General features: G+C 46.9%; 6 protein-coding genes and 1 long non-coding RNA gene across 16 annotated transcripts in view; 4 read left to right on the forward strand and 3 right to left on the reverse strand.

Annotated features, from left to right (window-relative positions):
• PHTF1 (putative homeodomain transcription factor 1) overlaps positions 1–9764 on the forward strand; it is an 11901-nt gene extending 2137 nt beyond the window's left edge. The window contains exons 7-18 of the mRNA XM_040085778.1: positions 766–922; positions 1940–2113; positions 2194–2271; positions 3355–3564; positions 4213–4341; positions 4750–5022; positions 5543–5674; positions 5801–5887; positions 6799–6954; positions 7331–7426; positions 8004–8129; positions 8461–9764. Of these exons, the coding sequence (XP_039941712.1) occupies positions 766–922; positions 1940–2113; positions 2194–2271; positions 3355–3564; positions 4213–4341; positions 4750–5022; positions 5543–5674; positions 5801–5887; positions 6799–6954; positions 7331–7426; positions 8004–8129; positions 8461–8481 (1639 nt within the window). The 3' untranslated portion in view covers positions 8482–9764. The remainder of the gene's footprint in view (positions 1–765; positions 923–1939; positions 2114–2193; positions 2272–3354; positions 3565–4212; positions 4342–4749; positions 5023–5542; positions 5675–5800; positions 5888–6798; positions 6955–7330; positions 7427–8003; positions 8130–8460) is intronic.
• Positions 9765–21570: 11806 nt separating this feature from the next.
• Positions 21571–39516, forward strand: TBC1D22B (TBC1 domain family member 22B). Its single transcript, XM_040085738.2, has 13 exons — positions 21571–21688; positions 25503–25559; positions 26463–26779; positions 27605–27784; positions 28263–28333; positions 28741–28869; positions 29277–29342; positions 30229–30343; positions 36815–36921; positions 37253–37328; positions 37600–37727; positions 37934–38029; positions 38465–39516. The coding sequence occupies exons 1-13, from the start codon at positions 21633–21635 to the stop codon at positions 38591–38593; spliced, it is 1527 nt and encodes a 508-aa protein (XP_039941672.1). The 5' UTR covers positions 21571–21632; the 3' UTR covers positions 38594–39516.
• Positions 39517–40768: 1252 nt separating this feature from the next.
• BRPF3 (bromodomain and PHD finger containing 3) lies at positions 40769–65883 on the reverse strand. Of its 7 annotated transcripts, XM_040085377.2 has the most exons (14): positions 62639–62783; positions 61760–61875; positions 58523–59925; positions 57442–57598; positions 55892–56023; positions 53873–54001; positions 53207–53519; positions 51532–51795; positions 50879–51376; positions 49205–49298; positions 48051–48148; positions 46685–46776; positions 45090–45244; positions 40769–42753 (listed from the first exon to the last, which is right to left on the reverse strand). In XM_040085377.2, exons 3-14 carry the CDS (start codon positions 59905–59907, stop codon positions 42570–42572), a joined length of 3501 nt encoding a protein of 1166 aa, XP_039941311.1. In that variant the 5' UTR covers positions 59908–59925; positions 61760–61875; positions 62639–62783; the 3' UTR covers positions 40769–42569. The 7 variants fall into 7 exon arrangements, with proteins under 7 accessions (XP_039941311.1, XP_039941305.1, XP_039941307.1 ...); XM_040085371.1 differs by lacking the exons at positions 61760–61875; positions 62639–62783 and adding an exon at positions 65813–65883; XM_040085373.1 differs by lacking the exons at positions 61760–61875; positions 62639–62783 and adding an exon at positions 65159–65277.
• Positions 64688–81561, forward strand: LOC120762704 (uncharacterized). 2 transcript variants are annotated; one of them, XR_005703961.2, is made up of 3 exons: positions 64688–64829; positions 65920–66042; positions 68592–69341. It is a non-coding gene; the product is annotated as an uncharacterized LOC120762704 (long non-coding RNA). The 2 variants fall into 2 exon arrangements; XR_005703962.2 differs by lacking the exon at positions 64688–64829 and adding an exon at positions 80857–81561 and having other exon boundaries at positions 65682–66042; positions 68592–68725.
• On the reverse strand, positions 72361–83230 carry MAPK13 (mitogen-activated protein kinase 13). Of its 2 annotated transcripts, none has more exons than XM_040085378.2 (12): positions 82634–83230; positions 79660–79789; positions 79257–79315; positions 78106–78214; positions 77052–77081; positions 76574–76621; positions 75545–75659; positions 75118–75189; positions 74549–74628; positions 74035–74113; positions 72963–73139; positions 72361–72658 (listed from the first exon to the last, which is right to left on the reverse strand). In XM_040085378.2, the coding sequence occupies exons 1-12, from the start codon at positions 82750–82752 to the stop codon at positions 72579–72581; spliced, it is 1098 nt and encodes a 365-aa protein (XP_039941312.1). In that variant the 5' UTR covers positions 82753–83230; the 3' UTR covers positions 72361–72578. The 2 variants fall into 2 exon arrangements, with proteins under 2 accessions (XP_039941312.1, XP_058279423.1); XM_058423440.1 differs by having other exon boundaries at positions 72361–72756.
• A 2094-nt stretch (positions 83231–85324) lies between these two features.
• MAPK14 (mitogen-activated protein kinase 14) lies at positions 85325–109393 on the reverse strand. Of its 2 annotated transcripts, none has more exons than XM_040085381.2 (12): positions 108957–109393; positions 102144–102273; positions 99958–100016; positions 99477–99588; positions 98928–98957; positions 98474–98521; positions 97915–98029; positions 97018–97089; positions 89514–89593; positions 88927–89005; positions 88473–88646; positions 85325–87712 (listed from the first exon to the last, which is right to left on the reverse strand). In XM_040085381.2, the coding sequence occupies exons 1-12, from the start codon at positions 109070–109072 to the stop codon at positions 87645–87647; spliced, it is 1083 nt and encodes a 360-aa protein (XP_039941315.1). In that variant the 5' UTR covers positions 109073–109393; the 3' UTR covers positions 85325–87644. The 2 variants fall into 2 exon arrangements, with proteins under 2 accessions (XP_039941315.1, XP_039941313.1); XM_040085379.2 differs by lacking the exon at positions 89514–89593 and adding an exon at positions 91558–91637.
• A 16158-nt stretch (positions 109394–125551) lies between these two features.
• Positions 125552–139421, forward strand: part of SRPK1 (SRSF protein kinase 1) — a 19232-nt gene continuing 5362 nt past the window's right edge. The window contains exons 1-11 of the mRNA XM_040085787.2: positions 125552–126594; positions 130409–130527; positions 131406–131514; positions 131925–132012; positions 132184–132271; positions 133624–133730; positions 134391–134556; positions 135568–135593; positions 136087–136300; positions 136592–137020; positions 138441–138541. Coding sequence (XP_039941721.1) covers positions 126524–126594; positions 130409–130527; positions 131406–131514; positions 131925–132012; positions 132184–132271; positions 133624–133730; positions 134391–134556; positions 135568–135593; positions 136087–136300; positions 136592–137020; positions 138441–138541 — 1518 coding nt within the window. The 5' untranslated portion in view covers positions 125552–126523. The remainder of the gene's footprint in view (positions 126595–130408; positions 130528–131405; positions 131515–131924; positions 132013–132183; positions 132272–133623; positions 133731–134390; positions 134557–135567; positions 135594–136086; positions 136301–136591; positions 137021–138440; positions 138542–139421) is intronic.

Below are 139421 nucleotides of genomic sequence, written 5' to 3' on the forward strand. Positions count from 1 at the left end.
CAGTTTGGTACCTGGAGAAGGAAGGCACAGCGTGTGCTGTCGCTCACATCCCCCTGCCTGCCAGTCTCTTTTTGAATTGAGACTTTTGTGGTAATGTGGGAAGCTGATTCCTCAGGAATATTTAGTATCTCCTTATTAGATCATATAAAATTAGACTGTATAAAATTAGATCATGTGAAACCAAGTGTTAGATGAGCTGTAGAATGTGGTGGAGTTTATTTTTATTTATCAGATGAGTGACCTTGTTTGAGTGAGTGCTCAGATTATATTGCTGTTTTAGCTGATTTCTAAAAGCGATTGTGTCTTTTGATTTAGACAGTTCTCTCACTTTGGCACCTTCCTTCTCTAAAACTAACTCAAGGAAAAGGAGGAGAGATTGTATGGGATAATTTTTCATTGTTTTCTCCTGTTTTCCCAGGTGAATTTCCTGGTGAGTTTCCAGCTCACAGGTGCTTTCTCTTCATGAGGACTTTTTGTCTTCTGAATTGCTCTTATTTTTAAAAAAATAAAAATAATGAAAAATTTCCCCTTGATTTAGAAGTTTTAAGATACTGTTAGAGTTACAAAAGATGTGTCAAGTGAGGGTGAAGCAGATATAAATCTTTTTACCAGACTCAACACACAAAGCCTGTCAGCCAAAGAAAACTATTTTCCCTTAGCTATCTTGTTTGATGCTGCACCTGTGTGACAATGAAAGACCAGAATGTTTTACATCAAAGAGTTTTTCCCTGACATAAAAGCATTTAATTGTATTTTCTCTCCTAGGAACAGAATAAAGCTGGTAGCTGAGAAAGGGACCGAGACAGAAAGTGGTGTGAATGCTGTGGGTGATGGCATCAAACCCAGACAGGCCAGATCTGAGCACAGGCTGCTGCACTCCAAAGAGAAAAGTAAACTTTCTGATGGGGAGAAGAGCCATCAGGTACTGCCAGGGGAGATGCTTTGAAATCACAGTTTCGGTGTGCTCTTTGTGTGTCCGGAAGTGTGTTGGTATTTAACTGTATGGTTTGATCTAATATAAGATATTCCCTCCTTCTGCTAATCTTTGCCTGCATTAGGGAACCTAGAAATCCCTTTCTGCCTCTCACTGAGCAGCTGAAAAGCTGCTGATACTTTCTTTTCATAGTCATAGAACAGAATTCCAGAATAGTTTGGGTTGGAAGGAATCCTAAAGCCCATCTCATTCCACCCCCTGCCATGGGGAGGGACACTTACACTATCACAGGCTGCTCCCAGCCCTGTCCAACCCGACCAAGTGTGCTGGAATGTGTGTTTTACCAAAGTGCTCTGTTAATTGTTGACACTTCTGTTCACAAGGTGTTCAGTTAAGGGAGACTGCTGATCATGACTAAATAAATTGGCCATTTTCAAAAGCAGTTCTGTAAAATATTTTGTCTTGCAAGACTGAGGTGTCTCATGAGGAGAGAGAAAGAGCTAAAGCATCGTGACCTCTGTTGAAAGCTTTGACACATAAAGATTTTGGGAATTACTCTTGAGTTTCCTCTGGGCCAGTGGTATGTTAACCCCAGGTGAAGAACTTGGAATAGATCCTGTGTGGAATTCTGTTGTATTGTGCCATCCCACCTCCTCTCTGTGAAGGAGTTTGGAGAGGGGCAGAGCCCAGGATTTTGGGTTTGTTACCCCCAGCTCGTAGATACATCTGGGCTTAAGGCTGCTGGTGAGGCACAGCCAAGAGCTGCTGCTGCCTCCTCCTCTTCCTGCCCTCGCCCCAACTCCAACTCCACCCACCCAAAATTCTCTCTCATTACCTCTGGGGCAAGACAAGAGCAGGGGAAAGGAGTTAAAATCTGTGAAATCTCTGTGATGCCCAGAGAATTGTGTTTCTGTGTGTTCTGTGGGGATCATGTGCTGGCTCTGCAGGCACTGAGGCCTCTGAGCCTTTGATGGGACTCAGGCTGGTCCTTGTGTGCATTTGTAGGACGATGGCACCAACAGGGACGGTGTTTCTGACGAGCTGTCGAGCGAGGAGGATGCCGGGGCCATGGCACAAAGGATCCTGTTACACCACAGCATGGAAGGGGCTTCCAGTGACAACAGCTACGAGGAGAAGAAGAAAAGGACTCTGGTTTCTCTCAACCAGGCTGTCTCACAGGTACCCAGGTGGGATTAGTGCTGTTTTCCACACCTTGTTTTGCTGTGGATAATGAGGTGGTTTTCCTTTGGTCTTGGCAGGTCAAGCAAGCTCTGAAAGGTGCCCGAGACTCTGACAGTGTTGTGGAGTCTGAGCTGGAATCCACATTATACAGGCAGGTATGGTCCTAAAGTCAGGAGAGGGAGCTTTCCCAGCCTGGCAGGATTCACAGAATCAGAGAATGGGTTGGGCTGGAACGGAGCCTAAAGCTTATCTCGTTCCACCCCCCCTCCATCAGAACAGACAGGGAATGATGGTGCTTCAGAATCCTCAGGTGCAAAGTGTGACCTCCTCCCTCCCTGCTGCTTGGCAGCTTTGTAAGCCTTCACAACATTCACAGTCCTGATTGCGCTGCTTTGTTAAACAAACCACAAACAAACAAACAACTAACTCTGTTGGCAGCAAAGGAGAGTCCAAGCTGCCTCTAATTGCTCCTGTGGAATTGCTGCAATTGCTCTTGTGGTTGGGAGGCAGTGCTGTACTTGCAGCTTTTAAGCTAATAAATTCTGATTTTAAAATCGCAGACTATCCTGAGTTGGAAGGAACCCACAAGGACCAAGTCCAACTCCTGTAAGGAAGGAATAAATCTATTCTGTGAGACATATTCAGTCACTTCATTACTTTGGTTTTTTGCCCCTGCCACTCACCCTACCTGAAAATAAAATAGAAATCTGTGAATATCAAGTTATAAATATGGAGATATATAAATTAACACAAAATATAAATGAAACATTAAAACAGATTATGCAAAAGGCATAAAAAAGGACATTTTTGTATTAAAGTGAATACATCAGTTTTTATTTTGTAGGTTGGGAATGGGGGTAGGGAATTAATGGGCTCTGTGTGAGTTCTGGTATGGAAATGTATTTTCCCCAAACACTGTCTTAAACCATTTCCACCACGTGGGTGCAACTGGGAGCACTCAAAGCTCTGGGGAGCTGGGGGAAAAGAGGAGGAGGAGGAGAAGGAGAAGGAGAAGGAGAAGGAGAAGGAGAAGGAGAAGGAGAAGGAGAAGGAGAAGGAGAAGGAGAAGGAGGAGGAGGAGGAGGAGGAGGAGGAGGAGGAGGAGAAGGAGGAGTAGGAGGAGGAGGAGGAGAAGGAGTAGGAGGAGATAAGGAGGAGTAGGAGAAGGATGAGGAGGCAGTGCTGGTTTTACAAACCACACGTGGGGCTGTGCCCTGTGACCTTGGCTGCTGTTGCAGGACCCCAGGTCGTGCGTGAGCGTGGGGCCCCGGAGCTGCAGCGGGAGCCGGCGGGACTCGGAGAGCACGCGGCAGGACTCGGAGACCGAGGACATGCTGTGGGACGATCTCCTGCACGGCCCCGAGTGCCGCTCCTCCGGCACCAGCGACAGCGAGGAGCGCTCCGCCAGGGACTCCCGCAGGGACCCCAAGGAAGACGTCTTCCAGCAGGTCGGTGATTTCCATCCAGCAGCTGGGAGTGCTTCTCCCTCTTCCCTCTGTCTTCCCAAATATGAGTGGCGCACGAGGATGCTGTTGGTATGAGGTGAACCTCGAGTGCTGTGTCCAGTTCTGTCCCCTCAGTTTAGGGAGGACTTTGAGACGCTTGAGCGCGTCCAGAGGAGGGAAGGAGGCTGGTGAGGGGCTGGGAACACAAACCCTGTGAGGAACAGCTGAAGGAGCTGGGGGTGTTTAGCCTGGAGAAAAGGAGACTCAAATGTGACCTTACCACTCTCTAAACCCGCTGAAAGGAGGCTGTGTCAGGTGGGGTTGGTCTCTTTCAGCAGGCAGCACTGACAGAACGAGAGGACACAGTCTTCAGTTGCACCAAGGGAAATATAGGCTGGATATTAGGAAAAAGTTTTTCGCAGAAATGGTGATAAAATGGTGGCAAGAACCACATGGAAGACTGGAGTGCTCTAAACAAAGTCAGGGATTCAATGATCGAATCCATCCCTCCCCTCTGCACCACTGCTTATCCCAAAACAAAGTATTTCATCCAAAATGGAATTCCCCCCTCAATCCAATTGCATTCTAGGCATTCCTTACAGGAGGACAGAAAGACCTGACCAGCCTTTTGCTCTCCTCTCTTTTTTCTAGAACCATCTGTTTTGGCTGCAGAACACCAGCCCAGCATCTGCCAAAGTGAGTGCTCTGATCTGGGAGGGGAATGACTGCAAGAAGGTGGACATGTCTGTGCTGGAGATCAGTGGGATTATCATGAGCAGGGTAAGGGGGCTGTGTGGCATTGCAACCTCTCCCTCACACTTTAGAAAACAACCACCAAAACCCCTGGCAAGAGTTACACTTGCAGATATTAGGGGCAGTATGGAACTGGCCCCTCCCCAGCTGCAAAGATGTTCTTACTGAAAAATTGCTTAACCCCCAATTTAGGAGATCTCTTGAAGACTAAGTGCTGATTATCTCTGACTGCCCCTGCAGGGTGCTGAAGGTGGGGGGTTGATTATTTGGCTGATTGGTTTTGGGTTTGGACTGAAATGGGTGGAATTATTTTGGGCTCTGTCCTGTGAAGGGAAGGGGAACTGACTGCTTGCCTGAGTTGATATTTCCACAACAACAGGCCTTTCCTTGATGCAAACCCCAGGTAATCATCCCATTTTTATTCCTGCTTGCCAGGTTAATGCCCACCAGCAAGGAGTGGGGTATCAAATGCTGGGAAACATCATCACCATCGGATTGGCCTTCCTGCCATTCCTCTACAGACTGTTCCGCACAGATAACCTGGAGCAGCTCTGCTCCATTTCTCTCATGGAGCTTCTGCACATCTTCTGTGGAGCCCCTGCCAGCACCCCTGTGCTCATCCTGGCTGCCATCAACTTTCTGGAAAGGCTGTGCTTAACCTGGATGTTTTTCTTCATGATGTGCGTTGCTGAGAGAACCTACAAACAGGTGGGTTTAAAGGTCCTGGTGCCTTTCAGGAACCTGGAAAGCAGGAATACAAATGGGATGATGACCTTAAAGCTCAGCTCATCCCAGGGTCAGGGAGGGGAGTCTGGGAAGGCTCTTATTGATCAGTCACAAATTATACCTGACAATACCATTCCTGACACCCCTGTTCACCCCCTTACCTGTCCCTGAGGTCTTACTCTGTCCCCTCTCTGTTGCCCAGAGCAGCTGTGGCTGCCCCATCCCTGGAAGTGTCCAAGGCCAGGTAGGTCAGGGCTTGGAGCAGCCTTGGGGGGGTGGAAAGTGTCCCTGTCCATGGCAAGGGCTGGAAAAAGATGAGCTTTAAGGTCCCTCCCAGTACAAACCAGTCTGGAATTCCATGAAAACAACTGCTGCTAGAGAGGCTGAGCACTCAGGGCTCGTGCTGGGCTTCCCCAGTCACCCTTTTTGCCAGGTACCACAAAGAATCCCAGGCAATCTCTTCTGTTTTACATTAATTTATGGTTCTGTTTTTAACTTGCAGAGGTTTTTGTTTGCCAAGCTCTTTAGTCACATCACATCTGCTCGGAAAGCCAGGAAATATGAAATCCCTCACTTCAGGCTCAAGAAGGTGGAGAACATCAAGATCTGGTTATCCCTTCGCTCCTACCTGAAGGTGAGTTCTGACCTGGGCTTTTCTTATTGCAGAGGGTGTGACAGTGGCAGTGGCAGTGGCACTGTTTGTGGTGAGTTTTGGCTGCACACTGCCCTCAGCCCTGACCCTGTGTCCTTGTTTCTGCAGAGGCGAGGCCCTCAGAGGTCTGTGGACGTTGTGGTGTCCTCAGTCTTTTTACTGGCTCTTTCAATTGCTTTTATCTGCTGTGCCCAGGTGAGATTTTAACCTATGTGGTTTATAAAGTAGGGAAAACCCTCCCAAGAGCTGGAGGCTTTTCCTTTACCAGCACACAAAGGGCTGGAAGTGGAGCTGTTTGACTCCAGAATAACACAGAGAGTGTAGCATTTTTCAAAGCAATTCTTTGTCATTTTTTGTTGGACAAAGAGGTTCATTCTGTGCTTGTAGAGCAAGGTCAGAGGTTTTGTAATCATTAGGAAAATTTCAGGACATGGCCATTTGGACACAAAGGAGAGGAGACTCTGCCCAAGGACCTCAGGTGTTCATAGGACATTAATTCCAGAGGGCTGATTGGAGCATGCTCTGTAACCATGTGGAAAAGCAGGTCAAGAACTATTCCTGGCACCTTTTAACCCTTGACTAAACCTGTCACAGGCAGCAGTGCCAATGCTGGAGCTGTTTTCTTGGTCAGTGCTGTGTTCAGGCAGGTCCTTGATCCCCTGAAGGGGCAGCTGTGGTAGCAGAGGCTGGTGGTTTGTAGATACTGTCACTGCTGTGGCTGCTCTTGTAAGGTTTCCAGAGGAAGGAATGACAATCCCAGGCCTGCTGTGTGAGTCCACACTTTGAAAGGCAGGAGCAGCTTGGCCTGGCTGAGGCTGCCAGTGGGACAGGGCAAGGAAAGGCACTTCATTGCCTGTTTGTGGGACAGAGGGAGGAGAGAGGAGGAACAGAAGGAAAATTTATCCAATTCCAAGCTAAAGGCAGGTTAGAAATGAGACCTTTCCCTGTATCCCCATCACAGGAGTGATTTACACTTCTTGGGAAGAGCTGTCAGCATAGAGCACACGGGGCTGGGCAGAGGAGGAGCAGGGGCAGTGCTTGTCCACTTGTCCCAAGAACAGGCACTTTGTCAGAGACATTTGGTGCTTTGTTTTCTCCCCATACAGGTTCTTAAAGGTCACAAAACCTTTCTGAGTGCTGCTTACAACTGGGAGTTCCTGATGTGGGAGGCAGCACTGCTCCTCTTTCTGCTCCGTCTGGCGTCTCTGGGCTCTGAGACCAACAAGAAATACAGCAACATTTCCATCCTGCTCACTGAGCAGGTAGCTCCCTTTAGCTTGTTCTCCCCTGGCCTTTGTGGTTTGTTTGGATATAATTATTGTATTTCAAACCAGTTTAAATACTGGAATCAAACTTGAAAATGTAGGAATCAACCCTTGTGTTGTCCAAAAAGCAACAAAGCGCTGCTCAGCCTGGGAGGGATGGGACAGACTCAAACTCCAAAGTTCTAGATTATTTTGGTCTCAGGGTTAATGTGTGTTAGCCAAAACAACTGGAAAAGAATGATGTTATCAGTGCTAGATTCATTACTTCAGGAGTGACAGCAGACTGCAAAAATGGCTCCAATTTCCCTTAGTTAGGAATCAGGTGGGGGCTGGTGCTGGAATTTCAACCCCTGGCCTGTGGTGTCTGTCACAGATAAACTTGTACCTGAAGATGGAGAAGAAACCAAACAAGAAGGAGCAGCTGTCTCTGGTAAACAATGTGCTGAAACTGTCCACAAAGCTGCTGAAGGTGAGATGCTCTGCCTGAATGCTGGATTTTTTGGAAGCAGGGAGTTATGGCAATGCCATGTGGGCCTGCCCTTCCCTTGGCTCTTGGAGTTAGGGCTCACAGAGGGGTTTTTCAGTGCTGCTGCAGCTGTGACAGGAGAGGGAACAGCACAAGGCCAGAGTGGGTAATTAGTGCTGGGAACTCTTGATGAGCAGTGGTTTAACTGAGAGGAGAGGCTGGGGTGAGCTCAGCATCTCCTGACTGCTCCAGTCTCGTTTTCCTTCAGCAGCTGTGATGCTGGAGCTCACTGCCAGCAGCAGGGAGAGCTTTGGGAAGGAGTGAGCAGGGTCTGGGAGTCCATAGGTTGGGCTGGGTGGTTCTGCAGCCTGGAGTGTCAGACTCTGGGGCAGCTGGGGTTGTTGCAGAGCCTTTGGATTCGGCAGGAGATGTCTCTGGAACATTGGCAGCTCCTGTACATGTATTTAAGAAAGGACCCAGAGGCAGCTCAGTCTGTTGGAGTGCCAGCTAAAAGTCAGAGGCTGAATTCTTTGGTATTGGTGGGTGCTGATGGATCCCTGTCCTTGTCCTGTCCCTGCAGGAATTGGATAGTCCATTCAGGCTGTATGGGCTGACCATGAACCCACTGATCTACAACATCACACGGGTTGTCATCCTGTCTGCTGTGTCAGGAGTGATCAGTGACCTGCTAGGATTCAACATCAGAGTAAGTGTCCCTGTCCCCCCCAGAACAGCTCTGGGGCCACAGCTGGGGTCACAGCTGGGTTGCAGTGGGAGCCCAGACCCCAGAACGTGCTGGGGGTGTCCCCACCTCCCTGAGCCAGGTTTGGGGGAAGGACAGGGCTCACTTCAGTTTCAGCTCCCTTCAGGTGAAGCTGTGAGAATCCAGGGTTCCTCCCTTTGTCTCCATCCTCCTGTGGCTCTTCCTGAAACTGGAGCTCACTGAGCAGAGCAGGAGGGGCAGGAGACACAGAATGTGACCTGGAGGTGGAGACCATTCCTGCTAGACACAAACTCCCTTTATTGTCTCTTTGCAGTTATGGAAAATCAAGCCATGAACTGGCAGAGCATCAGCCCTGGGCATCTCCACCAGACACCAGAGAAGAGAACCAGCAGTGTGGGCAGAAAGAAGAAAACTGACAGAAATCTGTAATTCCAATTTTTAAGCAGATTCCCAGTGTATGTATCAGAAGTTTTCTTTCTGCTTTACTGCTCTACTACATCCAGAATGAACTGGTCTCATCAGTGATGTCATCCCATGGCATGCACAGAAAAACTGGATTAATGGGCCCAAGTGCTGGCAGCTGGCACTGAACCAGCAGGAGCTGGTGTGGGACCTCAAACCCTAAAGCCATACAAGAGCTGCAGCTGGGGGGACACCACTGGCTGTGACTGGGGCCATGTTTCTGTCAAACCTGGACCCTGGGCATGTGACAAGGAGGGACTCAGCCCTCCTGGCCCAGTCAGCCTTCCTGGGGCTGCCCTGGAATATTCCAGGTTGAGAATCCTTTGCTGCACTGACCTGGCTGTGCTGAAGAGCTTTTCTTTCCTCAAAGCTCTGTGTGCTCAAGGCTTTGCCTCCATCCTGAAGCGCCCCAGGAGGCACCAGGTGAATTCCCCCTCCCTGCTGCCAATCCAGCAACACCCAGACCCTGCTGCTGCCTTGTGCTGGGGCTGCTGCAGTGAGCAGTGTTTTCTGAGGACGGTGGTTACAGGAGAAAAACCTTTCAACACGCACTACAGGCAAAGTGTTCGTGAGCTGGAGAACGTTTTGCCACGTCTGTTCCCTGGAATACTCAGCTCCATCCTGTCCTGGCTGTGACAGCAGCTCTGCTCCATGGTGTGAGCAGCTGTTGCAGCCCAACACTGCAATAGAGCCTCACCCTGAACACCTGGGGAGGAAATCTGTGAGGGGAAAAACAGCTTGGACCAAGATTTCTTCAGGTTCGTGTTTAAAAAGGTCATGGAGAGCAAGGAAATATTTGAAGGCTTCTGTAACATTTCCCTTCGCTGGCTCCAATGGTTTCTATTTATTAGTAATGAAAAGAGCAAAAACTGAGGAACTTCTCATTCCTTCACAGGAGGGTAAAATAGCAGAGGAATTTTTGGTAGTAAATTGTTTACAGCTATTTTCTGTATAAGGAAAAGTTGTGAGATGTAAAAGGAGGTGACAGTTTTATATAGCAAAATGTGCAAATAAACCTGCAGGACAAGCACTTCATCATTCCCAACGGTTTCTACAGCACTTGATGATTTTTATACCATCTTTTTGAACATCTGTTACTGGAATGGAGGGGTCAAGGAAACATCCAATAATAAATTGCATTTGTTTTCCAGAAAAGCAGCATGTTTGTGGGTAAAACCTGAGTCACAGCCCTGAGAGCCAACCAAGAGCCTGGTTTAGACAGTGCAGAACCAACAGGCCACGAACTGGAGTTAGGTTTTAAGATCTGTGTAAAAATAATCAGGGATTTACAGGTCTCTCTCCAGTCAGAACCTCAGGAGTCTGTGTGAAGGTGCTGTGCAATAGATAAATATTTACAGCACATCCATCCATTGTGGACATTCCAAGGCCATGTGGATGCAGGAAGCACCGAGAAAGGGAAAGGGAAATCCCACACAGGCAGGACATTGTCAGGTCACATTCACACAGGAAAACAGGAGGTGATGGCAGGGAAATCATTTCAGTGCTGCCAATTCCTCTGGAATTAAAGGTCTGGATTTGTCACTGTCCTCAGTGGGCAGGGTGAGGGCACCAACATTCCCCAGCCTGTGGGGAGGAACACAGGAATATCTGCACAGGCTCCTCAGAATATTAAATATTTCACAGCCCTTCTCCAGCCAGGGAGGATTTGTACATGTTCTGCTCCACAGCAAACCTCAATGGATCACCCAGCAGCTGAGCACAGTTCAGAGCTGCTTTGAAGCCCTTTGAATTCCCCAAATCTTTGTTTCAAAAGCTGTTTGAGCCGTCAGCTGTGCTTGTGAAGAATTCCACTCACAACTGCCTCGCTGTGCTTCGTTAGCCTCTAAAGCATCTAAAGTTTCAAAATGAGATACTCTCTTACTCTCAAAGAACAAATCCTATCAGTCTGAATTTTGAGTAAGTGAAGCTCAATCTTTTACTCCTTCCTGCTTCTGCAAACTGGACCAACGGGCTCCTTTTTCTGCAATCATTGGGCACCTCAGATGTCAGGAAATCATCACTAAATTATGAATAAAATCAAACCTTGCAGTGTGTTGTTCTGACAGCCATGGGGCTGATGTGTCAGTGAGTTCTGGGGGTGGCATCTGTAAAATATTCCTGCCAGCCCAAACCAGGTGTGAGCCCCCTGTACCCTGTGTGCCATCAGCACTCCTTGATCACTCAGAGAAAACTGGGGCGAGTTTTTACACACACAGGCAAAAGCTGCACTGAGGAAGCTGCTGTGGCAGCTGAGTCTGTCCCAAGGTCAGTTTTTACCTCTACAGATAAAAAAATCCAGTTCCTAATTAGCAGTAAATAGTTAAAGATGGGACTTCAGTCTCAGCTCTACTCCCGGGCTGAGGATGTCATGGTGCCACAAGTGAACCCAAAGGAATTGTGATATTGAACAGAACTCAAGAGTTTTCTGTCCTCACACAGAGGTTTGCAAACCAAATCCCCCTGAATCAAGGAACTGAAGTGATTGTGCTGCGTTCAGAAAAAGCAAAGTCACAGAATTATGTCAAATATCATATTCACCTCCAGGGTTTTGTGTTGGATATAAAAATCCCAGGAATCAAATCAGTGGCTTCTTTGCTGCCCTGGGACTGACAGAACCAACTCTCCCCTGTTCTCCCTGGCCCAGCAGGGACAGGAGGGATTCCTGATGTGAACACTCACCAAGCTCTGGAGAAAAGCCCCACTTCAGCCCAAACCTGCCTTGCCTGTGGCTGGCACCCACGTGGGAAGGATTAGATGGACTGGATGCAGGAGATAGCTTGGCACAAGAGCAGGAAGTGAGTCAGGATCACACTGGCAGCAAAGGCATTAAATAACTTTGTTCAGAGCTCCCAGCACTCGGAGAAGCTGCAGCAGGGACACGTTGGAGCAGCAGAGGTGGCCTGCAAAGGGACACAGGGACAGCAGCTCATGGCAGAGTGTCCCTGAAGCCACCCACCAGGTCCCTCATGCAGCTTAAATCAGGACAAATCAAATTTTCCTCCTCTAACCAGTTTTTGAGGGGGAAAAAAAAAAAAAAAGACAACTGTGTGGAAAAAAAAACAAACCCAATGCTTTAAGTGAGTCTCATGGGGAAATTGATTAGAACATGTTCTTGAAGCCACTGTAAGTCAGTCACAGCCATTTTCCAGCCACTCTTCTGCTGGGGTGCCCTTACAGCCCCTGGGGACTCTCCGTGGCTCAGGAATTACTGCTTTTTCCTCACTGGAGAATTCCCCTCAGGCTGGGAAGTTCCATCTCTGGTTTCATTGGGCACTGTCAGCCTCCTGTGCCTGCACCCTCCTGAATCTCCTCGGATGGCAGTGGGATACTGCAAAGGCTGGAGATTTTGAATTTCTGCCTTTTAAGAGCTGGACCCGGCAAATGAATCATCCTCAGAGGTTTTTCTCCAGAAGCTCCTGAAGGGAAAGTTATTCCCATCAAACACTGGGGAGTGTCACTCTGCAGAGCTTCTGCCTTTGCTGGGGTTTTCTGCTTCTGGTCTTGCCTGCTGACTCCTGGTTTGCCATTCCCCCCTTTCAGCTGCTCCACACTCACCTCATCACCACCAGGTGTTCTGCCTTGGATCCTCCCCGATGGTTCTGCACCTCCTGCCTTGCTGAGATGCCTTTGGGTGCTGGCTGACCTTCCTCCATTCCCATGGAAAACCCTTTCTTGTCGTGATTTCTGTGTTTTCACTCTCACTCCCGGGACTGTCAGATTTATGTGGGGTTTTTTTTTAGGATCCCCTTTCCTGGGGCTGTGGAATCCCGTGTGGGGGTGACCTTCAGCAGCCCCTGGCTTTGCTGGCCTGGCAGATCTGTCCCTTCTGATCCCTTTAGTGATTCCAAAGCCAGGGCTGGAGGAACATTCCCATCTGTTCTGTGTTCTCTGAGGTTTATCTTGTCAGGCACAGCGTTCTCTGCTTGTTCCACCTCCTCAGACCAGAACTCTGGTAAAGCTTCCCCTGGTGCTGCTAAATAACTCACTGCAGATGGGGAAGCAGAATGGGAAGATGAAGATAATGCTGACTGTTCCTCATATATTACATTTCCTGAAGCTGGATTGTTGCTATCCCAATCACCTGGAAGTGAACAGCGAGAGATTGGACCAAATAACTACACAAAAGGTAATAATCATTAAATATGTCAGAATTTCAGGACCTCAGCAGCAAATACTGAGTTCAGATTAAAAAACATGATGGAGTGGCATATTCTCAAAGCCTTCTTTAGCCAGGTTTCTGTATTGTGTGTTTCTAAAACTTCCAAAAACCCTGAGGATGTTATTTTGGAAAAAAAATAAAACAAAACATGCTCAGAATGCTGGATCCCTGCAGGACTGACACGGTCTGGGATCAAAACAATTTTAGAGCCCACACAGCAAAATTGCAAAATAGAAAGTCCCTGACCTACATGGTTTAATAAAGCTAAATGAACTGGAACTGTTATGCTAAAAATATTTTGAAACAGTGAAAGGTTGGGGTTATTCATAGCTTTCCAACCTTTCCTGATATCCAACTTTTCCTGATCCAACTTAACTCTGATATCCAGTCTATCCCTGATCCAAACTTTCCTGATATCCATAACCTTTTCTGATATCCAGTCTGTCCCTGACCCAGCTTATCCCTGATATCCAACATTTCCTGCTACCCAACCTTTCCTGATCCAACATTTCCTGCTACCCAACCTTTCCTGATCCAACATTTCTTGATATCCAACCTTTCCTGATCCAAACTTTCCTGATATCCAACCTATCCCTGATCCAACTTCACCTGATATCGTCTATCCCTGATCCAAACTTTCCTGATATCCAACCTTTCCCTGATCCAACTTATCCCTGATATTCAGTCTTTCCTGCTGTCCAAACTTTCCTGATATCCAGTCTATCCCTGATCCAACATTTCCTGATCCACCCTCTCCTGATAGTCAACCCATCCCTGATCCAATCTTTCCTAATATCCTCCAACCTTTCCTGCTATCCAGCCTTTCCCTGATCCAACTTTTCCTGCTATCCAGCCTTTCCTGCTATCCAGCCTATCCCTGATCCAGCCCTTCCCTGATCCATCCTTTCCCTGATCCATCCTTTCCCTGACCCAGCCTTTCCCTGATCCATCCTTTCCCTGATCCAGCCTTTCCCTGATCCAGCCTTTCCCTGATCCATCCTTTCCCTGATCCATCCTTTCCCTGATCCATCCTTTCCCTGATCCAGCCTTTCCCTGATCCATCCTTTCCCTGATCCATCCTTTCCCTGACCCATCCTTTCCCTGATCCATCCTTTCCCTGATCCAGCCTTTCCCTGATCCAGCCTTTCCCTGATCCAGCCTTTCCCTGACCCAGCCCTTCCCTGACCCAGCCTTTCCCTGGTCCAGCCTTTCCCCGATGTCCATCCCACCTCCCCTGGCAGCTCCAGCCGTTCCCTGGGCGCTGTCCCTCGGGAGGAGCTGCGGACCCTGCCGAGGTCTCCTCTCCTCCTCCCACCCTCGGTGTGATCCCGCCCGGAGCAGGAGCAGCGGAGAAAACCTCAGCAGCGAAAATCCCCGCTGGAGTCTCCCAAGCACGAGGGGGGAAAGCGAATTCCTGTGAGGAGTGGGATAAGGGGAGTTAACAATAGCAGGAATTCACATCCAATGGAGGCTCCCGGGCAGGATCTGTGCCAGCCCCAGCACAGAGAGGGCAGGGAAGCACCAGGACTGCGGGGAGGGTGGCATCTCATGGGCACCTGGATCAGCTCCCCGCTCCAAACTCTGAAAATACAGCTGCAGAGCCTCGGACACCATCGTATCCCTGCTGGACCCGCGTATTTCCCTTTTACTGCAACATCCAAGAGAGAATTCCTGACTCCTCCCAGCTCTGCTCCACTGTGCAATCTCCTGTTGAGGCTCCTAAAGTGCCCCAAAGCAGCTGCTGCTCACAAAAAAAGAGAGGTGAGGACCTAAAGGCAAATTTAAAATCCATATTTTTTTCCAGAAAAAAACCATTCCAGTCTTTCTCTATGTTGAGAATTTAAACTGAATTCATCCCATCTCAGGGTAATTGTTTTGTTCTGAGCCTAAACGTTCAGAACGTTCAGTCTTTTCTTCTGATTCCGAGATAGGCACAAAATCCTTTGGGAAACTTTGCCAAAGGCTCTGTAACAGCTCCATTACAACGTTTTCTGTTTATTTCATAACTGCAACGAGCGTTCAGCAGTCCTGAGGAGATAATCAGATATAAAACACCGTGGGAGAGACAATTCAGTGCATTTTTACACCCAGCTTTTCTACCTGCGTTCAGCAGGGAAAGGTTTTGATGTTCTGCTTTTGAGAGCTCCCTGAGGGATGAGAGTTCCCCACTCCCTCTGGATGGCTTCCTGCACCTGGGAATGACTTTTTCTGCTTTTATTCCGCTTTTCCTCAGAAAAAGCAACACAATTTTACAGGTCCCGATATGAGCAGAAGGGTTTCAGCTTGTTTGGAAGTTGAGAAAGGTCAGAAGGGATCAGGGCTGGTCACATCCATGAAATTGGTTCAGATATTCAATTTATTAAGATTTTGTAAGACAGAAAGAGCATTTGAGAAATATCCCTCTGGAAAGGGAAGGGAACGAGGACCTGCAGGGGCAATGGAGATTTGGAGGCCCCAAAAATGGAGGGGAATTGCCAAATGAATTTAGGCACCACAGAGTTTTACTGCCCAGCTCCTGGAAAGGTGAGGAACTGGTCCCAGAGCCACACTGGGGGAATGAGTTCACTGAGAGGAATTTTAAATTGTTTTGTCTTCTCCCAAAGGCCGAAAAAATTAAAAATTAAATTGCAAAGAAATTAAAATACAAAAAAATTAAATTGCAAAAAAAAAAATTAAAGTACAATATCATTTTAAATCACTTTATATTATTTCCCTGTCCATGGAAAATAATTCTTTTGTGCACTTTATGATAAATCCAGTGTGTTTGTGGAAGAAAACCACATTTCAGGATGCAAAATGACTCTGACAGTTAAGAATAAGGAGCCACAGTCAATGCAAAAAGCTGCTTCTTAGGTAGCAAGTACTGCCTCAAGATGGACTTCTGTGCCGAATTATAAATTGAAAATCTCCTTTTTTCCCGAAAAGGTTAAAAAAAATAATCCCAAGCCCCAAAACTAGAGATGTTCCAGCCTTGTTGGGTGCAGCACATTACTGCATTTCTTAATTAAGAACAAACAAATTCTATTAAGATATTAAAAAGTGCTCAAGCATCTCATAAGGGGAGGGAAATTTAAATCCTATTGAACTGAATTTCTCAGGTGTGTGGGGCCTCCCAAGCCCTCCCCAGCACTGCTCAGTGCCCCTCCTGTGACATCCTTAGAGAGGTTTTCCTTTGGAGATTAAAAAAAATTCCACTTTTCCTCCTGGTTCACGCTCAGATTTCTAATTCAGAAGCACAGGACAAGAGCTGACAGGCTCCTGCTTTGGTGAAAAATGTTTAAAAAATCTCTTCTGGTGCATGAGGGGATTCGTTTATTCCCAGGGAAAGCAAAGATCCCAGGGCTGGCAGGGAGGGAAGGGACCCAGCGCAGGATTTGGTGCCAGGCTCAGAGGGCAAAGCACCAACTCTGCCAGGGTTTGTGCCCGGTGAGGCTCCGCAGCTCGCAGCAGAAAGGGATTTGGGATTTTCTGAAGCTGCAGCCTGGGTTTTCCCGGCTGTGGAGCAGCCCTGGGAGCTGTCCCTGGCTCACCCACCTCACTCTGGATTTCCTCTCTGCACACCGGGCTCTGCTCACAGCCAGGGGAGTTTAAAAATGGAGATTTATTCCCACTCCAGTGGGACAGGTTCTGCTCCTTTCTCCTTCACTGTCACAAGATCCTTTACATCTGAAACGCTCAACTCCAGCTCCCCTGAGCTACAGATTTCTTTCTGACTGATCTTCACTCTGGTTTTACCACCTGCTGTTGAGGGGGTTTTGTTCCCTCTCTTTGTTGAGTGTCCCCAGGTTCAGGTTTTATCTCTACATTTCACCTCCAAATCTGCATTTGAGGCAGTGGGAAAGGTTTTTCCACAGAGTCCAGGTAAGGTTGTGCATAAATAATGTCTGGAATTGTGATATTCAGAAAACTTAGTTTGGAAGCAAGTGGAAGGTGTCCCTGCCCGTGGCAGGGGTGGAATGAAATGAGCTTTAAGGTCCTTCCAACCCGAACCAGTCTGGGATTCAAAGATTAAAAGCTGCAGAGAAACAGATCTAATTTAACCAACTCAAACTTCAGCAGCTTTATAATCACCCTGGGCAACTGCTTTGAAGTGTGTCCCTTCGAACGGGAATGAAGCAGATTTGATAAAAATAAAATTCTTAATAGAAAAAATAACAATTTATAGAGTTCTCTTTGCTTCAAGCACTAACAAAAAAAGGAATGTTAAGTCTTTGAAATTCTGTGTAGCAGACTGAGATGGCATGTTAAATATTTGAAATGAATGTGAAATTAGAGAATCATCTGCTGGCTTTAGTCACGGTCTGGCTTTGGGTATTTATTATTTAAAAGGGGCAAAAAAGCCAAAAATAATGATGGGGAGTTTAATTAAACCAATAAACAGCAATCCAGAAAAGCGCAGGGTTGGAAAAGAGCTTTTCTCTCCAAATGATTGGATTTTACCTATTTATATTTTTGTTTAGAAGCAATACCACGCTGTTACGTGGGAGCAGCCATCAAATCCCAGGCTGGAGCTGTGCAGTCCCCAGGACTCCCTTTGCTGCTCAGCAGGGTTTTACAGGTTTTACAGGTAAAGGATTTTACAGGAAAAATCTGTCAAGGGTTTTTTCCCCCACAAAAGAAAAACTTGTGACCCTTTTTCCAAGGGGAAGAGAAGCAGGAGGTGTTTCTGTTGCATCCCAGGGACGCAGCTTTGGGGAATTTGTGTGTTTTAGCAGGGAGGAAAGGGAAAATTCAAGGTTTACTGGAGATGTTTGGAGAGCAGGAGCACTCCGGGAGCACCGACCCCGCTGGCAGCAAAGCCCTGGCAGCTCCTGCAGCACCAGAGCCCTGAGAGGGGGAGATTTTCTCACTGAGCATCAGCCCGTGGTGCTGCAGCCCCCTCAGGAGGGGTCATTTCCCCCGGGCTGGAGGACACAAGGTCTGGGCAGGACCTGTTTCTATGCCAGCAGCACTGTGCCTCTCTCACACGTGGGAATTTCTCTCATTTCACAGCGTGTTGTTAATTTTTTTTAACTTCTTTTCGGCACAACCACCTTGGCAGGTGCCTCTCTCTGCCCCACCTGCCTCCAGCTCTTCCAGAGCAATGAGCTCCCACCTCATTCACCTTCCAGGAGCTGATGACCCCTGTGGCTCCCACCCAACTCAGGCTGCTCTGGGATTCACTCTCTTTAATTCTGAACATCTTCAAACACTCCACCGAAGCGAATAAGCGCCAGCAGTGACAAACAGGAGACTCTGGCACTGGTGGCACCTCCCTGGCCCTCCTCAGCCACCTCTGTGAGGGTCACCAGGGTGCCACGTCCCTGATGAGCTGCAGGAAGCTGCCATGGGAGAGCTCCACCACGGAGTGGCTGAGATCCGGTGCCCACCTTCAGCTTCCCACTGTGGCCAGCCTTGATCACGCTGCCAGCCCTGTGAGGAGCCACCAGGAGCCAGGAACAGGCACAGCAACACCATCAGGGCTCGTGGAGTCATGGAGTATCCTGAGTGGGGAGAGATCCACGGGGATCAAAGTCCTGCTCCTGGCTCCTCATGGGGCAGCCTCAAGGATGGCACCCTGTGCACGTGAGAGAAGCATCAAACAGACCCAGAGCTGCCACAGTCAGGGAATGATGGAATATCCTGAGCTGGGACCTACAAGGATCATCCAGTCTAGCTCCTGGCCCTGCACAGGCACCCCAAAATCCCACCCTGTGCATCCCTGGAGCACTGTCCAAACTCTTCTGGAGCTCTGGCAACCCCAATTCCTTGGGGGTTCCTTGGCAGTGCCCAGCACCCTCAGGGGGAAGAACCTTTCCCTGACCTCCAACCTAAACCCCCGTGGCACAGCTCCAGCCCTTCCCTGGGTCCTGTCCCCGCTCCCCTGCTCCAAAGGGTGGCACTGCTGGCACAGGGAAAACCTGCAGATACTGAGGGATGTTCCGCTGGGGGTGAAGGGAGACACCAACCCAACAGCATGGCACGGTCACCTCCAGGCCGTCCTGCCTGAGGGGAAACTCGGGAAGGAAATGGTCACACCTGCAAAGGGACGAGCGAGCCCGGGAGGTTTCACAGCCAGAGTGCTCTGGAGAGGTTGGTTTTGCCACAAATAATGCATTTTCCATTTCAGGCACGGAAAGGGTCAGTACTGAAAGGTTCTGCCGGCCCTGAGCTCCCGTGGGCAGCCTGTGACAGGGGCTGGCTGCTGTCCTTCCTGGGAAAAAAACCCTGGCACCCTTTCAGGTGCCCAGAACCGAAATGTGCGGCTCCTGTGTCTGGTGTGGAGCCCCCAGGCCAGGGATTGCCTCAGGAGCTGAGCTACAGAGCTCAGTCCTGAGTTCAGAGCCCATGGTTGTGGGTTGTTCTCTGAGGAATCAGCCTCACTGCAGGTTTGGAGACTCTGCTTCAGCCTTTCTGGTCATGGGCTCATCAGCTGTCTGGTTGGGGTTTGCAATCCATGGCTCTGGTTTATCTTGGAGATATACCATGTGCAAATCCTACCTTTGGACTCCATGGTGCCCATCCAGGAAGAAGGAAATCCCAAATTTGCACTGAACTGGGAAGGAACACGGGTTCCCTGTGTCTGAGGGGCAGATGAGGGGCGGCCCAGGGGAGGCCAAGGCCCGGTTGTTGTGACAGCTTTTGTCTGGGAGCCATCCTTGGCTGCAATGAATTTCAGAGGGAGAATCAGAATTTCATCCCCAGCCCCTCGAGGAGGAGGAGAAGCTCTTTTCCACGGGAAGGGAAGAGAGCAGCCCCAGCGTTTCAGGTGCAGATGAGAGGCGGCCAGGGGAGGCCAAGGCCTGCCAGACCCTGACATCCTGGTGGCCTCAGTCTGGGAGAAATCCTCAGGTTTTTGCAGGTTTAGGAGGTGGAATCTCGCTGTCAGCCACAGCACGTGGCTGTGAGGCGTGGTTCTCCTCAGGAAGGAAAACCCAGCACCTCAGAGTTTGGGGAGAGCAGAGGAGCCACCGTGGAAGGAGCAGGGCCTGCCACACCCAGCAGAGCCAACAGCTTCTGTCTGGGAGCAGCTTTTGGACAAATATTGAATAACAACTGGGAAATTTTAGGACAAATGTTGGTTTCCAACTCCTAAAATTGCCGAACTCCAAGGATTGGTCCCAGAAAAAAGCTGCTGGGAACCACGGCTCTGGCTGGACTCGGTGTTGCAGGGATCATCCCACAGCTGCTCCCGAGACACTGTGGCACTTTTCTGGGTCTTTTCTTCCCATGGAAAACAACTGTCTGTAAACCTAAACCTAATCCTGACACAAACCATTAAACACAAAGCTAACTCAAACCCTAATCCTTTCCTCCTGTCCCAACAATAAACCCCAACACTAACACCTGTACCTAACATTAATCCCTGTACCCTGACCCTAAACTTAACCATACACTCTAACCCTCAACCATTAAAAAAAAATTAAAAACCAATTTAAAACCCATCAAAGCATAATAAACTCACTCCTAACCCTAAAATCTAACCCAAACCACAAACCCAAACACTAAATCCTAACACCTAACCCTTAAACCCAACCCTAACCTTCACCCTAATATTAGTCCTAACTCAAACCTCAACCCTAACAAGTTAGACTAGAAAGATAAATATCAAGGTCAGTAGAAAGTAGATACTCGAAAGATCAATAGCAAGGTGAATTGAAAGATATTAAAAAGTATAAAATGTACATACCAGAAAGGTGAATAAAAGGAAGGATAGGAAGTGGGTACCAGAAAGACGAATAACAAAACTGAATAGAAAGTAGACAATAAAAACCAGATATGAAAACTATAAATAGTGAGAGGAACAAAACCCAGATATTAGCAAGATTGATAGACCACGGATACCCAGACCACAGATACCAAAAACGTGGAAGGAGCCAGTTCCAGGCTGGGACTCTTTGTTTCTGGTTTATTCTCAATGATCCTGGAGCTGTTGCTGGCTTTTTAATTTTTTTAATGTGGTTCCTGTCTCTTTTTTATTGTGGTTCGGGTTTTGACTCTTTTTATGCCGTTCTATTTTGTACGTGTGTGGTTTTGTTTTTCATTTATTTTTGCTTTTTTCGCAGTTCTTTGTGCTGCAGCTGTTTGGTATTGGTTATGGGGTGGCAGTGGGAAAAAAACGTTGTCCGGTAATTTGCATATACAATAGAATATTTGCACAATTACTCATTAATAATTATTCTTCAGGACTCCGTATGGGACTACGTCACATGGAGAATAATAGTAATAACATGAGAGGTGTTACTCCAATCTGGAGCACTATTTATGGGCTTTATGCACTAGAAATAAAAAAGAAGACAAATAATAGCGTCTGGTGCCGAAAACGCCACGCTGTCTGGAGGCAATTTTTAATTTATTTAATATTTTTCATTCTAAAAATCTGAACAGAAACCGTTTTCCTGTGTCAGACCGAAGCAGCCACTTCCCCGGCCCTAATCCGCCACACGACAGGGGAGCGGGGCGCAGGGCGAGGATGAAACCGCGCCGCGAATTCCCTGGAAAAGCCGAAATCCCAAAAACCCAGGAGATGTCACTGTGCCTCCCCGGCACGGCCGGGTGGTGCCGCCCCGCGCCCCCCCCGCGCCCCCCCCATGGTACCGCCCGCCCCGCCAGCGTACAGGCCCCGCCCCTTCGCGCTACGTCACGACCGAGCCCGCCCGCGATTGGTGGATCCGCGACGCCTCGCGCGCAGCGGCCAATGGCGGCGCTGGGCCCGCCCGGAGCCAAGATGGCGGCGCCGCGGGCTGCGGGCGGGCGGCCCTGAGGCGGCTGCGGGGGCCGCGCCTTGCTCCGCGCCCCGCGCCGCGCCGGGGGCCGGCCGGCCGGGGGTCTCCGCTCCCCGCCGGCGGCCTGGCCGGCCCGCCGGGCCCGCCCCGCCCTCCGCCATGGCGGCCGAGAGCGGCAGGCAGTTCTGGAAGCGGAGCGCCAAGCTGCCGGGCAGGTGAGCTCCGGGGAAGGGGTGCGAGGGCCGCGCCCCCTCCCCCGCGCTCCGGCTGGGGGCTGGAGCTGTCGCTGTGCCTGGGGAAGGGGCTGACAGCCAGGCTGGCTCTGGGGCTGAGGGTACCCCTGTAAGGCTCGGGGTATGCCTGGAGGATCTGTCCCGGCTGCGGGGCTGAGCAGCCGGTTGGGGGGGGGGAAGCCACGGTCACCCCAGGCAATGGGACGGGGATTTTGCTGGTGGAAGGTTTAATGTATAGGGGATAAGGGTAGGGTCAGAGCTGCTCCCTCATCTGTAGGACAAGGCAGGCTGTGTGGGGGCTGCGGGGACCCCCTGCGTGCCCCCCATGGGAAGCAGGGTGGAGGGATCAGGGTGCCTTGGAGGCCTCTTTGGGATAGTCTCAGAGCCAGGGCTGTACTGTCTCGCTTTCCACAGATACTGAAGAAAACTCATCCTTCCCGACGTCCTTAGAGGTGTCGCCTTGGGTGGCAGCAGCTCTGTCCCAAAGGGATGTCCCTGATAACGCAGGGAACCCCCCCATTACCCTCTCCTGTGTGTGATGTGGCTCCTGGTCCCCCTCTGCTCAAGAGGAAGGACTCTGAGGGCTCTGTTTGTACCTCCCCTGCCTCAGTTCCTCTGACTGCGATGTCCTGGTTCCTCTCAAGGCACTCTTTACTCACTCAAGGATGGGAGAAACAAATTAAATGTGTGATTGACATGGTATTTAGAAAGACAAGGTTGGTGTTGATGAAGGAGGGGCTCCCTAGAACACCTTGGGAGCAAGGCTGACATGGAAAGAGGGCATCAGCCTCTCTGTGGAGGCTCTCTCAAGTGCTTTTCCTGCCTGGTGCTCCTCACTTTTGCTCCCATTTGCCTTATCTGAACCCTGCCCTTCGCCTCCTGGGGTATGGGTGCAGTCTGAAATGCTTAGTTGGCTTTAAATCCTGCTGGGCCAGTTAAATATCTCTTTCTAATGTGCTTTCACTCATCTGCTTGTCACTGTGCAACTCCTTCAGGTTGGCTGGACAATCCATGTCTGTGGTAAGCAAAGGGAGAGCAGGGAGCTGTTCCTCCTCTGCTGCTCCTGTGGGAGGAGAATCCCGTGCTTTCCCTGGGTAATTTCTCTCTGCTCCTGTCTCTTAACCAAAGGTCTCAGCTGTGCTCTCAGCTGGTGGTCTAGGACAGCACCTCTCTTCTGCATTTGGTGATTTCTGAGCTTTGCCTTGGAAAGCTCAAACCAGGTGAACCGGTCTGGCCGGCAGGCGGTCCTGCCTGTGACACTCTGCATCGGGAAGGGTTTGGCAGTGTTCTCTCCTTCTCCTAACTGCCTGCTTGGCAGATATCCTGGATCCAGGAGCCTTGTTACCTCCTGTGTGCTGGTTGTTTCCAGGGACAGTCACCGACAGGTCTTCAGCAGCCTGGCTCAGGGTGGAGGTGGGATGTGCTGCATCCATGGTCTCTAGACATGAACCTCCCTCTCCTATTTCATCTGAGCTTGGAGACACTCTCCTGTAACAGATTCTTGGCTCTCTTCTTTCTTTCCCCTGACAATCTGGCAGAGGGAGGCTTTGTAGGGACTTGGATACTGTGTTAGCTTCCTTTTCCATGACACTTTGTGCATTTGGTCACTTAGCTGTATTAGCTTTTATTTGCTAATACAGTTTATTAGCTTTTGGTCCCTGTAGATTTAGGGTGGATGTTAGATGTAGGTTTAGAAGTGGTAGATGCTGTTTTTGTTTTTTCAAGTGCTGTCTTGTGGTTTTTGCACTGGGAATTCTCTGCCTGGTAATTTTCTAGGGATGTGTTGGCTGAGTGCTCTGGTGTGTTGTCCTCTGCAATGTGTTGTTTATTCCCTGCTATTTAGAGAGATGGGCAGCCAGGGTCTACTGGGGTTATTTAAATGCTGTTTTAAAAGGGGAGAAACAGCCTGCTGGAAGTAAATGTGTTTTGTGTCTAGAAGAGCAGTGGTGTTTCATGGCTGTGCTCTGCTGCAGTTCAATAACAATAACCCACACCCTGTGATGGTCCTGTGAGGTGTCACACACGGAGCACAGTCACCCCTTGCACCCTACACTGAACATCCAGGTAACAGGAAATGCCTGTCCCAAAGAGTTTAAACTGGGACAGAACAGGGGACTCATCCAGTCAGGCTGGGAGCACAGCTTACATCAGCTCGAGATTCTTTGGGAGTGTCTGCGTTGTAAGACTTTGAAAAGGGCTGTGTGCAGGTGGGACCCTCTGCCATTGTATCAAACATTGATTCAGAACCCTGGGAAAGGGTTTCCTCCCCCAGCACGGGCTGCCACATCCCCTCCTCTCTCTAAGACACATCCTTCATTGGTTTTGTGAAGTCCAGGCCTTCACAGGTGAAGCAGTTCCCCACTGGCAGCCTGTGAGTCCCTGACAGGGAGGAGGAGCCTTGTGCTGGATATCCTGGGACAGTGTGAGTTTGGTGCTGGACGTGGGAGAGGCTCTGCTGGCTGCTGTCCTGCAGGGAGCTGCCACACCTCACTGGGAAGCAATGCTGATCTGGAGGGCTTGTTCTTCTTACTCATCATCATCTCTTTGCTATGTCCACCCACGGAGGTGCCTCTGCTTAACTGCTGTCCTGACTTCCAGGTGCTCTTTAGTCATCACACTCTGTCCTAGGCTTAAACCTCGACATACAAACTCAGTGAGGACTTCCAGCCACTCCAGCTCACTGCAGTGGTGAGCCCAGCCCTAACTGGGCTGCTCCACCAACACCTCTCTGTGCTGTGGTTGTTTCCAGCCCCTGCCCTGGCTCTCTGCATCTCTCCCCTGCCAGCTGGACCTGTTGCTTCTGCATCCTCAGCTTGTTTCCAGCTGCACCAGGCTGCCATCCCTCTCCTCCATGGCTGGGCTCTGCTGGTTTTACTGCCAGGCACCATCTGCAGCTCCTAGAAACCAGGCCAGCTCTATTGACCCAAGAGAAGCTTGTTCCTTGTGTGCCAGCTCTGAAAGGGCCTTTGTCTCTGCCATGGCATTGCAGGACTTGTTTTCCAGAGGTTGTTTTCCAGGGTGGGGTGGCTGTGAGTAGTTCCTCCAATGCAGGTGATAACTCAGGATCCCTGTCTCACCTCCAGAGTCTGTATAAACAGCGGTGAGCATGTTTTTGGTAGCTCCTCTCTGAGGTGATGCTCCCCATTGTAAGGCCTGGAGCCCTCAGGCTCCTTGTCCCATGAGTCCCAAGGAACCAGGGACCGAGATGTGGCAGCTCATTCCAGGCCACAAAGGAAGTGGTTGATTAAACTGGGATTTGGACCCGAGTCAAACCACGAACTGTACCAGGCATTCCTTCTCCGTGGCACTGGCTGTGATCCTGAGAGCCAGCACGGGCTTCAAACCCGAAAGCACATTTATGGAGGAGCCCCAGTGTCAGTGCCTGGAGTCCTTCCCTGTCCCACAGGCCCTGGGAGGGAGACTTCCCCAAACTGGAAGTCCCCTTGGTGGAAAAGAGAAGAACATCAGTGTATGCAGCAGGTAGGCTGAGACACGTGGTCGCGTGGAGTGAGTGAGCTGGTGGTGCAGGAAAGAGCAGATCTCAAATCCCAGCTCAGGCTGGACCAGGCCTAAGAGTTTAAACAAAGCTTCTCTTTGCTGCTGCAAAGAACAAAACTTCATCTGCATGTGGCCTTTTGGATCTAAGGTTTGTAAGTTAGAAGGTTTTTGAAGCTGCTTTTGGTCTTTTATTCAGCTCCCAATAGCAGGCAAGAAGTGTGACCCCAGTTTAGGCTGAGGTTGTTTGTAGGATCTCCTTTTACAGCATTTTGGGATTTTTCTTTTCCCCTCCCTGCAGCATTCAGCCAGTCTATGGAGCACAGCATCCTCCACTGGATTCCCGGCTCACCAAAAAGTAAGTGTTTGTCTCCTGGAGATGCAGGCCACAAACCTGGCAGGTTTGGGGCTCAGTTCTGCAGTAGGTGGAGGTCTCCAGCATCCCTGGCACTGTGATATTGCACCAAAGGACAGCAGTGGGGTGTGGTGCTGCCTTGAGCTCTAGGAAAGCTTGCAGGGAGAGCTTATCTGCTGGTGCCCTTTATGGCCAGAAATCCATACAGTAACACCCACATCAAAGGAAACAGACTTTTTTTCTTTTTAGCAGTGTCTGATCCTTCTGCTCCTCTTTGGAGCTGGAGAATTAAGGGAAAGGGAGGTAAAGCTGCCCAGCAGCTACAAGGCTGGAGAACTGCAGCAGCCTTCCCAGCAGGAAAAGGCAGAATTCCTGGTCTGAACCACTGCTGTGTAGTGGTGAAAGTTCCCTGCTTCTGGTGGTGGACTTTGGCTCCTGTAGCTTAAGGGTAAATTCCTTCTGTGCCTGAGGAAAGACGCAGGCTGGTCTGGCTGCTGGGAACAACTGCAGCTGTTTGGGAGTGTCCATGGAAGAAGACCTGCTCTGTCTGACATGCCTTTCTCCAGGTTGCAAGACCTTTTCTTTGGGTGTTAATCTACTTGTTTTGTGTAGGGTGGGGGAAGGCAGAGCTGGAGGAATCGTACCTGTCTTCCCTTTGCCCTTCCGAGCCAGGAAGGCTGGCACCTCTCCAGCTGTGTGCTGCCACTGTGGCCTCTGAGACTGCTGTCACACAGCCGGTGACAGCCACTGCTGGCAGCCCAGAGAGACAATATATCCCCTAGGTCTGGGAGGAGGAACAGGGAAACTGGAAAAAGGGATTGGCTGATGGGAGTGAGGCTGTGGGGAAAGGAGAGAAAATGAACTCATCCAACAGCACGGCTCTGATCCTGTTCCTCTGGCTCACAGCTTCATCAAGGACCGCTCCAAGGCCAGTGGGCTGCCCATGAAAAGCAAGAAGGCCTCCAGCTTCCACGAGTTTGCCCGCAGTACCAGCGATGCCTGGGACATTGGGGATGATGAAGACGAAGATTTCTCCTCTTCCTCCTCGTCCTCTTTGCAAACTCTGAACTCTAAAGTGGCCAAGGCCACGGCAGCGCAGGTTCTGGAGAACCACAGCAAGCTGCGGGTGAAGCCCGAGCGGTGCCAGCCTGCCCTGGGTGACCTGCCCACCAACTGCAAGGTCATCAAGTCCAGCAGCGAGGCCCAGCTGTCCAGGACCTCTGGTAAGAGCCATCTTCAGGAGCAGCCTCCTGCTGCAGTGCTCTGTTCCTTGGCCACTGAACTCAACTGCTCGTTGCTACTCCCAGTATGGGCAAGAGGCTGTGACACAGCCTGTAAGCACAGCAGAGGCTTCTTCCTCCTTTTAGTATCCTGTACTCCAGAGGCCTGGCTTTAGTGCTTGTGTCCTCAGCTGCTCAATATCCTGCATACAGGCATGTTTGTCCCAGAGCATTCCATGATCTGGGTGCTAAGTCAGTTCTGAGATCAGTTTAGTCCTTGCTGGGACTTGCTCACTGTCTGATGCCACGGTGGTTTGGTGTGCTGCTCTTAGCAAAGGTCTGGGTGAGGTTGTGTTGACACAGCTTGGGCAGGAGTTGGGCACCAGCAGCCCCTGCTCACTCTGCCTTGTCTTCCTGTGCAGTGAGAGCACCTCAGGAGATGGCACTAGCAGCCCATCAGCCCCTCTCTCTGCACTAGTAATTAGCTTGATTGGTGTTTGGATCTGGAGAGCAGAGCAGATCTGAACATCAGTTCTGCCTTTTCTCCTGTGTCCTACCCATGTGTGGAGGGAAGTCTGATCCACTTGCAGCCAGGTGTCTGGATGCAGGAGGAAGAAAAGGAGGCAGAAATGGGGGGAAGTGGTGGAAGAGCCACAAGAGATGCCTGTGAGCTGCTGATCCATTGGAGTGGGCCAGCGATGCTGTTCAGTGGTGCTGAGGGACAGAAGGGTGAAATCTGCAGTGTCTGACGGTGGCTGGGGGAGCGAGGTGGGGTTGCAGAGGTGGAACCTCCTTCCCCAGCTCAGTGCAGCATCTGGTCCTTGCTAGAGGAGGCCTGTGTGCGGAGCCCCCTGCAGAAGCAGCAGTCCCTCCCCCTCCGGCCTGTCATTCCCCTTGTGGCTCGAATCTCTGACCAAAACGCCTCCGGGGCTCCCCCCATGACCGTGCGGGAGAAAACGCGCCTGGAGAAGTTCCGGCAGCTCCTTTCCAGCCACAACACCGACCTGGGTGAGTGGGGCAGAGTGAGGGTGGGCAGGGGAGGGCAGAGGGGCCCTGCTGCCTGCACCAGGTCTGCTTCGGGGTGGAAAATATCACTGCCTGCAGTTGTAGCAGATGGGTGTGTGCAGGAATCGCTCTGTTGGCAGATGGTGATGTCCTCCAACCCCTCCCTGTGTGTCGCTAACCATTCTCCATCTTGCACATGATGGTTGGGATCACTGGGGGCTCTTGGGCTCTGCGTGAGAATTGAGGTCCTGGCACATTGGTGACCTGCAACTCCCAGTTCTGTGCCCGAGCTGGGCTGAAATCATCTCTGCTCTCCTTGCAGCAGACCCACATCCCCAGTCACTGCTAGTGTGGGAGCCTTCCTGGAGGCTCATTGTCTCCAGAGCCTGCAGGAGCAGACTGGGCTTTCCTCTCCTTCTAGGTGTAGTGGTGCCTGGACGTGCCTAGGATCTAATCCATTGCCACCACTGTCCGTTTGCAGATGAGCTGAGAAAATGCAGCTGGCCTGGTGTGCCCAGAGAGGTCCGGCCTGTGACGTGGAGACTGCTGTCAGTAAGTACTGGGAGCTGTGACACCGCAGTCTGGGAGGACTGTGCCACCCCAGGGACATGTGCTCCTACACCTCCCTGTGTCCCACAGCCAGCTTTGCTTGTGTGTTCCCAGTGCCCAGCTTCCAGGTGAGCTGTAGGGATTTTTGATCAGGCAGAGCCATTGCTGCATCCTCTTTGAGCTCAAAGCCCAGGCTGGTGTGGGGACTGGGCGGTTCCCTCTCTTTTGGGGAACTGAATCTGATGAAGTTGGATTGCTCCAAGATCAGGGGCTGGGAAGGCCAAATTCCATGGAAGCTCTTTCCCCAGCTCCTGCGTTGTGTGCCTGATGCTTGTGGGTGCACAGCTGGCAGGATTTCAAGGGCTGCTGAGGAAGGAGGGTCTGCCCTGAGCTGCCTTTTCCCAATGCAGGGCTATCTCCCCGCCAACTCGGAGCGCAGGAAGCTGACGCTGCAGCGGAAAAGGGAGGAGTACTTTGGCTTCATCCAGCAGTACTACGACTCCCGGAACGAGGAGCACCACCAGGACACCTACAGACAGGTAGGAACCCTCCTCCTGCCTTTCTGCTTTGGGTATAGCCCTCTCCTCTCTCTTGCTGCTCCTTGTCCCCATGGGTGGGGTCATGCCAGGACTTGCTCTAGCTGGAGCTAGGAGTTGTCTTCTCTTTGGGAAAAAGGCCCGTGGTTCTGTCCTTGTCAGTTTAATCTTTTCCTAAATTGATCTCATACTAAATTTCAGCTCTGAACTACGTGCCTGCACATGAGCAGAGCAGACTGCAGATAACTGTAGATGACTTTCTCAGTACAGCTGGCATCTGTAGTCCTCACTGTGCTTGTCAGCTCTTGCCTGGGGGATCCCTGGTGGTGGATTTTCCTCTGTTAGCCTGTGACAAGTTATTGTGCCCCTGGAAAGCACAGCTGGTGTGTGTAACCCACCTTCTTTTCCAGATCCACATTGACATTCCAAGGACCAACCCACTCATTCCCCTCTTCCAGCAGCCACTCGTCCAGGAGGTAAGGGGGGGTGAAGCTCCTGCCTGCATTTCCATGGGATGTGTGTGTGGAGTGAGGCCAGCACTGCTCCTAGGCAGTTAACTTTGTAGGGAAACGTCCCTGCCTGACAGCTCCTGATGCAAATAGCTCCTGGAACTGTCTGGTCTTGTCCCATGTGTCTGAGAGACATCAAACTTGGAGCTTGGGGGTTATGAGATGATCTCTTCTTTGGCAAGATGTAGCCAAGAGCTGGTAAAAAACCTGAAGCTTTTGTTTTGAGACAAATTGAAGGTGAACAGGATAGTTAAACCAGAACATAGGATAGTTCTGTTTTGTTTCAAAACCTCTTTTATGGGAGCAGCCTGGGCAGGGATGGGTTCGAGAGGTGGCCAGGAGCTGTGGGCACACGTCCTCTCTGGAAACAAGCTCAGTGTGTGTATGTGGTGGTGTCCAGGGGGTGGGGGCAGTCTGGGAATGTTGGTTGTTGTGGGGAAGGCTGCCCTGTTGGGAAGTATCCTGATCCGTGGTGTTTTTCTGGAAGTACTGTGCTGATACCTCATCTTTGCGCCTGATGTTCAGCCAAGGAGGCTGCTCTGCCACAAGGCAGCCCTGTCCTGTGGATATTGTGCTGTCTGGGTCGTGAAAAGTTGGGTCTGCATTTCTTCAGGCAGAGGTTTTGATGAGGAGCCTGGACTGCCTTTTCTGCAGAGTGTGCCGGTCTGTGTGTGGGATCTGCAGATGACACTGGAGTCTCTCCTAGGACTTCGATGCTTCTAACATTGCCTTACTGCTGCAGAAAAGCCTGTCAGTGCATGGTCTGCACTCCCTGAGCTTAGCAGTCGTGCTTTTCTGCCTTCCCTTTGTGCATGGCTAATGCAGGTACCTGCTTTCCCTGGTTCTTCCCTAGATTTTTGAGAGAATCCTGTTTATCTGGGCCATTCGCCACCCAGCCAGCGGCTATGTGCAGGGCATCAATGACCTGGTCACCCCGTTCTTTGTTGTGTTCCTCTCTGAGCACGTTGGTAAGTGACACTCGCTGCTCTAAGCACTCCTCACCGTGGGGTTTGAAGTGTGAAATGCTGGCATGAGGAAAGGGAGTTTAGAAGGGGATGATGTGCTCTTCCTTCAGAGTGCCTGGGCCAGGCTGGAGTTGTAGTTTGGCCTCTTGCTGTATCTCTACTCCCTGGATGAATTGAGTTCAGTTTCATAATCTTGCTGAGCCCCACAGAAGGTGAAGTGCTAAGGGTGGGTTTGCATTTCAGTGCACTCAACAACCTCACAGCTTGGATGGCAGTGGGATCTTCCAGGCACTGAGGGAGCTCAGGTACAGCCCTGATATATAGAGATGGAGGAGGGTTTGCTCTCAACGCTTGGCCTTGGCAGACAGTTCCTGCTCTGGGAAGAATGAGTGAAGTTTAAAGAGACCCTGCTGAGAATGTGAAATAAACTGTTTAAATACTAATTCCCTCCCTTTCTGCTAGTATAGGTGTGTTTCTCAAACTGAGAGTTTCAGAAAGCAAACTGACTTCTCCCTGCTGCTTCTGGATTTCTTGTCAGCCAGTTGCTTTTAGCTGGAGATCAAGTTCTTTCCACCCATGGTGTTTTTATTCTTTCCCTGGCTCCAGGTGTGTTTTGGAGTTGACATTAATGCTGGGATGTCATAATCCTTATGTTTAAAGGCTCTTAGTCTTCACTGTAAATAGATGGAAAAAGGAATTTATAAGACTGTATTAGTGACAGAAATCCTGATGGATAAATATTTTTAAGGTCTGATCCAGAAGCTGGAGTGAAAGCCTTGCACTATCAAGCTAAGGCTTTGTAAACTGGTACTGATCTGCCTCTGCTGAGGGCCTGGTGAAGGGCTGAGCCACCCTGCTTGTCACCGAGACACCAGTGTGGTCAGGGCTGGTCCCTGGGAAGTGCTGTTGCTCCTCACAGCCCTGAAGCAGAAGGCACCAAGGGTGGCTCAGATGGCAGCTGGAGTGAATTCCCTTCTGTGGGAAGAGCAGATCAGATGTGAGCAGGTTCCCTTTGAGGGGCTTCTCCCATGGCCTGAGCAGCATCCTTGGCATTCAGTGCTGGCAGAGGCCCCTTGCTCAGGATTGATTTATCGGGTTAGGAGCAGAGCTGTGCTCAGTGAGTGACCTAGGCAAGGAGGGAGCTGGTGTGAACCATCTGAGCTGCCTGTGGGTGCCTGCTGTGACTTCCTGCAGTCCTGTACCCTGATGGGTGTCAGGGATTAGCTTTCCCTGCACGTGGCACCAGAGTTCATGCTGCAGTGGCCCCCTTAGGCTCTGTGCTGGGTTTGTGCTTCTCCCCATCTTCCAGGGCTGTTTCCACCCCTGACTGAAGCTTCCTCTCTGGATGTGACCTTCCTGTTTCCAGCTCTCTCTGAAACTTTGGTTGTAGGGAAAAACTCCTCTTCAGGAGAGCAGCTGTGCTGAATTTAGCCAAGCAACAACACCCCTTCTGTCTCCAGAGCCTGGGATTGAAGGCCAGCCATTAGATCACAAGCTGTTGTGGTGGTTACCTGCTCCCTGGTCTGTGTAGCAGTCAGAGTTAAAAGACAAATCAATAATTTCCTTTAATTTCCATGGGGAAGAGCTGGCAGTGGTCAGTCCCTCATTATTCCTCTGCAACTGGATTTAGGTCATTGATTTGGAGCCTCCTCTCTACAGCTGCCTTTGCAGACAGGCGCCTGAGGAGCTGGGCAGGGCTGAGGGCTCTCTCTGCTGGATTCTCAGGATCCCTGGAGCAGCTCAGTCTGTGCTACAAAGTCCTAGCAGCAGGAGAGGCCTTGCACAGTCTGGGGAGCAGCACAGCCCAAGGAACAGCTCACTTTTTTGTGGGGAATCTCTTGTTCAAAGGAAATCCTCCTTGTACTTTTCAAGCTGTATCCTCCTTGGGAAAGGGAACAGGCAGCATGGCTCAGGCAGCCCCTGCCCACGGAGCCACTGAGGGCTCCCACACCTGTGTGTCACCTGTGGGTATTCCCATGCTCACAGGGGAGTGTACAACTGGCCTGGAAAGTTTTCCTTGACATTTTCTGAAAAGCTTGCTCTGGGAAGTTGGTACCAGCACTGGCACCATCCTCAAATCTCTTGGGTTTGCTGCCCCTACTCTCCTTTCAGAGGAAGTGTTTTGTGGACCACAAGATCCCCGAAGCTGGCTCCTCTGCTTGGCTGCCCACCATGTCCCCTGGGATGTTTGCATCAGAGCTTCTGAGGGTCTGTCCCCACAGCAGGGACCACGGGGTGCCTGTGTGGCAGAGCTGGCAGCCAGAGGTGGGAGATCACGAGCTGCTGAGGTTGCTTAGCTGTGAAACACAAGGCCAGGATGACTCCCAGGTCAATCTGCTCAATCCAGGGGCTTCTCATGAAGCAGTCTCAGGCTGGTCCCCACTGCCAAGTTCATTGCAGACTTCTGATCCATCACCCGTGCTTTGGGAAGGCATTGCATTTGCAGACAACAAATCATCTCTTCTACAGATCGGTTAAAATCTCTCTTTGGAGCTCACCAGCTGATTGATGTGTCTGGTTGATAATGTCTCCACGATTTTTGTTACCAGCCCAAGGCCTGAAATATCCTTCAGCGGGCTTGTCTGGCATCCCCTCCAAGGGCTGGAAAAGGGGAAAATGGGAATGGGGAAGAGGAGGGTGGTTTGGGCAGGGAATGGTTTGTAGCTTAACACTCACTTCCAGGGAACAGTTTGGCAGCTTCCTTTGTTTGAAGTTGACACAAACAATGAAACAGTCAGCAGTTACCCAACAAACTCCAGGCCCTTGTGTGCAGAGCCATTAAATGCAGCTGCCTCGGGGCAGGGTGAGAGCAGTTTGGCCACACTGCAGTGCCTTTGACTCGGTGCCTTTCCATCATCACCGTGGAAGGTGCAGGAAGGATGTGGCCCTCTCCAGGTCCTGAAGCAGGAGAACTGAAGGGAAAACATTCTCAGGAAGCAGTTCCTCCAGCTGCCCTGGGTACTTTGGGGACTGGATGAGCCCATTATTAACCTGCATCTCCCAAGCCTGCCTGAAGGCATCCCACTGACGCTGCCTCTTCTTTCTGAGCAGTGCTTTGAATCCAGTGTGTGTGTGTGTGTGTGTGTGTGTGTGTGTGTGTGCCCCTGTGACCAGCTTCAGAAGACACCAGCGAGGCTGAGACACGAAGCTCATCCCCAGAGTTTTCCAGTCCTTGTCTGAACTGCCCAGACCCCTTCTGCCAGCTGGCACCAGTTGCTTTTCCCACCCAGTTTGGATCCAGACCTGCTGCTTCTTCCAGGTGCTGGGCAGTGCAGTGCCCCCTTGGCAGGTGGGGTAGGTTTAGCTGTGGTGTTTTCCCCTTTGCCCCAACGTGGCAAGCTGGCTCATCTCTGTGACGCTCTCCCTGCCTCCTGCATGGACACCACTGCCTCAGCTACTTGGCAGCAAGCATGGAAGCTTTGGGCCCTGCCACTGAGTGATCCATAGCTGGAGTAATTCTTCTCCTGACTGATGGCTGCTGCTGAGGTGCTGCTGAGGAAGAGCCTGAGGAGGTGTTGAGGCTGCAGGAGCAGCTGAGCTTGTTGTAGGTGTCCTCTGGATGGGCACAGGCTCCCAGCACCTCTGGGGAGGATGGGGATGTAGAGAGATGGTCTGGCAGCTGAGGAATTGGGACAGGAATGACAGCTCAGCACCTCCTAGAGGAAACCACATCCCCGTTTTTCCAGGTCATCAGAGAGGGCATAACAAGCACAGGGATACTGAGCTTTCAGTCCCTCCCAGCTCAGTCCTGCAGCCCCTCTGCTGAGTCACTCCCAGCTCTCAGGGCTTGTGTTTGCATTTAGGGTGGCAGTGACAGAGGTGAGTTCAGCATCCCCAGGCGTGTCAGTGCTGGCCCTGCAGACCCCCAGTGCTCTGTGCCTGTGTGACACCACTTCCATCCCTGATTCCAGGCCTTGCATAAGAGCTTGTCCCAGTTTGGGACCTCTTTGGCAGCACTCCAGGGCTGTAGAGGGGAGCAGTGCCATGGAAAGTATTGATCTTGTTTGCTTCTAGCTGGCTTTGTCACTAAATCCTGATCACAGCCCAATGAAGACACTGCTGCCCTGCAAGCAGAAGCAGAAACTTGGGTGAAGAGAATGGGGACACTGATTGAGTGTCACCACTCATCCTGACCTCCAGTTTTGTCCTGAGCCTGGGGCTCACTGCAGGCCGTGCAGACTTGCCCAGAGCTGTGGGAATTTGTGAGCTGAGAGTGGGCTTAACTCTCCTCCAGCTGTGCAGTCCTGCCCTGAGCCACCACTGCCAGAATAGGGGGAGTCATTAACGCCTCCCTATGGAGAGCAGGGATGGAGGTGCCTGGAGCCCTGGCTTCTCTGGTCTTTGCCTTCTCCTGTGTCCTCCTTGAGCCCTTTTGAAACATCACTCACAGGAACTTTGCTTTTGTTGAGCTCTTTCTGCCCCTGGGCTCGGTGTGGCACTGCTGTAGGTGGCCAGTGGTTTACTTTCGGTCCCTGTCAGAGGCAGATGTTTGTGCTGAGCCACACTCCAGACACAGGGGTTTGGTTCAAAGCCTCTTGCAATGTGTGCTGGCTCCTGCTGGGGGTCTCCTGCCACTGTTTTGCTTTGACAAGGGGTGCTGGCAGAGCTGCTCCTCCTGTCCCCATGCTGGTGCAAGCAGCAGGGTGTTCCCCATCAGCTGGGCAGGTCTCCACAGCCTCTTCTCCATCATCGTCCTCCATCCACAGGCAGATCTTTGCACAGGGCTCATTCCCTCAGGGCTGAGCCTTCCCCTGCCCCCAGTCCTGGGTGTCCCACATGTCCCTGTCCCGCTCCTGTGCCTGCCCATCCACATTCCTCTCTGCGAGACCTCGGGAAGGAGATGGACACCAAACAGATTTTGCCTTTCCCTACCTGGACCATGTGAGAGTGGCTGTAGAGAAGCCAGCCAGAAGAGTGACAGTTTTGGATGGTGATGATGATGATGTGCAGCTGGAAAATAGCTTTGCTGCTCTTTCTGCAGTACAAGATTGTGAGATTAGTGGGTTAAGCTCTTGTTTGTCCCTAAAGCTCCTGGTGGCAGTTTGCTCTGGAGCAGAGGTGGGAGCAGTGTTGGAGTCACTGGCTATGTCCTGCCCTTCCTCCTCCAGGCAGGATCTGTTGGTTTTCCCCAGCCTGGGGCAGTGCCTCAGTGTATCTGAGCCAAGGTGGCCTGGCTCCAGCCCCATCTTCTCCTTCTCTTGCTTTTTTCCAAGGAACATCAAAGATACTTGCCAGGATTTCTGAGCCTCTGAAACTGGAAATGGGCCAGCTTAGCTCTGTTATTGATCTGATTTAGTGGATGACAGCAGTGTGGTGGGTGCTCTCTTCTCAAGGAGGAAAGGGAGGGAACTGCTGGGTCAGGCATGCCAGGAGAGCCAGCCCTGTGTCTCCTGACTGTCTCCCACCTTGGTCCCACTGCCTTCCCATGCCTGTTTCCCCCTCCAGCCACCACGTTAAGGTGAGCCTGGCTTTAGGAGCAGGTGATGGCTCCAGGCTCAGCCAGCACCATCATTCCATCCTCGAGGCATCTCTCCCTTGCACACCCTGGGGGTTCACAAGCCCATCTAAAAGCAAGGAGCCTTTTTCACTCTGTGAGAACCCTTTGGGGACAGAGCTGCCACTGAGCCTTGTGCTGTCAGACTCCCGCTGGGTTTGAAAAGCAAACCTGCACAAATCTCTGCTTCCCCCACACCGAGGCTGCACACATTCTGTGCATGGGGCAGCTTCTGTTTGCTGGAGCTCTCCTGCCAGCTGGGCTCCAGGAGAGGCAGAAACCCCACGAAGCTGAGCCCTGTCTGCCACATGGCCCAGCTGTCCCTGTGCCGGATTTAACTCAGTGCCTTTTTTGCTGCCAAAAAAGATCTTTGCCTGCTTTTGGGTCCTTGCAGCCTTGCCTGAGGGTCCTGCTCTCCTAGAGAGGTTCCTGAAGCTTTGACAGTTCCTCCTCATGAGCCTCTGTTGTGCTTTGTTCCTGGGATGATGCTGATGAGTCCGGCTGGGAGCAGGATCTGGCAGCTCCCCTGTGCTGCCCCAAGCCACGGGCAGTGTTTCCTTTCCTGGTTTCTGGCTGCAGTGAAGGTTTCCCCTCTCCCAGCTCTCCCTGTGGTGCTCCCAGCTGGCAGAGACCTGCTGTCCCCCAGGGCAGGTGTGCTTTGGCTGGAGGAGTTCCAGTGTGCCAGATCTTTGTCCCTGCACAACCCTTATCCCAGATGGATGACAAAAGTGCAGTGGGATCCCTCCTGTGCTTCCCTGGGAAGCTGGACTGGCTTCAGGGCAGGACCAACCAGTCTTTTGGAGTTTTTCAGCTCAGCTGAAGAAACAGATGAGTGCACAGGTGCTGTGACTGTGCCAGGCACACCCCTAACACACAGGGAGTGTTGCAGTGCCTCCTGCAAAGCTTTGGCCTGATAAAGCCCCTGGGGTTGTCCCTGGTGTCCCCCACCTCCCTGACGCTCTTCCCTCTCTGTTTTGCAGAGGAGGATGTGGAAAACTTTGACGTGACAAACCTGTCGCAGGATGTTTTACGGAGCATTGAAGCCGACAGCTTTTGGTGCATGAGCAAGCTGCTGGATGGGATACAGGTGAGCCTCTGGGGCCACAGGAATCCCTCTGTCCCTGCTGGGGTGGCAGGGTGGTTGTCTCCTCTCCCTGTCTGGGTGAGTGTTCTCCATGCTCCAGCATTAGGGAGGTTTTGCTGCTTCACTGAGCTAAATGTGCTGGTGAAATCCTGGGGAGATGGGTGCTGTGCCTGTCCAGATGGCCCCGTCCTGAGCAGGGATCTCACAGCAGGCTCAAGATCCCTGTCTCCTTGGCTCATGATAATCTTATCCCAAGCTGTCCAAGTGCTGATCCGCTTTGATCATTTCCAGCTGTTGGTAAAGCTGCTGCCTCTGACTCGGCCTCTCCCCACAGGACAATTACACCTTTGCACAGCCGGGGATCCAGAAGAAAGTGAAAGCCCTGGAGGAGCTGGTCAGCCGGATCGATGGTAGGTGACACAGGAGCCTGGTCAGGTTTGTCACAGCAGAGGGAGGGACAACTCTCAGGGCAGGGGTAGACACTTCTTACAACACTCATGGCACCAGAGCAGGGCAGGCTCAGCCAGAAACCTCCTGGTGACAGCACAGGGTGAGGAGAGGAGGAGTTTGGGAGAAAAAGGTCTCAGCCTGAAGGTGTGTGAAAGCCACTGTGCTGTGAGCAGCGTGCAGGAGCTGGGGCGCTGTGAGCCCCAGGTGTGTAAGTGAAATGTGCTGTTTCAGAGCAGGTACATAATCACTTTAGGAAGTACGAGGTCGAGTACCTGCAGTTTGCCTTTCGCTGGATGAACAATCTGCTCATGAGGGAGCTGCCCCTGCGCTGCACCATCCGCCTCTGGGACACCTACCAGGTATGCACTGCCCTCCCTGCTCGGCTTGTCACTGCCACTCGTGTCCCTGTCCCCACGGGGACAGAGGGTGCTCAGGGAAGCAAAGCAGTGTGGCGCCAGGGTGTTCACAGCCAGCTGGGTGCTGGGTGGCCTCCCAGGACATCTGTGTCTGGGGGTCGTTCTCCAGCTGTGCTGCAGGAGTTCACCCAGAGTTTTGCTGTCCACAGTCAGAGCCGGAAGGATTCTCCCATTTCCACCTGTACGTCTGCGCTGCCTTCTTGATCAAGTGGCGGAAGGAGATCCTGGATGAGGAAGACTTCCAGGTAAGGAAGGTCAGGGGGATTCCCTGGGGAAGGGAAGTAGAGGGGAGGGAATTGCTCTGGTTGGGAGCCCAGTGTGAACACAGAACTGTCAGAGCTGGCTCCAGGATCTCAGGAGCTTTGCCTGGAAGTAACTTGAGCCTTGCTGCTAAGGACAGAGAACTGAGCTGTTGGAGGTTGAAACATCCCATTCCAGCTCTGATCAGTGTTTGCCCTCCTGTGTCCAGCTGTAACCCTGTAACAGCACCCTTTATTCCAAGGGGCTTGGGGTGCTTCACTGGTTCAGATCTAGACCCAAGCACATCTTGATGTTGTCCCTGAGCCTTTCAGACCAGCGAGTGTGGTGAGCAAAAGTTACTGAGCGCTGCTGCCGCTGCTCACACCTGCACTGGATCTGTGCTCTGCCTTCTCCAAACTAAGCACCTTCTGCTCTTCCAGGGCCTTTTGATGTTGCTACAAAACCTGCCCACGATACACTGGGGCAATGAAGAGATTGGGCTGCTGCTGGCTGAAGCCTACAGACTCAAGTACATGTTTGCAGATGCCCCAAACCATTACCGCCGATAGGTGCCCAGGCTGGCTCCTCTCTCTTGTGCCCGCCCCTCGTCCTGGCCCGATCTGATCACTGTGGCATTTTTGTCATCCCGAGTCCTCAGACACTCCAGCCAGGAGCTGCTCCTTGCTGTACAAAGCTCACCTGAACTCTTGTCTTAACTCTGAACGTGTGCCTGTCTGCCACTCCATGCGCCTGGATGTGCCATTTTGACGACTCTCAGTATTTCACTCCGTGCTGGTGGCTCACGCCAGGAAAGGAGGCTTCAAGGGGCTGAGGGAGAACATGGGAGAAGCTCTACAGAGGAACTGAGCCGGAGACGAAGCCCTCGTGTCCTCTCCACTTCCTGTCCTGGGCTTGTCTGGCTGGGACCACTCTGGCTTCGCTGCCTCCCGTTGCCCTGCACCACGTGCGCTGCCCCGTCCGCTCCCTCCTCTCTTCCGACACTCTTGGCGCCAACTCCCAGATGAAAATGCCTTATCAGAGACCTGCCTGGCCGCAGAATCCTTCCCCGCGAGGGTGGCAGGGCAAGAAGTTTCTCTCAGGGCCTACCTTCGCTCCGAGGGGCCAGAGACCCCCCAAGCACTTTGTGGGTTCACAAGAGAGTCCCTGGTGCCTGCCCTCCCTCCTTCTCCATCCTCTTCGCCTACCTCTCTCTCCCCCAGGGCAGCAGGGCAGGCACGGCGGGGGCCACGACCACTCCATCCTCACACTCCTGCCATGACTCGTGCCAGCTTGGTAGAACTTCTTGGTGACTGATGTTCTGTGAGTGCAGCCCCAGCCAGGGTGTTGGGGAAGGCACGGAGGGGGTGCTGGTAGGGGAGCAACATCTCTCAACACCCTCCTGACAATGTCCCCGCTCCTCCGAGGCGTTCTGTGTATATTGTGTTCTTGTGTATATGGGTCAAAGATGTACAATATATGTCTTCTCTTTGTAGCAGATTTTATATTTATAACGTGAACCCCTCGTTGTCCCCATCCTCTCCACGCTGAGAAGGATGCCTGCTGTGCTGTTGGAGGGGTTTGAACCCCTCTGGAGGTGGGGGGCGTTCAGAGCTGCAGCGGGCTCTTGCAGTGCTTCTCTGCCCGAGGTGTGACAGAAACACATCCCAGGGTCGGGTAGGGGCGGAGATGGGAGCTCCCAGCCCTTTGGAGACACAGGGTCTGCACTGCAGGGCAGGGCTGTGCCAGGGCAGCGCTCCAGGGAGAACAATCCTGGCTGCAGCAGTGGCTGTCCCCAGCAGCCCCGCTGTGGGTGCCGGGGATGTTTTCCTGGCAGAACCTCTGTGGTGCCATGGGCTGCATGTGGGAGGGCGTGAGGGGATGGGTCTGGGCCACCCTGGGGTTCTCCCAGCACTCCTGCTGGGCCACCAGGGCTTTCCTGGCAGGGGGGAGGCTCCCAGTCCCTCCACGTTCCCCTTCTGTTCCCAGTGGGGAGACAGCAGCAGGCACTGAGGCTGGGGCCAAGCATGTGACAGGCAGAACCGTGTTGCCAATAAAACTCCAAACAGTATCTCAAGAAAACACTTTCCTGAGGTGGAGCTGTTTTTCTCAAGCATTTGGACTTCATGGGTTTTGTGCCTTTTGTTGTTTTGCTCTGAGAAAACAGAGTGGTCATCAATTTAACATCAATTAAAAAAAAAAGAAAATAATTTAAAAAAACTACAAATAATAAAAAAAAAACACCCTACAAACAAAACCAGCACAAGGTGGGACCTCCATGCAGCACCCATTTGTGTCACCCGCTGCACAGGGGACACAGGACGTGGTGGAGGCAGGACGAGAAGCTCCTCCTGTGTCACCTCCCTGTCACTGCTCTTCCCACCTGCACCTGGGACCACTGGGATGATTAAAAGCCATCACGGTAAGTTCTTGATTACAGGACAACATTAGCAAGGAAGAACTCTTTCTGAGGGTGGTGTTTCGTTGCTCTGTTTTTTCCCATACATTAGAACATTTATTTCTCAGAGAGAAAATATAGTCTCAGACAGTCAGATTATAGTAGGTAAAATTAGCTTCTTTTTTTCTTTACAAGCATAGATTTTCTTATTACTTCTCTTATACCATCTGATATAAACAATTCTAGAAAGCAAATAAACTCACTTTCTACAATAAATAGAGCAATCTGTGCTTTACAGCAGACTGACAGTAACATTTAGGTTCTGTAGCAACAACAGGATATCAGCCAATCCAAATTCTAAAATCATTTTTAAAAACCAAACCAAACAAACAAACAAACAAAAAAAATACCAACTCCCAAGACCTTAAAACATATACACAGGTCACTAGTCCACAGCTGAGCTACCACCTGGAAAAGTGTATATTCCTTTAAATAAATTACACTGTGTGCATATAAAAGACCCAGCAACACAACTGAGGACTTCAAGAATGGTGACAATAGGTCTAAATAATTTAGAACATTTTACAACTATATACACAACATCCTTCCCTAGCCACACTCCATGGGCATTATTATCACTATTAATATTTTTACAAACTCCTATGCCCCATCTCTATAAGTTACAGGAATCTTAAAATTCCTTTGAATGCAGTTCCGTGCCCCAATGTGTAAGAAGTGGTATTTTAAAAAAGTAGAGCAAGTAGAAATGGCAGTGATTACTCCCTACTAATCATTATCATTAATTATTATTATTATTTTGACTCCACATTCTCTTCAGTATGAAAAAGTTAAAAATAATAAAAAAATACTGAGTTAAAAAGCAAAATGATGATATTCAATCTATAATCTCGCTTTGCACCTTTGGCTCTTTTTAAAATGGGAAAGCAAAGAGGGATATGCAACAGAAGAGATCAGAGAAATCATAAAGTCCTTGGCTAATAGAAAAGATTTCGTCACGAAGACCCCAAACATCAGTTTGTCCCTGTTTTTTTTTTTTTTTCTTTTTGCAATGCAAACCCAAACCAACAGGGATTGTCTGGGTTTACCTGGATGACAACACTGGAGACCCACACCCCAGGGAAGGATGTGCACGTGTGGGAGAGGCTGAGACAGCACAAGGGTCGTGTGCTCTGGTCAGTGCTTGGTTTCAGTCCAAAATGTGGCAGAGGAAAACGGGGAGAAAAGAGGGGGGGGGGGGAAAGGAAGAGGAGCCTCACACCAAATGTGCATAAACCAACACAAAAGATGCATCTCCCTCCAACCCTGATCAACCTCAGTGCCTGCAGAGCTGCTCCAGCTCAACGGACACCTCCAAAATTACCTCTTAAAAAAGGAAGTTACCTTCTCTTAGGTGCTGTGCTAAGTCATGATATGAAATGTTACTGCAACAAGCAGAGTCACAGAAATCAGAACTGAAACGTGAAACTACAAAATCAATTTCTAGGACTTACATAAAGACACAGATCAGGTAATTTGATTTTCATCTTTAAAGCTCTGTGCATCTGTGCATGAAACTGTGCAGGGGGGGAAGGTTACCAAAACCTCAAGCTTTTCTAAATGCAGTGAGAGAAATCTAAACATGAAAACACGATGTACGTAGGCAGGAGAATCACAATCAGCTCCCAGCTACGATTCTGTGCAGTTTTTATGTGATAGGACAATGTCATTTAAAGAAAAATGAAAAGGCCAATGATGGTTAGGGTAAATTTGGCACAAGAAAGTCCAGCTGGGATTTCTGTAAAGAATCCTGGTGGTGCCAGGTTCCCAGGAGTTACCTGGGACTGGCTGACGACTCAAACCCCTGGCAGTACAGGGGAAGCAGGGGCAGGGGACGGTGCGTGAGGTCCAAACATCCAAGTGCTGTGTGCTCTGCTCACTGCAGCAACTCACCTTGGCTCCTGTCACCTGTCAGCTTTTCCTACCTACCTTACTCCCTGTAGACTACATTTCATCTCCTGCCAGCTCTTCAGCAAGACACATTCAGGAAGAAGCTGGACAAGGGGGATTTTTTGGCACGTTTCAGGGTACTCCGAGGAGCGCTGACAGCTGCTGGAGGTGAGGAGGAGCAGGAGGGCTGGCCCCAGCAGCTCTCACAGGTAGGTGGCAGGGATGAAGGGGTTGTCCCCCTGCACTCGGCTCAGGTGGATCATGGCTCGGTCGTAGGCCACCTGCACCGACTTGCGGATGCTGGTTTTGCGTCCCTCCATCATCTTCAGCTTGTCCACGGTGTCATCCACGCCCAGGGGAAAGACTTTGTCCCGTGGCAGCCACTGCCTGCAGCAGAGAGGAGTGCAAAGACCTGTCACCTCCTGCCCAGGAGCAGTGACCTTCATGTAATGTATTTATTTATCATTAACGTCCCACAACGATGGGCGCTAGTGATAAATAAATACATTTAAATGTTTAAATCGCTGCATTTGATATAGAAGAAGCCCCTGCAGCCAAAATGTCTTTTGAGCAGAGTCTTCTCTCTCCTTGGAGTCCCTTACTCAAAGCTTTCAAGGCTCCCTGGAGCTCAGGGGAAAGTTGGAAATTCCTGTGTTCCACACAGCAGCAAATACCGGGATGTCCATGGTGCAAAGTGAGTTTTTATCCCCAAGAAAGCTCTGTCTCGTTCCAAGAAGCTGAAAGCATCAGCTTAGGTGAGTACAACTATCTGAGTATCATGCAAACCAGGATGACACATCCCAAGCCCAGCCTGACCCCAAAGGATTAATTGCAAATGCTTTGTCTGTAGCAAGCTTTTGTTGTGTGGTCATTTCTCCAGGTCAACTGCACACTGAGAAATGTGTCACCCAGCTCTCCTAATGACATCCAGCCCCTTGGAGCTCCACCTCAGCCACTGCTGGCACAGCTCAATGCACCTCCCTCCCACTCAGCCAAGGTGGGCAATCCAGGGTAGCTCAGCTTCTCTTCACACAAAGATGACAATTTCAGTCTTTGCCACCCTTCTGCAGCATCGCTGAGGTCAATCAAAATCGGGTCTGACTCCAAGAGGAGCTTTTAGTACTTTCCTGAGGCACCTCAGCTTCCCACAAACTGCAAACGAGGCTCTGAGTGGCCTCTGGAGAGTGTAAACACACAGCAGAGCTTGTATTCAACAAGAGCAGGGCAAATGTTTACATTTATTGGGAAGACAGCTTCAATTACAAGCTTGGATTTAAGATTTTGAAAACTGATGACTACAGTAACAGGAAGCATGGCAGTGCCATTGATTTTCTGCTGCAAACCATTAGTCTCTCTTTGCAGAACATGCTCTTTATCAAGTGGTTCCTGTAATCAGGAACAGGGGAACAATGCAGCGTGCTAATAAAAAGGACTTTGTCTCCTGACACCTCTTTTACCCAGAGGACACAGACACCCTCATCAAATGATGGAAACCTGATCCCCTTCCCAACTCTCCAAGCAGATGGCAAATACTTCTCCCTTTGTTGCGCCTTGCCCCCATCTCATCTCCCCAAATTTCAGAGGAAGCCTCTCCCTTGCTGCTTTACCCTCTGTGTGTTTGGCTCTGCTCTATCCTCCCTCCAGCCCTGGCGATGTTCACCTCCCTCCTCCAGCATTTCCCTGATCTCTTGGAGCTTCCCTGCTCTTCCTGGAATGCCAGCACAAACCTCCTCCAGGAGAAGGGCTCTTCAAACACCACAAGGCTTCTTTTTATACTCCTGATACGTTATTTTACAGAGGCAGCAGAAGGAAAGGCAAGGCCAGCTCTGTTCTGTTCCCACGGCACCCCAACAGCCCAGCATCCACTCTGTCCACAACACAAACGGTGTTTCTGTGATCCCAGCTGCACACAGATCCTGCCTCCCCTGTCACTGTTCGTGTTCCCATGTGGGATTTCCTGGTTCAAAAATCCAGTGGGCTCAGCATGCAGCTGTCACCTCTTCCCCTTCCACCATAAATCGCCAGTTTTACAAATTTCCCACTGTTCCACACACAGATTTCAAAGACTTATTGGTAGTTTTAAGGCTCTTCACTGATTTATGGCTTATTATATCTGGCTGGTGGACTGTTACCATGTGAGCGTGGTCAGCAACTAATCCTAAAATCAGCAGATTCATCCTGTCTGAAGTGCAACAACAAAAGGCCTTCAGATATTTTTCTTACTTTGAGCCTATGTGTTTATACCCATATTTTCCATCTTAAATAAAAATCTTGATTTGAAAGCTGCTAGTACTCAGCACCTCTGAAAAAATCAGCTGAGGCTAAATATGAAACAAACCCTGCATTTTGAAAATGTTAGCCTGGGAATTTTTGGCAAATCTTTTGTGCAGCACTGGAACAGACTGCTGGTGTTCTGAAGTCAAATGCTCTCTGTAATTAGCTGTAAATTCTCTTTATTTCAAATTCTCAGTATTTCTGTGGTGATGTGAGCTCTGGGTGAAGGATGCTGGACTGTTCACTGTGGAAGTGGAGCTGTCAGATTTTATGCTCTTTGGCCAGGAAAAGCAGGCTGTCTTCCTTACTTAGATTCCTCTTGCCTGCTGCAGGTTTAAATCCCCCAATTTACATGTAACATCATCATAATCCCTCTCTGCTCCCACATCCCAAAGATCGTGTTAAATCTTCTCTCTCCACTCCCCGCGGAGCTGCCTGCACACACTCACCAGGTTCTCTTGTTGTCAAAGAAAAGGACAAGGAAGAGTTTTTCTCCTGCCTCTGTCTGCCTCTGCTCCCCCAGCTTCAGGACATCCATGGGGGGCACAGGGATGGGGACTCCGTTGTGCAGCAAACCCTCGCGTGGCATCTTGGGGTCGATAATCTGGGGACACGGGGGAGGATATTTAGCACAAAACCCTTCCCCAGTGAACAGAATGCATTATTTCGCTGTTCTTTCAGTGTATCCAAGCTAGAAAAAATATGTCTGCTTTGGGTGGGTAAGCAAATTTTGCTTGTTTTCAGTCTCTTTCTAAAAAAATGTCAGCCTGAGGCTTCCCCTGTGGGAGGGAAGCCAGTCAGTCCCAAGCCAGGCACCTCTCCTTGAAAAAGGGATGTGTGTGGTTCTGTGTGGCTGTAAATGCATTTACACTCACGTGTAATTCAGTACAAACTCAGGACTATTCTGTTCAGCAAAGGATTTCCCTCCCTCACCCCAAACTCCAAATAAACGTGATGCTCTTGCTGTAGTTGACCGGCAAAACGTGATTTCACAACAGCTCCATTCTGGAACAACTCAGCTGACATCAGTGGCATTGCTCAGATTTACACTGCATTACATCAGAACCAGGACAAATATTTTGGGAGCTGACAAGCAGTGCTGGCTCCATCAAGCCAGGGGAACAGAGACTACAGTAATTTTGAAGATAAATCACAACAAATACATCAATTCTCCCACTATAAAGCAGAAATGTCCATGTTTGTGCTATGTCAGCACAGGAGGAGGAGAAAACAGCAGAGGGTGGCTGCAATACTCTGTTCTCCTGACAGGGCTTGAAAAGGGAAGATTGGCTTTGACATTGGCCATCTGCAGGAATTTATTAAGACATTTTGCCACCACAACAGGCTGCTATAAAAAAAAGCCTTTTCTGGAGGCAGTCTCAGCAGTTAAATCCATTCTAAGCCACAGTTTAACTCTGGCTGTAGCCACAGGGAGAACTAAAACTGCTTAGGATGGCCAGCAAATCCATGGATGTTCCCTCTTCCGGGCTCCCACTTGGAATATGAGCATGGATGAGGGTCCCACTTCCAGCAGAATCTGCCTTTTTTAGGGCATTAATAGATAAATATCCAAAGGCAGATAAACAGTAAGAATTCACATTCAAGGGACATGCATATATGCTCATATTGAAATCTGGCTGTTGCAAGAGGATGTAGACGTGACAGGGCCAGCTGGGCACCTACAGATGGAGCTGTGCTCACCAAAAAGGAAAATGTGCAGGCAGCAGAACCTGGTGCCTGCATTTATAAAATTTAGGTCTTCTCGTCCCCACAGTACTGATGACTTTCCTCAGAGGAGAGGAGAGTGAAAGAGCTCCAACCCCTGACAATGAGAGACCAGAGTTTTATGGAACCTCTGCAAAGCTCTGAAACAAGGAGCACAGGGAAAATTCACTGTGCAAAGGGGAAAGGAGAAAAAGAAAAGCACAGATTACATTATTTGGGGAAGTTTTCCTTTTCTGTCTGGTTACAGGGCACAACAGAACTGTGTTCTGGGCTACCTGAGCTGCAAGGTGAGGTCGTGGGAGAGCCACAGGGCACTTACCAAGGCAGGGTAGGAGGGATAACCACGGCACTTGGCCCACACCAGCTCCAGGGGCTCCAGCTCAGCCTCAAAGGACATCAGGAGAGGCCTGCCTAAGGGACAGCAGGAGACAGAGCTTAGGAGCTGTTACCAGCAAGAGGGCTATGAAAACATGAAAGGAACCACACTGTCATCTCACCCAGGCCTCATTGCCTCAGTAGCAATCAACTAAAACTACTGTGGTGTAAAGCACACTGACAAGACAAAAAGGAAAATCATTTGTTGTTTGTATCTGTATGAACTGGGTGTTTATGATGAAACTCCAGCCTTCTTTATGCTCTGTCAGTACAGTCAGATTCAGCACTAAGGTAAAGCCAGAGTCTCCTAAATCATGGCCCTGTGCATGCATGAGGCCTCACATGAGCTCTTCAACACAGAAATGTTTATCAAATTGAGTCACTGAAATCAAATGGCCCCACAAGAGATGGGTTTGGTCATAGATATGAAATCAGCCGGTCCTGGTCCTTGAAAAGGAGAAATCTTCATTAACGAAAAATTTACAGCAAGTAGTGCTTGCTCTGGGGAAAATGGTTAAATATTGGCATTGAGAACTGAATGTAGAAAATTCTGAGTACAACTCAGCTGAGCACCCTGGCAGGACAGATCTGATGTGCTTCCCCACTGCTGCACTCCAAATGTATTCTTTCAGTAATGAAATTATATTCCAAATCCCAGAACTGATCCCACTGATCCCAGTTCTCATGGCAGCAGCCTCATTCTGTGAGCTCATCTCCAAAGCAGACACACAAGCTCCAGGATAATAACGATTCTCAGAGAGCCACGACAAGAGCCAGCACAGAAAGGCACAGGAGTGCATAAACCTGCAATAACTCCATCCTTCACACAGCCTAAGAAACACAACAGCCTGGCTGTGTGAGCACAGGAGGATGGTGCAGTGCCTTGGGGATACTACAGCAATGTGACCGTTTTACAGATGTACAACACAGCCTGACAAAGACAACTTTGCTACAAAGACCCTACAAGCAACACAAGAGGGAACAGCTATGATGTCATCTCCAGAGAGACCCCTCTTATGATTTCCTGTTTGTGTTACAGCATCACTAAAGAGAACCAGTCCCAAAACAGGAGGAAAGAGTGAGAGGCACATTACACACACCAGCCCTACAGAAAGCAGCCCTCCAAGGAGAGCACAGGGCAACCAGGAAAGGTGGCAGCAGGAAGAATGTTCCATGCAATAACCTAAATCTGTAAGAAAGCAGGTCCAGCCTGGGTGGTTTGTGCAGGACTTGCTCCTGGTGTGCTTTGAGATGTGCTCCCCCTGGTTCAGGTGTGTCCAGAGCAGGGGGTGCTGGGCAGAAATTCTCACCTGAGCCACTGAAATCAGAGTCTCCATTCACACCCTCCAAGAAGGGCACCCGAGAAAGAGCCGGCTTCCCTCGACTCCGCTTGGGAGGCATCAAACCACTGTCAGGGAGATGTGGAGAAGCAGGGCATTAGGAGAAAACAGATTATCCTGGACAACAAAGACAATGGATTCCTCAAATCGGGTCAAAATACCAAAACATTACTGCACTGGTGCATCGCTGACATGAAAAGAACACTGAACACTTGAGCAAAATGTGATCTCTTCTGGTGAAAGCACACTGGCCATCATCCCAGCTTTGCCATGAGCCATGAAAGGGCCTCACAGAAACATGAGGAGGAAACCCAGTGAAGCCTTCACGCCTGAGAGCTGATGTAATGATGCCTGGAGCTTGCACGAGCTATGCCAGTTGTGTATAGGCTTGAGAGATGACACAGCAGCCCTCCAGTACAGCTCCAGTATGAAACTGGACTTTCTCAGCCCAAATCCTGAACATCCTTTCACCCCCTTACTACAAACATTTCAGAAAATGCACTACCTCCACCTCAAGCAATCATACTTTTTTGCATATTGTAATTTTTTTTTTCTTTTACAGTTTTCTAATAAGCAACCTTTTGTGAGTGATTTTGGTGCTGGAAAAGAAAGACTGGAGAAAAAGTAGTAAACAGAGCTGATCCTGAATAGAATAATTGCACAAATTATCCACGAGACATCAGAAGGTGTCAGGTGCTTGCTTTAAGTCTGTTCAGTCATGTTTCAAGTGCCCAGTTATGCTCTGAAACTTCTGAGAGGAAGAAAGCAGCTGTTTAGTAGATGGTAAAAGTTCAGCTTTGCCTGCAGTGCTGAACTGAAAATCTGAATTCAAGTTTTTCCAAGTTTTGGTTCTCAAGAACTGCATCAGCAGAGAGGATGTGCATGCACTGAGAAAGAGCAGTGTAAGACACACCCACTTGCTTGAAAAACCAAGCACTGCTTTTGGGACCGGCAGCTTAAGAGGACAGGATGAAAACTCAGCAGCTTTTTGTCTTTTAGAGTCAAAACTCAAGTAAGTAACAATCTGGGCTGGGTTTGGAACTAAGAAGTCAAAGAGCAGAATCAGAGAGATGAATCCAGACACAGAAGGTGTTCCAGGGAACAGCCCTGCCTGGGGCACTCACCTGCAGGCTTCAAACACCAGCCCACTGCCCAGGGCAGAGCTGCACTCCGAGTCAGAGCCACTCCCTGCGTGTTTTGCAAAGCCATTGGTCACTCCTGCCGAGGAGACAAACGAGAATGACAAGGAATGACCCCTGAGAGTATCCCCGAGCCCAGAGCAGGCACAAGAAGCCAGGTGACCATGGACCCAGCACCCTCACACACCCATGGGCTCACAAGTCCAACAGCCACACAAAGGAAGTCATGGCAAAGCCTCTGTTGTGTTTTTTTCTAGCTGTAAATATGGGATTGTCACAAAAAGCACATTCCTGGGAAACACCTCGTTGTGAAAATCCCCATCACCCTGACCTGCTTCTGCAGTAACACAGATTCATCACACCACACACTCCCTCCAGTTAGGAGAAATCAATTGTGTTTGAGATTGTGGAAGGAGCTGGAGCTGAATCCCAAAGCAGTGGTGTAACTCAGAAAAAAGTCAGCTGTGCTGTTTCAGCAGAGGAGAAATTTCACTGCCTATTATCAGTGATTTTCCAGCACCCTGCCCTTATTATCCCTTTTTTTAAGTTCAGCCTCTCATTGTGATCTCTGTCCAGTGTGGATGACAATTTTCTGCTTTAATTACCAGGAGATGATGATGGTGAACCCCTCCACTCTTTGGAGAAGTCACCTGTGTTTCCTTTAACCTGTCCTGACAAGTCAATCCTCACATTCCATTGCCTTCCTTCCAGTCTCAATATTCTTGCAACCTTATGATAACCAATTAACTATAAGATAATATTTGAGGTGTAGGCTAAGTCAAAACTTTCAGACGGGAACTGTCCCACAATGGCTGTTCACACAGAATTAAAAAGAAATTACAGTGCTGTCACTCAGATGTTCCTTTCCTCTTTTTTCTTTCCAAATTTCATCTCAGCTGCTTATTCTCATTTGCAGATTTAATTTGAAAAGGAACCCGCTCGGTATTTTAACTAATTTTATTTAAACTCCAGAAGGGATTTCAAAATAATGTTTAAGTTCCTCCACAGTGTGAACACTTCCAACCAAATGCATCATTTCTGCAGCAGGAAACTCTCACTCCAAGGATTGACCAAGCCAACACAAACCCTTCCCCAAGGGCAGGAATGCCAACACCTCAGCCCAGCGTCTCCAGCCAGGCACTAAACAGCTCTGCAAGCAGCTGGGCACAATGGCTTGCTCTATAAAACACTGAAAACTCGCTCTTACAGCAGCCTGGCAGGAGAACTACGTGTGACTGCCCTGAGCTTCATCTTGGTACCTTTAAATGTCTAAAATGGAGGTGACTAGAGATGAGCTAAGATAGCAAAACCATGTCCAGTCAATGGAGAAGTGCAGCTCATTATGGATGTCTGCCCTGTTTATAAACATGTGAAGAGATGCAGCTCTCACCAGGCACATCTGCTTATGAGGACTGTGCTCTCCTCTAAGCACAAACTCAGTTCTGGGTGTGTAGTTTGGATGCCAAAGTTTTTACTCAGCCCCAGGATTTCCCCTTCCTCAGCCCCAATCCCACAGCTTCCAAAAGGAAAAAAGGAATCCCAAGGAATTACAGAATCACAGAATCAATTACAAAAGACCTCTGAGATCATCGAGTACAACCTAGGACCCAACACCACCATGTCAGCTGGTGCTGAGTGCCACATCCAGCCTCTCCTCACCTCTCTGGGCTGCCTGCCTGGGTGACTTCTCTCCACTGCTGTCACTGCAGGTCCGGCTCTGGGGCCGTTTCCGCGCCTGTCGCTCCCCGTCGGGGCAGGAGGGTGAGCGCCGCCCGCCCTGCCTGTGCTCCTCCCCGTTCTCCAGGGAGCACTCCAGACCCCTCTGCAGCTTCACGCCGTTCTTGGCTTTTTTGAAAAGGACAGACGTCCGCCGGCCCACGCTGCTGAGGGCAGGGCTGGCAGGGCTGTCTGCAGGGGGCAGGGCCAGGCCCTTGAGGCCGTTGTTGGACAGCAAGCGCTGGAAAGCTTGGCTCTCCTGCTGCAGAGCCTTCGTGTCGAAGAGCTCCCTGTCCATCCTTCTCTGCAGCTGGTTCAGGGACCTGCTTTCACTGATGGGTTTGAGAGTTGGAGGGTCCTGCAGAGAGTCCAGCTCCGAGAGGGTGGGTGCAGGTCCTGTGGGCTCCAGGGTTGGAGGTTGCGGGAGCTTGGCGCCGTCTGCTAAAGGAGTAAAGAATCCGCTTGAACATTTTAGCAAGAGTCGTTCCCAAAACCACCAACAGCAATTCCCATCTTTCACTAAGGCCACAGGAGAAACAGCAGGTTTTCACTGCTGACAAGGACTACAGACCTGGAATCAAAATCCTGCTGCTCACCTTTCTCCCCTTCCTCATCCCCTTCCCTGGACGCTGTCTCCAGCCCGTCCCGTGGCACAGCGTCCCCGTTGGGCAGGGCCTTGCTCTGCTGCTGGGCCAGCTTGTGGCGGATGGAGTTGATCTCGCGCCGCAGGAGCCGGATGCGCCGCGTGCGGGCACCGCTGGAGCGCATGGTGCTCACCGTGTCCAGCTTCTCCAGCAGCTCCTTCAGCTGAGCCTCCAGCGACAGGTGAGCCCGGTTCTCCGGGACCAGGATGTTATCCACTGCAGCACAAGAGATGGAACAGTGAGGGAAGGGGTAAGGCTTCCTGGAGAAGCTCCTGGGGCCAGTGCCAGGCCTCATTCTCTTTGATGCTGTCCATGAATCAATCGCTTTAGCCTGGGGATTTAGCAGTCAATAATCCTGGAGTTTGGACTTCCTTCTTTTGGATAAAAAGCAGCTGATTCAACTTGCACTGTCCCTCAGCTCCTGTTACTGCCCCAGGGGCAACAGTGAAAGGACATGTCTGCACTCTACACAGAACAGCTTGTGGCCCAGGCCCTTGTCAGAAACCTATTTCATTGTCAGATTAAATGACAAAAATCAGACCACAAACATAATTGGCCAAACGTGATATATTTGCCATTCCTCTGGCTCTGCAGGAGGGCTGGCATCCACGGGAGCAGGACAGACAGCTGAACACCTACACAGATTTCATAATGACTGTCCATCTGCACCCAAGAGGGTTTCAACATTTAGGAACCAGATGGCACACTGCAAGCTCTGTGTGCTTGATGGCTATACTAAGTTTAGCCAAGTTATTCAACCAATGCCTTGGAGCTGCACTCAAGAGGGCTGTGGGAATGGATGGGGTTGTGTTGGGAATGGAAAGTCTCAGCTACAAGGATTGCTTAGGTTCCAGTACCTTCACCCCTCATCACCCCCTTTCAGCCCTCAGTGCTCCATCTAACCCAAGTGCTGTACATCTTAGCAGTTTACAAAGTATGAGCTTTCTCCAGAGCTAAAAAATCCCAGACCCATCTTTGCACTGTTCTTTAAAATGGCTAGTTTGTAGGACATTCCTGATCCCAGACCCATGTTTGCACTGCCCTTTAAAACAGCGAGTTTGTAGGACATTCCTGATCCCAGACCCATCTTTGCACTGTTCTTTAAAACAGCGAGTTTGTAGGACATTCCTGATCCCAGACCCATCTTTGCACTGTTCTTTAAAATGGCTAGTTTGTAGGACATTCCTGATCCCAGACCCATCTTTGCACTGTTCTTTAAAACAGCAAGTTTGTAGGACATTCCTGATCCCAGACCCATCTTTGCACTGTTCTTTAAAACAGCAAGTTTGTAGGACATTCCTGATCCCAGACCCATCTTTGCACTGTTCTTTAAAACAGCAAGTTTGTAGGACACTCCTGGCACAAATCAAAGAGCATGGGCAGTTTACAAAGCTCTGCCAACACAGACATGCACTAGGAGAGCTGGAGCTGGCTGCACCTAGCTCAGAGTGCCCAGCTCACCTGAAATCCCGCTCTCTGGGGTTCTAAAGGAGTTCAGTACGTGCCTAGGTAAACAGATGGACAGGAAAATTCTCGTATGCAGAATGGCTACGATCCACGTGCTCAGAACTAAAGCTACAATCTGCCTGAGGGGGAGGAAAAAAAAACCCCATTAACCATTACTCACCATCCTCCCAAGAAAAGCGGTAAAAGTCGTGGGGTTTGGGCGACTCAGGCAGGTGAATCCCCACGCCAGTGTCAAAGCCGATGCTGTCGGCCTGGCGCCGCGCGTGACGCAAAATCGCTCCCCCGAGGTCCCGGAGCCGGACAGCTGCTCGGTGGAAAATCGTGTCTTTAGCATTATACCTCATGCAGTTGGCAACTATAAGGTTAAAGTCTTCCTCGAACTCATCCAAGGTTCGGTACAGGTGGGACTCCAGCTTCCGCCTCATGGTGGAAAAATCCATTGGGTTGGAAATGAATTCCAGGTAATCTGGAACCTAAACATATAAAACCTGTACAATTACAAAAACCATTTACTAGCCAACCAGAGCGCACCCAGCACAAGCACTCTTAATGCCCTTTCCACTGGCAAGGGGCAGCACCAGATGTTCATTTCTCTGTCACTCAGGCAAGACAGACACGCCCTGGCTCTGCAATACATTACTCATCCAAGATGCACTAAAATTCCAGGAAAAAATACCCTTTTTTTTGGCCTGGAAGGATACACACATCATGAGTCCTTTTTGGGACAGTTTTCAGTCTGCCAGCACCTTGGGATAAGGTGGTTTGTGCGTACGCCCAGCAATATCTCATCTGCAACCCGTTAAACACCTCTAGGAAAGAGACTTGCCTCGTTCAGGTTAACAGGCTCTGTGAAGATCTGGGCAGCATCCTTCTCCTGCAGCAGGTCCAGGGTTGTGCGGAGCAGGACATTGAAAGGGGTCAGCTGCAGCTCCATGGCAGCCTGCTGCACCTTGACCTGGCAACGGGAACACAGCCATGAGGAACTCACTGAGGGCAGGATCTGAGCGGTGTCTCCCTCCAGATTCTCCTGAATCGTCCCCCCGGCTTTACTCAGTGGTGGAAACCTCAGGCCAGCATTGTTGAAGAACTTCTGGCAAATATCTTGTACTCTCCATGTACATTTCCCAGTCCAATCCTTTTACATGGAGAACTCCTGTTTATTCAATCTCACAAAGTCAAAACAAGAGGAAGCCCCAGGAAGTTAAAGGGTACTACAATTAAAAATGAAAACAGGCTTTTCACGCCTGGTAAATTATCCTGGAGAACTCCCTGCCTCAAGATATTGTTATTATGCCAATTAGCAACATTATATCAAAATTAAAAGTATGCATCATCCATACAACATCCACAATTAGACTAGAGAGCAAAAACAAAGTTTAAGACATAACCTCTCAGACTTCAAGGCAAAACCAAACAACAGTGGTTAGATGTTTGCAAATTCCTAACACAGCTCCTTCTATCCTTTAGGAAGGCTCTAATACTGTTTGATTTCAAGCAAACAAGTTGTAGCACTGAAAACCTATTCAAAGAAGACTGGAACAGGATAAAAGTATTTATTCATCTTTTAACATCTTCATTTCTTTGATCTTATAATCACTCGTTATGTCATTAAATCAACACTTCAGTAACAAAGGTAAACACGTCTGTTTACACAAAGCTAACTGTGTTTGATGTGCTCAGCAACAAGACAGCATCAGTGAGAAAATGAATATAGACAGGTATAAAGACCACAGTTTTCCCCCAAAGCAGGAAAAAGCCAGAGATGCACGATTCTGGAGCATCCTTCTGCACTCACCTAAAAGCTGGGCTGGGATAAACCCCAACTATGTACACTTTTCTGTGGCATTTTATCCTTTTAAAAAGCACACCATAGTTTCCATAAGCTTTTATGGATTTAGCCAGCTGTGACAGGATTATATCAAAATATCAAAAGCAAACAAAGCCCAAGAATGATTTTTGGTTTTTTTATTCTCCTACCTAAAATATGTTCACACAACAATGAGGGCTGAGCCACTGATGTAAATCAAGGACAATGAAGCAAATGAACCATCAAGAGGACTCAAGAAAAGCTGTGAGTAGTTTTTGAGCATGAAAAAATTGCTCTCAGAGGAGCTGTGATCACAGAGGATGCTGCATTACTTCTCCCTGCAGACAGTCTGGAAGTGGCAAGGCTTGAGGATGTGTATAGGCTCACTGTGCCCCCAGTGAGCCTTTCCTGGAGCTGTCCTGGAGGATGCTCCAGCCAGAGAGCACTGGCTGCAGCAAGATAAGGACAGCAAAGACAGGCAAGGCTGGCAAGCGTTGGAAGCAACTGGTGAAACTTTGGAGATGTGCACATGGGTCAAAGGAGAAATTGGAAAATTTAGTAAATGGTCTCCATCTTAAAACTTTTTCTTCTAAAAATGTCCTTAGAGGACAAACTACAGGAATTTTGAGCTTTAGAAATTAAGAGCTGAATTGTGATTCAGACTTCTCTCTGGAGAAGGTGTTACCAAACTCCTGAAACCATCATGGAGAAACCTAACTTCTACTCTGCAAAACACTTGGTCCACGCCCAGAAACAGAAGGGGTTCTGTAGGTGAGGAATCAAATCCACTATTAATGATGCAAATACATTTTGCCAGCACTCTGCAGCCCAGCCCTGGTTCTGAGGGCAGAGGCTGCACGGTGCAAACCCGTGACTGGCACAGGGAGAGGTGGCTCTGCACACCCAACAGTCAGAACATATGAAAAGAGGAAAAAGGCTCAAGAAAAACTGTTGTGCTCCTCCTGTGCCTCCTGCAGCACAGAGAGCTTGCATGGGGCTGAAGTTAAGAGCAGGAACTCGACGGGCAGAATCCCCTACCTGCTCCCGTTTGAGCTTTTCCCTCTTTCGGATGAGCTCGATGAGCAGCCGAGCCCGCTCCAAGTCATGCCGGAGCTTCTGCCAGTACTTCAGCTCCTCCTTCACTGCACTCGTCTTCTCATCCTGCTCCTTCTGCAAGATATAAGTGGGGTGAGATAAAAAACACCACAGGCTTCCTGAGTTTCCTTCTTTTCCTAGGAATCCTCTGGGAATCGCTCTCAGAGTCTTCCTCTTACTGCCTTGTCTCTTGTTTAGACCACGTCCCCTCCTCCCTCCAGCATTTAGCTGTCTAACAGAGAGAACATCAGCTTTTCTAGATTTTACCTTATCTGTGAAATTATCCCAAATTATCCTGCAGCTTCACCGTGGCAACACACTTTAGTGCATGATCATTTACACCCTCCCTGCTTTTACATCCAAGTTTACTACAGAGGCTGGAATTTTTTCTGTGCATTGGAGCAGCAGTCCAGAGTATTTACAGTCTAAAAGGAAGGCAACCAAAAGGAGAGGAGAAAAGAGCTATTCTGTAACCCATAAAAAATAGAGCCATGGAAAGATATTTGCCAAGAATGGCCAACACTGGGGGATTAGCTCACACCTTCCAAGACACAGTTCAGTGGCTCCACAACACAATCATCCTTCCTCGCCTTTATCTGTAGATTTTTTAGTGATTTGGATGACATAGCTCAAGTGCATACACTTTCACATGATTGCCAAGAGGACAATTGCTTCACAAGATCTTCGTGGTTTATATTAATAGAACATTTGTTTCTAAGATCTTATGGTAAATTGCCAATGTAATACACCAAGGAAATGCTGCACTTTGCCAAGCCCTGCACTCAAGAGTGGGGAGTAATTTTTTTATTTAGCATCCAGAGCAGTCTTCTTGCAAACCAAAAGCCTATAAATTCCTCCAACTACAATAAAAATATGCACGTACATTGTATACAATCCCTACTGACAGGCTGTGTTAGAGGGTAGAGTCCTGCTGCTTCATTACTTCAGCAACTACTCCTCATGCCAAATGCAGTGCTGCTGAATAGCACCAAGATAAAGTGACTACAGACACCAGCTCAAAAGAGGGAGCAAAAGAGTCCAGAGCTGATGATTATGTTCAGATGTGTGTGGGATGAACAGAAATTGAAGCTGCAGGAAGAATGTCCCAAACTGGGATTTGGCCATAACTCTGGAGTAAAAGCCCAAGAGTTTCTTTACTCACTCCAAGGAATGTGTTTTTATCATTCATATAAGAGATCAGTCCACCAAGGGCCCATCACACCCTTGCAAAACTCTTGGTCTTCTGACTCAGGGGAAAAGCTCCTACCTGCTGTCTCACCAACCCCAGCTTTAATAGCACCATGGATGTCCCCCTAATACCCTAACTCAGTCCTTCAGGCACGAGCACACCAAGAGGAGACCGAGAGAGACTTAAATCTGATCTTTTCACCCTCACTCCCCTCCCCAGCCATGCGTTAAGCTCCTCTCCTCCTGGAAGCCAAGCTGTGTGTCCTGCCACGCGTCCTAGGACACCAGGTGAGCTCAGCCAGTACCTGCTCTGCGTTCCTCTGGGACTGCAGGTGCGAGTGCAGCCGCCGGATCAGGGGCACCCCGTTCCTCGCCTGCCGCTTCAGCAGCCAGTAGTTGTGCAGCCTCTGCATGAACTGGTTCTTCCTCTGCAGGGAGAGCCCGCTGCAGATCTTGTTCAGCCTGAAGGAAGCACAGAGCGTCATGGAGCCAGGTGCGAAGCAATCATGGCTTTGCAGACCCTTGGGTGAGCTGAGGAAGCTTTGCAGCGTTGTGTCAATGCTCACTCTCAAGCACACACGAGCTGGGACAATCTGGGATCTCCTCACATGCAGACAGGTGTGCCCCCTTTTCATACTGGAGGGTCCCACCAAGCACTTGCAAAGAATGAAATCAATTCATCTCCAAGCCTTAATTTCAAAACTACTTCCCATGTCAAGAACCTTCCAGGGATCATTTAAGTTTGATGTTATTAATCTGGAGCCTGAGAAATTAACTTGACAGGAGTCTAAGGATAATAGATCACCTATTTAACCTTTGCTTATCTTACACACGGTGCCTTATCTCCCTATCTGTTCAAACAGACACATCAACACACTTCCTACGCACCAAACAAAAATTCAGCACTACCTATTTCTGCATGAGGGAGAGATGGGAGAAAAATAAAAAAAATACAGCCAAAGTCAAAGCTGCTTGCAACACTGTCAGGTTTGACATGCTCTGTAATAAAAGGAGGAATTAAGAAACTGTGAAATGAGATCGCAAAAATTTTAATTGTAGTGGCCCCTACCTGCCTACCAACCTGTAATGCCTGAAAGTGTTTTTAAAAAGCCTCCATGGTAGATGGGTGTTTGCTATTAGGGACCACCACAGTCTGCATTACACAACAGCTTGGGGTGGCTGCTCAGCAATGCCAGAAACCCACAGTGACAGTCAGAAGAAACCCAGCCACAAGTTACCCTGCAGAGCACTCTGAACACAGTTATTGCTAAGCCTTCACTGAAGATTCGGTGTTTCCAAGGTCAACAATGAGAGGGACAGAGTCCTTAAAACAGACCCTGTTCAGCTACAGCTGTCCAACTCCTCCCCTAAACACACAACACTCACCTGTAAGAAGGAATTTGTGCAACAGTCACCATGGGCATGGACGAACGCCCTTTGGTCACGTCACCAGGCTCCTTTTTGATCTTTTGCTTCAATTTCACTTGGTTCTTCTTCACAGACCCTTTGGGAGGGCCAGAATGAGCTTCCTCCTCTTCCTCCTCCTTCACAGTGACCTCCTGCCCATCACCACCAGCAGCTGGGGACCCTCTTCTCACCGTGCCAGGTGGGGAGTGGCTCTCACAGTAGGCAGTCTTGCGCACGGTGAACGTCGTGCCGTTGATGCCGGTCTCCCTCATGGGCTCAATCTTCATGAAGAGACCGGCTCTCTGCGCACAGGTGACGTGGAAGGCAGTGTAACAGTTCACCTTGTGGCATTGGATAGCAGCTCCCATGCCCTTCTGCTTGCAGATACAGCATGTGAGCTTCCACCGAGCCGGAGGGATGTTATTGATCCCTTCGATGGGCTCCAGGAACACAGTGTTTGCAAAGCAGACCTCTGGGATCCAGATGGCACAGACCACGTGAGCCCAGCGGCCATCGCTGGTCTGCTTGAAGGCTCCCCCCTTGTTTGGGCAAAGGACACAATCCACAGGGCGAGAAGGGGACTGCAAGCAGCAGCGGCAGAGCCACTGCCCCTCGGGGATGTAGGGCACGCCGTAACACTCCTGGTGCACGGCCAGATTGCAAATGTCACAGAACAGGATGACATTGCTGTTGTGACACTCGTCGTCCATGCAGACACAGCAGAAGGCATCCTCATCGATGAGGGACTGCTGAGCCCCGTTGTTCCGGCTCTCGAGGTACGACTCCTTTTCCAACCGATCCACCAGCAGCTCAAAAGTGTCAGCAGAAACTGTCCCATAACCATCAGCCCTTCTCTTCTCGTTGACCATCTCCAGCCATGCCAGATCCTCCTCATCCATGTCATACTCCACCTCTACGTCGAGGTCCTCAGGAGGCTTTTCGATGTACCGGTAGTAGGCAGCAGGGAGGGGAGGGGCATCTGGCTGGCTGAAGGAGTCCACCACACGGAACTTGGGCTGGGGCAAGTGCAAAGACAACCCTGGCGCATGTTTGGAGCAGGACTCCTTCTTCTTGCCTTTGGAAGGTGTTTTCTTAGATTTGGAAGTGAAGAGGGGCTGCTCGCTGTTCTCCTTGTTGCTGTTGCACTCGGTGATGTCCTGGGCTGTCAGCTCGTCCTCGGTGATGAGCTTCAGCGGGTCGTAGATGCTGATGCGATGGAGCCGCCCGTCGATGTCCACCTCCACGATGCGCTGGGCCTGGGCGTAGGTCAGCGTCTCGCGGCTGGGGGAGCACTTGAGGCTGTAGGGCGAGGGAGAACGCCTCCCCTCCAGGTGCTGCCGGCACCTCCTCCGAGGCTTCCTCATCCCTGTGCTCCAGAGACCCTGGGACACAACAGGACAGAGGACAGGGTAAGACAAGGAGACAAGCAAGAAGCAGCACAGGCCAAAAAACTCACTCAGTGCTGAAATAGAGCTAATTTCTACCAGAGACTCCAGCAATTTCAAGCTCACTGAGTTTTTTACACATTAGATACAGGCAGGTATTTGATATATCAGCCATTTCCTGCAGTGTGTTCCACAGCAACGCACAGCACCCTCCAACTTCCTCTATTTGCACCTCAGATGTACATTCCACCCCACCACCGGTGAGAAAACCTCAAAATAATTTGACAGCACAATATACAAACTGTCCGCTGTGCACCTAGATCAGCAAACCGTTCAAATCCCCCGAAATTCAAACAATATTGTTCACATCTTCTCGCACCGTTCACACATTAAGCTCACACAAACCAATGAGTTCCTCTCTGGTCTTTTGACTGTGACTTTTCTTTTATATCCCCGAATGTGCTGGATGTTTTCCAGGTGAAAAGGAATGCACCATTCAGGTCTTATGAAAGCAGTTTCCAATTTTTTTTTTTTTTTTTGTCTGCTCCAGATGAGAAAACTAATGGTTCTCCCTTAGTCCAGGAGGGAGCTCCTCCAAGTTTCACAGCTCAGGGCTGCCACCACCAATCCTTCCACTCTGACACTGCAGATGCAAAAAAGGTCCAATAATGAAAAATCATCCTCCAGCTTTGCTTTTCCTTCTCTCAAGGGTCACAAACGGATTCATAGGATGAACTGAGCAATGTAGCAGAGACCAGATGTGCCTGTCTTCTGCCATCTCACGAGGAAGCAAAGAGGGATAAACGTGGCAACAAGCAGCATGGATCCCAATGGACTTACAAGCTCTGGCATTAGCCCCTCTGGAGCCACAATTCCCGTTTATCCACCTGAGCCACCTGGCTATGGAGAGTCCACAGGGCTATGAGCAGGAAAGCAGCAGGACAGCTTCCAGCACCAGGAGCTGTGAAATGGCATTTGCTCAGAGCCTTAACAAAAACCCCAGCCAGCTCTGCCCGCACAAACTGCTAATCAGCAAGCCAGATAATTAGCTGAGAGTCTCTGCTGACATTAAGGAGGTGCCTGTCAGAGGGGAGCAGAGGAGAAGCCTGGGGAGATGGTCTGAGGGAGGGTTCAGACACGGTGCAGCAGCTCGGTGATCGGAGGGCAAAGGAGGGAGCTGGCAAAGAGGGAAAGCAGAGAGGAAGCCAAGTGAGTAATGCAAGAGAGAAGGGCAGAGTCAAGGATGGGAACATGACATGGGAATAAACAAGCTGAGGCTGAAATAATTCAGAAAGGAGACAAAGAAAAGCAAATGTAAATTGTCTTTGAGAAGATAAGCCAGCCCAGAGCTTATCTGTTGCTATGCAGAGGCCTGAACCAGCACCTCACCCTTATTTAAAGCAATCCACACACTCAGTCCCTTTCTGTGGGACCCACAGACAAGGAGACACACCACAGCCCCCCGGTTTGTACTCAGCAATGCACTATCTGTGCTCCAGAAAGGACATAGTTCCAGAAACTCCCAACTGTGTGCCACAGCAAGCAGCATCCCAAAGGACCAGGACCTACAAGAAGTCCAGCCTTATTCCAGAAAGGAGCAAATTCCAGGAGCAATACTTTTTTTCAAGTACTAGTTCTGTGAACCATGAGATTAAGCCATGACACCACTTGTGTCTTTAGAAACAAACAGGCTCTGGGAAAGATTTCCAAACTCTTCCTTGCATCCACAGAAATAAGCTGCAGGTGCCAGTTTCAGTATGCACACCTATAATGATGGAGACTGTAAATGCAATTTTTCTTCACATGTAAAATAAAATATGATAATTTCTACCTGCAAATATAGGTATCACAAATTTTGGTGGTACCTTTGCCTTGAAAATTTAATCAGTCACTTGATCCACACACTGCAGATACCCAACTGCACTCGTCCTAGCTGAACTCCAATGGCTTCAATCAGCAGGAAAAAAGAATTTTAAAAAGAGGTTGTAAAGGCAACTTGATCATCAAATGAAAAACAAACAAACAAAAAAATACCGAACCAAAAGAAAATCCTGCTGACAAACAGCTCTGTTACAATTCAGGCTGGTACGAGCAAAGGGAATATAGGAGGCAAAAAGATATATGGAGGATAAAGTAATTATTATGAGCTGACCACACACATCATTAATATTGTGTTCAGGAAAAAATGAGGCAATAGCCAATTGCTTGGAATGCTGAGGGACAAGGAAACAGTGAAACAAGCACCTGAAGGAAGGTTTTACCTGTCAATGTGAAAAACAAACATGCAGAGTCCCTTTAGTGAAACAATCAGGGTATTTCTAGACAAATTACCCCAAAGTGGGCTTTGCACCACAGCTACCAACTGCCATAAAACAATGCATTTGTAAGACACACAATTACTTAGCACTATGAAGAAGCATCTAAAATGGCATGGAAATTGTAGCCAGAGAGAGCTGAGTGCCTGGAATGAGACATACACCTGGATATGAGGAGAGACACCTCCAAAATACCTTGAAAGCAACAATGAAATCAACTCACACACACCGAGCTGAGCAGAGTGACCTTGTCTACAACAACGGAAACTTCTAAGCAGCAACCTAGGAATGTCGTGATTCCCTCGGCACACTTGAAAACACCTCCCAGCTACACATAAAAAGGAATCCCTCTGCAAACAGCATCTGTGCACACTGAAATGCTAAAGATACTCAACATGAGTGGAGGTAAACGATATTTCAGCCCACGCTGATTCTGTCCCACCACAGACACAGCTGCTGATGTGAAAGCAGAGAGTACAAACAGACATCCCTTTGCCACTGCCACAATATGCTCAAGGCATTCCAAAAAGCTCCTGTCACCCATTTCTACTGGGAATTACAATGGGAGCAGGGGGTGAAGTTCCCAGAGAGCACAACTGAGCTAACAAGGTGGCCACAACTCAGAGACCTGCTGGGAATGAATTTACCTCTACCCCAGGAGGTCCTTTGGGAGTGGCTTGATTCCCCTGAGCAGCAGCTTACACACCTGTGGGCAACAGCTGTAATAGGTGACTGAAAAACCAAGCCCACTATCAGGATACTTTAACTGGAAAGAGAGCTAAAGGTCCCCTGGAAAAAACAGAGATCAACATGTATGGAACAACATCACAGTACAGGCCCCTGTTATACACACAGCCTGGAATTCAGAACACAAGCAGGTGCTTTAAAGGTAAGACTGTGGTTTCCACCCATTCAATGCTTGGCCATCTCCAAAGGTCACAAATCCTTTTCTTACACTGCAGAAAACTTTAGTCTGCTTCCCAACTCTCCTTCTTGCTGCAGTCCTTCCTGCCAGCTTTCCCAAGCTGAACAACCAAGGATTCACTTTACAGCACTAGGTTTCTCATACGCAGAGGATGCAAGGCTGGAGCTCAAGGCAGGGCAGCTGGGGGAGTTTCCTGGCCCTTTCTTTTGGCATAGCTTGGTGATCCCAGCCATATCCCTCAACAATGAAGAACTTTAATGACCTGCAACAAAAAGGCCACCCAGACTTTGGTGTGCAGCAGATGATGGGAACAACATGGCTCTTGTTGGACTCTGGTACAACACAACTACTGGCAGTGACTATAGCTCCTATATTCCTAAAGAGTTTGGGGTTTGTTGTTACCAAAGGCTGCCCCTCTTCGGGACATCAAGCCAAACACAAAGCCTGGAGACGTTCCTCAGCACTGCTTTCCTACGCCAGCAGCCACTCAGCTCCATGCAGCCACTGGGATTTAAAACCCGCTGCTGTGTAATGGGGAACAGACACCCATGGAGCTACTTAAGAAACACATCTGTAAAATAAAACCAATGGAAGCCAGAGGAAAGAAACAACCTGGAAGAGCTGCAGCGCCCTCTCCACTTTTTGCCAACCAAAACACCAGCAAGACTCCTGCTGCCCTCAACAACGTCCCCGCATGTTCCTGCCATGTCTGGGCACGCCATGGCCATGGCCCCCTCACACATCTGCCAAGGGTTTATGCTCCTCACACCCACATTGATGCCTACAATGAAACCTGTTGTCACTCAACAGATGTCACCGAGAGCTGCTTGCCCTGGCACATGCAGAGCTCCTGATCTTTATCGGTGCCCTGATACTCCTGTAACCAAGTCAAGCTGACGGGAGACGCACCAGCATCGAGAGAGGACCTCCCTCTGGAATGGGGAGGGTGCGAGACGGGCTGTGGATGAAGTTTCAGTTATAAAGTCTGGGCTCAGCAACAGATGGGGTGCGCCATGAGCTGCGCCTGACCTCAGCAGCAGCGCTCTGAGGAAACTGTGATATGCCACGAGCTGTGTCCGGCCACAGCAGCAACTGAGGGAACGGTGGCATGCCCTCAGCTGTCAGGCGCCGGCGGGCGCTCCTCTCAGGAGCTACCCCGCGCACCGAGGGCTCTCTGCTGGGAACTCCAGTAGCAGCCAGCGAACTGGGCCATAGTACAGCATGGACTCGGAGAGAAATGAAGGCGTCCCGGCGATGAACGCCGCCAGGACCGTGTCCCAGCCCGGGCACAGTGCGCGGCTACCTCTCCCCTCGGAGCCGCCACAGTCTCCAGGGGGCGGGCAGCGCGAGCGCAGCAGGGCGGCAAGGCCATTGGCTACCGCCGCCGTCCATCACAGCGCCGCCACCAATAGCAACACGAGGCTCTGCGGGGCTAAAGGCGGGCGCGCTCGGCCCCGCCTGGGCCAATCGCGTGGGAGAAGGTGGGCGGCGCCCCCGCCGCGCCGCGAAGAAGGGGGGGCTAAGATGGCGGCAATGGGGGGGGCCCTGTTGACACGGCGCTGCCCGTTCCCCATCCCCGGGCGCTCGCCGCCGCTGCCCCCACCTCGGCGAGGCATCGCGGGCCGCTCTCGCCGCAGAGACGGAGCGGGGACGCGGGAGAGGTCCGCAGGCTGCGGCGCACCGGGCTCCCCCAGCTCCTTCCCGCCCGCCCGGTCACCTTCCCGCGACCCCGGCGTGGGGGTGTGTGAGGGAGGAGAGACCCCTGAAGGAAGGGTGTCGCGGCCTCCCGCGCAGAGCTTTACCTGGCCGGCTCAGCGCGCCGCCGCCGCGGCTTCTCCACCGTTGCCGCCGCCTCCTTTTGGGGGGATTTTTTGTTTTTGTTTTTGTTTTTTGTTTTTCGGGTTTTTTTCCTTGTCTTTTTTTTTTTTTTTTTTTTTTTTTAATTCTCTCCGCCTCCCCCTCCCCTCCCCCCTGGGGCGGACGGGCTCACCCAGCCGGCGGCGGGAGGGGAGGGCGCAAGATGTCGGCTCCGTCCGCTCCGGCTACCGCCGCCTCCTCAGCGCCGCCTCCTCATTGCCGCTGCCGCCGCTGCTCCCGCCGCTCTTCCCGCCGCTGCCGCTCCGGCCCCGGTGCCGCTTCGCCCCCCACCACCCTCACCTCCCCCCCGCTCCCCCCCGGGGCTCCAGCGCCCCCGACGCTCTCGGTGCTGTGGAGGCGGGGGGGGGGGAGCAGGGGACACACGCTCAAGATGGAGGCGGCGGCGCGGGCCGGCCGAGCGGCGGGGAGAGGCGGCAGCCAGCGGCCAGGCGGGGGAGGGGGCTCCGCGCTCCGCTCCCCCCGCGGGCAGGCACCGCCCGCCCCTCCCCGGTGCCTTCCCACACCCGGGCCGCGCCGGGCGGGAGGCCCCCGGGGGCTGGTGGTGGCGGGAGCGCGGGGGGTCCCTCCGCGCTGCCCTCATGGCTTAGGCGGGGGCTGCTGCTGCCCGTGTCCCCCTCCGTGGCTGACGAGGCAGCACCGGGGAGCCGCGGCCTCCCGCCTGCCGGAGCGGGTTATCCCTGCGCCTCGCCTGCCCCCCCCACATGATCCGCGGGGCTGGGGTTTGGGAGCTCGGGTACCGCCGTGCGGGCCCATCCCTGGCCGGTACCTTACAGCCAGGAGCCGTCAGGCCGCGGGAAATGAGGTGGGATTTTTGTCCCGGGCTCATTTAGGGTGTCTTCGTTTTGTGGCCCACTTTTTTTTTCTTTTTTGCAGGAGGCGTGGGGTCCCAGGAAACACCCTGGAGCATTGCCAGGTGCCAGAGTCCAACCCGGCTACACTCCCAGAGAACCTTTGCCTGCTACAGTTAGGCTAAACAAGCAACATCAAACAAACGATGTAAATACCAAGAGCTTGTATTTATTTTGTAGACCAATATTACAGGTCCAGATGGCATCTTCACATGCAGAGGTGTGACAAGCTGGAGGAACAATGAGACAGGGAATGAGGGGACTGAACAAGGAAGAAGTTAAGTTAGCAACTGAGATAAGAATTGAGATAGGAATTACAGAGGCTCCCACACTTACTTTTTATAGAGCGTGCCACATAGTTGAGCATATGTGTGTTCCACCTCCCACTCTGCGCAGAGTATTGCATAATATCACCATCTGAATTTATAGAATTAACTGTTTTAGAAGGAAGCAATGAATGCTGTTTTCCCTCGTTTACAGTCCAACTGGAGATCTTTTGTCTCTTAACGTATGTTAACCGCAGAATCTGAGAGCAGACAGTCTGGGACAGTCCGTTTTGCAACGTACTCGGCTTGGACCAGAGCTTGTTGCAGCTTTAAAAGCAAGGGAAACATGTTACTTACTGCTGAACAGTCTTTGCATATTGCCTTTGAAGTATATACTGTGTGTGTATATATATGGTGTGTACTTTTAAACAGATTTACTATTTACATATCAAATCTTGAAAATAAATAATAGTCCATTCTTGTCTTTCATGAAAAATAACATATCAAGGATTTGGAAATAAAGTCCCAGTACTCTCACTGATTTGCAAAGGATCTCACCCTCAAAAGAACAGCTGTGCAACAGTATGGATAAAACAAACCCTAAAACAATCTATAGCTGCATTTGCCTCCTGGATAAACAGTAAATAAAATCATTTCAATAATTGATGGGCAACTTCAAAAGCTGAGAGAACTGGGTTTGTTCAGGCTGGAAAAGAGAAGCTTTGGGGTGACCTAATTGCAGCCCTTCAGTACCTGAAAGGAGCCTGCAGTAAGGATAAAGAGAGACTTTACAAGAGCATGTAAGGACAGAGCGAGGGGGAATGGTATCAAACTAAAAGAGAGGAGGTTTAGATTAGGTAATAGGAAAAAACCTCTTTGTGATGGCTGGTGAGGCACTGGGACAGGTTGGCCAGGGAAGCTGTGGCTGCCACATTCCTGGAATTGTTCAAGGCCAGGTTGGATGGAGCTCTGAGTAACCTGCTCTAGTGAAAGGTGTCCGACAGCAGGGGACTGCAAACAGAGCCAAGTCCCTTCCAGCCCAGGCCATTCTGTGATTTTCCTTCTTTATTTGGGAATTTTAACAGGGTTTTACTTGAACCTTTTTTTTTTTTTTTTTTTTTTTAATATGACCAACTTTTGCAAACTCTTTAATTTTCAACCTCAATTTTGAAACTTTATACTCTTAAATTTGCACTGAATTAACTTATTATAATCATATTAGGTTCCCTGTTAAGAACTCTGTTTTGGGCACAGAGATGTCCAGACATCTCTGATGACTGAGAGCCATGTCTCACAACATCAAAACAAGTTATTCATCATTTAGTTTTATATCAAAGCTGTGGAACTAACATGTTATTTGAAAAAAACATTCTGAACTTCTCTCAGATCCCAGAGGCATAACTTAATTCAATTTCTTTGCTGTCCCAGTTTTTAAAGGGTGCAAGTGCAAAATTAGTGATGTTCCTTCAAATGAAAGCAGCAGCCAAGACACCTCAGAATTGGGCACCTGCATTCATATTACAATTTCCTCCATGTTTATTCAAGCATATAAGACATACTTTAAAAGGGAAGAGAATTATCATTTAGAATTGAGAGATGACCTTTTTCTTTGTCGATTTATTAAGCCTCAAAGCTGACTTACCTTTGCTATTTCTCTTTGGCTGTTTGTTCTGCTGCTGTTTTCTTAAGAATTGCTGAAATTAGAGCAATTGCTAAACAGGTCCCTTGTGTATTAAAGGTTAAAACCTGATATCTCAAAAGTGATAAGCCTTGCCATATGTCCTAGGGTAACTTTTCGCTGGAATTTTATATATATATTTATAACCCTCTTCAGTATCACTAACATCAGAGAGGTTACACAAGCACCCAGCACTACCTCCTCACTGGTCTTTATTTTTTTTAATCTCAGTGTCCTCTAATTTAAAACATTTATTTTTCAGTTGAAGTGTTCTGATGACAGATCTGAAATGATGGTTTATGGCAGGAGAATTTTTATTTTTCCAGCCAAACTTGGCTAAAGGAACTTAACTCACTTTCATGTAACAGGAAATCAATGAGGGTTGCAGCTATAATATACTAACCCTTCAGTATTATTTAATGGAGTGCATTCCAACAAAAAAGGAGAGCTGAGTGAATCAGCTGTGAGCCAGCACCAGCTGAACATCATATTAAAAGCTGTGTAAGCTCATGTGCTCAGAAAATGGCCTTATAGAGAGAAATCAGGCAAAACATACCCTAAATCACATTGACTTGGAAATTCTGACATACTCAGTGTAGATTTTGACTCGATGATCTTAATGGCCTTCTCCAACCTGAATAATTCTATGATAAGTACAATTAGTGCAGCGAGTGTCCATCCTTTGGGGGGGAAAGCAAATTAATACTGGCTATTCTGGTCTTCATTCAATCTTTCCTGTCTTGTTTCTCTCAGCTGTGAAAAGAAAAACAGCCATAATCACGTTTCCAGCCAACACTCTGCTGACCCATGATACAGGAAAAATGCAGAGGATTAGGAACGCTTTCCCTGGTTGCTCAGGCAACAGCAAGACATGGGAATATGAAAAGGTATTACCATCCTTTGTACAGAATCCCACTAGAGTTCTCAGACGTGTTTATAATTTTCTATGTTTTTCTTCTTTCCCATTAACACGCACTGAAAACATGAACATTTATTTGTTTAGTGTGCTACCTAGAATGTGAATATGTTAAATATGAAAACAGATGATCTGTCTTTTTCCTACAGGATAAAATAAGTAATTTTCTAAAAGGGTGTGGAAATTTTCAAAATTGTGAACTGAAAGGTTTCTAGGTGGTATCCAAAACATAGCTATTATTATCTCTCTTTAAAAATCATCTGATTTTGTGGCATCTCTTAAGAAAATACTCATTCCTTCATCTGCTTTTTCTTTCCTACTTACATGTGCAAGTACCTAACAAATATGCCCCCTAAAGCTGCAACTTCACAGACCTAATTAAGTGTCAAAATAAACTTACAGAGAACGATTGCTTCTGAAGGCTTTATTTTCTAAATTAAGAAAAGATGCTTAGAAGTCAGAAATGAATGTAAGACTAGCAAGTAAATAGTATTCCAAGTTAGACATCTGTATGTTATCCGAGACAAATGGAAAAATTCCATCCATATATCCGTGTAAATTTTTATTATACAAACTCAATACAAACAGCAAACACTTTTTTTTGGCTGGCCTGATTTATGAAATTTTGGACCACTTAATGGCTGAGGGATTTTTATCACTCGGTTTTGTATTTTTAAGTATGCAAACTATGCTTGTAATGAAAGGAATGTCCATGAATTATGTGTCAGTGTGAGTCACCCACCAGGCACTGCCTGCACCTCTGTATGAGGTAATTTTTGCTTTGACTCAGTGTCTGTCAGGATCACACACCCCCTCTCCACTCTGGTGCTGATTTTGAAGGATTCCAGCCTTGGCCTGAGTCACTGGCTGTGTCAAGCAGGTGTTTTTCAAACTCCTTTCAGGAAATGTCAATAGGATTTCCCCTCACCTCTCCCTTCTGGTAGCTCGTTGCTGTTCATTGAAACATGTCCTCGGATGCCATAGGAGTACTGGGATGGTTGGTCTGTACAGATACTCCTTCCACTACCAACCTGCTACACTTCCTACTGTCTATTTTGAGTTCTTGGATGATACATACCACAAAAAAACAAATAAACATACACCTCCAGGGTTCCTGGGCTTACAGAGCACCTGCTCCCCGCATTTGTTGGGGTATTGGGTAATCCTTTTGCACAGTGTTCTGTCACTGTATGGGGTTGGTGGGTGAATGAGTGAAACCAGAGCGTGGAGCCCACACAGCAGCTGTTGGGATTGCTCTTGCAATTTCAGAGCATTCAGGGTAAGTGTAAACCTACTGAGAAACCCAGAAACCCAGTCCCTGGAACTGGTTGTATACTCAGCAGAAGGACTGCTGCTGAAGAGCCTTTCTGTGCTATCCCTAAAAAACCAGAGATGTTTTCAAAATCTATGTACCCTACTCGGTTACGCTCACAATTGTTCTTCTCACACCTATTTGTATCACATGTCCCCAGTGCCTCTTCATGCTTGTCCTCTACTCAGACAGACAATTCCCAAATGGCTTTTTAAATTATTCTTTAAAACTTTCCAAGTCCCTTTTCAACTACCAGGAGACTGCTCAGTACATGCCTTTATCATGGAGATGTTTTCTCCCTCAGCCATCATTACGAACAGAAAACGTCAGGCCTACCTATCCCCTTTTGAAGGGGGGCAAGATGATTAAGAAATACCCTGTGTTCCCATTTACAGTGGTTCGAGTTCTGTCTGAATGGGTTCTTTGCCTTAACAGATGGCTTTGACTTTAGAGATGACTTTCTGAAAGAAAGCTCTCTACTCTAAAGGTGTCCATAGGTGTACTCAAATTTGTCTACAAGATGGAGCTTTTAAGACTTCTCTGCCTCTCCATGTCCAGGGTTGCATATAGTCAAGAGGGCAGCCTGCTTCACTCACAGCCCCAAAACATCTCCCCATGCACTCACTCACTCGGACAGTGACCCTCCACTGCAAAGCACCAAACCTCATTTTACCCTGGTACAGGCAGCTCTAAACATCTGCAGCTCTCTGAGATGTTAATGGCAGCTGCAGAGAGCTTCTCTCCAACCTCTGTTCAAGATTATGGCAGCCAGATCAGATTCAAAAGGACAATATTCCAGCTGTAGTTTGACAGATGCAGCTAGAACTCCCTTCTGCCATTCAGGGAAAATGAAGAATGTTCCTTAGCAAGAGAAAAGGACGAAGCCTAAATCTCCTCAAGCTGTGTTTTTCATGACAGAGTCAGCAGGACATTACTGCATATCTCCCAGCCTAGCTCTTTACAAAAGAGTGCTGCATAATAAAACATTGAATTTCCAGGGAATTGAGGACACATCACAACAGTTCTGTGCTCGCTGTCACTACCCAAGAGAGGAGTGAAGCAAAGGGCTTGTACATGACCCAGACAGATATGAGCCAAGAGAACCTCATCTTATCATCATGAACCATCTGTGCAGCTACAGCAGGCAAACATCAACAACATCCTATCAAGAAGCTGCAGTCACTGCAGGGTTATCCCCAGTTATGCCATGAGCTGCAACAGGGAGGCAGCCAAGCAACATGACATCACTGTGTCCAGTTCCCAGTGGAGAAGAGAGATCAGAAAATTCTAGGAATGTTGCAGTTTCCCCTTACTTGTGGTCTGTACAGCAAAACAGAACATTAATTAAGAAGAAAATTGGAGATTACTGAAAACAAACAACATGGCTAAACCAAAATAAGTCAGCAGCTGCATAAGAGGGGGAAGTTGAGAATCACTGTATGTATTAGTGAGGTCAAATACCTTCTCAATACTTTTCTCTGGTCCTGGGGACTCTGTGCTCTGAGTTCTGATACAGAGAAGCCTCTTGGCACATGTCCCTTGGGATGGACTTTGGAATGATTGGCTGAACCTGCCTGATCACCATAGGGAAGAAGGTGTTGCAGTCCAAAGGTGTTATCACATTGAGCAGCTGTGCCTGCACTATCAAGTGACTCTATTGATAAGCTGTGGATCTGCAGATGCTCCAGTTTCAGCACAGGCTGGAAAACTTCCTGCATACCCATATTCAAACTAACTCAGGCAGCTTCTCGGGACTCTCAGTCTGTCGCTGGGGGAAGTGGCCCTGAAGTCCCAGGCTGTGTTTGCTGCCAGCAATGAGGAGGGGACAGCACTGATCAAATCCCAAGGAATGAAACAAGCAGGGGAAACATTAAGAAAAAGGAGGCAGTGGCTCTCTGGAGGGGAAGCATCTGAGCAGAACTGTGTGTATAGGATGAGAGGATATGTTTGTAGGTGCTCTGAACACAGGCTGATCCCCTGGTGCCCTGGAGCTGACACCATCCCAGCAGCCTTGCTCTGCTGGGTGCTCTGTGACTGCTCAGGGAAGCGGGACACAACCAGAGTGAGATTGGTTAAGGTCTTGTTATGCTGAAATTCAGTATTTCTGATCCTTTTGCTTAGGACTCACTTCCCAGTCAATTTTATCTATTTCTTTACCTCATCCATAATTAACATACTAAACCCTGTGCTTGAAAAGACTAATAAGAAGGAATTAAACCCCTCCTCTCTCAAGTGGACAAATACAGGAAAAAAAAAAACAAAACAAAAATCACCAGGTAAAATTCTCCCACTTAAAGTTTCAACAAGAATATATTTGTCTTTTATGTTGAAAACTGCCTGGGGTGCTTCCCCTTTCGTAGAACAAAGTCCAGTGCCCGCAGCACGGCGTCATCCTTGTGTTGGCACACAGAGAGAGGTCCCACGGGCCAAAAGTTGGCCACCAGCAGCACAGTGTGGAATGGATTTGATGTCATCAAGGAGAACTGAGTCCCAGCCACAGCTGCACCCGTTGCTATAATGACATCCCACTTCTCTTCTTTGAATCCTTCCGTGCAATGGGGCTGAAGGTCAAGATCTCCTTGTAAATGTGTTCTTGAAAAACAGAACAAAATAACCATGAATGTGTGATTTCAGAGGACACAAATAAAAGCTGGAGTGTTGGATGTGCAGAAAAAGGCATTCAGTGGCAGCTGAAAGAGACAAAGGAGAGAGACAAAAAAAGTCTGCCTGAAGAGCTGGAGGGTTCTTTGTTGAATGCATAAAAGCAAGAGATCTATGCACCACCACTGAGGCATCAGCAGGCAATCACAGCCTTACTCAGCATCTGTACAGGAGAGAAAGAAGGGCAGGAAAGTCCTGTGCTAGACAGGAACCTCAAAGAAAACAAACTTCTTACTTTTCCATTCCTCTATTGAAAGCTTTTCATGCTCCAGAGAATCATCATAGGAGTGTTGTGCCTCTGTCTCCTCCTCGATATCTCGGAACTGGTCGAAGTAGGGGTGAGCCAAGGCCTCTGTTGCTGTGAGGCGCTTCTCCACATCCAGCTGCAACATCTTGTCAAGCAGGTCCACAGCTGTAGAGGATGGGAACAGGGCTAAGCAAGGTGCAGGGGCGCACAGGCACCCTGTGCATAAACCCTGCAAGTGTGGCTCTGGTGTTTCCAGTGTTTCATCTTCAGACCTGAACATTGAAGAGATTCCTCAACCTCGCCAAGGCAGCAAGGCAGTGGAGATGCAAAGTCTGCCCAACAGCAGCCTCAGGGAGCTCTTACTAACAGAAGTTAAATTGTCCAGAAATAACAAATTAGACTTGAATAAGCCTTGCTGCACAGATTGGGTCGCAGAAACATGAGGAGTAAGCCAGTAACCTCAAGATATTTTTCAGTTTTAATAATTTGCTTTCATTCAGAGCCCTGCATCTCAAAGGAGTCTTAACATGAATAATCTGTATAGAAACCTATACATCCCTGGTAAAGAGGAGGGCAGGAAACTCAGATACTGACTAGTCTGTCAGCCCCATTCCCACTTGGGTTTAACACTTTAACACTTTCTTCCATTCACTTTCTAGAAGAGGTTTGCTTGCTCTCACCTCTAACCTACCTGGGAACAGAGCTCTTTCTAAGAGATTAATTCTTACCCTGAAAATTTCACATCAGCTGTCTGTCAAATATTGCTAGATCCAGGTATTCAACAAACAGGATCTACCCTGTACTTGAAAATAATAATTTAGAAAAAAAGTAAATGGTCAAAATGGCCAAGAACAACAGAACATCTCCATTGTAATGCCAATAAAAGATAATTCTGCTTTTAATTGATACATATTTTTTCTGAGGAAGGGCAGGGGCACAAACTGCAAAGGAAAAGAGTAGCAAGAAATTATGAGAAGGAGAAATAAAGTTAAGGCTGTGGCAGTCAGCTTGTCTCCTTTCCAGATGTGAAAACTCATGAGAAATGCTGGAGATTACTTACCCTGAGGATTTGCTTTAGGGAAAAGCACAGACAAATCCTTCTTGGGGATTTTGGGAAGGGACTTGATATAACTCTTTGCCTGAAAGAGCAAGGAAAGCACAGTTACTGCACGTGGACAGGTGTGAAATACAGCTCTCAGTCTCATGGCTCCGATGAGCAAAGGCAAATGAAGAGAACAGCAAAGCATCCCAGATGTCCCATTTCAGCAAGCAGTTTACAAGGAACTATTTTTATCGGTCAAGACAGAAACACTTCTGTTTTAAGAGGCAAGCTGGAGAACAGAGAAGATTGGTGGTTTGCTGGGGCATCAGGCACCTCACGTGGGAGTCCCTGCCAAACACAGCCGTTCCCAATGCAGCACCAGGTCCATCAGATGTGCCACCAGCACAGAAAAATGCCTTCCTTGCTTGGGGGAAAAGGCTGCTGGCAGCACCTCTCCCATGCCAAACACAAGTCAGCCTCTTCCCCTGACACCTCTGCCAGCAGGACCCAAATCCACTGGGAACTTCCTTACCGCTTTGTCTTCCAGCTTCTCCAAGAAATCCTCTCCTGGATGCCCTGTTACTTTCAGTATCTGGGTCAGCTGATCCAGGTCTGGCAAGCTGTGTTAAAGATCACCCTTTGAGGAGCAAACCCTGCACACCCCCACCAAAACTCAATCTGTAAGAGTACAATTAGCTTGTGACGCAAACCCACCACAGTCACACAAGCAGAGATTCATTAGACTGGCAAAAAGAGCTCCAAGCCTTTTTTCCTGGCATGGAATTTCCATCGACAGATCATTTTTCTGGCACAACTATGCCAGGACTTGGGCATCCATGGGGTTGGAAGGATATGCAAAGCTTTGGGAATGGAGCTATGGCCACACAAGGTTGAACAGCTGATGAAGAACCAGGCCACCACGGAGGTGTAATTCTGAGGTCCCCTTCTGTTTTCCTCCCCAAAAAGACTGGTCCATGTGAATATCTCCTGATGAACCAGACTGACACCTGTTTTTCTCAGTAGCCTCATTCATAAAACCCCTTCAACACACACCAAGAATTATTACTCCACTCAGGGAAAAGGTTCAGCTTGAAAGGATACAGTCTCTTCCTTTAAAGAGTGTTTTCCCAGTCAGCATTTCTGCCATGATACAGCCAATAGACCAGATGTCCACTGTTCAGAGAGAAAAAGGAGGGAGGGGGGGAAAAAGGAAGGGGGAAAAAAATAATTTAAAAAGCAGAAGTGGTTGCTGGGGCTGTCGCTTTTGCTGTTGCTTGCAGCAAGCGCTGATTTAAATTTCACTCCCTCCCACTCTCCTCTGTTCTTTCTATGCTGCTAAAACCTCTGCTTTCATCATTTCCTGCAAGCATTAGCTCTGGGAGTTGCACAACACCTCTGGGACCTGCTCTGCTCCAGGGAACACTGATGATAAAGGGTAAAAACAACTGGATAATTCTGTGAGATTTGAGCCAGCAGGATCCCCCAGCTCGTCACCAGGGAGTAACACTGCTGGGGCAGGGCTGCTCACCTGTCTGGTTGTAATGCATCCAGTTCAGGATGACTTCTGGGGCTCTGTACCACCGTGTGACCACGTAGCCAGTCATCTCAGCATCAGCCTGTCTGGCCAAGCCAAAATCCAAGATCTGCAGTGCCAAGAAGGAATAAGGAGAAGAGAGGGCAGGAGAGAAAAGAGAAATCCTACAGGCAAGTGAGACTCTACTTCTAAGAGAAAATGGAGTAATTCCAATCAGAACATAACAAAGCTCCAACTACACCACAGACACCCATAGGATGGGTCAAAGAATTAATATGTCTTAATTTCACTGTAAATTGCAAGCCAGCTGCAAACCCTGTTGTCATGAGAAGAGCCTGCTGAAAGGATCAGTGCTTTGTGCTCCCTGGAAGGTCACTGCCTTTCTTGAAGCTTAAGTTTCAAGTCAATGTGCTTTACTGGAGTTGGTCTGTGACCTGGTGGTGAAGGCATGCTCCCAGGTCACCACAACTCACCCTTTCCTATAAGAACACCTTGCAGGTGACACAGCATGGCCTCTCCCTCAATGCTGAAGATGAGCAAGCTTGACCCAACCTTTATGGGCAGCAGAGCCACTCCCTGAAATATACATTACAGAAAATGCATGCTAGAGCACCAGGCAGCAGCAAGCAAACCGTTCAGAGCAACCCTGAAAATGACTTTATCTGGAATCACAGCCACAACGTCCATGACAACCAAAGGGTAACCGCAGCTGAATCCAGTTACCCTTCAGGGATCATTCACCTGCTGCAAGTATTGCTCAGCAGTGCTGAATTTCTCCAGGAAGTCATTACACCCTGCCATCCCTGAGGATTACAGTGACAGAAGGCTCATTTGAAGTCTTGCATCCTGATTCAGCAAGTGACATCAGCAGGGGAGTATTTCCCACTGCTGCAGCCGCCAAGGAACACAACGCCTGGAATGGAGGCTTGGGAGGAAAGAGGAAACACGACAGTGCCAATTTCCTGCTGGCAGAGCAGCTCCTCCACGAGCTGATGTGCTGCAAAGTGCTGCTTTGTCACCTACCTTCAGCTGGCAGTCTTCATTCACAGCTAGGTTACTTGGCTTCAGGTCCTGCAACAGACAGGAGCAGAAAAATGGGATGTTTCAAGTTGCAATACATCAACACAACTCTCAGTTGAACCTTTGCTTGCCCTTGATGTGGTCCCATAACACCCCAGGTTCAGTATCAATTCAGCAAATGACTAAATAAACACCATGTACAGCTTTAGATCACTATTTGATTCTTTTCTGAAATAGTTCTAATTCAAAAAGCATCATAAAATGCTTCTCATCTCATCAGAAAATACAGCATTTTCTCAAAATGCTTCATGAATTAACAAATCCAAACATATATAGGGTGCAGGATGGAAAAGAGAGCAGACAGGATGGAAAATTAGAGCAGACAATGCTGTTAGTGAAATGATGGTTAGGAATTTATTAACTTTAAGACTATGCTGTGTTTCTCAGACAAAAATCAGAATAAGAGCACACATGAACTTACCCTGTGCACAATGCCAGCTGAGTGAATATACTGCAATAAAAAGAGGAGCCACAATGTGATCACCAGCAGACATTTTCTGTTCTCCAGCAGAGAAACAAGAGCTACAAACAAGACCTTGCTGAGAACAAACCTCTGCAGCCTTCTACAGGTCCCTGGTCCCTAGGGCAGCAGTTTGAAAAGAAATTTCTGCCCCAAATTACTGACAGTAATTACAGTGCTCTTGCCAGTCTAAAGAAGATGCATAGAGCAGAAGAGGAGGGATGAAGCAATAGTTCCTTAGCGCAAGTACAACAGCAGCTTCAAACTATCAAAGTCATCAAGGTTACAGCAGATGACATGAGAACATGGTTATTTTGAGTGTTCAAAAAAATAATTTCAGCCCAAAACCATAAAATTACAAAAACTGACTACAGGGTTTTTAGCACACCAGTCAAACCTTCTGGGTGTTCCTCCCTCCTTTATTTAAACTCAAAGTAGCAGTGAGCTGGGGAGAGGTGTGATTTAGGTGAACCCATTGATGCCTGTAAGCCACTGCTGTGACTCCAGGGGAAGGATGTGAGAGGACAGGTGGAAAGCTCTGTCTCTACACCCCAGAGCTTGTAGTGATTGCTTTCAGCTCCCTCAAAGCCAGTTACAGAAACATATTCCTTCCTAATGCTCCTGAAGAGAAAATCATTCCCTCTGTGTTCTCCTCTGAGAGCTTCTGTGACGGGTTCAGAGGAGCTCCTGCTGCTGCCAGTGTCTTCCTCCCTGTGCAGAGTTTTGCTGAGGGTTTGGGCAAGGCAAAGAGAGAAGCAAGTGCTGCCATGGAAAAACCATCCCAAGGCCTGTGGCTGCTGATTACTTTGATACCCGAGTGACTGATGTAAGCAAACACTCATTTTATTGATGTGTGCTGGAACAGGAATGGTTCAACAGCCAATACCTGTTCTGAGGAGATGTCATGAACTGCTCACATCCTCCTGTACAGTATTGGAGGGGAGTTTATTTGGGGTCAACCCAGAGGTGACACAGAGGAGACAGGGAGTCACTAAACCCCTCCAGACCCACCTACCTTCAGCCCTTTCAGCATTTGGTAGACCAGGTACTGGATCTTTTCATCACTGAATTCATGTCCCATGATCTTTTGTAAATCTGTCCGCATGTATGGCATCACCAGGTAGCTAAAAGGCAGTAAGACAAGGCCCTGAGTCTGGAAGAAAAATGCAGGGGACCAGGCTAGCCTTGTTCTCACTTGGTTTGGTTTTTCTGGCTGTGTAACTCACTGTAAGGAAGATGAGTTGTTGTGACAGTGTTCCTGGCTAACTAGCACATCCTGCAGAGAAGCTGGAATTTCAACCTGTTCCGAAAATTGCTCTTTCTCCTCCCCTGAAATCTGATCTCTGATGTCAAGTAAGGACAAGGATCTTCAGAATCCTGAATTAGTTTAGACCTCAAGTGAAGTTCAACTTTGGGTGGCCTTTCACCACCCAGGAGCTGAAACATCTTACACAGCAAAGCAGCTGCATTGGGCCCCAAATTTGTCATTGTGATGTTCCACAGCCCTGCTTCGGAAGACAACATCCAGCTTTTTCAGTACCTGCCTGCTGAGGCTGCTAATTAATTGATGGTCTTCCTGCAGGAACTGCTCTGAGAACCTTCAGATGCTCTTCCTGCAGGCTGCTAACACTCAGCCATCAGCCAAAGCCCAAACCCAGGCACACACTGCTCATCTGCAGTGAGGGGAAAGGGAAAAGGACTTGTCCAATCTGACTATGAACATGGACGGAAAATGCCAAAAAAATTAATTGAGTAGAGCCAGAATCAAGAGGAAAAGAAGGACAGATTGTTCAAATTCTAAATTTAATTGCCCTGAGGCCTGATGAACAATACTTCTCCCATTCTGGGTGCAGCCCCTTAGCTCAGCAGTCACACAGTGCCAGCGTGGATCACCCTACGTGTGAGGCACCGTGGAATGTAACACATCCTCATTGCACAGGTTGGTCTGTGCATGCTGTGGTGTCCCAGCTGTGAGCAGGGGTGGGATCTGGTTACGTGTTCTGGGTGTGTCAGCCATGGGAGCTGATGTGTGCCCTTGGCTCTCTGCGTTATTTGGGTTCTAGTCTGGTCCCTTTGCACCTCAGCCCTCTCTGTTATGCTGCCGCTAACCCACAGCTGTCTTGGAAAATAGTTAAGTCTACACAGCGCAAACAACTCCAGACTTACAAGTCCTGGAACCCCTGGTAGGAGGCAGTGGAGGTGAAGACATCAAGGAGCCCAATGACCTGAGGAAGGAGAGAAGCCCACATATAAATATGGAAAGCATTTGCTGTGCACATGGCACTCATCAGCTCTCCACTGACACTTGCATGTGGGTGAACACAGAGGATTCCATCTGAGGAACCCAGGGACTCCTCTCTGGAGCTGCACAAATATTTTCCCTCTTACTAATACCTGGGCTCATCCATTACACACCTGCTCCAGCCTGGGCACAGCAAGCACGTCACAGGTAAACCCTGAGATCGCCTGCACATACCAAATGTCAATTAAAACACAGGTGATGCCACCAAAAAGGATTTGCAAGGAAACACCCCTTGTGTCAGCAGGAAGAGGAGAGATGGGCACTCACATTCTCATGCTGCATGTGCTTCAAGAGCATCAGCTCTCTGTAGGCTCTCTTGGCAAAGATCTCTGACTGGAACGGGCGGCACAGCTTCTTGATGGCCACTTTCTCCCCCGTCTTCTTGTCTATGGCTGAACTGCAGCAGGCAAATAAGAAACCATTCCGATGTCAGCAGCATGTTTTAACAGATTCTGCAACCCCACAGGTCATCTCTGAGAGAAGAGTTAATTCCTGTGCTCACGGGACACCAATGAAAGGCCTTTTGAGGAGCTCTGCACACAGAGATGTTACCCTGTGTGGCTTTGGGCAGCAGACCACAGCCCGTGCTCTTTGAGGGATGAGGTGGGACACCAAGAAAAGCATGAGTGGCTCATCTTTATTCCCTTTAACCTACAGAGACAAGCTGGAGATAAGAGAGCTATGAGAAAAGGGAAACACAAATAGTTAAAGGTCAGAATTAGTTCTAATTCTGTCTTCTCCTTCCCTAATGCATGGAGATAAGGGAATAAAGATATGGAAATTTCTGCTTTGCCATCTGCTTGGAGGTTGTATTTTAGGGCAGGCCAGCTGCCTTCACTGTATTCTGCAGCAAAGACAGTGGATGTCTCATGTTGAAAATGCTGCTGCAATTAATCCTGCTGTGTTCAGAATCCTTGATTACACATTTGCTTCTGTGAAAGAGCAGGTCTGAATGAAAATGAAACACTTCTCTAAAGCTGATGTAAACCTGGTACAGCAGCCATTGCTGCATTGTGTTATTCCTGCTGGTCACATTGGCTGTGACAGTTCCTCTTCCTCTGGCGGCTCCTTGCTCAGATTGCAAAGGAGGGAAGGGAGGTCCTCAGACAGACAGACAGCTGTAATTCAGGGGTCTCAGTGCTGCTCTCCAGGGGCATCTCAGCCCCTCCTTGACCCCTCCCAAGAGGCAAACAGATGAAAAAAAAAGAGTTTTCTCTGCTAAATCCCACTGTGGATTCCCAGAGCAGTCCCCACTGCTTCAGAAATCCCTATCCCATCTCCCATGGGAACAGAGGAGCTGTAAATCATCATGTTCAATCCCATGGCTTCCAGCTGCATCCTCCAGCCTTGCACTGACAAACATTGAGTCAGGAGAAGCAAAGGAAATGCAGAACAGCTACACAAGGCAGCTGGAGCACTGAAGATGCTAGGAGGACTCTTAGTGAGGTTTTGTCTCTGTTTCAGGACTTCAGCAGACGTCAGCAGAGGGGACAGCGCTGCGTACGATTCTTGGAGGAGCCAGGAAAATAAGAGGAAGGGACTCTGACCGTGGAGTCAAACTGCAGAATCCAAGGCAGATTCCTTGATCTGGGAGTGTCCTCCCAGCTGCCGACGTACAGAGCATCTAACCCCAGCACCCAACAGGAGAGCTGCTGGTGGAGCTTCAGCCTGCACTGCACAGCCCCCAGAGCTCTCCCAGCACAGATTGAGGGGGCAGATGCAGTTTGGGGTGACCTCGGGCAGGCAGAGCTGTGTCCCTGCCTTGGCTGGCAGAGGTCAGCAAGACCAGCGTTGGAGGGGTCAGAAGAGTCTTCTTTCACAATTACACTCAGCTGGAAGCCAAATCACTACAGAATCTAGCAAATTAATAAGGGGAGAAAAAAGGCTTTGCTGTTTCTCCTAAGATACTTTCTCTGTTGCTCAAGAAGGTGTAAAAGCCGCTGCTGCATAACGCAGGAAATTTTCCCAGCAATTCCCAGCAGAGGACAGCAAATCCTAACGCCACATTTTCTGCCTCAGCTTTGTACAGGAATCTGCTCAGCTCTGTCCATTCAAAACCACCACACACCTCTGGGCTGCTTCAACCTCCCTCCTTGAGAGCTCCAGAGCAGCTGAAAGTTTACAGGGACCAGTAAAGATTTCTCTGGATTTTTTTTTTCTTTTAGGCGAGCAAGGAAACTTTGAAAGGATTTCTCTCTTATCTTTTTTTTTTTTTTTCCTTTTTGTCCTGTCTTTATTTTTCTTCCTGATTTTCTCTGTGATAAAAATCAGAGAACACTGTACAAATATAAATTAAAAGTCAAGACTAATCTTGCCTGCTTTTGCAGGACTTACTTAAGAATCTAAGAAGCATAAACACGTCTGGGCAGCCAAATGGGCGCCTCTCCGTAAACTGGAAGCTGGGGGAAAAGGACAAAACCCGGGCACCAGAATTTCAGGATTAGTGCCAGTGGCAGGCCAGACTTTGCCCAACACCTATGAAAAAAACGGACACACCTTTTTTTTTTTTTCATTATTATTTTTAGCTCAGCATGTTATGAAATAAGGGCTCTCTTCAGATACTATCAATGGACTGTTTCATATTTAACCTTTCAGAGTTTCCCATCTCTGGTTTGTAAACCCAGCAATGTCTGACTTGTGCTTGCTCTTGCTCCAGGCACCTTTGCCCGGCTGAATAATTAACAGCAGCTCCTGCTGCTCTCTTGTTGGCCGGGGCTTATCATCAGCCATGAAGGAAGACCCAGTCTGTCATTGATCCTGGTTTACAGTAATTCTATCCACTTTATGATTTCAAATTGGAAACCGTAACAGGGTTGTATTTGTCCAACTGCTTCCCCCAGGCAGCCCAGCCTGGGACTGAGCAGCAAGGACAGCCTGTTCCAGCTCTCACCTCTGTAATCACCGACAAATCTCTTCCAGACACCCAGGTACTCCCCCGCCTCCTGCCTGTGCTGCCAGACAGGAACCTTAACGCAAGCTCGAGTCCAAAGCAGCTCAAAATCTGCCTGACCCCAGTGCCGAGGTGACCCTGGCACCCCTCCCTGCCCACCCGGGCTGACCAAAGCGGGAAACATTTTCTTCAAGCGAGCGAATCTCCGGCCTGGAGACAACCCGTCCCCATCGCACATGCAAATGGCCTTCCATAATGCAGGGGTGCTGCCAAGCACCTCCTCGTTTCCCCCCCGGCACGGAACTTCAGCCGCCCCCAGCCCGCGGGCGGCGCGGCCAGGACCCCACTCACCACACGGAGCCGTAGGCCCCGGAGCCCAGCGGGTGGAGGGATGTGTATCTCCTGGGCAGCTCCCAGAGCGTGTTGTTCACCTCCTGTCTGTAAAAGCCTCTTCTCCTTGCGATGTTCATCGCCCGGCGGGTGCGGGACAGCCACCCCCCCAGAGTAGTGGAGTACGGGAGGGCTTCTGGGGTGAGAGCGGGACAAGAGGCTTCCTGCGCCGGTAAAAAAAGGCTCTAGCGAGTTTCCTTCTCTGTTTTCAGCTGGTGCGAGCGTGAAGGGACATGTCTTTGGGCCCTCCTCCCTCCGCCTCCACATTGACAGAGGTGAGGCATCAGGTTTCCTGACACGCCTCGGTGTTGTACAGGTGCCTCTGGGCGCTGCTGCAGGAGGGGAGCAGCCAGCCCCGCTCGGGCACGCCTCTGGCAGCCCCTCCTGTCATGCACAGCTCCCGCTCTGCTGCTCCATCAGCCGAGAAATATCCTCACGGGGCTCGGGCAGGGGCGCCTGAAATCCCTCCTCCAAACAAGGGGATGAGTAAGGACTCGTCGAGCCGGGGAATCCGAGGGACAAGCCACAGCATCGCGTCAGACACGGTGTCAGACAAAATGTCAGGGACATCCTTCAGGTCCAGGCTCGTGACAAAGGACACCACGGGGTCACATCGATGGCGATTTTCTCCCAAGCCCGGCTTCCCAGCAGCGTGGGGAGGTGCTGAAAGCAAGCTGAGGTTCTCCAAGTGACTGCTGCGAGGGTTTCAGGAGCAGCTGTGAGACGGCAGCATCCCCAGAACGGTTTGTGCCCCAGGCTGCAGCAGCAGCTCTCACCCCTTCCTGGCTCTTCTTGGACAAAACAAATCCGGCGTTCCCAGCCCAGGAGAGAGCTCCTCAGCACCTCACTCCAGCATGAGGAGGCTCAGGTGGGGCTCCCACACCGGAGCTGCATCCTCCCCACTCCCCAGAGGAAGTGACTAAGCCGAGCCTTACCAAGCCAGCTTAGCTACTTGTCCAGTGTTCTACCCCAGCTGCCCTCCACCCTGCACAGAGCCTCTGCTCCTTCCATACAGGTCAGCTGCAAAGGTGTTCCTACAGGGAAAGCACAGTCAGGGGGGCAGGGAAAATTCACTGTGCCTGCTTTATGTGCAACCACGGCATTGGCCCTTGTGCCCTCCAAGCAGCCCAGCAGAACCTGCTGTTCGTGACCACCAACAGGGACAGGGCACTGTGGCAGGATCTGTGCACATCAGCCCTGCCTGCAGCAGCAGCACAGCCCGGAAATAATCCACAGCTGGGTCTATAAATACACCTGTGAGCAAGAGATGGCACAGCAAAAGCTCCTGCTCCTTAAACAAACATCTAACTCCTGCGTTATTTGATGAACAAAACCCTTGCTCAGCGGCTGCTGCACAGCACGCAATCAGCTCCAATTAAGGAGTCCTGAATAGCTGGGGCATGTCTGGGCTGCACTGAGATGAGTTAACTTCAGTGACCAAATCAAACAGGAAATTTCAGAAGCGTGGACACCTTTAGGTTGGAAAAGGCCTCCAAGGTCAAGTCTAACTGTGAGCCCAACTCTGCTAAGTCCACAAAGAAAAGTGGTGGGATGACCCAGAAATCCTTCTCCAGGCACTCTCTGCAGTGCAGCTGGGGGTGACAATCAGGGTTACAAATTTGACCACGCTTCCCTTCCAGTAATAAACATTTCATCATGGGCCTACCCAAACTCCCAGCATGTTGTTCCCACCTGTGGTGGCCCCATCACTGACTGGAGCACAGTTGGACAATAATTTACAAGTGTTTCACTGACCAGACACTGCAACACTTCATCAGGTGAGTAATTTGATTTTATAGATGTAGTTTAATTTTGCGCCCCCAGTTCAGTTCTCACTGATTTTAGAATTTTTTGCTGATCAGGATATTGTAACAGCATATTCTGGAGTTCTAAATCTTGGATTTTGGGATTGGGGTTTTTTTCTCCCAGAGGAAAACCACATGACTGGTCCTGTTTAGGCTTTTTCCTTCCCACTCTCCTCAAGCTAGCAGACAGCAAAAGGGAACAGGAAGGCTCATGGAGCTGAGAGAACCCTGTTCTTTATCTTTCCTCAAATCAGCTGCTGTGGGAATGGGGATCAGCTGCCAGTTGGGATCAGCACCACCTCCCTCAGTTCATCAGGGCCTAGAACTTCAGTGATTGGGGGTTGTGCGTGACAAACAGCTCTGGTCAACCCAAGCTCTTCTGAGGGAGTGACACTGATACACAAGAGAAGCTGGACAAGCTCTACTGTGGTGATCCTTCCACCAACTAGATGGGAGCTGAAGAGGAAAAAAGAAATCACTTTTAAATAGCAAACAAGAATAACCCAATCCTACTGGAGGAGGGCCCCAGGTCCAGGGCAGCAGCAGGACTCTGCTCTGTTAGTGCTGAATTAGTGCTGCCCTGCACTGGACACAAAAGCTTGGGGGCGTGGTGGTTTCTGTGTCCAGTACTCATGGTCTAACTCAAGTTATTTTTGTAGCATAGAATTCACTTGGGACAAACACAGACAAGAAGCCCCACGGCAGCAGAGTCATCCACCAAGGCATGGCCTTGTCCCCTCCCTGCCCTCACACCCAGGATCCCCCAGAGCACAGCAGGGAAATTCACACCATGCTAAAACTCAACACTTCAGTCCAAAAGGTTTCCAAGTACCAGCAGTGCAGTAAATCTGAAAAATAGATTTTATTTTTAACCAGTGGTATTGTGACATCTTATCTGGCATAACCAATTACAGCAAAATCCATGGATAGAAACAAAATAGCAGATCTCTGCTTTTGGGTGCAGCGTCCTGCCCAGGCAGCTGAGCACAGCTGGGCACTGGCAGCAGGGAGTTTGTGCCCCAGGGACTCCCAGAGAGGACAGACTCCAATGAACCATTCCCACTCACACACACAGACACACCCACACACACAACACCGATAGTTTTTTAAAAATCTTTAGCAATATTTCCGCATGAAATCACACTGTAGCATCTACACATAAAATGGCTGATAAAAATAATCTTGCTGTAGGTTTACATAGTATATCTACATTTTCACTTGAATACCCAGACTGCTGGCCCAGCAGAAAAGGGAGGGTTTTTGTCTTGATTTTGTTGGGCTGTGGAGAGTTTTATCCTAGAGCACAACAGAGCTGCTCTCTTCATCTCAGCCCACACCTTTATTGAACATTTGGCCTGAAGAGATCGCTGGGAAGTAGCCTGGGAAGAATCAATGGCTTTGTCATCCACGTCCCATCCCTTTGTGCTGCCTCTTCAAACATCGGGCAAAAACACTACAAAAACACTCTCTGCCCCACAGGTAACAATACAAAATACTGCAAAAGCCTTTCTCCTCACATACACGGGTACATTGCCCACACAGGATGCCTGCACCAAATTAAAAACCTAAAACTGTTTCTTCCAGAAGCCCTAAAATTGGGCTCCTGAGCTCCCCAGCTACAGATGGAGCACACAAACATGCTGAGAAACCTCCCTCCTGCCAGTCTCTAACTCTGGGCACTTCACTCATGCAGAGTCCTGGAAAATACAAAATATTTGAACCATGTTTGTATTCAAACATTCTCCCTTCTCATGTTTCCTCGGGCAGAGATCAACCTGCTAAGAAATAGCCAAGAAGCTCTTATGTGAGAGGATAAAAAAACCTTCTAGCAAATGTTAGTTTTATGTATATAAATATTTGTATTTATAGATATAGACAGTGAAAGGGTGATTTGTGTGTTTATGCATGCTTATTTCTTTGCTTTGGATTTTGGGAAAAAAAATCTTCTCAGGAAATAACTTAAGTTCTGGCACAAGATACTATAGCCATTTCTTTAAAGAACATTTTTTACACTTGATCTCACAAGAAACCTTTCAGCCCAAGCTCTCCTCTGCAGAGAGAAGGTCAGAACAAAGAAAAAGGTGCATGTTTCTGTGTTGTTGGACATGACATCCTTCCCTCGTTGAACCTCTAGGATGGCAGGTATTTCACAAGGAGCTGCAGCACGGGAGGAAGGGTGCTGTGATTTTCTGGCACTGCCTGAGGTACTCGGTAAACATTTCACTGACGATTGACCAGCCCCCAGTGCCATCCCCAAAAATTAAGGACAAAAATCAAGCAGCTCTACATGCACATACAGCTACAACATGCAAAAACACACCACCTTGTAGGGAACAGAATAATACACAAATGTGTGGCTAGCAAGGATCTTCCCCAGCCTCTGGCTCCTGGGAGATAATGCTGAGAAGCCTCAGAACAAGAGGAAAAGAGAAAAACACAGGAATATCCAATCCAGGGGTTGAAGTTGTTGCCTCAAAGTTACTTCCCAATTACACTGAGTTCATGCCTGGCCACCTGGGAGCCTTCACCCTCAAGAACAGTGGGTCAGATTTCCAGCCCAGACTTCCTTTTCCCTCTCCCCCCATTCATTTAAGGCACAAACAATATTTACAGTTTCAAAACAACATCTTTTTGTGTTCCAAGAATCAGACACTGGAAGGCCTCCACACTCTGCCGTACCAGGAAGATCTGGATGCAAATCAGACACCTGGCAGTGAACACGGACATCCCCCAACCCCACCTTCAGTCCTGAAGAAAACAGAGGACTCTCTAAACCTATCAATCAACTTCCATTCTTTTTGAGGTTACTCAGTTGTAGGAGAATTGATAAATGGCAATGATTGCAACCAAACCTATAACTGCCACCTTCCCCACGTCACCCCAGCAGTGCAGACTGGTGGTGCAGTGTTACTCTGGAAGAACTAAGTGCAGTCAGAACAGGTCTCCAGAGGCTCGCCCCAGGCTGTACACAGAATACAAGAGCATGCAGCATGTTTACACAGACTCAGCTTCCTTCCCTCCCCCCTCCCTCCCCAGTTCAACACACACAAAACCCCTCCACTAAGGAGAATATTGTTGTGATGAGGCACTTGAACGATTATTGGAGAGTCCCTATGAAAAGGCCTTCCCTTCACAGTGAAGTGGGACAAACAGAAGAGAGCAGTTTCTCAGGACTCCATCTCCTCTTGGTCAAGCGGGGGTGGCACAAAGCTGATTACTTCATCGTAAGTCAGGCCTGGGGGACAAGTGGGACAAAAACTTAGCAGCAGGACATTGACAGCACTACCAGACACACCTTCATGCAAGAAAACCTGCAACAATCTCAAATGTTCTAACACTATTTCAAACAAAAAGTATTTAATTAAGGCAAAAAAGAACGGTGACATTGCTCTCAGAGACCAACATACACAATAAAAGATACTTCCAGAGCACTGAGGAGATGTAAGTTTGAAAACAAAGATGTGTTTGTGTGCTCACAGTAGTAATTAGTTACCAGGGACTATGCTAAATATGCACACAACACGTGGTAGATTCACTTAGTGTAACAACAGGATCAACAGGATCCCCTCGTTTTTATCACTTTCTTCTGTGCCTCTAACCATGGCTAACCTGAACCTCAGCTGATGGGATGGAGAGAAAACTGAGGGGACTCCTCAAGGTCTGAGAGGGGCAGCTCCAACCTCTGCTCTCTGTGAGCATGACAGGACCCAGGGAAGGGCTGGAGCTGTGTCAGGGGTGTTTAGGTTGGAGATCAGGGAAAGGTTCTTCCTCCAGAGAGTGATGGGCACAGCCCCGAGGCTGCCAGAGCTCCAGGATTGTTTGGACAATGCTCTCAGGGATGCACGGGGTGGGACTCTGGGGCTGTACAGGACCCCTATGCAGAGCCAGGAGTTGGACTCCATGATCCCTGTGGGTCTCTTCCCACTCAGGATATTCCATGATTCCACAACCACAAGAGAAGCTGATTGTCTCTCACCCCCCTCCCCCAGACTCACTTTTCCATTCTTCAATCTCAAGTTCTCTGCTTTCAAAGGACTGGTCATAGGGGTCAGCCACGGGTTCATCATCGGGGTCGTGGTACTGGGCGAAGTAGGCGTGGGCCAGCGCCTCTGCGGCCGTGATGCGTTTGTCCGTGTCCAGGACCAGCATCTTCTCCAGCAAGTCCACTGCTGCAAGAGCACCAGGCAGAGAGGATTTCTCACATGAGCTGTGTGACTCTTAGGAGCTTTACATTTCAGAGCAAAGCCCAACATCAACGAGGAATCTGAAGTCTCTCAGGACCCACCCATCGTTCACCATTTTCTTCCTCTTACACCCTTGGCCCATGCGTCCTTCACAAAAAAATCCCTGTTCTGCACTACTCCTGCAGCCAGAACAAAGCTTTGGGAATCTTTGTGTCCCAGGACACGCTAGCTTCAGTTTCAGGAAAATTTAATAAACAGCTCTTACCCAGGGGATTGGCACCAATAAACACGTTTTCAAAGTTCATTTTTGGCATGTAAGACAAAGACTGGATGTAGTTTCTTGCCTGTGGAAATAAACGCTCTGTTGAAGTATCAGACAATATCCAGCCAGCAAGACCAAGTACTTTTCAACCATCCTGAAGCACTGGTTATTATGGTCTGTCTCCTTGCTTACTCTGACACTAAAGCACATCAGCGTTATCCTGTCCCAGCTAAGGCACTCAAGACAGTAGAGGAAGAGCTGACATTATTCACGGTAAAGTAAGACTGGAAAGCGGAGAGGTGCAGGAAGAGCTGACTCCCTGGTGTCCAGCAAGGCTGGGTGCAGCCTGCTGTCCTTTGCTGAGCTGCACAACACAGCACACAATGCAAAACCAACTCCCAGCCAGGCTCAGCCGAGTCTCACACGCCTGTGGTTGAGCAGGCACTGCCCACATCTCATCTTCATTTAGTACAAAAATCTTGCAGAAGTGCAGGTAGTTAATTGCCCACCCCATGCCACATGCAAGCACTGAATTCACACTCTGAGTGAAGCCTTGCCCTGCAAACCCCCTTCCTCTGCTCAGATCTCACCTCGTGGCTGGGCATCCTGTTAATGAGATATGCAGGGGGCGTTCCCGTCAGACGCATGATCTGCTGAAGCTGGTTAATATCTTAAGTGCCTCGTCAAGGGCTTTGTTAAACACAGTGCAAAAACCATTTCAAACAGAAAACAGTCGCATACAAAAGCATCTCTTCTGCAAACCACAAGGCAAAAGCCATACAGGCAGGGTCCACTAATTTTTTCAACTACCTGTGAAATGTTCAGCAATTACACGAGTGAACACTTAAAGCAACGGAGAATCACTGCTCAGCTGGTAACTGCCAGTACAGAAAGTATTTCTGTCCAGTGGAAGTAGCATTACACTCCAACAAGGTTGTGTTCACATCTCCCAGCAGTTTTAAGACATCAAGGCAGACGTTTCCTTTGGCTGAGGCTATTCCACAACATTTTCCCTGGGCTTTGCAGCTATACACAGCTCCAGGAAAATGAACGAAAATTAAAACAGAAACTGTACCCTCTGCACTGGTTACCAGCTTTTTTTTCTCTTGCTGCATGGAAAGTGCTTAAGTCTCTTGTGGTGCAAAGTGAAACTGGCTCACAACTGACACCTTCTGAAGAGCTTTGAGTGCCCTTGTGGGCTGGGTGACAGAAGGCATTAAATGCAAAATTAGCAAAACATTAGCACTGCATAAAACAGAGTTAGCAGGTATCAGTGAACAGGGAAAGTGAGAGTAAGTAAAGCAATGCAGCAGAAAACCAGAATTTGTTATAGTGACACACGCAAAACCATCAAACACTTAAGAGTTTTGCTTTCCCTGTACAATGGAAAAGGAGCAGAAACAGTATTTTACTGCCTTTTTTTAAACAGATTTGTTTCAGACCCGGATAAGAGCAATAATTATTTTTATTGTGCAATAATGTTTAAAAAAAAAGATCCACTTCAACTCACACACACAAATTAATCTTCTGCTTAATTTAGTCAACCTTCCATCTTATGTCTCTTGCTAATCCCCTGTACTTCAAATACCAGAGTAGCCTTAAGGTCAGTTCATAGGGCAACCAAATTAATCTGGGTTATTCAGCTCTAACCTCTCCAAAGGTGGAACATCCCAGGGCTTTTTACACTGGTGAGATATTGAGCAAGGTGACCAATTTATCCCAATTTTCACTGCACCTCCCTTCAGCAGGTGCTACTCAAGGTTAATCTCACATTTGTATTTACAGTCACTGTTACAAGAACATTAAGCTACAGCACAACATAATCTTCTCACCACTTTCCACAGCTCTGAGCCTCTGCTGCACCTCACAAACAGCAGTGACCTCAGTGCTCACTGTGCATTCACCTGCTAATCCCTGGCTCTGATTTATTCACTCCACCTTCAGGAACAGGTAGAATTAAAGGCCATTTCACACTGTCTTTGCACGAATTCACAATTCAAGGTACAGCACAGCAAGTGGCTCCAAATGGAGGTCACCCCCCCAAAGTGGACTGCAGGAAAGCTTTTTGCTGCTCCCTGGTAAAAGGAGCAGCACAAGAGCAGAGCAGACTCTGCTGAGTGCCCTGGAACAGCTGCTACACAAAGGCACCTAAAAGGCATTTTCTGCTACAAAACCAAAGATACGGCAGCAGCAGCGTCTCAGAAATTAATCACACTACAGAAGGGACTGTTTGTGTTTAGAGGATAACACACCTGCTCCTATTTAGAATGATCCCTGGGTATGCAATCTGGAGAGATAACAACTGAGACAAGCCTCAAGCTCTTAGCTGTGAAAAACACTTCCCCAGTAACACCTGATGATACAATAGATCACAAAGCATAAACCCACAAACTGGGAGAAAAGTCACGAAGCAGTAAAATGAGAATATGAAAGGATGAAATCATACCATGGGCAGAGGTAAGAGGAATAAAGATCAGATACACAAAGCATAAGAACTTAAAGCCATCCAGGATTACAAAGGAAGAAAACAAAAAATAAATCCCAACACATTCTACAGATAAGACTACAGGAGAACAACACACAAACTCGGGACTTCTTAAAGGGCAGATATTACAATCAAAGTGTAAAACTCACAGACTCTGAGGAGATTTTCTTCAAAAGCTCAGGCCCTGGGGTTCCAACGAGTCTCAAAATGAGCTTCAACTGATCAATATCTAATGATGGACCATAAAGGAAAATGCTGGGAGAAATCAAAATGAAAAGCGCAACACATCACCCTATTAATGTTGAAAATTAATTCCTGCCAAGGCCTTGACTGAAAAGCTATTTTAGGCAAACCATATTCATTCCTCTTGTTTACAACTGAATATAACTGAGCGCGCTCTGTACCAGATTAAACATCTTGTCTACAGATACCCTACATGCATTGAATTGGGCACTGCATCCTGAACTATTTGGGAGCAGAAATCTTTCTCCCCACTGGCAAAGGCTGAATTTCCACGCTCCCTTCACCCCTCAGGCCCCACAGCAAACTGCAGTTAGCAGGATTAGGTTGCATTAGTTGACAGCTGAAGTAAAGCAGAAGGCTGGAAAGGGTAGGCACTCATATTAAGAAGAAAGTCAAGGCTTTTTGTGAACACTTTCCAAGCTCATTCAGCCACTTCTAAAGCTCGGGAGGTGAGGGAATGATTGGACCCTGCAGCATCACTTCATCATGGGCACACCCTGCCCAGGGCCAGGCAGCTGACACAGGGTCCTGCCCTGGCACCTCCTGGGGACCACCAGGGCAAGGGGATCAAAGCACCTGAACATCCCTTCTGCCCTCCAGATCTGCGGGAGCAGCAGGGAGAAACACAACAGGGGCTCAGGTTTAACACATCTCTGCGGAAAGCTCTCAGGGTGGAACACTGCAGATGGAAAGAATGTTTTAGCAGGAACACAGCTCCCTCAGGTCAGCCTGAGCTGTCCCCTTTAACAAGGCCCAGGTGACAAAACACACACCTGAGGGGGGAAAGTCCAGCAAAGACGCTGTTTTATGTCTAAATCTTAAGACACTGAGACACAAAGTATCCTTTTAAAAAACATCAATGCATAATCTTTTTCCCTGAATTATCCTCCACTGGGATTTCAGAATGTCTGTAATGTTTATATTTGCCTTTAAAACGACACCAGTGCAGTTACACAATTTTTTTTTAGACAATCTTGTTTTCTGGGATCAATGCCTTCTTGATGGTTGAAGATACAGCTGCAGATCCTTCTTAGAGTATCTTTTAATTTGACTACTACAAGAACTTAAAAAAATTGTCACCTGTTTAAAAAAACCCTAGAAAACAACTCAGAGGTCCTGTAATACTGGCAAACTGCATGAAGGAGATAACCAGTGCTCTGATGAAGCCTTAATCTCATGAGGCAAACTTTGGTCTAAAGTTTTATCTATCAAATTAATTTAGAGCCCTAGAATTAGCACTTTGTCAGAACAGCTGAATTAATTTTTCACTTGGGAAGTTACTTGGCAAACTTCTAGCTACCCAAAATCTAAGAGTAAACCCAATATCTAGTTGGATTTAGCACAGCTGAATCGCCAACTCTGAACAGTCAATGCTTAAAATGAGATCAGAATATCCACTGCTGTAGGAGAATTAGCAAAGGGCACTCTACTAACCACAGCTAGCTCATTTAAATAAGGTTTTTTTCAGAGCTATTTAAAAGTCCTTACTTCTTTCACTTATTCTTGTGCAAACAGCAGTTGAAGTGCAAATTTTAGAGAGCTAACATGTCACAGCTCAGTTTAAATATTTAAGTAATTTAAAGGCATTTAAAAGCCTGTGCACTGATTTGCCAACAGTATTGCTGCCCTGGTTGCTAGTGGAAGATACTTCTCAGATAAATTAGAAAAAAAACACAGAATATGGAACTGGCACTGCCAAAACCCAACCCTGCTTCTGGTTTTAGTCCTGCCATCTACAACCTGCTGAACTGCAGCATTCTTTAACTACAGGGCCCATCACATCCCAGGGAAATGAGCCACAAGCAATTAAAGACAGGAGAGAGATTTAGTAAATACAAAGCAGAAGAAAAACACCACATGTGCATGGCGAAGGAAAGCACAGCATGCAAACCCCAAGTGCCATCTTCAAGGTACTCCCAAGGACTGATGAGGGATTCTAAAATTCAGAAAATAACCTGCTATCACCACCGGCAGCAAATCTCACAAGATTGCAGGAGCTTATGCAGGCAAAGCCAAGTTCCAAGTTGTTTTAGTTGCCACCACAAGCAAGAATAGGATTTATTAGAAGAATATATAATTTCAGACTTGTTAGTTATCATGGAAGTTTCGTAATACTGAATGAAAATAGTAATAAAAACACTCTTCCAGAGTTTAAGGGAACACAATCAACTTAAAACATACAAAAAGGCTAAACCAGTACAAGAAAAATCTAGGTATTCTTCTTTTTACTTTATACGATTTTAGGCAAGTCAACTTTTCTACTTGTATGCATCATTCACATTAAAAGAGCTGTAAAAATGTAATATATGTGTTTAACAGAAACTGATCTTGGCATCAGGCAGATACAACACCACCAACAAGAAAGCCTCAGCCAAGCCTCCCATGCACAGAGTATGTTGAGCTGGGAGGAACCCACAAGGATCAGAGTCCAATGCCTGAAGGACTCTTGATTTTCATCACCTCATTTTTTGGTCTCTGACTTCTCTCCCACAATCTTGATCACCTTCTCCATCTCCTGGTAGAGATTTTACCAGTTATTAGAAATCCATCTTTCATCCAAATGCTTCTACCCATAGGAATATTCAATTTCCTTACATGCAGTTGTAAATTAGAAGTACTTCAGCAATCCTGCAGAGCTAAGCCCAAATTAACCACGGGTTTTTTTTCTAAGAGTATCTCAGTTCTTGCTTTAAGACAGTAACAGCTGTGTTTAGAATCTCTACATATTCAGAAGTTTAGATTCAACATTTATTTATGAGAGGCATAATCACCACAGACAGCATTGAAGATCACAATTTCAGAGTCCAACTTTATTACTTACCTGATTAAATGAACTTACAGCTTACCTGTACTGAACAGGTGAATCCCAGGCTGTGCAAAGAAATGTGTGATGGACTGTAAACAACATCACAGCGTTTCTGCCAAATCCTTGGTGAAAGGGATCAACACTTCAAACTAGAGAACCATCTGAGCAGGGGGATGATCATCCTGAGAAACCACTACACATTCTGTCACTCTAATTTTGGAAATGTAAGGCTACACAGTCGAGAAAATCTACATCTTGAGACCAAAAAGCAAGAACTACTTCAAATTTTCAGTTGTCAAACAGGAGCAGTTTCCAGCAACACAAAGTCACGTTGCCTCCAATGGCACGGGGAATTTTCTAGAACTGCAGTGGATTTGGCTATACCACATCCTTGGCTACTGGACACAAGGCAAACATAACTTGAATTCTTCATGTTAATATTAATTCCGAAGTCAGTAAGCCAGCAATTGTACAGTGACACTACAGGAACAACAAGGGCCTCTGCCAATCTGTGGGTACAATGAAATTATTAAGAGCCCAGAACTACCCAACCTGGAAAACCCTTTCAACTCTCCCCTAAAATAATGCACACATAAAGTTTTCAAAGAGCCTTCCAAGACAGGAAGAAACCAGAACTGACTTATCTGAATTCTGCTTATTGTCTTCAGATGTCAGCAAAACCGGAGTGAAAGCTGCCAGCCCTTTCCAACACTTGGTTCCATGCACAAACAACATTCAGAACCAACCCTGCTCCCCCTTTTAGTTCTAAACTCATGATCAAAAAGCACAATAAAGTGGGGAACCACACAGAAAGACTGAAGAATTACAGTACTACAAAGTTTTGTCTAAGATACGAAAAGATTGGGTCTGTTTTACTTAAATCTAAGCAACTCAGAACAGAAAGAGTATTTAATTAAAAAGCATTACTGCCATTTGCAAAAGAAATTAAGCATTTAAAGTAAATCATCACAAGCATCTGCTGGGAGACATAAATTAGAGAAGTACCTTATTATGATAAAGCAAACAAATTAGAACCTAGAAGTAAAGTTCATTTAGCATTGCTGATGTCAGTGGCTTTAATTTACAGCTAAAAACAGAGTTGGAGAAAAAACTTCTCGGACTTGGAAGAATCACCATTTTCAATTCATAAAACCACAAAATAAATCAAAATTGTGCAGCATTTCTTACACATTGCAAATCCTGTTAAAATATTTTAGTTGCAAGCATCAAGTTCTTTAAAATCTGAAGTGTCATTGGTGCTAGGGTCAAATAATGGCAACAGCTTAAAGGCTTTTGCTTTGTTTGAATGAACAATTCTTGGTATCTCAGTTTTTCTTAAAAGAAACAAAACAAAAACAATCTGTCCAAACCAACCTACACACGCTGAATCAACAGATAAAAATATACCAGCTTTTGTTTAATTCAGTTTCTGTCTCTGACAACAGAAAAATACAGCAGCTATGACTACACAGTACAGTATAACACATTCAACATATTTAGAGAGAAATGATGAGATGGAGTCAAGCAGAAAAAGAGGAGTGGATAAGTTAAAGCACACTGAAAAGGGAGGTGACACTGAAAGCTGGAATGAAAGCTTCTCCTCAGGAAGGAGTTTTAGAACCCAGATGCTTTCTGAAGGTAAATTAAACAGAAATCAGCAATCCCAACACCTGCTTTCTTTTCATCAAATGCTAACATACTTGAATTAACTGACAAAAGTACTAACACATTAACAAAAGTTATTAAAATGAACAAAGTGGTAGAAATAACAAACTTTGGTAAAAGGTGGGCAATGTAATTTTCTCTGGCAAATGAAAGCCCAACTTCTAGGCAATGAAAAATCTTGCCAGTAGTAAATTCCACCCCAATCTTGTATGGCTGAACAACAAATTGAAGTGCAACAATTTGCATCAAGTCTCACTTCCAATTTCCTGAGGAAAATATGACCAAACCTCAAAGTCCTCTCCAGTTTGCCAAAGTGTCCTACCCAGTCCACTTTGATGAGGCAAAAAAAAATATTTGGGAAAGGTCTTATTCAAGGTTGATTTTTCACATCAGTACAAGCACACTGTGAAAGAAGGTTCAGTCTGTTTACAATCAAGCATGGAAATGGAACCTAAACATTTCTGAGCAATTTTAATGAGAACCTTGGCACTAAAGAATCTGCAAACCCACTGCTTTCACAGCCAGGATACCTCCAGGATAAAAAGAAGAGAGGCCAGAAGGAAATCACATTTGCAAGAAACCTGAAGCATGAGAGGACTCTTGGCAGACATCCACGCAAGTATTAGCTAGAAACTCAACTAATAAATTTAAATAAATTTAAAGGAAAGCAACAGAAACAAAGAGTATGTAAATCTAGTGATGACAATAGACAGTAAAGAGGAACAGATGTGCAGCAAAATCAAGAACTCACCTCCTTGTACTGTGAGTAAAAGAAGCCATTAATTTAAAAGGAAACAAAAGTCCATAACTAAAGCCAGAACTTATTTTCTTGTCAATTACGTGAAAGTGAAGATCTAATTTCAATTTCAAAAAAGAAATTGCTTTCAAAGGATACGGTCTGTTCCAGGGAACAATGTTCTTCCAGTCAACAGTTCGGCCATAATGCATCCCACTGACCAAATATCAACTGAACAAAATAAAACAGAAAACAAAACATGATGCATAAAAATACAGTCTGAGCAGAACCATCCCATCCAACCAGTGCAAACAACTCCAACCTTCAACAGTCTCATGGCACTGAAACCATCTGAAATACATTGCAAGAACTGATACTGCTCTGTGTCATCTAAAACCAGAACAAATAACAGAATCCAAGATCAGACAACTCTTCCTTCCAGAGCTGGGGAGGAATCTAAACCATCAAAGATGAAAAAACCTGTCCAAGACACTGAGGAATGGATTTGCCTTACATAAATGCTACCCAAACAGTCACCAACTGTTGCACTGAAGATACAAGACAAGCCCATACATGGGCAAGAGGGGAAAATCCCCACAAGGTACTGAGAGATGAAATTGGGGTAGCGCATCGTTTTCTTTGGTGCTCTCCTGTACAAGAACTATTCTCAGATTTTTCTTCTCCATGCCTGATCTGCAGGTTCAGAAACTGTGAGGTAGATAAATCTGTGAAGAAGTGGCTAACAGGATAGGGAAGGATGGGAAGATTTATCCACTTTTTATCATTTCTTCACACTACAGCTCCTGACACATTCCAGTCACTTATTTAAAAAAAAAAAAACCTCTGCTAGGAAAAGCAAGGGGTAAGTGCTGACAATATTTTGCTGAATGCATTTTCAAAGGTTGAAATATCAACTCTGAAACACAATTACCAGGAGTGCCAACTTACACAACCAAATGAACGGGGAGCACCTGCAAGGACCGCCTCTTTTTTTCCCCCCTCACAATTCAGAAATTTGACAAAACAGAGAATTCTTGTGCTGGCTGAAGGCATTACCTGTCTGGTTGTAGTGCATCCAGTTCAGCATGATCTCAGGAGCCCTGTACCACCGGGTGGCCACGTACCCGGTCATCTCATCATCCGTGTGCCGGGCCAGCCCGAAATCCAGGATCTACAAACACAAAACACCAACCACTGCAGGGCAACAGAGCTCACTACCCAGCACAAACAACCAGGCAATCACTGAACTGGGGACAGCAGAGGTGGGAGAGCTGCAAAAACAGATTATGAAACCAAATTTCACAACCTGTGAAAAGACGCTAGGCTAAAACAGCGTAGGACTTGACAATCAGAATTATGTCTGGGTATCTTGTCTCCAAACCAAGTAAACACAAACTAAAGCTGTTAACTCTGCACTTTTACGATGATTCACTAAAAACACAGGACCAGATAAAAAAACCCACATCCTTTCGACTCTACAGCTGGGAAACACATTATTACTTTTCTGTGAAAGTATTTTCAAAAGGAATTGTTTTGAAACTTGAGTTGCAAGGGACATCCACATGGCACTCACTCAAATCTCAGTCAAACCAATCAGATTTTTTAGCTACATTACCTTTAGCTCACAGTCTTCATTAACAGCAAGGTTACTAGGTTTCAAATCCTAAAAAAATAAACATCAGCGTTAACAGTGGAATATGTGTTGTTTCAGAAGTAGATAAAATTGTAAATGGAGATAAAAATACAGATTCTAACTGAGTGCAAATACTAACTTTGGATAAATTATTTTACCACAGAGTCAGAAATCTCTCCTGTGGTTCTCAGAGGTGTCACATATAACATAAAATGCATAAAGGCAACACCGGTGCTGCATATTTGCAATTAACAGAAAAGCTAATCCACAAAGGAAAATTATGGATCTTGACAACCACTTCCCCTGTTCAATCTTTTTACTACTTAACCAAAATAATTCTCAGAAAATTCTCTCTTGTTGCTAGATTGTAAAAGTCCATGCTTCACCTTTTAAAGACAGCTTCACTACAGGAAACAATCTTAGAATGAATACTCACCCTGTGTATTATGTCAGCTGAATGGATGTACTGTAAAATAAGATGACAAAATTTATGTAACAGTCCAAGCAGCCACCTCCTCATCTCTCCCCTAGAAAATACTGCCCTACCCCAGCCCACACAATTCAGGTGCCCCAGCCTGTCTGCAGAAGGAACCAGCTCTGAGTCTGTGGGTTCCACCAGGTGGGTGTTCCAGTCTGCCTCTCCTTAGGAACACCCAGGAGTGCTGCCACCCGAGTGGAACAACACAAGTAAACAAAACTGAAGAAATGGAAAATTCACAGCCACAGCAGTCCAGAGGGCATCACAGTTCATCATTTCCAGACTCTGCCCATAGGAACACATAAAGATGATAGGTAACTTTACTGATGCGGAGCTCCAGAGAGGCAGAAGTGATAGAACAATAATAAAATGTTATACTACAATACTTTAGGGAAGTTACAGAAGCCCCCTATGCACTCATCTGAATCTCTGAGGATGTAACATTCACGAGAAGTTCCACCTCCCCATGGTGAGCTGTCCCCAGTCTGGGAGGACAGGGACACTCACCTTCAGGCCCCGAAGGATCTGGTAAATGAGAAACTGCACGTGGTCATCAGTGAGCTTCTGGCATTTCACAATGTTGTTCAGGTCTGCTCCCATGAGATGTGTCACCAAGTATCTGTGAACAAAAGCAAACACGTGGCCTATGAAGCAATCTCTTGAATAGGATTAGGATAAAAATTCCCTATAAATCTCCAGTAGCAGAGCTGACTGTCCCCAAAGCACGTTGTTCAATGAAACATAGATCGTGACACTTTAAATAATGTTGCAAATTAGTACAGTGTTCCCAACAGCACTGGGCAGTAAACTACAGCAAGTGAACAATCCTGACAAGTCCAATAGCTTGGGATATGCTATAGCTTTGTGCTGGAATTCAGCATTATTTGTGAGTGATGGCAGACAAAGAGAAAAATACTTCTGTCATAACCGGGGAGGCATAAAGAGATACAAAAGACATTTTGTTGCAATCTTCAGAGAAGTTACCTACACATCATTGAATTCTTCTAGTGATTTGGCAGGGGTGAACACGTCCAACAAGCCAATCACCTAAAAAGAAAACAGTGAAGAGAAAAGCTGTGAAATATATTTATAGCATACTATGATACAGTTACTAAGAGCCTTTGTGGCACTGAAGTATTTATTGCAGTAGATGTTTCATTTCCATCTGTTCGGTGTTGTGCTTTATGCAAGATAACGAGGCCTCCTGGAACTTGAAAACCCGATGCAGACACACGTGAGAGCTCTGCAGCTCCATTTACTTGCTCAAATCATCATGAACTAGATACAGGTTATAAAAAACACCTTATGTCTAAGGCCCTCAAACCACCACTTCTTCCACATTTGCTGGTGTGTTCTGTGCCACATAAAACCAAATGTTTTCTTTTTCAAAACTGAGATCTGAGTAGTCAAGAACTAATATGCCTGCCTGAACCAGCTCTGATCATCTCTGCATCTGCAGGATTTTTAAATCACAACTTAGATAAACTTCCCACAGATAAATGAAGGTATGATGAAAAATATATATAATATATATATATCTGTAAAAATGACTTAACTTCCTTTTATACTTTAAAGATACATAGGCTCTTTGCAATGCCAAACAAAAAATACTAATGAATCTCAGGCAGTTGTAGACACAAACTAATTTTCATTGTTTAACCTTATTAGCTTTTTGTGTGTGTGTGTGTCAATAGATAAAGCTTTCTTGTTTAAAGAATATCTCTGGTAAGAGAAAAGGTCCAAAAAGAAACTCCCGAGTACTACTGGGTTTTTTACAAGGGCATGTTATGATAGGACAAGGGGCAATGGCCTTCCACTGAGAAAGGGTAGATTTACACCAGATATTAGGAAGAAATTCTCCCCTGCGAGGGTGGAGAGGCCCTGGAATGGACTCCCAGAGCAGCTGTGGCTGCCCCAGGCCTGGAAGTGTCCCAGGCCAGGCTGGATGGGACTGGAAGCAACCTGGTCCAGTGGAAGGTATCCCTGCCATGGCAGGGGATAGAACTGGATTATCTTAAGGACTTCCAATCCTCAGCATTTGATATTTCTATGGATATTAGGCAGGATCAGAAGTTACCTCTACTGCTGAGACAGTGGTATCACACAGGAGGAATTATTGACGGTAATGCACACATGCAACACAAGTTCCAGGGATGTGAGCCACACTAAAAACATCAAGATGATTTATGGGATACCAGCTGCTGACTGCAGTGGTCAGAAACCACACCACACCACCATTCCTGCCACAGCAGAAGTTCTGACCAGATCAGCCAAGGAGATCCTTACAATCAGCCTATGCTTGCTGGCTTTTTGTGCTAGGTAACCATCCTGGCTTTGCTCAGCTCATGTCCAAAGAGTATTTCCCTTCTGCCAAGCCAGAGTTCGTTGAGACAAAAGAAACCAAGAGCCTTCTTTCCTTCTTGACAGCTCTGCCAAGAGCTGGTTATGAGAATTTCTGCTCCACTGCACACAGAATTTGCTCCAAACATCATGCAGTATCAATATGTTGGCATGTTAATGTCACACACAGAGGAAACTGGTCAGGCAACTGTCTACTGTACCAAATGGAAGCTTTATCAAAAACCAGTTCAATATCACATTTGCCACATTCTAGTTTGTTTCCTTGATGATGATTTAAGTGGATGCCTTGTATCAACAGCCATCTAATTTCCACCCCTTCATCACCACCCCTTTTTTTCCTTCCTATTTTACCCACAGGAATCTAATGAATGTCTGCCTCATAACTTTCTGACACAAGCAAGCCAAAAAAGAAATTATTAAAAATCCTTCAGAAGACACTAAAAACAAACTTTGGGATTTTCTTTCTTTAAATAAATGCTTAACATAACAAAAACTGCAGTTTACTACAACAAGTAACCAGGAGAATGTGACACAACCTGTGGCTTAAATCCTGAAGAACTTGCTAAATAGTAATTTTGAGATTTTTCTAGAAAATATTAAGATTTTTTTTACATAAAATTGGTTATTGTGGGGTTTTTTGGGGTTGGTTTTATTACTGTGCATGACATTCTACAGCTCAAATACCTTGGACTACTGCAAGCTTTGCATTCAGCATTAGGAAAGAAACACATGCACCAAGATATTTCAAAGCAATCCTGATGGATGCTCAGTCCAGCTTCAGCAAAGCATTTCATACCGTCTCCCTGCACTCACATTTTCATGTTTCATGTGCTTGAGCAGCCGCAGCTCCCGGTAGGTCCTCTTGGCGTGGATGATGGACTGGAAGGGCCGGGACAGCTTCTTCACCGCCACTCGCAAACCAGTCTTTGTGTCAAAGGCAGAACTGCAGCAGGGAGCAACCAAACCATCAAAATGAACTTTTAATGAATGCCTTCAAATCCACACTTACTCACTGAGTTACAGGCAACACCATTTCTCCAATGGAAATGATTTCTAGGTGTGCTGGTCCATAACCTGCACGCCACCCAAAATCCCCACATTTTTACACAACTGTTGGTTTCTGCAGAAAATGTTTAAAAGGTGAACCTTTTCCACACAGTAAAGGGGAATCTTGCAGTATAAAAGATAAATGTTTATGACTTTGCTGCCTGAAGTGCTCTTAAATATAATTATGCACTAAAACTCTGGAGAGAAGAGTACTTGTAAATACCATCACTGCTCCTAAACATACTTCCAAACACCACACTCAATCACAAAATGCTATGCTCAAAATACTACTTTCATGGTTTAAATCAATACAAAAATCCAAGACTTGTGCCTAATAAAACCAGTTATGACTGTTGTTAATGGTAAGTGAAGCTGAAATTAAATTTCTTTGAGAAATCCCATCCAATCACCAAGAGTTCTGTTATGCAAAAGAGAATGTGAATAAATAGCCAAATCTTGTCCCTTTAGCAGAAACCTTGGACATACAAATAGTATTTTTTCTTAAGAATCCATGAGAACTTATTTAATCCTACTCAGTAAGTATATATATACACACACACACATATATATATAGTACAGTAAAATTATATTTTAAGTAATTCCTCATGCAACTTATAAAGCTCTGGTCTGTCCAAAAGGAAGGAGGAGGAGAAAAAGAGGATGTGAAATCAACACTTGACTCAAGACAAAAAATATGGGGAAAGTATGGAGCATAAAGAGTCATACAAGGACAATACAGGTTGATCTTCCTGCTGTATTTATGATTCAGGTGAACTCCTCATTCCATTTAAAAGTGAGTATGCACTAGTTCTTGATAAACATCAAGCAAAAAGGAACGCTACATATTCATAAAGGTAAAGTGTGAAATATAAAGCTCAACTAACAAAGCTCAAAACCAATCACAAGAGCAGTCCTAGAATAAACCCACAACTGCATATGCAAACCACAACACCCACCCCACAAACGAGCTATTTGAAATAAATGCAGCTGTCATTTACTTTTTAAGCAACCACCAAGAATTAGCCTGCAAAAAGACTCCTTATCTTAAAATTGCCCAGTTTCCAAGGCATTTGGTAAGTGAAGTTTATGAGAAATAGAAAACACAACACCAGCACCCTTCTGTGAGCAGTGACCCTTCCCGCAGGCCCTGGCAGGGAATGGAAAAACGCTCTGTGCAGTGGAAGAAGAGCATCTCCCTTTCTATAAAGGGCATCCAGACAGTGGAAAGAGCTCTGGAAAACACACAGGAGTACACCAGGTCACAGGAGCAGCAGCCTGCCAGAGCTGAGTTACTCTGGCTGGATCACACTGGCTCAAAAAACACCCATTAGCAACTACCTCCACACACAAGTTATCATTTACACCTCAGCCTGGCAGACAAAAGAAGCCATCAAGCACTCGTTTTTTAACCTTGATTTCACATTTTCAAGTTTTCACACATCGCTAGAAAAAAAAAATTAAAAAAAAAAATCAATATTTAAGCAGCAACAGTTCATGAAATTTAGAATTCTTTTTTTTTTTTTTCCGGCCTCGGGTAAAATTCACCATCTTGCAATACACAAATATCCCTAGTTCAGCCTGAAATTACTTGCCAGCATTTTACTGACACGTAAGGTGTTTCCTAGGACTTAGAGCAAAAATAAGAGTAGTTATCATCATTCAGCACATGCTGTTATAAATTAGTCATGGATCTTAAAACATTTCAGGTACAAAATGCAGCAAATACCAGCAACTCTTTCATCTTGCAAAGAAGAGGCTCCCCTGCATCTCAAATCTGCACAGCTTCAGAGTCAAATTTATCTTTTGGTTTCCAAGATTTTGAGATTTCAGAGCCACCGGACATAAGGTGAGCTATTTCAGGATTCAGATGAAATTCAATTTCACTTTTTGTTTTTAAATTACATTTTTTGGGGGTCATATCAAGTCACTGTGCTGTTGTAGTAGCTGTACAACCTCCAAGGGAATTGCAGACAGCAGTACTGGTTAAACAGCACAATGCACAAGCCCAGGAAAGAAAATTCTATATAACTGCACATTCACAATCTAGACTTAAAGTCAGAACACAAAGTCTGGTCATATTTGAGGCCTAAAGACTATTTCCCCACAGATAAAATCATGCTGAGTAATTTTCTGCCAATACAGATAATTGGCTAATGGTTCCTGCAGAGCTACAGAACAGCTGTCAGCTGGAGAACATTTTAAAGAACACTAAGCTGCCTTTCATCACAGACTTAAAACAGCTGCATTACACTGATCATATTCCAGCTAAAGAAGCCCAATTAGGAAAAAAATTGCATGATCCACAGTTTTAAATCCATTTTAAAAACAAGATCAGCACAAATTTAGAATTTATCACACTTGTTTTTAACCTCTTATACAGCACTGTGCTATGGCAAATGAACTGCATCCACCTCACCCTAAGCGAGCTAAAATTACAATTCTGATCTAACCTGAATTGAATCCAGGAGGTAGAAGAAAACAATTATTTTAGAGAACCTACCCACTGACAGTAACATTTGAAGCAGACTGAGGAAATACAGTATGCACAAAGTTACCTATGAGCACAATTTATTTAAATATTAGATAATCAGAATGTTAATTTCTGTGCAAAGGCTATTTTGCTAAATATATGCTGCTCATTGCTAGTGCCTCTGCAAATAACCCAAGCTAACTGAATCTCCTTAGTGCTACCTCTGAAGTTAATTTATGCACTCTTAATCACTCAGAAAAACACCTGACAGTTTATTACTGACTGCAGTCACTTCTGTACCTGCACTTCGGTCGTCACCCTCCCAACACACCATAAAAGTTGCAAATATTCTCCTGTGCTAGATTAGCTTCTGCTCCTAAGAAAGGAGCAATAAATATTTCCCTACAGGAGAGATGTGCTCTCACTAATTTCCCTTCCTAATATACCAAGTTCCCCTACAGTCCAAACTCCTTGCCAGCACTTTCAGAGCTCAGCTCACAGCTTTTCTGTGTCTGCCCTTCTCCTACTCAACTCCCCCTTCCTCACACATCTTCTGCCAATCCTTCCTGTGTGGCTGCTTCATCCCACTCACTTTTACAGCTCTGCTCCTACCACTCCTCACAGATCCACCACACCTTGCTGGAGGAGCAGGCGCCTGTCCCTCCAAGCACACCAGGATTTGGAGGCACTGGCACACTTTGATAAAGGATTAGAAAAAAATCCACGAATGAGCTGTTTCTACAAAGGTGACATTTAGGGTTATTTAATTTCCTCTGGAATCTAATGTCTTAAAATTTCTCAAATCTCTAATGTTTCACTGGGAATTCTCTTGGGAATCCAAGAAATTCAGACTCCAGTGTTAGTGCAACTGTGGGTTGAAACTGGAAGAAATCACAGGTTCTGGAGGGGTGTATCACCTGACAGTCTACCAAAAAAAAAAAAAAAAATCTTATGCAAGATTTTGAGGAAGAGTAAGTCTTGGCTGTTCAATCCTTTCCAAATTAAATAAGGCAATAGAGATAGCCTGCAAAGCAATTAAACCAAGTCCCCTATTTTACAAAGGCATCAATACAACAAAGAACAGCTGCTAAAAATATAACAAGTAAACCAAGAATATACTGAATGTACTTCACAGCCTTTTAGAAATTGATGGCAAAAACTGTGAAAACACCATTTTGCTTAGCTCAGAGCTGGCTGAACTGATGCCAGGAGTCCAGACTTCCCTCCAGCACACGCAAGAAATGAAGCAATCCTCCAACTGAAGTGAGTCACCAATCAATCCCATCTCTGTTCTGCAACTTCCCACTGCAAGATGTTGAATTGTCTAGGCCCCTCTCCTCCTTACATGAAATATTCCAAATGCATCTATCAGGAACCTTTTTCTTTTTTTTTTTTAATGCAGACCTGGTTACAAAAGCATGCAAAAGACTGTGTTGTATAAATACACAAAATGTTGCACGAATGAATGAAACAGCATTTCATACAATAGATGCCACAGCAATTGTGACTTAGGAAGAATCAACCTGAGGATATGTGTAGATTTTCCTCAAAGCTTTGGAACTCAATCGCTATTTGTATCTCCAACACTTCCAGGTTTTAAAAAATGGATCCTGAAAAATGCCCGAGCCTCATTCTTCCAACACTGCACATCACCCTCCAGAAAACACTGCAATATTTGCTCTCAGTGCAGGCAGTGTCTCAGGCTGCCTGCAGAAAATGCCTCTCCCTCCAGCCAGTGACTCCTCAACAGTCAGGTTTGTGGATTAGGGAGTTCCAAGGCATTCTCACAGCACATTCAAAGCAGCCTACAATAGCTCCATAGTCTAAGTGACTCATCTGGCAGCTTAATGCCTTCTTTTTTATTCATTTTCCCCTCCACTTTCTGGAGATTCCTCATTTTCAAATGCATCGTTTTGACAACTTAAACAACAGAGCATTTGATTACATTTGAATATATTAACGCAGTGAACATACATGAAAATATATTTACCATTTTAGGGATTGTTAAAACACCACTGTGTACTATCCCAGCAGGCATACAGCAAACTCCAAATGCAACTAGGTAGCTTTTTACTGGAGAGAAAAACCTCTGAAGGGACAGAGAGCAGAACAAGTCCTTGCAGGAATACCCTAAGTAATACCTATCACCACTCACAGCTTAATAGACTTCCATAAATATGCAAAGGTTTTTTTGTTTTCTTGAATTCTTCAATTCTGACATATTTTCCATATCACTCTATCTCTTCTGAAAACTATTTTTAGAAGAACATACAGGAAGCCATTAACATGGACTGTAAAAAGACACTGTGCCACATGTCTGAAATTGCTTCCAATACAAAATTGTTTCGCTTGGCCTGAACAAAGTTGCACAATCTTTGAAAGTTTTGACACAGCAAAACAGGAAATTCATGATGCAAACTCTTTAGTTACTGGTTGAAAACAAACTTTGCAAGTATTACATGTACAGTGGAGATTGTAGGGAGGGGGAAAAGAAAATAGGAGTGGGATACATGATGTAGGATCAACCTTAAAATACAAAGGACAAGGCACCAAGCAAATTAATTTCCCATTACATTTCAGGAGTTGCATAACTCTGTGACACTTACAGAGGTATTTATCAGCTGTGTCAACAAGGTCCTTCTTTCACCAAAAGAAACCTGTCTATTCCCTTCCAATCAAAATCATTCTATAATTATATTTAAAAAAAGAAAAACAAAAACACACCTCAGCAAGTATACTGGTTATTCTTGCTACAAAATTGACTAGACTGGTGTACTTTTATGAAATGAAAGCCTCTGCACACTTCAATCACAGCATTTTTAAAAATGCATGTTATTTAAGCTCAACTTACCAACAATTTTATAACAGGTTAAGAACAGCTGGGTATTTCATTGAAACTACAGCACATGCAAAGCAACTTCTTTTCTTCACTAGCAGAACGCAGCATGCGCCCCTCCTTATAATAAAATTGATATCCATAATGTAAATTTGCATACTATGTTAATAAAAACATGCATGCCTGCTCGAACACAACAGCAAAGCAGCTTGGTAATTGTGCACCCATATTTCAAAATTCTGCTCACACTTTGACAGAACCAAAGAACACAGAATAAAATCCAGAATGCTCATGTGGAAGATGTTCCTTAATCAAAGGCAGCAGTAATTGGTGAACACTCCACTGAATGACTGCTAAAGTCTAGAGGCAAACTGATTCAAACACTACCTTGTCTTTAAGCTTAAGCAAAGCATGCAGCTCCATTTATGTGTAATGATCCACCGCACCTCAGCAGAGAAGCTACAAATTAAGGACGTATTGTATCTCACGCACGTAGCCTGGTTTGTTCCTACTAGGCAAGTATTAAAAATTATCTCTTCAAGCTCCCTGTATTTCTGCAGGTCTCGTATCAGGACTTTACTCTCCCAGGGAGCACATACTGCAGTAATTTTATAGCAATAAAACGATTCTTCCTGTATTCATCTATTATTGCCAAGAAAACATCCGTGCTTGTAAATCCACTGTAACAACTCAGGGATACAAAAACAGCCCTCACAGCATTCTCTCTACTTCTTGCCTATCAACAAGTTCCAGATAAAAATACAATTGCCTCAAATATTATCTATCCTTCAGGTCCAAAAAGAATCTGGGACGAGAGCTGCCAAGCACTCAGCTCCGCAAAGCTATGGGGGGGCTTTACCAGGCTCCATCCCTCTGCACTCCCCACCTACTAACTGCAAGAAATCACAATGAAATATGTCCATATGAGATCATTCGGGGCGGAGGGAGGCCGGGAACGACACATTATTATCTTCCCCTGCAAAAATGCTTCAGAGCCACCTGCCATGTGGTGCAATCCCCGACGCATTCCAAAGACGAGACTGCGGCTTCCCGGCAGCACAGCGCGTAAAGCAGGGAAGAAAAATGTCTCTTGCAGGAGGCTGGTGAAGAACTGGGGGACAGGAATCCCCGGGGCACAGAGGAGCCCCGCTGGCCGCGGTGCCCACCCCGCACGGATCCTGCCGCGGGTCCCTGCAGGGCAGAGGGGCCGCGGGGCGGGGCAGCGACCTAACGCGACCTCCCCCGCACTGCCCCGTCCCCTCCCGGCACTCACCAGACGGAGCCGTAGGCCCCGGAGCCGACCGGGGAGAGGTTCTGGTAGCGCTCGGGCACCTCCCACACCGTCTTGTTCAGCTCCTGCCGGTAGAACTTGGGCCGCTCCTGAGACATCTCGGTTGCGGAGCCCGCCCCGCCCGGCCCGGCGGGAGGGGGAGGCTCTGCCCGCGGCTGCAACAGCACCGCCGCCGCCACTACCTACTTCTCCTCCTCCTGCAGCTGCTGCAGCAGCAGCGACTTCTTCCTTCCTTCCTTCCTTCCTTCTTTCGCTCCCTCCCCTCAGCGCTCCCGGGCGGGGGCAGCCCCCAGCAGCGACGCCCCCGCAGCCGCCGCCGGCCCCTCACGCCCCGCCCCGCGCCGCCGCTGCCCCCCCCTCCCACAGGCACGGGGGGGCGAAGCCGAGCGCTGCCCTGTCACCGCCTTCCCCCGCCGCTCTCCCTCCTTTCTCTTCCTCCCCGGGCTGTGCCACGAGGGGCGGGATGACCCCGTGAGGCGCGCCCGGTGGTCGTGCGGCCAGCGGCGAGCGAGGCGGGGGCGCCGGCGTGCGGGGCGGGGACACGCTCCCGCCGCAGGTGGGACGGCGCAGGCGACGCCGCAGCCACCGCCTCCGCCCCTCACGCCCCGCCCCGAGCCGCAGAGCCCGGGCGGCGCACCCGAGCCCCGACCCCGTACACCCCCGCACAGCCCCGGGCGCTTGCCGCGGGCACCGACCCCGCTGTCCGCGCACAGCCCGAGCGCGGAGCCCGGTCCCCGCGGGCGGCACAGCCCGGCGCCTGCTCGGGGCCGCGCTCGCGAGAGCTCCGGGCCCAGGGCACCGATGCCCCAATATGGAGCCCGCGCGGCGGCGTCTCGCGAGAGCGGCGCTGAGGGCGGCGGGGCCCGAGCGCGTCCCGCCTTCCCCTCAGCGAGCGCCTCGCTCCTCCTTGGGCTGCTCTGGCAGCGGAAAAAAAAAATACATATATACATATACATATATATATATATATATGTTTATATATATGTTTATATATATATAAGAAAGCTTAGCTAGGGCAGCACAGCGTGAGTAACAGCCTGTCCCGGTGTATCTCAGCTTTAGTGCTCCTGAAGCTTTGCAAGCTGGTATGAATTGTTCCTGTAAACTTTCCAAAGGATGTTTTGTTCCCTTCCAGGGGTGTCGAGTCAGGGGTGTTGGGGAGAGCTAAGCTCCCGCTGCACAGATTTCCCAGCGTCCTGATCGTTCTGTGTGGTTTTTGAGAATAAGCTGCTTCTCAATACTTCTCAAGAGGCCTTGCAATATCAAAGATACAGATGTGTTTGCTTTCAAATGCATGCATAAGTCTCAAGTCATTAAGTGCAGTAGTTTAAGCGAATTTTGGAATGGAACCCATGGTGTCTTCAGCAGGTAGTAAGTACAAAATATCACAGCAAATAATTAATGTTACGGATTTATTTGTGTTCACAACCACTTAGCTTTTGATCTCAAGCTTTAGAAAGGTGAATTGTTAGCAATTCAGTGCAAGACAGACACATTCTGAACGGGTTATGGAAGCTTGCTTTTAAAACATTTGGCTTCCCGTATCAAAACCCTTCTTTTTTCCTATACAAAGTGGCACCCTGTCCTATGGTGCTGCAAGTCATTGAAGCCCACGGGAGTAAACACTTAAAAGTTACCACTGCTTGCACTGATAAAGTGAATACTTCTTGGTGTGTTAGGGTTCTTAACACCTTTAATTCACAGATTCTTTTGCTTCCTGTTAGTTTTGCTTGTTGTATGACTTTGCCTTGAAAAAGGTGATTGTGCTCAAAGATGTCAGACACACCTTGCTCTCTCTGTTTGGAGTGACTGGGGCATGTGTATGTGTACAAGATAATAAATATAACGCTGGAGTCCCTGCTGTGGTATCAGAGGAAACAGGTCTCAGTGATGGTGGGTTTGTTTCTTTGGTTTAGTTTGGTTTGACTACGAATATTGCAGTTTTCTTTCTGAATCTCTGGATTCAGTCTGGACTCTCAATGGTTATGACTTTGTCTGCTCTGCTAAGTCCTCCTGTGAGAGTAAACATAGAATCTCTTATTCATCCTTTATTTGGGCTTTGTTTCAGTGTGTACTGAAACTTAAACTGTTGTTTTGAGACCGTGACGGGGCTTGAGACTCCCGACTGAGCCACTGGGTGAGGTTCTCCAAGGTGTGGTGAGCTAATCTATCAGCCTGCTGCTGCCAAAAGGGACAGGACCACACAGGGAAAGGAAAGCAGGGGAGCCAGCCTTCTTTTTCTGGATAACCAGCTCTTTCATCAGCTTAGCCATGTGTGGTACTGAAGCCTGAAACTACGCGTCTTGTCCAACTTACACTGCTGTAAAGGAATTTTCTGGTGATAACTGCAGGCAAACAGAGCTGTAGTTTGAGTTGCCGTTGTGTTTTCTAGTTTCAGTAACCATGAAGACTTGGTGACAAGGTTACTTTCTATAATAGTGAGATCCTTTACATTGTGCAAAAGCCTTCTGTTCCACCACTGTCTTTTTATATATTGAAAAGTGTAAGAGGGAGATTGGATGAAATTCTGGAGTCAGAGAAACAAAATCACTTGATGGTAAGGGTTGAATTGTGTATATTTAGGACACGTGATGCAGAGTTAAGAGTCTGTCCACCCAAAATTGCGTGATGCAATAAAATACGTTTTGCCCAGAATTCAAAGGGAAAATTTTGCTAATATTACTGGAAACTTTATCATTGCACTCGATGTTTAATGATAAAATCTCTTTTATTTCTTCCTCCAGCTCGTTGTTTAAGAAAAATGTCTGCCTTGCTTCCTCGTGATCTTTTCCCTGTTTCTTTGCCACTTCCCTGTTTCATGCGTTTTCTCTGTTCCCCATTTTGTATCCACTTGTCAGCAGAGCCACGCTTGACAGTGAAATTATGGGGAGGGACACACATCTATAATGTGAATGGGCGTCCCCACAGTCACTGTTCACAGTTCAAGGATGCCAGAAGCCTCACTCATATTTGGTTTGTAAATTAAAAACAAATAAAAATAAAAAAATCACCAGCATTGCCAGGGAATTAAAAGGGGGAAGAAGGAGCACTGGGCGGTGGGGTTAGTCAGTTCAGCTACTGGAAATTCTGATTCAAACACATGCATGGGAAATAAATCATGTAGGTCAAGTCCTGATTTAACCCACTTACTAAATAAAGTAATGCAGGAAACATTTGTCTGGTTTTGGGGAGGTGGGATAGGTTTGTTTATTTTTGCTTCCCAGATGCAATGTTTACCTGGTTTTCTTCTAGGTCAGAACAGGAGGGATCAAAATACCATCCCCTCTTTTTCTCCAGTGTTAATTAGGTCAAGGAAGTGATGTATCCAGTGCTCTGGGCTTCTCCAGTGGCAGGCTATCATGTGAGCAGCACACGGAGTATTTGTGATTCATCTGAGTGGAATGCCAGGGCACAGAGGTGCCTACCTGGCACTGACGGTGTGTGCCAGCTCTGGGATAACCTGTGCAGGGAGCAAACACAGCAAACCGTGGTGGTCGCATGAGGTCACGCAAAAGCACTGCAGAGACAGAGGTTGTAAAAGGAATTCTTTATCTGTTCCGCTTCTCCCGTGGAAGGTTCAGGAAGATCACACTGAAGACTTTCCCTGTCCTAAACTGGCTGTTTTTGTGCTGGTTCAAGGATTGGATCTTGAGGGATCAAAATGTTGGTGTGTTTTAGATTTCTCAAGATAAACAGAGAGGAAAAGACTCAAGCTTCCCTTTGGTACATCATGGTTTTCATAATCTATCTCCTGTGTGGGTTTCTGTTCCTTCTAATGTCGTCAGGTTATGTGGGAGCTTTAAGCTTGGAAGTTCCTTGAGTCATTACAATTTATTTGCATATTTGCAGGAAAGTAACTTTCCTGGAATCAGATATTACATGGTATCATTTCAAGGGCAGGACGCTACTCAAAAGATAAACAGCAGCATTTTCCTCTAAACAAAATAGCATGGTCTTTAAAACCCACCTTGTAAAATCAGGTCTGTTAGATATTCACAGGCATAACCATTCCGCTTACAGGTGGCCTAACTGAACAGATGTTCTGGTTCTTTAATTTCTAATTAGCAAGAGCCCATGACATAGAACATCATTGGCTTTTGCCACTAACTGGCCTGGCTTTACCAGGTTCTGAGCTGGAATTTTCATGAACATTATCAGGTTTTCAGCAGCAAAATTTTACTTGAAAACAGTAACCGAGGATACCAAATGTATTTGATTTTAGAAACAGATTTTTACTTTCTGGGGCTTTTAGGAGTTTGGCTGACCAGGTTACTTTTGCCAAATATAAATTAATTCCTTTCTGCTTTCTGCTGCTTGATGACAGATATTATATTTGAGACTTCACATCAAATCTGCATGAGGTTTATTTTGTACCATGAAATGTTTCTGCAGGACTTGGAAGTTTTGTTCACTGCTGCTTCAAAATATTGGCAAGACATCCTGTCTTTTTCATCTAACAGGCAGATGTTATTTAGGTGAGAATGCAGAGTCTCAGTTTATTGTTGTTCCACTCCTGCAGCTGCTCCGTGGTGAGAATTTCACCAAGTCAGTCAAGTTTGCTTTGTACCCCTGAGGATGGGAGCTGGCACAGCTCCTGTAGCACAGAGTCCTGTGCAGAGGAGATGGCTGGAGGCTCGTGGGGGCGTCTCCTGCATAAGGAACCAGTGCAGGCAGCTTCACATTCACCCTCAGGATGTCACTGTGAATCATGAACTGGGCCCTGATCTTCTCCACTGCCTTCCACACGCAGTTTCTTGCCATGACTTAATGCTTGATGGGTTTATGTCTCTAGTTTGTTCAGAAGCTAACTTATTAAAATGTTGTTTACATGAGAGAAGGCCTTTCTCATTGTCATAATATGTTGAGCTCTGGCCTGTCAGGTAACTTGGCAGTTTCTTCTCTGTCTTTTTTTCAGTCTTTCTGGCAGCTCATTATAAAGTGTCATGTTTTTGTGCTGCACGTTAAAATCTTCTTGTGCCTCTTGATGAATTGAAGACAATGGCAGGACTCTGAAATTTTCAGACAGGATTTTGAAAACTTTAGGTATTTACTCAGAAACAGTAGAAGTTAATTACATATGTGAATGATATATATGAATGAAAATCCACTGTCTCATACTGCACAGACTGAGGGTGAGGGGAAGAGAAGGATGTGTGGTTTAAGGCAAATCTTTGTAGGAACATCTCACGCAGTTCCATCTTCTGTCAGATCTAGGCTCATTCAGCTTCCTAATTTTAACCAAACATTGTCCCCTAATGGTTCTCTGGACACCTCAGACCCTAAAACTGAGAAAAATTACATGGAAGCCTTGACACTTAGTGCATCAATAATATTTTGACTGGCATCATTCAGGTAGAGAATGAATCTATTTTATATCCTTAGTGATATTTCCCTATGTGCATTCTTCATAGAACTGTAAGGAGAATGCTGTCTGCAGTTTGCAAATGCTGGGGTGGAGGTTTTTTTTGACAGCTGTATTATCAAAAAAGGTTCTTTCTTACTCTTTATGATGCTGTGCTGACTGCTTTGGACAGGCAGAAAAAGTTAGGCGAGGTAGAATCTACTGCAAAACAGTTTGCTGAAGTCTAGCTGAACAGCAGAAGGTGGAATATTTGGCTTGACATTTAAGGCTTCATGTTAAATTATCCTGCCAGTAACTCAAATACTGTCATGGAGTTGAGGATATGGGGCTGGGCAGATCCTCCTTTGAATTCTCCTTGGTTATATTGTCTGGAGATCAGCCACGGAGTTTGATGCAGTAGTATCAGTATAAAAATGTGACCTAGGTTTCTGCTGAAAGCAGAAGCATTTAACTGCACCAGCAATACACATCACAGGGCTTCACCATATCCTGTCTGAAGAATTCTGTCCTGGCACAAATTGCCTTGTGTGAAGAGCTGCAGGTAAATTATTTTTGATGGATGGCCAGCACTGTGAGTATATAGAATTCAGACCCTATTTTAGGTCAAAGCTTGAACTGAAATGATGGATCCTTTGTGTACTGATCCTGTGCTCTGGGCTAAATCTGTTAACATGTGAACAGCTCTGAGTTTTGCTGCTGGGCATTTTGTGGTTTCTGGGTGTGCAGCAACAGCAAAGTGGCTCCTCTGCATTCTGTTCCTCCTGGCTGTTAAATTGTAGCAATGATGTGATGGCTAATTGAAATATTAATATTAGTATTAAATTATCAGTAGTGTTTTCAACTGGGTTCTTTGAATATTATTTTCATTTTTTGCCATTTAAATTTTGATTGCTTCCAGGCAGTTTCTAGATGGAAGCCACAGTACTGCAGTGCAAAAAGTGTAATGGTAAAGGATTTTAGTGAACGTTACTGCGTAGAGTCTCTTACTGCAGAGGAAACTGAATCCTGGAACTTTTTGGGCTGAAAGACAGGAAAAACTGAAGGCCCAAATGGTATTGAGTAATTCTCAAACCACATATGCTTCCCTACATTGTTCTGGACAGTGGCTTCCCGCCAAGCTCCTCTCAGCTCTGTTCAAAACGAGTAATGTAAAACCCATGAAAAGCATAGCCCTCACTTCCAGATTCTATTGGCTCTCCTATGGCAGCCTTGATTTAAGATGAGATGGATTCCTAGCTATTGGCACTATGGAAGGTCTCCACTGAAAACGTGCGGGTTTTTTTTCATCTTGTTCAGCAAAGTTCCAAATCTTCCCTTCCTACCACAATGACTGCAGAGTTTAGCACCAGGGGACAAATCAGACGTCAGAATGTCAGCATGCAAGTTACGGGTATTCAAGTTGCAAAACAAATATCCTGCTGACAGCAAGTCCAGTCAGTCCTGATCCTTTTCCCTTACAGGTGTGCAGTGCCATAACATTGTTCCCACATACAGACACAAGGCTTCTGTGTTCAGCCAAGCACAAATCCCTGGACGTGGCCTGTGAAGTGACAAAGCACCTGCTTTATAGCCAAATATTCCATCTCTACCTCTAAAAACCCACAGAAGTCGGAGTTTAAAGGCCTGTCTATAATTTTTATTGGCAGCCCGAAGTTCTTACCTGACGTTGTTGCAACAGCTGCAGTTGTTTTGCATGCAGCAATGTTCTAATGTTCTTCCCAGCTGGTGGGACTCCACAAAGCTTTCCTGGCAGCGCTTGCTGCAGAAACCCAGGCTGCTCTCCCACTGCACTGAACTAGAAGATACAGATCCCCAGACATGCACATTATCATTGCTGATGGTGCAGTCTGCAAATTGTTGTGGTTTTACTCCATATCCCCTGCTCATATCCCTGTTGTGATTTTATTCATATGCTTTATTGACATACTTCTGTACTCTTGTACAGAAGTAGCTGCAGAAGACATAAAGCAGCTGAGGATCCTCAGGTGTCATGTAGAGCGTGGCAGGAGCAGCTCTTGGAGCCATACATGGCAGTGTGTCACTCTGCATTGGGAAGCTTGGAGGAAGGACCAGATAAACCACTTAGGAAAGAGCAGAGTCTGGGGACATTTATTCTGCTCTTAAAAACAGTGCCAAGCTGGTTGTGGAAAGATGAGTCTATCTTGGCTTAGGCCTGGCTCAACAACCCCTTGATGGTGCTATTCCCACTGTGTTTTCTACCCCATATTAGTAAAGTATGGAAGAAATATGGCAAGGGGGAAGATGCTCAGTAGTTTTTTTTCTCTTGTTTTTGTAGCAGAACTTGGAGGGGAGGGATGTCCTTGTTCAGACTGGTGGCAGCTACTGCTCAAGGGAATACAATGCCAGCCTGCACGTGTGCTTCACTGTGGCTTTCCAAGCCCAGCCATGGCTTTGTCATCCCCACGTGAAGAAACCCGTAGGGAACAGAACGGGCTGTCAGGTGTGAGCACACGCCTTTCCAGAGCCAACAGCATGAGCCACTCTGTGCAGATGTGGGATGACAGACAGGATACCTATGATTTGAGATTGTAATCATCTCTGCTCTGTTAATGTTGTGTTTTCTTTGAGGTAGGACGTTGCTGTGCAATGCTTGCAGGGGGGACTCTACCGCACTTGAGGTCTTTCAGCTCAACTTCACCTTGATCACTTTTTCAGCAAAGGCTGAAATTTGCCCCTCTGTTGTGTTATCACAAAATCTTGTGTTAGTTTCTCACATAGAACTCTTTGCAGAACAGGCAGCTGTCCTAAACATCTGATGCTTGTAGAATACAGCGACAATTGCAATATACGAAAAGGATTTTTCTGTCTTCCAAAGATGCATGCACTCATACTTGCCTTTCCATGAAGATATCCATAATCTAGTGCCAAAGAGTCCAGGTCTTGAGAATGTTTTAAAATGTCCTAGAAATTAAAATGACACCAGACACAGCTCTAGCTCTGGTCCCAGCTGATGGCTGTGATTCCTTCTGTGGCTCCCTGACAGGACTAGGGGATCAGAATCCCAGACAGACCCTGATAGAATATGTAATGTGCTTGTGACAGATCTCCAAGTAGTTTTGGGGAGTTTGTGCAAAAAAATTCATGTAGCCAGAGGTTTATGTCCAAAAAGGAGACAGAGGAGTCCTGTAACTTTATTCATGAACGAAGGGAGAGGCCATGGGGCTTTTCTCCCTGGGGTCCCTCAGATTGTTGGAGGACCCAGCCTCCTTTTTATTCTAATTTTCCCAGCCTCATCACCCTCTCCCTTTCCCCACTAGCTGAGGTACTTGGAAGGTACAGACTTCCCTATCTGACTGCTGTATGTCCACCTTAATAGGTGCCCCCCTGTATAACACACAATACATGATTATTAAAATTAGCTTCAAGACCACCCTGAGTAGAAAATATTCATAACCCTATTAAGTCTTTGTTATTCTTCCCAAAGTTCAGGAGTTTAGCATGACCTTGGCTGAGCAGCAGTCTGTGTCAGTAACATTTTCTGAAACTGATGGCTTCTCCCGTTTCTTCCTTATCTAAAAGTCTCTAGCCCTACAAGCAGATTCACACATCTGTTAAGACATTCATCTTATTCCTTTCAGATTAAATAATGTTGAGAAAAACTGCAGGTAACAGAACCTACAAGAGTTCTAAGGTGAATCCATAACCACCTCAAACACAGGTTCAACGCATGCAGCAAAATGCCTGAACGGCCCAGTAACTGCAAAGGCTTTTTTCGTGGTCGTTAATCAATAAATAATTTAATAGTAAGAATCTCTGAGTCTGATGAGGGCGTTGCACTGTGCTCGGAGCACACGATTTTACACGTGGATTCAGTGACAGCCTTTGCGGGCTGAGAGGCGGCTGCGGGAGGCCAGCGGGGCGGGTACAGGTACGAGAGGTCAGCGGGAATGGGTGCGGGAGGTCGGCGGGCCCAAAGGCCCCGAGCGACCCCCGGCGGCGGGCGCCAAACGGAGCCCGCACCGTGCCCGCGGCACTACCGGCACCACCGGCACCCGCCGCCGTTCGGCTCGGGGCCGCTCCCGCACGGGGCCGCGCCTGCGCCCCGCCCGCGCCGCTGCCGGAGCCGGAGCCGGAGCCGGAGCCGCTCGGGGCGGGGCGGGGCCGGGCGGGGCGGGCCCGGGCCGGGAGGCGGCCGAGCCGCGCGTGCCCAGCCCGGCGGGCGCAGCGCAGGCGCCCGGGGCCGCCGGCGGTGGCGGCCATGGAGCGGAAAGGTGAGCGCGGCGCGGCCTCCATCGCCCCGAGGGGCCCCCGCAGCGCCCGCCGCCCTTCACGCCTCTCTCTCCTTCTCTCCCTCAGTGCTGGCGCTGCAGGCCCGGAAGAAGCGGACCAAAGCCAAGAAGGACAAGGCCCAGAGGAAGTAAGTGCGGCCGCGGCTCCCTTCGGGCGACGTCTCCCGCCGGCACCGCCGCCTCTTTGTTCCCCCCCGGCCCTCCCCGCGGGGAAGGGGCTGCCGGGCCCGGCGGCCCGGAGGGCGCTCGGGGCACGGGACCGTGCGAGCCCCCGGGGCTGGGCAGGTTTGTAACCGGGGCGAACCCGGCGCACGTTTCGGGCGCAGGCGGGAGCGGAGCCGGCGCAGCGCGTGGCCCGCGGCGGCCGTTTGCCCGCCCGGCGCTGGCCGCTCCCCTCGCCGGCTCCTTGGGCTGGACGGGGAACGGGAGGCTCTGCTTTCCCTGCTTCTCCCCGAAAGTCGGCCGCGGAGCTGCGGTGGTGCTTAAGGATGGAGCTCCGGGTGGTGCTCTGCCCTTGCCGGCTCCCCTTGGCCGCGGGCTGTATCCCGGAGGGATTTGTCAGTGTCTCCTCTCTGCAGTCCCTAGGGCACTTCAGCAACTGCCGGCGTTAGGAGCCAGCGTCTTTCGACTCTTCCCCCTCTTGACTCTCTTTCCTTCTTCCCCCCCGAGATTTTTTTTTTTTTTTTTTTTTTAACCCCTTAAATCTTACCGAAAGAATGTCGTGGTGTGTTGCTTACTCGGTTCTCTAACTTTGATGCTCTTGTGTGGCTTCTCTCCTACCGCAGGAATGTCACGAGTCTTTATGTGTGGGGAACTTTTGGAGGCAGATGTAAAAATTAGAAGAACTCGGGTAAATACTAAACAATGGCTTTCAGCAGGCTGCACTGAGGGCTGTGTTCGGTGCTGCTCATGGATTCCTTTCTTTAGAAAGGTGATGTAAATCCTAGAGCTGGTTCTGTATACTCCATAAAATGCTGCTTATTTCTGTAAAATCTCTGGTGACTCAGGATGTTTTATACTTGAAGGTGCCTAGGAACCAAAGATACTAAGTAATGCTTTGGGGGTGGGAGTTGGAGGGTTTCTTCTTTAGGCCTAGAGTAATGCTTTCTCAGCCACTTCCTCAGACACATCAGAGGGATTTAAAATATTTTTTTTTCTTGTTGCCTCCAGCCAAGAGTCAGTGGTTTTGAGACGGGGCTTTTGAAGAGTGAGGAGCCTTAACCAAAGTATTTGGGAGACATGCATCATGGTTCTGTGCTATTCCATACGTGTTCCTGGTGTTTCTTGACGGTAGCATTAGGGCAGTTTTTGAAATGCTCTTCTCCTTCTCTAATTTCTGTATGAATAATCCAGCATCTAATTCTATACATGTGACCTTTTCTTTTCTTTCTCTAGCTGCAGACCAGCAGTACTGACTCTGCCAACAGAGTCCACAGTGCAGCTGGGAAGGCTATTTCTGTATGGATTTTGAGATTGCTGAATGATAACTTTCAGAGCTGACTGTTGGGGGTTTTTTAATAAATCTTTTTTTAACCACATATTCAGAACAGGTTAAATGCACTGCTGGTTAGCTCTTGATTTTGCCACGAGCCTTGATTTGAGTGCAGAGCCATTCTATTTGTGTTTATATTCTTACACTCCGTGCTTCAACTCTTTTCGCTGGTACCATAAGGTTATTGGATTGTATCTCGGAAATTAAAGAAATTTGCATGTGCTTTGTACTGTGCAACTAAATTAACTCAGTGGCAGCCTCTAGGTACAGTTCCACAACATTTATTCTATTTAAATACAAAGTTGCTCTAGTTAAATCTTCTAAAATAGGTTTAACTGGGTTGTTTCATGACTTTCCATAAAATCTATACTTGAAACCACATGCAATGTGCTTTTGATATCTGATGTTCCGTGATAGTTTAGATCACACATGCAATTTTTTTCTGTAATATATTTTTCTTTACGTTTGCAGTAGCAGGCATGAAACAATGATTTTAAAATGCTGAGTTTAGTATTTTGAATTGTATGAAAATGCAGAGAACACTCTGCAGGGATTTAAAACAATTCAAAATATCTTTTGTTTTAAAAATGAACTACACCTGCTTTAAGGTTACCTATAAACCCAATAATTAAAAAAAGATCAAAAAAACTACTTGGAAAGGTTAAAAGAAACTGGAAAGTTGCTTTTTTTTTTTTCATCATCCAGTAGTTAATATATCTGTGTGTTTGGTTCAGATGAGACCAGTCTAAACTGATGATTTACAGAAATACCTTGTAAATACTAATTATGGTCCTGTGTATAAGCTTTTTAATAAGAAATGAATATATATCTATTTGAAATGAATATATATTTCTATAGGAATGTCAACCACATGCTTAATTTTCTGCAAATTCAGGATGATACTATTTCTTTCACTCCCTGTCTTAAAAGTTTCATTTTCTATCAGTGAAGTCGAGAATGCATTTTTATCCTAACACTCTTCTGCAGAAAGAGAGCAGGCAGAGTTTCTCGGAATTCTGAAGGTGAGATCCCTGTAATTTCCCAACCCAATAAAACTACCCCAAATCTTTAGGTAATTTGGAAGAGTCATGAAACCAGCCATCTCAAATGTTTGCTCAGGAAGCTCCTACTTGCCTCATGTGCTTGCTGGTTCCATTTCTGCTGCTTGGGAGAATGTCGTGGCTGTGTACCTTTGTTCAGGTCCCGCTTGTGTGAGAACTGAGGAGCGGGGCAGGGACAGCGGAACGCCCTGGAGGGACAAAATGCAAGCTCAGACACAGGGAGATCCTGAGTTCTGATGCTGTCTGTTACTGGGTTGCTTTGTGGCCTTGAGTAAAACATTGATTTCAGTTTCTTAATTTCACTGGTTTTCCATCAAAAAGGCAAGAAATTAGAACTAAAATTACTTTAATCTATTTTTAGAAAATGAGAGGCCTTTTCCTAACTGTTAAGAATGTCAGGGGATCCACACGTCAGAAGCAGTTGCTAACAAAAGTTGGGGAGGTAGCTTCCTGCAGTTTGTGTTGCTGCCCAAAGGTAGCTTTTCCAAAAACTCTTTAGGGGAGAATGTGATGTATTCATTTCATTATTTCTTTCAGGTGTGAACATCTTGCTAACAGTTAAATCCCGAAGGCACTCAAAAAACCTGTCTTTAAAAATGAGCCTGTGGGCTTGCAAGCTTTTTTTCCCCCACCAGAGCTTTAGTAACTTCAATTGTAAACTCCGTAGCAGCTGGTGAGGTGCATTCAGGTAGCTGGTTTTGCCCAATTCTGCATTTTTGACCAGGCTTTTACAGTTCTTTGAATTAGTTACTGTTTCTGGAGTTCCTCATAGGTGGACAGATGTGTTGGATGTAATACTTGCCATGGTCCTTTGGAGGGTGGTAGAAATGCACGGTGCTTTCTTGGGGAACACTACTTTTACTAGTTTTCCTTGTATTCTGTGGAACTGCAAACATAGTTCTCTGTGCTCTGGTGTGATGGGTGTGCCAGCAGTTCAGCCTTTCACCCCTGCTCTGTGCTCTGCAGGTGTCCCTGCACAGGTGGGCGCACTGGCAGTGCTGTAATGCCTTGGTGCAGCTGGGTGGGCTCTGTTTAGGAAGCAGAGCAGGCTAACAGGAGATCATCAGCTGGGTTTTTCTGAAGACCCCAGGTGCTGTTTGGGTGGGATTGTTGCTTTATTAGCTCTTGTTCAAAAGTGATGCTGAAGCGCAGCTTCTATCTGCTTTCATTTGAAAGAGATTTGTATTCCCAGAATTGTGAAGGTTGGAAAAGCCCTCCAAGATCTTCACATCCAACCTGTGACCACTCCCCACTTTGGCAACCAGAGCAGGACACTGAGAGCCACATCCAGGTGTTTCTTGAGCATCTCCTGGGATGGTGACACCACCTCCCTGGGCAGCCCATTCCAATGTTTAAAAACCCTTTCCATGGAGAAATTCCTCCTGAGAATTCTTTCTTTGTTTCATACTCTGTAAGATGGCACAGTGTGAACAAAACCTAATGCACAAGGAAAATCTGGTATTCACTTCAGAAGCGCGCTTTTGTTTGAAAATACCAGTTTGAACTAAAACACAAATATAGTTGTATTTTACTGATGGCAATTTGTCATGGAATTGGGCACCTGGGACTGTTAATCGTAACTGCTACTAAAATACTGAGGGGTTTTTTCTGTCTCTGATTTATGTTGAAGGGCCTCAGAAGTGCAAACTGCTTTTTTTGTCCTATTATGAAATTACTCCTTTAGTTACTATAGCTCATACTAAGAGCCAGAATTTAAAAACTAGTCTGAAACACCCATCCAGATTCAAAGCAGGAAAAGCAGAAATGCAAAATACTGAAGAAAAAATTTCATATTATAGCTCATTTCTCTGAAATAAGGGAAATAAGTTTACTGCATAGAATAGGCTGCAGGTCTGTGTGATATATAGGTGGTGAGTATTTCAGTGTCGGGCCCAAATAATAATAGTGTTTCATCAAATTCAGCATCATTCATGTTTCAGGAAAAGTTGGCATGTTCATGTATAAAACCAGTAGCTCTATGTAAGGGGTGTTGAACCAACTGTGCTTCAAAGCAGAACATTTTATTACTGTGAACATGAATATCTACAAAAACAGCGGCAGCCATAAGGTATGTGGCTTGTTCTGGAAAATGTGCATGATCTGAATTTCTTTCTGCTAATTCTGCCTGCCCTGGTGACTTTAATTGTTTCTTACAGGCTTTACGGAGTGGGAGATATTTTTTCACAGGATTTTCAATAGATCCTCTGTCTCCCTCTACTCCTGCAGGGAAGCAGTGGCAGAGCAAAGTTAGCAGTCTTGCTTTCTCCCCCTTTCTTCCCAAATGCCTGTAATATTCATTATTTTCAAGAAGCTGGTTTATATTTTAAGCTGTTCCTCCTCTCTGAAATTGCTATGAAGAGAGACACAGTCGGTAGTTTTTCCATCAATCCAGTCTGGGGAGCAGAAAATTCTTAGTAGGACCTGGTAGTTTCCAGTTTGTTCTTGTATTATATTATTTGTATTATTTTTGAGGAGCCCTGGAGTTCTGACAGCTCAGTTGCTTCCTCAGTTTATTCAAAGCTTTGCCTGGGATCAGGATCCTGGATTATGTTTTCCTCACTTGTCTTTCATAAGTATTTTGAGCATAAGTTTAAGGTAGAGTCAGGATGCGTTGCCTTCATAATTTTTTCATTCAGATACAGAAGTGATTATCAGACCATGACAGGACACAACTGAAATCTGCTGGTTTCCATGGAAGTCCCTTGGTTTGTGATAGCTGGACTAGCAGACAGTTCCACAAATAGCTTGTTAAGTGCTTGTGTGGGGGAGTGGGGATGGGAAACAAGAAACTTGATTGCCTGTTATTTGTGTTTTAATACCTTTCTCATGTGAAAGCCAGTACTTATCTTCAAACTGAGCTCCCACAGATCTGCTAATCAAAAGCATGTCTTGGTGTCTCTGAGTGCTGTTATTTAAAAACTAAATGTTTGACCATCTCCAATCTTCTTTTAAGTTCTTGACGGTGGTATTCCTGTAGCTCTGGGATGAATGCTCTATAGCAGCAAGTATTGTGGATCTGCCCTAGTGGTGGAAAACACCAATTATTTATTCAGAAAAACAGGCATGCAACAGTGAACGAGTTGCAATAATCACAAAATAACATGGATTGTACACTCATAAGTCCTCCACCATCGATGATTTATAATTCCCCCCAAAACAGCTGGAATTTCTTGAGCAGAAAGGCTGGCTGCATACAAGCAGGACAACACTTTCATCATTTCAGACCTGAATTCATCCTGAAAGCTGTGTGCAGTCAGTTACCGTGTTCACTGAGCATGAGCTTTGCCAGCAGATCTGCATGTGAGTGCTCATTCTCACTGGATGTGCCTTAACATGATCTGGAAATCACAGGCACACTGAGAAACACTAATGAGATGCAGCCTGCAAGCATTCTTCCTTAAAGAGACATTGTCTTCACGCACAGATGTGGAAATGGGAGAGGGATTTTAAATCCTGGCTTTTCACCATGCCATATGGAGCTTCTTCTCAAATGAAAACATGGAATCCTTAAGTGAGATCTCCCTGGATTGGGTGTAGAGCCCAGCAAATCATTGGCTGGATTGTTAAAGTGAAGAGAAGATTTGTGGGGTGTGTTTGCCGTGTCTTTATCTGGTTCCTCTTGTGCTCTCTGAATTGAGTTCTGCTTGGGGGCGTTTCATGTGTGTAATTTGAGCTCACCAATAAAGGGTGACACTGCTTATAAAGACTTGTGTTGTAGGCGACTTAAAATTAGGAAAGCATTTCCCTTCAGTTTCCTGCAGATGGGCGTCATCTTTGCAAATATCAAGGGAGAGGCAGACACAGAGAGAGGAGTAAGGAATCTTTTTTAGTTAGTATGTATTTAAGGATGGTGGGTGTGACAAAAGTGATTTGGCCTAAATGTACCTTACTTGAGGGTGGAGTCTGCTTTCGTATCTATTCAAGGCAGATAGGTAGCATGGACGGTATTTCTGCTGTTTTAGGGACAAGGAAGTAGCTTTTTCAGAAATATTTTTCTGTCCAAAACAGAGTTTTGAAGTCACTCTTAATGCTCTTGAATAGGAGAACCAAACACCTCCTTTCAAGTGGGTTTTTTTTTAATGTGAGTTATTGGAGCAGAGAGAACATGCTTGATGGTGAAGTTGAGTGTGGAGACTTGGCCGTGTGTCTGGTAATTTATAGAGGGCACCCTTCCATCTCTGCAAATCTGTAAGAGCCCACATTGTGTGGCTGAGATCTCTTAATCATCTTTTACCTTACTTTTAGCATGTGGACCAGATAAGTGATTCCACTGAAAACTGGCAAGAGAATTCCACAGTGTTTTTCGAAATTGCTTTAACACCTTCTGCAAGGAACAAGTGAGTGACTCAAATCTTAGCTCCTGCAAATAACTCTTTACCATCCGTGCTGTGCATTGCAGGGGTTGGGTGATATCTTCGGTGAACGTGGAGCAAAATCTTGTCTACAGTGGAAAATTTTCAATGTTTTTAGCTCCTTTTCTTATATTCAGAGTTTTGGCAATGCTGAATTATTAAAAGCACATCCAGAGTTCTGAGAGCTTTTAAGGTGAAAAATATTTTAGACGTACATACAACTGGATGAAGACAATTCCTCAAACCTCTTGGTTTTAGAAGTGCAGGGGCAGCTTCAGTATGTCTCTCACTAATAAAGGTCTCCTTAGGAGAGAAATCTCTGAATTGTTACTTACTGTGTCCCATAGTTGCTGACTTGTTTCCCCTATCACTTACATAAAGCAGCCGGATAAACAGGCACAGGAAATGACTGGGAATTGTGCATTGTTGGAAGATGATGTTAGGTACCCGCTGCTGTGAGAAATACTCAGTTCAACTTTTTAAAGATTTGACTCCTGCTTGTTTTGTCGTTTTAAGCATAAAGGATAAGTTTTTCTTGTAACTCTGGAAGGGGAGGTGTGGAATTACTTGAGAAAATTCGCTTTTCCTTTGAACGCCCTTTCCCTGCTGCGTGATTGTGCTGGAATTCCTCTATCAAAAGGGTTCCTGTGTCGACAATTACCATTTACCTTCAGCCCAGCTTTGAATCCACTGGGCTATTGAATAGGCAAATAAAACCGGCTGGTTCAGGAAGATGAAACAAAGTATCTGCCTGAATTTCTATTTCATTAGAGGGAAGAAGAGACGTGTAGACATCAAGAGGAGGGGATGAATCTTTATGCTCACCCCCCTGCCATGAGTGAATTTGCAGGGAGATCAGCTGAGAGCAAGCCCCAGCCTTGCTGCACGGCCCTTCACCTGCAATGCAGTGCTGGGCAGCTGCAGCTGGCTGCTGGAGGCAAATCCCTCTTCTCCTGCATTTGAGGAGATCCAGCCCCTCTGCGTGCTGCTGATGTCCCCCTCCTTCCCCAGCACGGCGGTGTCGGGCTTTTGATGGCTTTTTCGAAAACTATTGGGCTGTCTTTGGGAATATCTTTATCCATGGGAGGCCGTGCTTCTTGCAGGTAGGTTCCCCTCTCTAATTTTGTCTCGTGAATTTGCAGTTCTTCAGGGAATAAGGACTTTTTTTTGGGGGGGGGGGTGTCTCTCTAGATGTGGATTTACATTAATTCTGTAGAAGACTTAGCATTTTGCCTTAGCTTTGCTGTTCCATGTTGTTTTCTTAAGTAAAATATTGCTATGTTGTTGGAGAGAGACCCTGCAGATCCAGTTCATTCTGATGATTAATTAGCCCAATGAGAGAGCAAAAGGAAAAGGTGATCACGGTGTTCTTCTGTAGAACAGAGGTAGCTTTAAAAAAAAAAAAAGTACCCTGGAACACTTGATTTTTAATGTGTAAACAATCATTTAGTTTAGGATTTTTATATTTTTGGTCTGCACTTTGCAATTTTGACAACAGCTGTTTCAGCTGTCGTCTTTAGATACTGGTGTGGATTTTTCTGCTGCCTTTAACAGCTTCTGTGCCTTTTAGAGTACTGTCTCTGTGAGCAAAGCAGACAGATGGGGCTTGTGCTTTTGTATATAATTTTTTCTTGGGTATTAATGTATATCCTGCACTGATTAATTCTCAATCTCGGTATTCGGCTGACCTGGTCATTTCAGGGGAAGAACAGGGTGATGTGTAACAGCCTCAAACAAATTTTCACAGGAAGGCAAAGCAATGAGGTGTGTTTTGGAGGTGATTTCATAAAGGAAATAGCACTGTAGAGATGTGTGTGACCTGAATTTGGCTTTCTTACATTAGTTGGTCACATAGACTCTAATGTAGAAGTGAAACGCTTTTGGATCCCCATGAAAGACTCAGCTGCAGACTCCAGGGTGTGTCGTGTGTGAGACTGCCAGCAGCAGGATTCGTCAGCCCCTTAGGAGGGGCACAGAAAGCTTCCAGGAGAATGGGCTTTAGTGCTTCCAGTAACTTCTTCCTTGATGCGTGGAATTGCTATTATTGAGAAGCACTGGGACTGCAGGATGGCGTGATGTGTCTGTCTGCATCGCTGCCACTTGAGGGGAATTTTCTTCTCAGTCTTTTTTTAATCCCTTACATCCTGTGCAGTTAAAAAAGTGAAAATCCTGAAACAGCACTGGGGAGAATTACTCTTTGCTACTCATGCTGTGTGTGAGGTTCCTGGCTTAAAATCTGTCTGTCCAGTTCCTGTTCTCTTTACCCTGTCTATAGGATTTGTTATCCATGAGCATCTGATCTCCCTTTCAGCCATTCTATCTATGGCCATTTCTTGCCTTTGCTGTCTGCTCTTAATTTGGGGGTAGATAATGTGTGACTTTATTTGTATCTCAATTGTCCCCAAAGGAACGCAGCAATTTTAAAAAAGCTTTTTGACCGCTGAGATTTTCTGCACTCCCTATTGCAGGTTTCCTTCTTCCTAGCCCTGACTTATAATTCAGTAATTAAAAAGTCTTAATACTAAATATCTTAGGGCTGGATCAAGCTACAGGGTTGTTAATAAATGTCTCATTAGCTTGGCCGTCTTTGGTTTATGGTTTGAGACCACTAAGCTGTTCCTAAATTTAAAAAATCAGCAGGACTTACTGACAACAGACTGAAAATAAATGTCTGGTGATAGGTTGTGCCTGGAATGACCTTTGTAGCTCTTCCTTGCTTAAATGAACTTGAGCTGTGGATTTTTAGTGGCTGCAAATTTAGTCATCATCAGATTGGAACACAAGATTTCTCCCTTTTTCATGATGTTTAAGATGGCTGTAGTTCGAATGTATTAGCAATGTGTTTAGTGTGTGAAGTCTCAGCAAAGTGCATGTGTAGTAGGTCAGTGCTGAGCATTCATTCTGCTGTATAACTATTCCAAATGAAAATATTACATTTTTCCTGTGGATTAAGATGAGTTATCACGGCCCTGATGTGATGTGCAGGACTCCAGCTCAGCACTAAATTACAAAAACTGCATCTGAGGGCCTGCCCATGTTGCTGGCATAGCCACTGGGTGGGCAGTTCCTCCTCCTTGCAGCAAAATGAGCTGGATTTGCAGGAGGGTGCTGGAAGGCACCGGTGTTATCTTCTCCTTCCCTGCAACAATAGTTTCAACACAAGAAACTTCCGCTCATTCACCGCCTGGGAACTCTCTGTAAAGAATGTTATCTTGTGCTCCTGTGTCACCGCTGTAATGAAGTTTGCTGCCCACTTCCTTGGACAACTCCAGCTTTTTTTAATATCTCGTGCTTCGGAGGAAAGCAAACTTAATGTTGATATCTTGCAGTACTTTGCCCTTAAATCCTGCCAAAGCAAATGGTCTGTAGGCATTGTTTTCGTTATAAATGTTTGCTTTGTACAGAAGGATCTTGACTCTTGGTAGGCATTTAATCGTTCCTTGTAATGCTTTGTAAAGTAAATAAATTACCTGATTTTGGTATTAGCCTTCCATGAGCTGTTTGGCTGTGATCAGTGTGATGCCGTGGAAGGGCTGAGATATGGGAGATGTTTGATTTGGGGAGCACGGCCTGGGTGTGTGAGAGCATGGAGGTGGCCTTTGCTGCCACGGCCGTCACGAGCAAGAACTCGGAGCAGCACGTTTAGTGGAAAGTTAAACACATAAAATGAACACTTTTATTTATGAATGTGGGAGTGAAAACCCACCTTAGTGCCTGATTCCAACCCCTCTGCAATCACAAGCTCTCAGGAGGGTTTACTGAACATCTGCTCTGTGTCCTCCCACTCTCCATAGTTCAGACGACTGTAATAAACTTTGGATCTTGAGTGAAGAGATGAACTAAAAATGCAGCCTGCCCCTTGAGAACAGGAGAAATAAAAGTCAAGGTTAGGAACTCTGGTGTTCTAAAGTGTTAGAAGCAGAAGGACTGTTAAATATTCATTTGACCTTGAATGTGAAAGGAACAAAGGGCCACAAGTTCTAAAACACTGGTTACCTTTGTTTTTTCCAAAAGAGAGTAAAAATTAATTGGTGTTAGTCTTTTAAAATAAAATTAATCAATATTTAAATTTTCAAGTTTTACTGAGGATAACAAATAAAATATAGATCTGCTTTAGAGAAAGACAGAGAAGGGGTTCAGGAGCTAATATTTAGTGAGATCACTAAGCTTTTAAGTCTGTCTTGTCTGGACTTTTCTTGATTCCACTATGAAAGTGGATCCTAGGGCATTAAGGTGCATCTCTTGCTAGTACACAAAAAAATTATTTCTGTCCACTTTTATCTTAGCTCAGGGATAAAAGCATTGACATGTGAATAGCTTTTCTGAAGGCTGAATATTGCATCTCCTCCATCCTCAGCAGTCCCTCGTGTGCTGTGGAAGCAGCAGACTTGGGGAGTACCATGTGTGTGATGTGCAGTGTGTTCTCTGTGTGTGATGTGCAGTGTTCTCTGTGTGTGATGTGCAGTGTGATCTGTGTGACACGTGCAGTGTGATCTCCGTGTGTGATGTGCAGTGTGTTCTGTGTGTGACATGTGCAGTGTGATCTCTGTGTGACATGTGCAGTGTGATCTGTGTGTGCCAGATGTGCAGTGTGTTCTGTGTGTGATGTGCAATGTGTTCTCTGTGTCAGACATGCAGTGTGTTCTGTGTGTGACACATGCAGTGTGATCTGTGTATGCCAGATGTGCAGTGTGTTCTGTGTGTCAGATGTGCAGTGTGATCTGTGTGTGACATGTGCAGTGTGATCTGTGTGTGATGTGCAGTGTGTTCTCTGTGTGTGATGTGTGTTCTGTGTTTGACATGTGCAGTGTGATCTCTGTGTGTGACATGTGCAGTGTGTTCTGTGTGTGACGTGCAGTGTGTTGTGTGACACGTGCAGTGTGTTCTGTGTGTGATGTGCAGTGTGATCTCTTTCAGACCTGACACCCAGCACCGGGGCCCTGCTTCTCATTCCGAGAGTGATCTTCCTGAGCAAGAGGAGGAAATCCTGGGATCAGATGATGATGAGCAAGAGGATCCCAATGATTACTGTAAAGGTGAGCACTTGCCTGTTTAAGATGCAGAATTTTCAATGCAATCAAGGAATCCCCTCCATTTCCCATTTGCTGTAGAGAATGAAAATAGACTCCCTCTTCCATTAGGAGTGCTTTGAAACTACATGATGATAATAACCTTTTTCAAGCCAACATGAAATAGAGGAGGTGGTCTCCAAGTTTCTGTCTGTCATCAGTCGGGATTTGAGTTGCAGAGCTGTTTTTAATGCATTACTTTAAAGCTGTTTAACTTTTCCTCTGTGCCAGAGCACTTTCAGTATTGATAAAATCAAGTAGGCGTTTAATTATTTTTTGATTTCTTTGTGAAAGGGACACTTTTAAATTCTTTTCATATTCTTTGATTTTCTTTTGAAGATCAGATCATTATCTGGATATCTGTTCTTTAGAAAAATCTGTTTCTGCAAATAGCCTTCCCCTGTTTCTCTGGGCAGAAATGAATTATAGAGCAAATGAGAACACCAAATCACAATTTCTTCTCTGTTCTGTTTTCTGCCAGTTCCATCTTTGGCTTTTGAAATGTTTTTGCTTCTGTGATGGAATCCCCCCATACAGTCAGTAGCTTGAGAGACATGAAGGGGGCAGAGGAGACTTTCCTGTTTTCAGTGGCAGAGTGCCTTTGAGTCAGGAAAATTGCAAGGAAGACCGTTGGGATCTTGGGTTCAGTACCTGTTTCACCTTCTAGGGTCAGAGCAAAAGCAATGCTGATACTTAGCTGGAAGATTGGTACCTTCACCACCTGTGTTTCCCAAAGGTGATCAGCCTAGCAGACTTCAGTTTTCACTGAGGAAATATTTTGTGGAGCTGCAGTGATTGTGATGCTTTTTCCCCACACCTGTTCTCTGCTGCTTGTGTTTTTCCAGGGGGTTACCACCTTGTGAAAATAGGAGATCTCTTCAATGGGCGTTACCACGTGATTCGAAAGCTTGGATGGGGCCACTTCTCCACCGTGTGGCTGGCTTGGGACATCCAGTAAGTGCTCCTGTTCCAGCTGGTGTTCCTGCCAGGAATGCACAGACCTGAGCAGGAAACATCCTTTTACTTTTAGATAAAAACACAAAGCGTTAGCTGTCCACATCCTAGCACAGGAGTTTCTACTGATACTGTGCATGCAAGTGTGTGGGAGGGACTTAACAGGGCAAACCATATCTGTGGGAAGAGCTCTATTCAGTCTCTGACCTATTGTTCCATAGCTTGAGAAATTACTAACACGAATCTTTTGTTAGGAAAGACTCAAAGACAGTCTTTGAGTGTTTAAACCTTATTTTTCCATGATGCGTGCAGTAAACTCTCTTGCACACAAAAGGATTGGGATAATCCTGGAGAATAAGTTCTTTGTATGAGCATTAACAGTTGCTGATTTACTTGCCATGTGTGCACAGAGGGAGGAGATTTGTGGCAATGAAGGTGGTGAAGAGTGCAGAGCATTACACAGAAACAGCACTGGATGAAATCAAGTTGCTGAAATCGGTGAGTGCCTGAGTTGGGCTCAGTTTTATTTTACCTTTTTTTTTTTTTTGACATTTTGAAGAGTTTACATTTGTCACGTGCTTGATATTTCCAGATCATCAAGAATCTGTGTAGGAACCAAACAGTGCAGTGGATCTGACATCAAAATAAAATAACCTCTTTTCTCTGCAGGTCCGCAACAGCGACCCAAATGATCCAAGCAAAGAGAGAGTTGTTCAGTTATTAGATGACTTCAAGATTTCAGGAGTGAATGGTTCCCGTATCCTTTTGTGGAACAAAAGCCAAGGATTGCAGAAACATGGGATTTGCTTGGGCAGCTGCCCTGTTTTTGCCAGCAATGCCCAGGCATCCCTTTCCCTGCCCAAGGAAACCTGCTGTAGAAGGATCTGCCTCCAAACTGAGCCTGCGGAGCTCAGATCCAGAGGGATGATTCAGTCTGGTGTCGTTTGTGTCAGCTCTGCTTGCTTGTGCTTTTAATGTTCTGCCACCAATTTGTGAATCAGGACTGAGTGGCTGTGTCAGAGGCAGAGTTATCTATCTCAACCCCTCAATTTTGCAAGCAGCCTGTTAATAACCTGTTATTTCAGTAAAGCAGTACAGCCTGTTAAAATCAGTAGCTGAAAATAGCGAGTGAGCCATCTATAACTTGAAAATAAGCTTGGTTTCTAGTTATGGAAACATCTTACTTTGTAATTTATCAGCGTTGTTAGGATGTTTGCAGTGTGTTGCTTCGACAGTGGCCTGTAGTTCTGAGAACACCTTCTCTTAGGCAGTGATTTGTAGCAAGTGGTGATAATGGATCCTCAGGATTTGAAAGCTTGGGCTTCTCTGCATTGTTTTCACTTGGAGGTAAGCTGAATTTTATTTCAGTGAGAATTGCTGGGCTGCTTGACAGAATTGAGCTGTAGAATATAAACAGTAGACCCATAATGCATTTTCTATAACATTTTTTTCTGAGTAAATGTTGATTTGAGCTTATATTTCTTCCACTTTTGTGAAATATGTGCTTTCTGCCAGTGTAGATGAAAAGCAGCCTAACAAACTCATAGAAGTTTGGCTTCTGAAACAAGGGCACTGTACTGATTATGTCACTGTTGAGATCTTAGAGCTAAAAAGCAGATCATATAAATATACTTGAAATCCAGGCTTGTCAAAAGTTTGTTTTGCTGGTAAAGAGGCAAAGAAAGTGACTTTATTGTTCTGAAGATTATTTATGAAGTGGAAATTTTATTATCTTTTCAGATAATGCTGGTACAGAGAGATCTGGGATGGAGTTTTGCCTGGGGCAGAAGCGTAGGCTGTTCCAAAATATACAGTAAATACTAATGTACATTTGTGCAACAGGCTTCCACTCAAAGCAGGAGATTGTTTCTGCTGCAGTGGGACCTTTGTGCAGCTCCATCCTTCTGTGTTTTATTTTATTTTGATAATGGCACTGTTGTGTAGGATGGGATGATGCTGTTGAGGAAGGCAGCTTTTCCAAGTGTGTCAGAAGGATGAGGGCTCTTTAACATAGAGTGCCCAAAGTTAAAATTTCTTTTAATCCTCAGTCCTGAGAATCTGGGGCTCCCTGGGTCTGGATGTCTGGGTTTTTCCTTGATTGAGTTCCAGATATCTGTATGGTGTTTGAAGTTCTAGGGCATCATCTCCTGAAGTGGATCATCAAATCAAATTATCAGGGTCTTCCACTCCCTTGTGTCAAAAAAATCATCAAACAGGTAAGTTCCAGTTCTGACTGCACTCTTCCCTTGACCCAGTTAAAACTCTTTCACTAATCTTTCTGAGATCCAAGGAAATAAAAATCCATGGTACCTCCTTGATGCAACAAAATATTCTTGGGTTAGTGCTTCCTTTCTCTACTGCAAGCCCCTTCTGCTGCAGATAGTTGTTTTCTGACACTTAAACCGTGATGGTTTTTGCTTTTAACCTCTTCTTACTCAGTCATTCCTCATAAGTGAAGTGCTTTTTGAAAGCTGTCACAGTAAGCACAGTGCTTAATGATGGGAAGAGCAAGAGAAACTGGTTCTCCCCACTGGGTGGTTGCAGAAGAAGAAACACCTTTCTACATGGGAGGTGCAGAGGAGGAGGAAAGTGTGATTTTATTGTAGAGTATTAAAATGAGATTTTCACCTGTGGTGAGTTAAGTTATGATGGTAAATAGAGTGTTTTTAAATGAAAGCTAAAATTTGTATGCAAATCTCTTTTTTTTTCATGGAACTGGGTGGTAACCACTGATCACACCAGCTCCAACCCGGAGTATTCTCAAACACACAAACCCTTTCAGGTTCACTGCCCATCCCATCCAAGGCACTTTTGCATTTTCACTTTGCTCTCAATTAGATTGCCTAATGATTGACTTCCTTCTCCCTTGCCTGCAGGTTCTTCAGGGTCTGGATTACTTGCATACAAAATGTCGAATCATCCACACAGATATAAAGCCTGAGAACATCCTGCTGTGTGTGAACGACCAGTACATTCGCAGGCTGGCTGCAGAGGCAACAGAGTGGCAGAGATCTGGGGCTCCCCCACCGTCAGGCTCTGCAGGTGATTTAATTTCATTTTCTTTTTCTTGTTTGTTTTTTTTTTTTCCCCCTGAAAATTGATGCTGTTTCTCCCACGCGTCCCCCAAATCATCGCTAAGGAAAACTTCCTGAGTACGGTGGAACAATAATGCAAGTAACCTTTGAAAATCTGAGTGTAAATTGAGAAATTAGTCATGAGTTGGAACTCAGGTGATGGGGAAAGCAGTTTGTGTCAGAAAACAAGAGGGAGGATAAAAGCACCCTGGAGCCTGCATTTAACAACAGCTAACCTGACACTGGTAAAATCACTTATGTAACACAATTCTGATGCACTCCATATAGAAGTGGTGTAAAAATGTGGCAAAAATCCTTACATTTCCTTCAGAAGTTTATTACCTTTCATTGCATGCTGCTGGAAATGAGAGTTTCAACAAGATGAGTTACCTGTTGTCAGTTTGCAGAAGCCTGGAAAACTGTAACAGGAACAGCTTCCTTGACATGCAAACATCCCTAAAGATCTGAGTGCAAATTCTCTTGTGTTCCTTGTGTTCCTCCGCAGAATATCCGTCTGTAGCTGTGTGCACTTTTCAGAAAGCACTGCAGTGTGTAGTGGAAGGCTCTGTCAGTCATAGTCTTCCAACACCAACATTGAGCTGAGCTGATCGTAGCACGTCTTAGCTTAAGGAAGCTCCCTGAAATTTGGTATTTTAATGCTTGGATTTGCATTTTCATTTGGGTAGGATGCATAATAGATGCAGTAAATGAAGCTACGTGACAGGAAGTTTAAGTCTTTGGTATCAGTCAGGCAGATCTCCTGTCTGAAACTTGAATTATGCATTTGCTCGTTTAATGTTTTTATAATTTTTTTTATTGCTGTGTTTTTGTAGAGACATGAGCCTTCAAAATCACATTTGCTGAGATCGTTAAAATGTTGTTATCAAATCACATCGGAAAGATGTACCTTAACATCAGCATGCAGTTACAGTTTTTGAATATAGCTATACTGATTTACTGATCTTCCTTTCTCTTTCAGTGAGCACTGCGCCACAGCCAAAACCAGTAAGTGTAATAGCTTTCATCTGTTAGTATGCATCTACTGATGGTATCTCCTGCATCATTTCATAATCCAGTCAGCATTAAGAGAAAGCAATCTCATATCAGAAGGAAAAAGTGTGATTTGTGTTTGGCATAGGCATTGGGTTCAATGCTGTCTTGGACTTGTGAATGGTATTAGCTCATTTATCACCAGAACAAGGAGTTCTTGTGGAGATCTCAAGGTCTGTTGGGAGTGTGACTGTTCTGTGGAGTCTGAGATCTCCCTCACTTGGAGAATAATGTGGATTTTTCAGGTCAGGGCAAAAATGCACTGAGAAGAGCCATGGACAAGTGGTTCAAAACCCAGAATAGCTGCTTTTATCTGGGAGAGGAGCTGTCTCCAGCATTTTCATCACAGACTGCTTCCTTGGCTCTATGATAAACTAAACCTCAGTGCATTTTAAATTTATTGAAGTATAAAATGTGAAGTCCAATTTCCCTGCTTGCTTCTGTGTAGGCTGACAAAATGTCAAAGAATAAGAAAAAGAAGTTGAAAAAGAAGCAGAAAAGACAGGCTGAGTTGTTGGAGAAGCGAATGCAAGAGATAGAGGAAATGGAGAAGGAAGCAAACCCTGGGCAGACCCAGCCTGAAGAGGAGGAAGAAGCTCAGACCCCTCTGGAAATGCTCCTAAAAGTCAGTCCACCAGAGGAAAATGTCAACGAAAAGCCAGGTATGGACTAAAGCATTGCCAACGTGGCCTGGACAGTGTTGTCCATTTACTCATGGGTACGAGGGAGTGAATGAAACAGGTGAAATGACAACAGCCGCCTCACCTTTAGCTGAAGTGGCTGGTGTAATTTCAGCTGTTTGCACTGGGTTCTGTCCTTCTGGTGAGGCTGGGAAATCTCCTGTTACAAACTGATAGGTTCAGAGTGCTCCCTACCTCTCAGGATGCCCTCGAACATCTTCCAGCTATTTATTAAGACACCTTCTGCTGCATTCTCGTTTTCCCTTCTTGCAGCACAAGCCCTTGCACAGGAGCAATCTAATCCCCCAGAAAGCAGGGTGGAAAAAGGTGCAGCAGAAATCAACTGCAACGGAGTGACGGCGATGACGGACTTGACGGACTCTGGGAACGAAGGGTCCGTGCGACTCGAGGACGACGTGCACAACGCCAATGACTGTGGCAATCACCCTCTCACACAGAAGGCTGAGAACTTGCACAGCTGTAATTCCAGTCAGCACAACAGCGACTCAGAGAACAGGCCTCAAGAAGCAATGTCGGACTCGTTTGTGCCCTTGGCCCCAGAGGATTCCATGGTGTGCCAGCCCACGTCCAACCAAAAGCAGGCGTTCAGTGAGCAGGGGCTCAACAACTTCCAGGAGAGCATCAGGACAGAGATCCCTTCAGAGGATGAGAATGAGAATAACAGCCCGACAGACAACAAAGGTATAAGAGGATAAGAAAGAGCTCCTTGATGTGGGGGGTTTCTTTACAACGCTTCATCGTAGGAATAGAAGCGTGCGTTTTGTAGGCTGAAGCGATCAGAACCACCTGTCTGAGAGTTTTCCTGCCAGGAGTAATTAACCTGACAATCAAACTCCAAGATGTTTGCTGTTTGTAGGTGCTGGTTGTAGTTGTGCCTCAATTTTGACTTTTGAGTGCATAAATATTCCTACTTTTTAAAAACACCGATACCTTTGGTTTTCAGCGGAGAAACATTTCCTCCTTTGAACCAGGTGTTGCTTAAAGTGATTTTCATTAAGCCTACAGATTGTCACCTGTTGTTAAATTAAGGGATAGGTACGTTCAGTGTGTTCTGACAGTTTGGTTCTTAATATGGAGCAAAGGTGACTTCTCTCTGTTACTGAAGATGGGTAAATGTTTTCCCAGCAAATGCAGCTTGAAACGAAGCTTACACAGTGTAGGGAAAGAAACCCAACTTCTTTAATGCTTTTATTTAAATATCATTTTCTTCAGAGTGGAAAAAATGTGTCTTGTAGACTTAGGAGAAAATAAGACTGAAATGGTGTACAGCAATTTAAACACATTCCAGGTGTGTTATGTGTTAAAAATAGGAATTGGTAAAAATGTCCATTTTTGCATCTTTGTGTCCATGCCAGGTGATAGATATCAGCTTGGAGAAGGAGGGTAAAACTACCATTTGTACTTACTAAAAAAAAAAAAGTATTCTAACATTTTCTTTCTGGAGTACCACTAGGGGAGTTATATGGATGAAAAATGACAAGAGAAATTTAGATTTTGAAACTTGAACTGCAGTTTGCTGGATGCCTCTGCTAGGTTATTGACATCTTTTGCTTCTCACGGCCATCTCCCAAATTTACAGTTTCAAACTCTCCCAAATTTTAGGTTTAGAGGTACAGCTGGATGTCATTTAGTGACTTAATACTTTTGCTCTCCATCATGTCATTCAATGTTCCCAATATATCCTTTATCTCTTGTAAATGTGTTGCAGCAGTGAGTGATGGGTATGTCAGAAAGATGCTGTAACGTGGGGACTCTTCCTTCAAAGATTTAGGAAGGCTTAAGGGAAGTTGTGAGGTTTGGGTTTCTTTTCTGGAAATGCCCTTATTTCAGCAGGGCTTGTTTGGTTTTTTTTTTTAAAACACAGACAAGCTGTGCAAAAAATGCTGGGAAATATTCCCTGGTGCAAATGTTCATTTATCCTTCTGCTTAATGACACCAGTTGGGTCTTAATGATGGTGTTGATAGTGCAGAGTGATGCTCGTTTTTATAAACAATTCTAATCAATCAGAAGAACTTCCTGGCTGGGGAGAGGTTGATTTGGGTGACAGATGGTGACACTGCCTATGTAGCTTTAATCAGCTGTTGTACACATTGCCTCTAGGAAAATCAGCTGCTGGGAATTTCCTTCTTAATCCTCTTGAGCCCAAGAATGCAGATAAGCTCAAAGTGAAGATAGCTGACCTAGGAAATGCCTGCTGGGTGGTAAGTTTAGTCTTTTCACATTGACTTTTTAAAGCTGCAGATTCAGTCAGTTTGCCAGGGTGGAAAATAATCTGTAAAACACGTCCTTAGACCTGGCTGTGAAAGCAGTGACAATTTGAAACTATGACAGGGAAGAAAGAGGGGGAAGCAAGGACTCAGAAGAAAGAAATTGTCCTCTAAACACAAGATTTCAGTCCCTGCTTTGGGTGCCTCACTGGCATTTGATTACTTCTTACAGGGCTGTGAGCCATGTCACATACAGAGTGTAGAAATCTGCTCATGTGAAACTGCTGAAGAAGTTTCTGTCTGCAGGAAAGCTGCAAAGTTGCAAACAGTTGCTCTGATGTGCTGCTTGTGTGGCTTGTCAGACCATTTCAGCGCGTTCACAAGCGCATGAAAGAGACTCACACAATAAAACTCCCCAAGTTTTATTCTTTGATGGTCGTGCTGTGCTGCTTTCAAATGTTTGACATTTCAAATAGAAGAACTGTCTCTTTTTACTTGGCTTCTAAAACAGCAGATTGCTTCAGATCTGTTGGGAGAGATGAGTCTGAACTCAGAATTGCAGTCAGGCTTGCAGAGCCTGGCAGGTGATTTCTCACATTGGTGTTGCTTATCTGCTCTAAGGTAGCTGGGCCATGGCCTGTCTGCCAGGAACCGGGTGGGAGATGCTGCAGAGTCTTGTTTTATCCTGTTTTTGTGGCTTGCTTTGCTCTAAATTGCTGCACTGTTTCACTTGAGGAAGAGTATCTCATGTAGAGCATTTAAACAGCACTTACAGGAATATAAGGAACTAGTTAAAGAGGATGTAAAATGTCATGGCAACGAGCTTTGATCTACTCTGGCCTTGCAGGTTGTTGATTCTCCTCTCCTAAGCAAT

The sequence above is a fragment of the Hirundo rustica genome, chromosome 24 (genome assembly GCF_015227805.2).
Source record: "Hirundo rustica isolate bHirRus1 chromosome 24, bHirRus1.pri.v3, whole genome shotgun sequence".
Lineage (NCBI taxonomy): Eukaryota > Metazoa > Chordata > Aves > Passeriformes > Hirundinidae > Hirundo > Hirundo rustica.

Excerpts from the sequence above, each read along its gene's own strand:
- TBC1D22B (XM_040085738.2), top strand. The coding sequence starts at position 21,633 with ATGGCGGCCGAGAGCGGCAGGCAGTTCTGGAAGCGGAGCGCCAAGCTG. Across the intron at positions 27,785-28,262 it reads CAGCCACAACACCGACCTGG|ATGAGCTGAGAAAATGCAGC; the intron begins GTGAGTGGGGCA and ends GTCCGTTTGCAG. Across the intron at positions 29,343-30,228 it reads AGCAGCCACTCGTCCAGGAG|ATTTTTGAGAGAATCCTGTT; the intron begins GTAAGGGGGGGT and ends GTTCTTCCCTAG.
- BRPF3 (XM_040085376.2), bottom strand. The coding sequence starts at position 62,731 with ATGTCTGTTTGTACTCTCTGCTTTCACATCAGCAGCTGTGTCTGTGGT. Across the intron at positions 54,002-55,891 it reads AAAAGCTCAAACGGGAGCAG|GTCAAGGTGCAGCAGGCTGC; the intron begins GTAGGGGATTCT and ends TCCCGTTGCCAG. Across the intron at positions 42,754-45,089 it reads TTTGACAACAAGAGAACCTG|GCAGTGGCTGCCACGGGACA; the intron begins GTGAGTGTGTGC and ends TCTCTGCTGCAG.
- MAPK13 (XM_058423440.1), bottom strand. The coding sequence starts at position 82,752 with ATGAACATCGCAAGGAGAAGAGGCTTTTACAGACAGGAGGTGAACAAC. Across the intron at positions 76,622-77,051 it reads CAGCTGGCATTGTGCACAGG|GACCTGAAGCCAAGTAACCT; the intron begins GTAAGTTCATGT and ends TGTCTGTTGCAG. Across the intron at positions 74,114-74,548 it reads AGAAGCTGGAAGACAAAGCG|GCAAAGAGTTATATCAAGTC; the intron begins GTAAGGAAGTTC and ends TTGCTCTTTCAG.
- MAPK14 (XM_040085381.2), bottom strand. The coding sequence starts at position 109,072 with ATGTCTCAGGAGCGGCCCAAGTTCTACCGGCAGGAGCTGAACAAGACG. Across the intron at positions 102,274-108,956 it reads GGGGCCTACGGCTCCGTCTG|TTCTGCCTTTGACACAAAGA; the intron begins GTGAGTGCCGGG and ends TCCCTGCTGCAG. Across the intron at positions 98,522-98,927 it reads CAGCTGACATAATACACAGG|GATTTGAAACCTAGTAACCT; the intron begins GTGAGTATTCAT and ends TTATTTTTTTAG.